The following is a 143436-nucleotide window of genomic DNA, read 5'->3' as shown; positions in this document are numbered from 1 at the left end:
CGCTTCATCTATTTTAATCGCTTCTTTGGTGTTTTTAGTGTGTAGATAAGCAAACAAGAACATCTGTTGATTCCTGTTTCTAAGGGCTGATGAACCAGCCTGCCTCCATCTTATAGTAGAGACAAACTATGCTCTTTCCTGTTTGCGATTAAGCCTCTGTTTCTCAAGGATTGGGCTCTGGCCCACCTGTAACCTTACCTACAAATGATTCTGTACTGCCCGTTCCAGGAAACGGCAGCCATGTCTTTGTCATGACCATCCTGAAATCCTTCTTTTGCTTCAAATGGTTGCTATGGCTACCTTGTTATGACCACCTTTCTATGGTCTGCTTCTGTAACCACATCTATTTCATTCACCAAGTCCCCCATTTGGAAAAACCTTACCCCTGAGCTATCAAAGCCTTATTTTCTCCATGTCCAATGCTAACCTTTTCAACCCCACCGTAGGGGGAGGCAGCCTGTGTACACAAAGAAAAAAGCTTGCTTTAATTAGTTTGGCCATGATGATTTGGGTCCAGTCTTTGGGATTAACACTCTGTGGACAGGCCCACTTTTCTGGGTCAGGGTAGCATTGTCCACATAATTTAACAAAGGATTAGTAAATAATCCATCGAAGAAAGAACTTTGGGCTTCACTGTAGAGATGTAGAATCAGGTGAGGTAAAGTTTGTGCAGATTCAGCAGAGTGCAGATTCAGAAACAGACCCATCGACCCAGAGTTTATATCAGAGCACGGCTACAGCGAATGTCACATTATATAAGGGGAGACCATTTGTTAGCCATTTAACCCTATCTCTAGTTAACAGCAATTTGTGGCTGAGTCTCAGATTTGCCTTTTATTAGCATTGTAGTCTTGGATGAGGGCCTCCCCATCCTCCTCCTTTCCACCTTCCTTCTCCTGGGGCCTTTACTTGTCCACACCTACAATGTGGGAATGGTCACAGCTAAGTTGCAGAGGTCCCTCCTGGGTTGAAGAGTGTGATACTTGTAGAAGGGCCCCATGCAGTATTTGGTAATGTAAATAGGGGCCTCTCTCCCAGCCTATTGATTCCAGACTACATGGTGGGCAGAGGAACAGTGTAAGAATGAGCCCTGTGGGGATTGTGGGGGCTGAAGGTGGTGTTGGAGGTCACAGGTAAATTGACATTGAAAGGAACAGTGTTCATTTGTAATCCGGGCTGTTCCAACATATGGAAACTTGAACTTGGGTATAGGTCAAATTTCCTAAAATAAGTCAAAAACCTCAGTTTACTTTGTGGATTCTTTCTGTTTTCTGTTTGTTTGTTTTGTTTAAAATGTTGGTATATAATTAAAACAGAAACAGTGTGGGCCAAACAATGCAGTTCTTTACTGCAGGTGAAGGTGTTTTGGGAAACAGAGCTCTCTTGGGGCAAGGCTAGCAGGAGACAAAACTAGCTCTCCCTGGGAGCTGCAGTACAGTGGGAGGAGGAAGCCTTACACAGGGAGGAGACATTGTAATAGGATTGGGTGTCATGGGATTGGACCCCCATTGTCCTTGACCTCCTTAGGTTTACATCTGCAGAATGATTCCTTCCTCCCTCCCTCCCTCCCTCCCTCCTCCCTCCCTCCCTCCCTCCCTCCCTCCCTCCCTCCCTCCCTCCCCCTCCCTCCCTCCCTTTCTTCCTTTATTTTGCTGAAATGTTGAAATTGAAGCAAGCGGTAAAGCACTTTTGTGGCTCCTGGAGGGGATGCCTTCTTAGACGAGAAGGGCTTTCTCTAGCATTTGATTTGTTCCTCTAATGATCAGCAATCCCATTGTCCTTGAAGAGCCTTTAGGACTCTGACAGTGAGAGTCTGAGGGTCCAACATGCAGGGTGAGGAAGCGCAAGCTGTGACCCAGGTCTCCAGCACCTGTTTCCCATATGGCCACGCAGTGCTCAGGTAGGGAGGGCAAACGGGTCTGGAGGATCCTTGAACACCAAAGGTTTGCGTTAGCCTCAGAGGGTCCTAAAGTCAACACTGTGGTTGAACTGATCAACTCTTCTTCAGAGAGAACCAGAGGGATGGGAAAAAGACTCACCCAAAGCAGCATCCTGGGAGTTCAGGGAAGACACCAGAGAGTCTTCAGCACTTTAAAGCCCCGGAAAATTAACACATCAGGCTTGCACTCCACTCCATTTCAAAGAGTGCCATGAACTCTCAGCAGATTCTCAAAGGGTCAATGATTCTGACTTGGCAAAGCACTACTGATTTAAGCAGAGTCCTGTCTGGTTCCAAAGTCCCTGTTGTTGGGTCCCCTACACTGCTCCTGGAAGAGAGGAATAGTAAGTCTCATACGAGGTCTTCATAGGGGTCATGGCTCTATTGCTAGCTAGCTCATTTCCTCATGTGTAACGTGGGATTCATTTATTTGACAAGTATTCTCTGGATTCTTGGCATATGGTCCAGCCAGGTATTGAAGACACTGCAGTGACTTAAATCACATCCACACTGTCACTAACTTTTATTTTTGTCAAGGCACAAAGGCAATAAATAGATGATAAAGAGTATGCAAAGGATTGACCAATGCTATGAGAGAGGATGGAGTAAAGGGGACGTGGTGTCCCATGGGTATGGCTGAGATATCTATCTATCTATCATCTATCTATCTATCTATCTATCTGTCTATCTATCTATCTATCTATCTCACATGGCCAGGGAGGCTTCTCTCATGGTCATTTAACCAGACACAAGGTGAAGGGAGGCAGCCTCATGGTACCCAGGAGGAAGGTGCATGCAATGGGGAAAGTGAAGATAAAGGGCTCTCTGTGGCCCATGAAAAGGAAGTGCTAACGTCAGGCGAGGCTATCCTTTAAATGATTCCGCATTGAGTAAAACAGTGGTTTTCTAGGCTGCATACTGCTGTCCTTGGAGACTTCATTTTACAGCCGCTTTGACTCCATCTTTAGAGAGAAGGACGACTGTGGCCCTGGGTGGACCCAGAGACAGTGCCATCTGTCAGATAGTCCCATCCAGCACAGATGATAAATGGCTTATTCCTGAGAACAGAAAGGGAGCCACCCTGGAAGTTTATTGGGGTGAATTGGAGTTGTGAGGGCTCATTGGTACATTAAGATTGTATCAGTGAAAGCGGAGCAAGAGCTTGTTGGGCACACTAGACCACAGAGAGGTTGTAACTGTGAAAGCGAGGGACACCTAACTCTGTGACTGCATGGCCCCATGGCAGCCTAACCGCCGATGCTCGGCCTCTGCTGCAGGGAAAGGCTCTTTTTTTCCCTTGTGGGAACATTGTATCAGTTAGTTCCAGGTTGACTGGATCAGTGAAGTAAGGATCAAATCAGAGGTTAACTCTTGAGATTGTGGACAGAGTAGGGGTCGGGATGGGAGTGGGCGGAGCCAATAAATTGACTAGCTCCAATAGCTCCTACCAGCCTACCAGAACAGAGGGGAAGACCAAGGGGAGGGGACTCTCAAAAGACATTAAAACCTCCATGCCAAGTTCCCCCCACTGGACTCCCTGCTCTGAGAGCCCCTCCCCTCTTCAAGGAGTCTGCAGCACTTGCTAATAAACTTAGCTTTTGCTTTACTCTGCACACACTTCCTGCCTTTTGATTCTTTACTCGTTGGAGGAAAAGAACCCACAGTCTGGCTGCTGTCATCTCATCCTCTTTTGTTGTCACTTTTCAACTGCCCAGCAATTACTTCTTTACATCCTGTCTACATGTGGGTTAGCCTATTCTGGGCATTTCATATACATGGAATCATATAATCTGCACTCTTTCTGTGTCTGGAGGGTCTTCATATGTTAATATTCTATGTTATATGCATATTTAAAATCAGACACTGTATGTTTTACAAGTGTTCTCTCAAACCTGTGGCTGCTTCTTCAAACTTAATACTTTTTTTTATTCCCATTAAAATTTTCATATAAGCATTGTGCTTTAATGCAATGATTTGTATTAGTATCTGCTTATATGGTCATTCCAAACCCAAACCCAGAGAGGGTTTAATGATAAAAGCATCTCCTTCCTTAGAAGAAATGATTCAACACATTTCTATTTTAAACTAGTGAAATGCACACACCGTCTGCTCATTTCCATACTACAGAAACTTAGAGAACTTTCCTGCATTAATTTTACTAAAACCTGTGGCTTTAGAAAATCCTTTACCAGTGTTTTTCCATAGAGCAGAATTCTGAATTTTGGTCAAGAATAGCTTATCATTTTTTCCTCTCATGAGTCATTTTTTTAGAGTTGTAATTAAGAGGTCTTTGCTCTAACCTATAATCATAAACACAGAGGGAAGGCCATTATTAATAGACTAGCAGGATGGAAGAAGTGGCCATGGAGGAGATTTTCACGAGCTAAGTCCAGCAATCCTAAACAAAAAAACCTCGCCTCTAGCCAAACCCAGAGCCATAGAGTGCAGCAACCTGACCCCCACCGCAGGGCTGCAGCCCCTTCGACACTTCCCGAAGCCCCTTGTATCCCGCTGCAGCCCCTCCATCCTCCTGCAGCCCCTCAATCCTCTGCAGCCCCTGGCATCCTGCCTCTGTTCAGGTCTGAACACAAAGAACCTGGACCACCCTTGAGTTGCATGGTTGGATCACCTATCTGGAAATTGTATACACAACACTCACACTCACCCTCCAGGAATGAACAGCAGCCAGTGTGGACTGCCCACATCCACGCTTTGACAATTACATGCCAGGAAATGGTATACAAAATTACTATAACAGGACAAACACTTTTCCAGGATGAATCCTGCAAGGCCAGCCTGCTGCCTCACACTGCAGGCTGGGCCCTGGTTACTTTTTGACTTTGCTTTGGTCCAAAGGATGAGCAAACTCATTGTCAGAACCTTTCCGGCTGTGGTGGTAGCCAGTGGAGCACAATAAAGTTTCTCCTCTTTTTTACTTTTACTTTCAAAGAATTTCTTTTTAAAGAGACACTGGGGGCTGGAGAAATGACTCAGAGGTTAAGAGCACTGACTGCTCTTCCAGAGATCCTGAGTTCAATTCCCAGAAATCACATGGTGGCTCACAACCATCTATAAAGAGATTTGGTGTCCTTTTCTAACATGTAGGCAGAACACTGTATATATAATAAATAAATCTTTAAAAAAAAAAAAAGAGAATCAGGCCGGGCGGTGGTGGTGGGCATGTTTAACCCCAGCACTCTGGAGGCAGAGGCAGGCGGGTCTTTGTGAGCTAGAGACCAGCCTGGTCTACAAGAGCTAGTTCTAGGACAGCCTCTGAAGCCACAGAGAAACCCTGTCTTGAAAAACAAAAACAAAAACGAAAGAGAGAGAGACACCAAAAATTAGTTTTTTTTGTAAGTGAGTTGTGTATAAATTCTTGGTTTTTGCATATTAGTTTGTAATACAATAAATATTTGGCCATATTTGGTCATTTTTGATCTATAGCATCAGATATTCATGTAGTTTAAGTTCATGCTCTTTGCTGGTTACTATATCAGCTATCAGCCAAGCCACAGGCACCTGTCTCTGCTATAGTTCTCATCTGGGACCAGTTTTTCTGGTCAAGTTCTTGAATTTGCTAAACATTGTGTGTCATAGAAGAGGCTACCAAGGCCCGAGGAAATGCAGTGTGTTGCTGGGGGATGCCCTGCCAGGCTCCTCATAGAGTTACACATTACAAAGCTCAGTGACCCCACCCTGGCATCCTGCTCTGTAAAACCAAGACCTCTAAACACATTTTCCTGGAGCTCCACAGTTTAAACACTAACAAACTGCAGTGGATGGTTTAGGAATGTCCCACAAAGGACCCTGTGTTAAACACTTGTCCTCTGGGTGGTGCCAGCACTCTCTACTGGTGGCTCCCTTGGTCACTAGGGTTATGTTCTGGAAGGGTCTCTTCCTCTTCTATGCTGTTGCCTTCATCAGGCTCCATGCGCCATTGCCTCACCACATCTCCCCGGTCCTGGGGTCATTTGACAGTGAACTGGGACCCCCATACTCTGAGCCAAATCCACGTTAGGCTTTTTGTTGCTATGACAGATGCTTGAAGTAATTTAAAGGGCAAAGGCTTTATTCTGACACATGATTTCAGAATTTTCAGTATCTCTTGAAGGAGAATGTGATGAAGGAGAGTGTTGACCTCATGGCTCTGGGAGAGAGAAAGAGAGAGAGAGAGAGAGAGAGAGAGAGAGAGAGAGAGAGAGAGAGACAGATGTTCAAATGCACACTTCCAGTGACCACTTCCTCCAGCCAGACCCATCTTCCATAGTTTTACCACCTCCCAATCTTAAATTTATCAATGCACCCAATTGTTTTTTTTAATAGTTTTTGTCTTATATTTTGTTACATCTTATTACTCCTTGGAAGCCTGTTCTTTTCTAATTAGAGAGAGAAGGGGAGTAGATCTGGATGGAGTGGGAGATGGAGAGGAACTGGAAGGAGTGAAAGGGGGGAAACCATAATCAGAGTACATTATTTCAGAAAAGAATCTATTTTCAATAATAATGAAGGAAAAAGAGCACTCAATTGTTCATTAGGCATGAACCCTCATTAGCTAATTGTCTCTGGAAACCCCCTCACAGACATACCCAGAAGTGGGCGTTATTAATCTCATAGAAGACTCAGTGGAATTAAGTTATTAGTCAAGATCAACATCACTTAATGGGTGTGAGGGTGCACCGATTGTGACATCTGTCACCCCATTGATTGCCAGGGTCTTTTCAGTTGATATGGCTGGCTAGGTAGGTGTCTCTTGAAGCTGGGTGCTCAGTCAAAAAGGAAAACCTTCCCTGAACAGAGGAGGATTGGTTGTCTGTCAAGAGCTTTCAAGTGGCTGTTCTGTCCTGCTAGAACCTCTGAACAAGCTCCTAAGCATCACAGTTAATTATGTCTAATAGTTTGTTATAGCAATAGTGATAACAGGGAATATAGCAAGAACCATTGAACATGTTGTATGCAACGGCCAACACAGTTTCTTCTCACTACAGTTTTTCTAAAATTATATGTGCATAATTAAAGAGACTCCTGAAATTGCAAGCAAATCTAGCTTTTGAATACTCTGAGCATTCTTGTTTTGTTTTTCGAGACAAGGTTTCTCTGTGTAGCCCTGGCTGTCCTGGAACTCTCTCTGTAGACCAGGTTGGCCTCAAACTCACAGAGATCCATCTGCCTCTGTCTCCTGAGGGCTGGGATTAAAGGTGTGTTACACCACCACCCGGTGACTCTTAGCATTCTTAATTCCTGTTCTTTGGCAAGATGGAAGTCTTAAAAATATTTGCATGCTAAAAATACTTGAAAGTTTTTCAGCCTAAAAACATTAGCTCTGGGTTGCCGTGTAATGTAATACAGCACATCTGTCACCCTCAGCTGATTTTTTAATTTATTTTTGTCCATCAGCATATTCTCCTTGTACACTATGATTGACCCCTATTATGGTTTGGATCTGAAATATCCTCTCAATGCCTGCATACGGAAGGCTTGGTTCCCAGTCTTTGGTACTACCAGGAAGTGGTAGATCCTTTGGGAGATGGGTCCTGCTAAGAGGAATTAAGTCATTGACATGTATTCTTGAAGAGATATTGGGATTACTGTCTCTCCTCCTCTTCTCTCTGACAAATGGATCCAGCCTCCTTTCCCATGTGTCCCCACCATGAGCTCAAAGCAATGGGGCTAAGTGAGTTGGCCTGAAGCCTTTGAAACTGTGAGCTGAAATAAACCCTTCCTTCTCAGCAGCTGATCATCGCAGGGATTTTTGTCACAGCAGCAGGAAGCTGGCCGACACAACCTATAAGAAGTCAATGGTACAGACTGTATGGCAAAGGTACCAAAAATAGGGTCGTTTTTCTTCACCAGGGGGTTACATTTCCCAGAGTCCCTGGCATATGAATTGAGGCAGATGGCAGATGTTGAGGTCCAAGCAGGATGTGGGCAACAGTGAATGTTCTTTTTCCCCCCTCTGTAGAGCACAGGTCTTTACTATGGTAGATTAAAAAATGATGGGAGGGCGGGACTTAGGGTGACTGGTTGGGGACACGGGGGAGAGCTGTCAAGAAGAGTTCTCTGAGCTTCCCTGCCTGGTGAGGAGCCAGAAGCCAATCTTTGTTAAGACGCTGAGGTGTTGATGCTTGTATTGCACTCTGCTCTTTCTCGGTTGACCCCAGGCTAGGCAGATAAGATAAAATGTCCAATACAATAGCGCTTCTTACTTGTTCTGTATTGGGTTCTTTCTGTTATTTATTGAAATATAAAACATTCTTCTGTTTTCAGAAGGTTCCAGAATCAGTGACTGACTTTAAGTTGGACTCTATAGATGGGGGACCTTCAGGTCCCAAGAGAGGTGATTTGTCTGGGGCAAAGTTAGAACCGACTCCGTTATCTGTAGCTGGGGCCCTTTCTTTTGGTCAGGGCCGTTGAATTTTCTCATCTCCCTTTGCAGGTACACATGCTTCGAGAAAGACTTGCCTTCATCTCTCAGCTCCAGCCCTACCCAATTTGCATAATTTGTTACTCAACTCTCCTTGATTACATTTGTGATGGACATGTGACCCAGACTGGATCAAGCCCCAGCCAGTCCCACCATCTTTGTTGCAACTCCCTGGGATGTTGAATCAACATGGGTCTCTAGCTTTGGGGCCTATTCTAGCCTATTTAGATTGGAAATGAAGACAGCAGTGGGAAGCTGAGATGAAGATGCTAGCAAACAGAGGGGCCTGGTGACAATGTTTGAATACCTGGATTCAGCCATGCCCAAAGCCTGAACCAGTATATCTCTTTCTTTCTTTCTTTCTTTTTTTTTTTTTGTTGCCAGTTTTGGCTGACTTTTTCAGCACTTGAACCCCACTTATACATACTGCTGTCATTTTCTCATCAAGGGACAAGAGTCCCTGATTTTTGTTTTGTTTCTGATGCTAGTATGGAGACCCTGCCAGCTTGTGACTTCCTCAGAAATGCCCCACACAGGAGCTGTGCATCGCATCTGACCCTGTCAGAGTCCAGACACTCTTTGAAACTCACTGGGGAGTACTGAATACAACACCCACCAAACACTGAGTTGCTACTGAACTATTGCTGCAATGGAAGGAAATATTTCTACAAAAGAATGTGCAGAGTGTGATGAACAAGATTTCAGAAATAGGATGCACAGACAATGCGCTAACAGATGTTTAATGTCACTCAGACGACGAGAAAAACAGATGCTGTCACCAGTGAGCGTAGTAAAGGTTATCTGGGCGCAGGGAGATGTTCTCGGGCTGCTGGAGGTAGGACAGTAATGTGGCTTAACCTTTCCAGAGCCCAACTAGGTGACTACTCAATCCAGAAGACATACAGCTTCTTGTTTAGAACTTACTCTACAAATAAACTTTGATGAATCTGCAAAGGCGTAAGTAGATGTAAGTGGATAAGGAGGTATTTGTAATAGCAAAAATACCCGTCATAATTACTCACTCAATGGAAACTGTCTTTATCAATCCCAGGACACCCGGACCATGAAATCAATTCCAGTTGCTAAAAAGAATGAGGTCACCCAGGATACATAAGGGTGGGAAGGTGTTGAGGGTATATGATGCTATTAATTTTGAGACGGAAATGAAATCTTTCCAAAGTTAAGATGACATTAGGAAGTAGGACTAGGGAGCCAGGGGACTTTTAATTTTTCAACTAATTAATCTTCTTCCAGGCTGAAAAGTGGGCCCACTGGTTAGGAGAAAGGGCTGCTCTTACAGACAACCCAGGTTCCACCACCTGTAAATTCAGTTCCGGGGGATCTGATATCCTCTCCTGGACTCTGCAGGCTCCTGTACTCTCTCATGCACATACCCCCCCCCCACCATTAAAAATAAATCGTAAAAAATCTTTACAACTTAATTTTTTAATTGCATGAGCTTATGTTACCTTACACCTTCATTAGAAACCTAATATTAATAATACATGAAGTGAAAAAACTCAAAAGGCTCAAGGGGGACGTGCCAGTTATCTGTAGCCAACTGATACAGAATTAATTTATTCCTAGTGTGTACTTATTGCTCTTAGTAAGAGGACGAGAATGAGTGAGGAAGGGGGGAGGGCACTGTGGTTCCTCTCTGTGTCTTTCTCAGAGTCATTCTTTGTACATGGGCTGGCTGGCATGAGGCTTCCTGAACCCCACTGTGAGGGTACCCTGTCCATGGCTCCTGCCTGTGGTTCTTTAAGGTCTGTTTCCTGAAGGGGGGGCTAGGCAGTGAGGCACTGGGTCCCCCAGGACTGGCCCCTTCCTGCCAGCTCCCTTGAGCCAGGTCTGCCTGGCAGATACTCAAACACTCATTAGGCAAGACAGATCTGTAGGCAAATATTTATCCCTGTGCAGCTGTGGGCTGCAGGTGCAGGGCAGAGTCCTGTTTACTTAGTGTGCAGCCAAGCAGGCGCTGCCTGTTTGCTAAGTGCCCTTGCTGGCTCTGCTTAGATGCCCACCTGGGAGCAGGCTGGGGTAGAACAGTCAAGTGAAAAGTCAGGAGCTGCTGCCCTGGCAGCCAAGCCTTGCAAAGGCCGGAGTCCTGACTGTTGATGTGGCTTACATGGTAAAATGAGCTGAGCTCCCGTCTCCCTCGAGCAACCGTCTCCTGCGCTGCCTGCCAAGGTGGGCCACTGGCCACCTCTTTCTGGGATCTTGGGATTCAGCTCCACCTCTCAGGGTCTTCACAACTCATCTCTATTATAGAGATGTTGGGGACACTATTAACCACTGTTGTGACCCCAGCAATTACCACATTACACTAACAATGGTTGGTCCTTGGTATCCACCTAGGGTTTCTTGAATTTAGTCTCCTCTCTCCACCCTTCTTCCCTCTCATCCCCCACCCTCCCTCCCTCTTTTGTCCTTATAGCTTCCTGTATGATAGTGATGGCACTGGGGAAAGTCTGGGCTCTAGAACTGAAAGAATTAACCTTTATTTATAAATTACCTAGCCTGTATGTGGTCTGAAAGAAGATGGTATAGTAGCATGAAATGGATTAAGTCAACAAACTATCCATTGGCAGTGTTTGATATAGCAGTCTGAACAGACAAGACAGGGCCTTCAGATACTCTGTTTTCTTGTCTGGAACACTTTCCCTTGGACACCATCGTGCCTCTCCTTACTTGTTTACATTTCAGCTTCCAATGTCTCCTGACCAGAGAGCCCTTCCTGACACTACAAAGGAGCCTCATTGTCCAGTGCCCCATCCTGCTCTTTGCCTTTCTTTCTTTCTTTCTTTCTTTCTTTCTTTCTTTCTTTCTTTCTTTCTTTCTTTCTTTCTTCCTTCCTTCCTTCCTTTCTTTTTTTTTTATTTGAGACAGAGTTTTTCTGTGTAGCTTTGGAGCCTATCCTGGCACTCAACTCTATAGACCAGGCTGGCCTCGAACTCACAGAGATCCGCCTGCCTCTGCCTCCCGAGTGCTGGGATTAAAGGTGTGTGTGCGCGCCACCAACGCCCCGCTGCTCTTTGCCTTTCTATCAGTTGAAGCTGCTTATCTGCTCACCTGCTTTGCCCCAGGGGCGGGAGAGTAGGAGTGCCATGCCTGTGTGTCCCGCTGCAATCCCAGTCACAAAGCTTTAGACTCACTGAATGCCTGCTGAATGAATGAGGGAACGTGGAATGATCTGAGTGCTGCTGCTCACACGGGCCCATGATGGCCTTGTTTGCAGACCCCTCACTTAGCCCCTTTGCTCTGCATGTCAGTAGGAAGGGGCTTATGATAAGCCTTAGAAAGTGATTAGCGATGGCACAGGAGTGTCGCAATCACACAGAGCTAGGATGTGATGCCTGCAGGCTCAATGCTGCAGTGTCTGCTTTGAGGCAGGTATTTCCCGTGTTTAACTCCCAGCTCAGCTGTCTACCAGGTGACCTGAGGCCAAGAAATCCCCACTATGAACCTTGGCTAACCCTTGAATGGGGGCAGCGTAGAAGTCATTTCAATAGGGCCGTTTCCTGGATGACAACATTTGCTCTGTATCCTTTTAGGGACCTGGGTAAGTTGAGTCATATGCTTTGCTTAATCAGTTGATTATTTCTCGATTCAGTAATAGCAGTTCCCGGGTACTGGTCATACTGGGAGCTTGGCTAAGCCCTGAGCTGTAGCTGCCCTACTGCGTTCAGGCTCCTTTGCAACCCCTCTGTGTGTTGCTTAGCAAACGATGCCACATAACTCAGCAGTGGAAGGGCTGGGATTGGAAGCCATATTGTCATTCCCGGGAGCTTCCGACTGTTTGTGCTGGGGTATGATTTTGTTCTTTAAGAAAAAAGCTTTGAATTTATTTATTGCTTTAGACAGGTCTGACTATGTAGCTCAGACTGGCCTAGAACTCCAGAGGGCTGGGATTACAGGTGTGTGTTACCACACCTTGGCTTGTTCCTGTTTTACACGTAGACCAGAGATTTGCTTTGGGCAGAACTGGGAAGAGCTGGGACCCAGATCTATCAGTGTCTGTCCTGTGCTCTCCTCTGGCCCATCCAGTGTCCTCTGGGCACTTTGGGACAACAGCCTAGTGCCTCACTTCTCCTGGACTGTCCATGGGAAGTGAATGAAGAGGGGTGGCTTTTCAAGTGACTTTCCCATAACCAGCTGCAGGCTTGAGGAAGGGTGGGGTGGGGGTGTGGACTGCTGGTGGGCTGAGGGGCCTGTTCTAGTCTAAGAAGGCTCATCTCTTTCTTTCTGTCCGCACCCCTCCCGTTCCCCTTCTTGCCTCCCGGAGAGCGCTGCACTAATTAATCAGCAGACATTAGCTGTTCCAGCTGGGACCAAGCGGGGTAGACTCATTAGTGCAGAATGACATTCATTTAACGTTTTTTGAGACAAATGCCATGCTTCAGAAGAGGAGCCTGTGGAGGGCTGCCTGCAGAACTGGTGTAAGAGGCAGAGAGAAAAACCGTGGGAATATGGGAGGAGGACCAGCAGGCCTGGCCTCCAAGATGACTACACGGAAGACAGGTTCTGAGCAACTGGAGCATAGGCCGAGACTCTGCCCTCCTGTGCTAACTGCTGTCAGCTGGTTTGTTCCTCTGAACCTTTGGTGGAAACCCAGCATCTCTCCTCATTCTGTATTTTAGAAAGTCTCCTTGTGCCAGTCTCTCAATGGACTAAGAACCTCTCCGACATGCAACAGGGACTCACATTGCTGACTGGTTGGTTCCTGTTTGGTGGGGGGCACTCGTGCAGAATAGCATTATGGAGTTGAATTCAGAAAATAAAACTCCCCCATAGAATTCCTTGGAATAGGCAGGTTAGAGTAGCAGCGCTGTGTGATGGCCTTTGGTTTTGAATGGTTTGGGACAGGGTCTACCTTCTGCCCTTCTGCTTTCTCTCATTGTCCTTCAGAAGGCCACCCTGGTGGTCATCTTGGGCTTCTGCTTGCTCTTCTGGGAGGGAAATGTGTAATACAGTAGTACCAGCTCCCTCTCAGGACTGTTGAGGACCCTGGGGTTACATCCTTTGCAGAGCATGTACAAGAGGAGAGGGATGGCCTGGTTTCCTTCCCTTCGTTCGCCATTCTTTACCCAGTAGAGATAACCAACTCTTGGGTTTGAAAGATTATTGTCACTACGTATATTTGCACGACGTGCGAGCGGGCATGCGTGCCATAGCCAAGGCATGGTGGTGAAAAGACAATGTTGTGGAGTTGGTTCTCTCCTTCCACCTACCTCTACATGGGTTCCCGAGACTGACTCAGGCGGCCCGACTTGTACAGCAGGTGCCTTTATCTTGGATGGCCCTAATCATCAACTCTCTTTACCTTCAGAGACAGTGGACTCAAACCAGCCCCCTGCAGGGAGGCTGAGAGTTGATTTGTTTGCTTCCCATGCTATTGTTTCTTCACTCACTCATCCACACGCTGAGGACCTGCCATGTGACAGTTAGACTAGACACTGCGGCTAAGAAGGAGGATGTGTTGTGTGCTCCCGTGAGGAAGTGAGCATGGGGGAAGAAAATTGCTAGGATATAGAATAAGGAGGGCTGTTGGATTTTCTCAAGACACTATTTCAAATGTGTTGTCTTCCGGCCCTGAGGAGCACCCAAACTGCTGTCACCTTCATTTTTTCTTCAGGAAATGGGAGTGATGCACCTATTGTCTTAAACACAGTGTAGAGGTGTCAACCAGGACAGTCGAGTGTCACAGTTTCCCTTCTAAGAGTCACGTGCTGAATGAGCACTTGGTCCCCAGCTATAATGCTATTGGGAGGTGGTGGTGGAATCTGTAGGAGGCAGAGCCTAGTTGGAGGTCATCAAAGGGAGGGGATCCCTTTGAAGGGCACGCTGGATCCTGGTGAGCCTATCATCTGTCTTTGTTTCCAGGAGAGCAGCTTTGTTTTGCCACGTGCTCCTAGCAATGGTGTAGCCGGATCATAGAGTAATTCTGTTTTGGTTCTTTGAGGGACTTCCATGCTGAATCCCAAATTTGCACCAGCAGTGTGTAGGGCTCCCTTTTGCTCTGCGCCCTCACCAGCGCTGGCTGTCATTTGCGTTTTGGCGATGGCTATTCTGACTCCGGGGTATTCACAATGTGTTCATTTGCATTGCTCTGATGACTAAGGATGCTCGTCCCATATGCTCCATCGTCAATTGTACTCATGCTTGGAGAACTGTCTGTTCACTTCATTGGCTCATTTATTGATTGAGTTATCTTTTTTGGTATTTAGGTTCTTAAAAGTCTATTATACATTCCAGATATTAATAATCTGTCAGGTATACAACTAGCAAGGTTTTTTCCTCCCATTTTGTAGGCGTCTATCTCCTTCTCTCTTTTATTGTGTGTGTGCATGACCTGTGTGGGTGTTTGCGCCCCAGCATGCAGGTAGCCATTGGAAAACAACCTTGTGGAGTTGGTTTCTTCTACCTTCTTTATACGGGTTCCAGGTATCAAACTCTGGTTGCCAGGCTTCTGAGCAAGCCCTTTGCCGCCTGAGGCACCCGCCCTTAGGCTGTCTCTTAATTCAATTAACTGTTTGGTTGCTTCGTAAAGCCCTTTAATTTCATGTGATCGCATTTTTCAGCTCATGGCATTACATCCTGGCTACTGCAATCCTCTTCAGGAGGTCCTTGCCAACGCTTGCATCTTCAGGTATTCCCCCTACATTTGCCGCTAACAGTTCTCCGGGTTCCGGTCTTAGATTAATGTCTTTGTTCCATGTTGAATTGGTTTCTATAAATAGCGATAGAGACCTGGCTTCATCCTTCTGCTCTTGGTGTCCAGCTTTTGCAGACTCACTTACTGAAGATGCTGTCTTTTCCTCAAAACACGGTCTTTGTGTCTTTGTAAGAAAACCTCAGGTGACTGTAGCTGCGTGTGTTTAATTCTGGGGGTGCTACTCTGTTCTGGGCTCTGCACATCTGTTTTTGCTATTATGGATTTGTGGTATAACTTGATACCAGGCATGGTGATTCTTATGGCACTGTTCTTATTTTTTTTTTTTAAATCAGGATTGCTCTGGCTATTTGGGCTGTTTCGTCCTACTGTATGGATTTTAGACTGTATTTTTTACTTCTGTGAAGAATGGCATTGGAATTTTGATGGGGATTGTATTTATTCTTTAGATCACTTTAGATCACAGCCATTTTCCTGACATTAATCCTGGCCATCCACGAGCTTGGGTGTTTGCTCTATTCTAGTGTCACCTTCATATTTTTCAGTATTTAAAACTTTTATTGTTGATTTCTTTTACTTTGTTTTGTTTGTTTGAGACAGGGTTTCGCTATATAGCTCTGGCTGTTCTGGAACTCACTAGGTAAAATAGGCTGGCCTGAAACCTACAGAGACCTACTTGAGTGCTGAGATTAAAGGCATGAATCCCCATGCCAGCTCTTTGGTTATCTTTATTCCTTTGTATGTTTTTTTAATGGTTTTTCGAGACAGGGTTTCTTTGTGTAGCTTTGTAGACCAGGCTGGCCTTGAACTCACAGAGATCCACCTGCCTCTGCCTCCTGAGTGCTGGGATTAAAGGCGTGAGTCACCACTGCCCAGCTATTCCTAGGTATTTTTGAAGCTATTGTGAATGGGTTGTTTGACTAAATTCTTTCTCAGCATGTTTGCTGTTCATATGTAGGCACACTACATACTATTAGGATTGATGTTTGCATGTTGACTCCATATCCTGATATTTTGCTGAAAGTGTTGATGAATTCTGAGAGTTTTTTGGTGGTGTCTGTAGGATCTCTTCTGTGCAGGATCATATCACCTGAAAAGGATGGTTTTGCTGCTTTTCCTACTTGTATCCATTTAATTTCTTTCTCTTGTCCTTTTGCTTGAACTATGACTTCAAGGGCTGTACTGAAGAGTGGACACTCATGCTCATTTCATTTTTAGTGGAAGTTCATTGTATCTGTGATGGTTAGTGTCCATTGTCAAGTTGATGAGACCTAGATTCTCTTAGAAGACAAGTCTCTGGGTGTATCTGTGTGGGAGTTGAGTTGTATAGATTGGGGAAATTAAAGTGGGAAGACCCCATAAATGTGGGCAGCACCACCCAGTTGGCTGGGGCCTGAGACTCGGTAAAAAGGAAAAAGTGATCTGAGCCTGGCATTCATCTGTTTCTGTTTCCTGACTGTGTATATGATGTGACCCCTACCTCATGCTCCCATAGCATGACGGACCGTGCACCCTCAGACTGTGAGCCAAACTAACGCTTCTTCCTTAAGTTGCTTCCGTCAGGTATTTTGTCAGAAGAACAAGGCACTGACACAGAAAATTGGGAAAATTGCTGTGATAAACCTGACCATGTGACTCCTAGGCCTTTGGAACTGGTTTGTGGTAGGAACCTGAAAGAGTTTGCAACTTTGTAATTAGACAAGCCCTAGAATGGTCTCTTCCTGTTAATAAAGGCACAGTGTGGTTTTTCTGAGTTCTATCTTTGTCTTAAAGAGGAGGTTCCAGCATCCACCGTTGCCCTCACTCCCTTTTCAGAGCAGAGACTCCCTGATTGAGACTGAGCCCCTGGGGTATGAGCAGAGCTGAGCTCCTGGCATGGCCTCTGGCTTCTTTATATTCTGTCTTCTAAAGTTGCCTTCCTTCCTTTATTTGTTTACTGTAACCCAAAGAGCAGTGGCTCTCCAGCTAGCCCCAGTTACTCTCCAGAGGCTCTAACGGCCAACGCAGGGGTGCCACCCACCATCATCCTTCTGTGGGGAGCGTTTCAAAATAGACTCATCAATTTTGAAGTATACAGCATATTGTTAGTAGCAGTAGCCACCATTATTGGCCAACATCTCAGTTCTTCTACCTACCCTAGCCCTGGTTAAAAAAAAAAATTGTTTTGGTTTTTCAAGACAGGGTTACTCTGTGTAGTTCTGGCTGTCCTGGAACTCTCTCTGTAGACCAGGCTGGCCTTGAGATCTGCCTGCCTCTGCCTCCTGTGTGCTGGGATTAAGGGCATGTGCCACCACACTGGGCTTGCTCCTGATAAATTCTAAGATTTTACTCTGCCTTTTCTTTTTGACATTTTCAGATTCCTCATATAAATGTGATATTATGCAATATTTGTCTTTCTGTGTTTGGCTTATTTCCCTTAACACAGACAGTATCTTCAAAGTTCACGTTTAACTGGACATCCTGCCTTTTATTTTCTTTCTAATTTTGAGACTTTGGCTTTCCTCTGAGATGGAAGCCACTGGAAGGTGTGGGGTGGGGGCGGGGGGCTGGGATGAGCAGCTTCACGGCCGTCCTCTAGGAACTCTGTCAGGAACAGATCATTGGGCAAAGACAGAAACTGTTTTCTTACACTGGAGGTAACAAGTGGTGGGAAGCACAAGAAAACACTGAAGAGTCTGGCCGTGCTGGAGACAGAGCCGAGCCCATGTGTTAACGGGTCAGTTGGAGGTTGGGAGAGAAAAAGGGGGGTTCAAGGAGGACTCCAGGGCTCTTGTCTTGAGCAGCTGCAAAGAGCATAAGGAGAAGCTCCTGGATGTGTCACTGTTAAGAGTTGTTTGGTCCTGGTCCTGGCTGGAGTTGGTCATCAGGGCAAATGTCATCAAGAGAAGGGCACCTGGCTGACGACACCAGGGAGATGCATAGACTTTGAGAGTCTGGTGTACTAAGTTGCTGTGGGACACTGTGGGACACTGAAGGTGGCTGGTTCTTCCAACGTGCTATGGAAAGTGAGATTGGTATAGACTTAAGAACAGGGAGCCATGGGGCTTCTGAGGCGGGGACCGACACTAGATACCTGTTATAAAGAGCCTCTGTAGGAGACAGGGGTTGAAGGACTACAAGGGGACTTGGTGGTGACAGCAGCTCTGGTACCACATGAGGAGGGGTGGCCCAAGACAGTGGCTGGGGTTCAGGGACAGAAAGACGAAAGGGAGGGTGTGTTTGTGTGAGGTGCTGATGGGGACAGGTGGCAGGATAGAAGTGAGGAGCAGAAAGATGGGTATTAGAGCCTTGGAAAACCCTCATGGGGTTGTGGGATGCAAGAAGAGGGTCCTCATGTTTGTCTCGGAGGGTACAAACTATCCTCGCCCTGTCTCCCAGCATCCATGGCCAATGTTAACAAGGAACACTCCTCAGGGGGAACATATGTGCTGTTATTGTTAGGTGATTAGCCACATGTCATGGAGCATTTGACAGTCGTGGGGAAACAAAAGCCATTTGTCAAAATGAGATGTTCCAGCCTTGCCCCCTTCAGCAGGCCAGTTGCCGCACTGTGAATTTCTGTTGCATCCGCAGTGAGCCTCCTGAATAATAACGCGTGCGTCTGCTCAGGTTCCTGCGAGCAATGCCTTCTTCTAGAAGCAAAAGCCGCAGGGACATCTTTTTTGCTGCCATTTTAGAGCTGGGGAAGCTGAGGCAAATGGAGGGACAGTGAGCTACTTATGGCTCTAGGATTCTTGGATCTTAAGGATCCCAAAGCCTGGGACTGCTGAGGGGCTTCTTTGTACTTCTCAAATCCTTCCCTTCTCCTGTCTTGAGACACTCAGTAACACTGCCACCGAGCAGCTTGGTGGTAAGAGGATGCCATTCTTCACACTGAGATCAAATCTGGTTGCTGGGGATTCCATCCAAGCCACCCCCCCACCCTTCTCCACAGTAACTCGGGCAACGCAAAGCCCTATTGTGGGTCTGCTACGGGAGAGAAAAATGAAGTTGCACCTTGGCCCAGCTTATAGGGGTGCCCTGGCCCCATGGTCCCACCCAACGGTCTCCAAATTACCACATACCATTGGCCCTCCATATCTGTGGGTTCTACATGCATGAAATTTTACCAATCTTGGGTCAAAAATAGAAAACGCTTTTGTTTGTACTGAACACCACACACTTTTCTTGTCATTAGCCCCTAATAATCGAGAATAATTGTTGCAGATCATTTCATGATGCCAGGGGTTATGTCATTTAGAAGCAATTTACAGTACTCAGGGAGAGGTGCATAGGTCACACACACACACGTGCCCATGCCACTGTGTAGACAAGTCCCGGCCATGCTCACATTAGCATCCATGGGGGTTCTGGACCCTCCCACACTGGCAAATGGAGGGATGCTGCCTTTTATTATAGACTTCCGAATGTACCAAGACAGACATCTATCTGTACTTTCTCCCCTGCCGTTGTGGACAGTTCCATAGCAGCATTGCCTGCTGCCAGCTCTGGCCTGAAGAGAAGGGCCCTCACTGAACTTCCAAGTGTGCTCCATTGAAAGACCTGGGGAGTGGATGCTGTTTGGATCCTGTATGCAATGCTGGCTGCTGGTATGTATGTGTGGAGCAAGGGGTTCTGGTTTTTACGGGACGTTTCTGACATCTCCTGGGCCACACCCTTGAAACCAAGCCCCATGTTCCTCCTGGCACGTATTGACTGCATCCTGAAGCTCTTTGGAGATGTAGCCCCCTCTTTCCTGTCAAGCCTAAGAATATGCCTATGACTTATTGTGATCTATTCCTTATCATTGGCTTAGTCTATTTTCCGTTTCCATGTTGGGATACCCAAGACTGGAACTTATAAGGACATGAGTTTTATATTAGGTCATGATTATATGTAGCTTTTTTTTTTTCTTTTTGGGAGCCTACCACACAATTCCCAAATAAATACATGGAGACTTATTCTTACTTATGAATGCCCCGCCTTAGCTTGGCTTGTTTCTAGCCAGCTTTTCTAACTTAAGTGAACCCATTTCTCTTCTATGTTTTGTCTCTGGACTTTTTGCCTTTCTTTATTCTATATGATTTTATTTCTTACTCTGTGGCTGGCTGTGTGACTGTGTGGTTGGGTTGTTGGCCCCTGGAGTCCTCCTCTCCTCTTTTTCTCACTCCTCTTCTTCTCTAGCCTAGATTTCTCCTCCTATTTATTCTCTCTGCCTGCTAGAACTGCCCATTACTCTCTCCTGCCTTGCTATTGGCCATTCAGCTCTTTATTAGACCAATCAGATGTGTTAGGCAGGCAAAGTAACACAGCTTTATAGAGTTAAACAAATGTAACATAAAAGAATGCAACACATCTTTGCATCATTAGACAAATATTCCCCAGCATAAATGAATGCAACATATCTTAAACTAATATGCCACAATAGTTCTAGATGCTGGAAAGTCCAAGAGCATGACCTTAGCCTCTCACGAAGTGACTGTCTCATGGGGGAGCAGAGGGAAGGTGAAAGGAGGAATTGTGTTTGCCTTGTATCCATGTGCTTTGGAGGAAACATTCGATCCCAGGAGTGTAAGCTGTCTCTTCTGGGAGACATCAGCAATCCATCCAGAGGGTGATGCCCACTAGAACTAAACATCTCTCTTTAGGCCCCACCTCCAACACTGCCATAGTGGAAATCCAATTCAACCCATGCTTTGAAGAAATCAGCCATATTTGAACCCCAGCTCTGGCCTAGTGGCCAGGAAAAGCAGCCATATTTGAACCCCAGCACTGGCCTGGTGGCCAGGAGGAGAATTGAAGATTCGGCAGGAGACACGACAGGAGTGTTAGCCTTCAGCAGGGAGGGAGGCCCCACCGTTAGAGGGATCTGGAGAGGAAATATTTGCCCAATCTTCATTCCAGATGTTGCCAGTGATGCCTTGTGCTTCCGAGATGAGAGCCCCTTAGGGCCAGCAGGGGGGGCCTTCTGCTTTTCTATTTTTTCTATTTTCTATTTGGTCTGTTGTTGCTCAGCTTTTTTAAAAAAAATCATTTTCTAAACCAACCATGTTTAACAATAGCCAGCCAGTTGGATGGTCCTTATAGTCACCCCTTAGCTCTCATTTTTCAAGTGTGGCACACCAGTTAATGAGTCCCCCTCACAGGTCTGGCTCCTCGTCACCTGTGCCAGGGCCTGTCTGTGATGGGCTCCTCAGTGCCAGCCCGCAGCAGGCAGCTCTCCTCCACACTCATCCCCGGATCTGCCCTCCTGACTTACACCTGTTGCAAGCCAGGTTCCTGGAAAGGGTTCTGACAGCTCAGTGCGTGGGACATTAATTAAGAGCTAGTGTTAGATCAGCACTTGTGGAAGGGAAGGGACAGAAGCAAGGTGGCACAGAGGGAAGTCAAGCCGGGACATGTAGCAGCAGGCAGCCTCAGCTGACAGGTGGGAGTTCTGAAAATGTTCCAACCATTCAGAGATGTTCCCACTTAGGGTAAAAGGTCCCAGATTTTAGACCCCGATTCTGATCAGTTAGTTACTTGATTTGAGCAGCCCCAGAGCAGCATGTGACCTTAGGTAAGGTGGCCTATTTCTGTGGAGGCTCTGAAAGTGTTGGCAGCTAGGGGCCGTCTGATGGTGGCACTTCCCATACCCAGGGAAACAGGTTTAATCCCAGAGGAGGACACATTTGGTGTGACACAGTATTGAATTGTACCACCTGTGAATTTTCTGTTTGTTGCTGGAGTTTCTTTCCTGCCTGGTCCCAGAGCTGCTTCCGCCCCAAATAATTATTAATTATAAAACTGATGGCCGATGGCTAGGGCTCCTTATTGTCTGGCTCTGTCTTAATTATTAACCCATAACTACTAATCTATGTATTTCTATGTGGCCTTATCTTACCAGGGAATGCCTGGCACGTCCTATCTTCCCCGTCTCTACATGGCTCCGTATACTTCCTGCCTGGCTATTAGCCAATCAGTATTTTATTTATCAACCAATAAGAGAAACATATATACAGAAGGACCTCCCCCATCAACCTATCTCTTGACCTAGATAAAAGGAGTCCTTAGATAGTTTTTGGCTAAGTGTGGAGGACTCCACAGGAGGAGCTGTCACATATCAAATGGACGGTTGTTTGTGGTATTATTCACAAGTGATAAAACTTGTTGGCGAGTGTGGCTCTTGATAGGATGACCATGCTCCAGTGTATGGCCCCACATTCTGGAGTGTATGGGCAGCACAAATCGGAGTCAGTGGGTGATTAAGAACAAAAACAGGAGGGGGTGTAGGAGGAGGAGTGGATCTGAAAGGAGTTGGGGGAAGAACAGTGGAGTGAAAATGATTAAAAGTCACACGAAATTCTCAAAGGGTTAATGGAAATATTTTTAAAATTTTAACTCAAAATTATCTAAGCAGTGAGAGGAAGCCATTTGTTCATGTGCTCAGGAAATTGGCTCCAGCCATGGGTGGACCCAGGAAGTCAAAGGTCCCCTCCACACAACTCTGTCTCTTGTCTCTAAGTCTTCTGGGTTGGCCTCACTTCACAAAGCCACATCCCATGAGCAGAGTAACACTTGTAGAACAGGGTAAAAACAAGACTGAAACAGGAACAACCAACCAACCCAAACTGGCTAACAGTGCCAGGCTCGTCACGTGGGAAGACTGAGCCAGACCTGGATCAGTGGCTTTCATTAGATCGAGGGATGAACCCAGCCACTTGACAGGCAGCTCAAACGACATTTCTACAAACAAACAAGCAATCAAAACAAAACCAAGGGGAGAAAATCTAATCAAAGACAGCATGCCCTTCATCAGTGGGGTACCTCTGCCACCCTTCCAGAGGATGGAATAGCATCAGCTGGTCTGCGTGTGATCGCTAATGACCGAAGGGCCTCAGGCCAGCAGAGAAACCCAGACAGGAAAGTTTGCTGATTGCATCTGCTGGCAGTTAGGGGCTCGGAAATCAACATATCGATAAGAACCTCCTTCAGAATTTATGACCTTGGCAATGCAGAAAATAGATCTGCAGATGGAATTTTCCACCCCAAAAGTTCCATTTGGGGCTCAATAAAACCCTTAGCCCCCGGTACCTCAGCTCACAAGCTTCACTGCTATTCTTGACAGTCTGCTTCTGTTGAAGTGGGTCTCGCCACAACCCTGATCTACCAGCCTGAGTGGGGCCTGTGCCAAGTTCAAGAGGGCAGCTCACACATCCACATGTGTAGCAGGTTTGTGCGGCTGCCAGGAGACACATGGCAGTGTCCTGGCCACATTTCTGGGATTCATTCACAGGGCCCCAGCTTCTGGGTGAATGGAAGAGAAGTGTATTGGGGGTAGCGGGCAGATTTGTATGGGTTTTGTGTGACCTTGGGGCTTAGTCTTCTGCTGTGGCTGAGCACTGGCATGCAGCAGCGTGTTTACCTGAAATGCAGAGAGGATTCTGGACAGGAGACTTGAGTGAGAGCACGTGTAAAATGCAACTGGCCGAAAGCCCGGCACAGGGTTTGTTAGGGCATTAAACGCGAGAATATTTTAAGCTGTGCTTCTTGGACAATCAGAGAGTCTGCTTAGGGGGTGGTGGTTGCCCTGGAAACACAGGTTTCTCTGCACAAAAGGTCAGAATCTCCTGAGGACTGGGTTTGTCTTCTGCCTTCCCTGGGGCAAACCCGAGGGTTTTGATCTGAGGACAAGCCCTTCCTGTTCTGGCATCAGCCACTGATTTCTGGAAGGCCCTCTGTGGTGTTTTGAATATAATTGGCCCCCATAAGCTCACAGGGAGCGGCCCCATTAGGAGGAGTGGATTTGTTTGAGTGGGTCACTGTGGGGGCGGGCTTTCAGGGTGCCTCTGCTCAAGATACTGCCCTGTGTCACAGTCCACTTCCTGTTGCCTTCTTATTAAGATGTAGCCAGCACCATGTCTGTCTGAACGCCACCACATTCCCCTCAAGATGATAATGGACTGAACCTCTGAAACTGTAAGCGAGCCACCCCAGTTAAATGTTTTCCTTGTAAGAGTTGCTGTGGTCACGGTGTCTCTTCTCAGCAATAGAAACCCTAATAACTAAGACCCCTCCTCCTTTTAGCCTAGGAATTCTGGATGCCCAGTTTCTTGAAAAACTCTTGGCAGCAGGATCTTGTCTCAGTCAGCTCCTGGAGACGATCCTGTCCTGGTTCTGAGCTAGAGACCAAGTGAGCCAGAGGCTGACACAGACCCTACTTCGTTTTTAAATCATTTGTTCCCTCTGCTGGTCTTGTATCCACTTAGTGAATAATTTTTAGCATCTACTTTTGCCAACCTCAGGATTGGCTCTGGTGACCATGTCTCTTTGGTTTTCTTCATGGCGTGTTAGTTTGCCTCAAGAGGGCAGAGAAGCTGAGTCTGGGCCACACTGGGTGTTCAGCAGCAGCAAGTGCCATGATCAAGAAGCAGTGCAACCCCTCCACCCCCCAGGCTCATGTCCACTAGGGCCTCAGTGATGATGATGGGCGGAGCTGGCATCTTCAGCAGGTGTGGCCTAGTGGGAGAGCCTCACTGAGTCCTGCCCTCACTTTGGCTGCTTGTCTTAACCACGTGACTCTGCTAAGCGTGTGCTCCTACTGCTGCTCAGCCAGGAAGGCCCTCATTGGCAGTTGAAATAACGAAGCTGCCCAATTTTGGACTTTCCCACCTCCAAACTTGGAACTAAGTAAACTCTCTTTACAAATGCCTAGCTTCAGGCATTTCATTATAACAGTGGGAAAGTATTAACAGGGAGATCTGGGCCCAGTCTGGGCCAGCAACTATTTGCCTGCGAGTCTGTCTGGCCTTCAGGTGTATCTCTTAGCCTGCCAGGATTTAAAAACACTTCTTTACATTGCCTTATTATGGTCTTATTTGATCATATCTACTATTAGACTAATTGCAGAGTATTACTCTATGTAACACAAAGAAAAAAACCTGAAAAACTCTTAACACACCATGGCTGTAGCCTCGCCCCCATTTTCAGTGTCGTTGCTTTGAAAATACTTACCGCTTGTTTAGTGCTGGTGTAATTCAATGGTCACCAACATCTAATAGTGAAAACAGGGTGGAGCTTCCTTAAAACATTAACAATAGAATTACCACATGAGGAAGCAATTCTACTTCTGGGGGCATATGTCCCCCAAAATTAAAAACAGGGACACGAAGAGATGCTTGCACAATGTTCATGGTAGCTTTATTTCCTTTTTTTTTTTTTTTTTTTTTTTTTTTTTTGGTGTTTTTTTTTGAGACAGGGTTTCTCTGTATTGTTTTGGAGCCTGTCCTGAAACTAGCTCTGTAGACCAGGCTGGCCTTGAACTCACAGAGATCTGCCTGCCTCTGCCTCCCAAGTACTGGGATTAAAGGTGTGCGCCACCAACGCCTGGCCCATGGTAGCCTGGATATTTACCTCCGGTAAAGTATTATTCAGTCTTAAAAAACCTGACATAACTGTCACACAGACAAAACTTGAGGACAACATGCTTGGTGAAACAAGCCCAGTATATGAAGCGGTTAGAATCACACTTACAGAGACAGGGAAGTAGTTTGGCCAAGGGCTGGGGAGGAGGATGGCTGTGGAAAGGCACCATGACCGTGTGACTGCTGGCAAACTGCACGTAAAAGATGCGCCATGGCTTTATGCTGTGTGTGTTCTAAGGACGAGAAACTAGTTCAGCTACTCCACATTAAATCTCCATTTCCTGGCTTCTCCGTGATTGCAAATCCCAGCAACTCAGGATCTATACCTTTTTTGCGGTCACAGCAGGAGAGCAGTGGGGTTTTCCTCTTTAGTTATTTAAACATTTGATTTGCTGATTGTAAGTAAACAATAACACTTTTAGGGGCCAACAATTAAAACAATACAAAATGGTGTAGAATAAAAAACCTGACCCCTGTACCTGCCACCATCCCTCTGTTCTCACCCCAAATCCTTCCGCTGGCTTCTTGTGTGTCTTCCGGTGATTTTTATGCAGATGCAAGCAGATATGGCTGGCTTCTCTTTCATTTAAAATAGGGTTTGTCACTGCTTTGATCACTTAATGATATGTCTGGCAGCTACTTCCAAAGCTGCAGACAGAAGTTGGCCCTTCATGGGGGCCACATTTTTCACTATGGAAGCCCTGATGCCACAGCTCTTTCTCCATCACATACGACTGGGATCTGGTCGAATTAGAATTCAGCTCTTCCAGGACCCACAGGCACGCATAAGCATCTTGACAGAGGGGGTAGGACCAACAGAGGGATGTATTTTGGGGCATCTCTTGGGTTCAGAATGTATGTGGAAACTTCAGTGTGTTTTTAAAGATTGGTGACTGAGTGGATCAGGACACCAAGGTGAACAAAATCCAGAGATTTCATGTGGTAAATTTGAATGTAATTGGCCCCCATAATCTCATAGGAAGTGGCACTGTTAGGAGGTGTGGCCTTGTTGGAGGAAGTGCGTCACTGTGGGGTGGGTTTTGAGGTTTGCTATGCTCAGGATACCACTCAACTAACTCAGTGAGTTAGTTGGCTTCCTGTGGCCTGCAAGGTGTAGGACTCTCAGCTGTTCCTCCAGGACCACATCTGCCTGCAGGCTGCCATGCTCCCCACCATGATGACAATGGACTGAACCTTTCAAACTGTGAATCCTGTGAATAAAATGTTTTCCTTATGAGTTGCTGTGGTCATGGTGTCTCTTCATAGCAATAAAACCTTAACTAAGCACTTCATAATCTCTTAAAAAGATTTATTTTTATTTATTTTATATGTGTGGGTAAGTATGTGTACAAGTGTGGTTACCATGGAGGCCAGAAGATGCTATTGGATCTCCTGGAGCTGGAATTACAGGTGGTTTGTGAGCTGCCTGACGTCGGTGCTGGTAGCTGAACTTGGGTCCTTTGCAAGAGCATCAAGAACTACTACTAACTGTTGAACTGTTTCTCCAGTCTCGAGTTCACAGTCCTGTGTGAGAAGGGCATGATGGGCAATCTTGATGCCAACCTGACAGGAGGGAGTTAGTTACCCAGGAAAAATATGGTGTGTTGCTTAGGGGTGTGTTTGAGGGAGTGTCCAGAGATGTTTGGATGAGGAAGGAAGCTCCATCCCACAGGTTGGGACATGACACTGAATAAACCAAGGAGGGAGAGCATTAGAGAGATGGCTCAGTGGTTAAGAGCACTGGCAGTTCTTCCAGAGGACCTGAGTTCAATTCCCAGCACCCACACAACAGCTCACAACTGTCTGTAACTCCAGTCCCAGGGTATATGATGCTTTCTTCTAGCCTCCGTGAACACCAGGTACACACATGGTGCACAGACATACACGCAGACAAAGCATTCATACATATAAAATAAACAGACAATTTTTAAAGGGAAAAAGGAGCCAGCCAGTGAGCTGAGCACCAGGCTGCTTCCTGATAGTGAATTCAGTGTGACCAGTTGCCTCACATTTTGTCACATGACTCCCTGCTATGAAGGACTCTTAAATCATCAGCCGAAAGGGAGCCTCCTTTATGTCAGATATCTGGTCACAGTAAGGAAAGTAACCCATACAGGGGAGGAGAGAAAAGCCAAGCACGATAGACAGTTGTAAGGGTGGAGGGAGGCACTGGGTAAATTCATCAAGTATTTATGCTTTATATGCTTCGTTTACAAGAGAGCAACAATCTGGACTTTACCTTTCAGAGTTGCCGGGCAGAGTCAGCCCAGCGCCACAGAGCCTCAAGGGTACAGAACACCCTCTTGCTGTTTTAAACTCCATGACACTGAGTAGGAGCCACACATGAGGTGATCTTCCAGGCTGATGCTATGCAGTACGAAACTCCCGTATGACGCTGGGCAGCAGCAGTGACCTGCAGCACCAGCCAGTTTCTGAATGGTCACAGTAAATAGAGCCTTGCGCTCTGTAGCTAAGTGATGCTGAGCTCTGAAACCAACTAGGTTAAGTGCACTGATACAGCCTTTTATTTTTATTTTTTACATTTTCACCCGCATAGGAAGCACAGTGCATTAATGCATTCTTGACCTTTGCTATTTTCTTTAAAAATCTTTTAAGAATGCATTTGTTTTCTAGTGCGCATCTCTGTGTGCGGAGTCGGAGAACAGCCGATGGGACCCAGGACTCAGGTTATCAGTTTGGTGGCAAGTGTCTTTATTTGCTGAGCTATTTATCTTGCTGACCCCAAACCTTTGATATTTTCAACATATGATGGATTTTTTTTTAGGATATCATTCTATTATAAGTGGAGAAGAATTCATTTTATCACGGTGGGAGCAGGGGACCGAGGGAGAGAGGAAGATTGCTTGGAGGCAGTACCAAGGTGAAGAAGGGTGGAGAAGAGGGAATAGCACAGGCCGATAAGGAAAGCGTAGGGTCTCCTCCCTCCCCTGAAGGTAGTAATCCTGTTTTATTACTGTTTTTTTTTTGTATGTGTGCATTCATGTTTGCATGTGCATGTATACCACGGAACACATGTGGAGGAGTTGGTTCTCTCCTATGCTATGAGTCCTGGGGATTGAACTCAGGTTGTCAGGCTTGGCTGCAAGCACCTTAATCTGCAGAGCCATCCCCCAGCCCATTACCCTGTTTTAAAGGAGGAGGAATTCCATTTGGATGTGATCTACTCAAGGTCAAGAGTGCTGGGATGCAGAGGTGTGTGTGTGTGTGTGTGTGTGTGTGTGTGTGTAATACAGTGCTCCACTCTGCCTGACTGAGTTCAGAGGTCAATGCTCCAGGAGAGTGCTGTTACTCTCAGCACTCAAGTCACTGCTGTGACTTGGTATTTCTGAGCTTGGTAGTTGGAGATCACAAGGGTAGATTTTGTGATGCCCAAGGCCCAGACAGGCATCTTGCATAATTGCTCAGCTCTGCTTTCCTGTGAGCTTTCGCCCGACAAAAGTTCTCACCATGATGGCCACCAGCATCTCCAGACATGCCCTTGGCTACCTCAGCCAACAGGAAGAAAATGCCTCTTTCCCCCTGCAGTTTCTGCTAAAGTCATAGGGAGTGTTTTCATTGCCACACCAGGATCATTGACCACGCCTGAACCAGTTACTATGGCTAAAGAAAGATGATTCTCTTTGAGTTGGACATGGCTCACAAAATCATCCTGGAGCCAGAGGGAGTCAAAACTACATGGGTTAGGTGTACAGGAGAGGTAGCCCTCCACCCCATAAACTTGGAATCCTGGACCTAGGAGGGGAAAGTAGCCAATAAAGTCAGTGGCTGTTCTTCATAGAAGTCCAGAGTATTCCATGGCCTGGACTGTGATCAACAGTCTCCTTTGGCCCTGGGATAAGGGAGGCACACGGCAACAGAACCCAGTGGTTAGAAAAACCCTTATGGAGGTAGGAGAGGACATCTAGCCCAGGGAACCGCTCACACGGGGTGTAATAGCCTTGACGGTGGGAGAGTGCAGTTGTGTGCAGGCCGTGGCCAGCGCCCTGGGTGTGGGGCACATTCCCACCTACTCCTACATTATCAGGACTGCGATTTGGAACGAGGATGTGAACGCAAGAGTCAAGCTCCCTTGATTCTTGGGCCTAAGTCTCCGTCGGATGAGGTCCTCAGGGGATTAGCAGGAACTAAGCAGGAAGAGGATTTTATGAATTAGTTCCAACCCCTGAAGAGACAAAATGAGCCTGAGGGAAGGCAGAGAGGTGAGTCCGATCCCCATGGCATCCATCCCCTTTGTGCAGAGAATCCTGTGTTTCCAGGGCAACTGCTGCATCCTGATTGGACACCTCACCTTGCCAGGGAGTGCAACTTGAAACCTTCTGGTGTATAATTTATTTTGAACGTTCTGTGCATGAAGCACTGTGTCGGTGCCTTCCAGACAGGATCTCCTTTTATCCCTTCTGCACGAGGGGAGTGTCTGATGCTTCCGTCACTGCTGCGATAAAATAGCCAGCAAAAACAACTGGAGGAAGGAAGGCTGTATTTGTGGCTCACAGTTTGAGGGTACTGTCTATCCTCATGGGGATTGCCTGGTGACAGGGCTGTAGGGCAGTAGGGGTGTAGGGGGACTAACCAACCCTGTTACATCTACATTCATGAAGAAAGAAAGAAATGTTGCTGTTTGCTTTTCACCCATCCTGGGACCTCAGTTCCCACTGTGATGCTGCTGACACTCAAGGTAGACCTGCCCTCCTCAGCTGCTCACACTCAGGGTAGACCTGCTTTCCTCAGCTGCTCACACTCAGGGTAGACCTGCCCTCCTCAGCTGCTCACACTCAGGGTAGACCTACCCTCCTCAGCTGCTCACACTCAGGGTAGACCTGCTCTCCTCAGCTGCTCACACTCAGGGTAGACCTGCTCTCCTCAGCTGCTCACACTCAAGGTAGACCTGCCCTCCTCAGCTGCTCACACTCAGGGTAGACCTGCTCTCCTCAGCTGCTCACACTCAGGGTAGACCTGCTCTCCTCAGCTGCTCACACTCAAGGTAGACCTACCCTCCTCAGCTGCTCACACTCAGGGTAGACCTGCTCTCCTCAGCTGCTCACACTCAGGGTAGACCTGCTCTCCTCAGCTGCTCACACTCAGGGTAGACCTGCTCTCCTCAGCTGCTCACACTCAAGGTAGACCTACCCTCCTCAGCTGCTCACACTCAGGGTAGACCTGCTCTCCTCAGCTGCTCACACTCAGGGTAGACCTGCTCTCCTCAGCTGCTCACACTCAGGGTAGACCTGCTCTCCTCAGCTGCTCACACTCAGGGTAGACCTGCTCTCCTCAGCTGCTCACACTCAAGGTAGACCTGCTCTCCTCAGCTGCTCACACTCAGGGTAGACCTGCTCTCCTCAGCTGCTCACACTCAAGGTAGACCTGCTCTCCTCAGCTGCTCACACTCAGGGTAGACCTGCTCTCCTCAGCTGCTCACACTCAAGGTAGACCTGCCCTCCTCAGCTGCTCACACTCAGGGTAGACCTGCTCTCCTCAGCTGCTCACACTCAAGGTAGACCTGCCCTCCTCAGCTGCTCACACTCAGGGTAGACCTGCTCTCCTCAGCTGCTCACACTCAGGGTAGACCTGCCCTCCTCAGCTGCTCACACTCAGGGTAGACCTGCTCTCCTCAGCTGCTCACACTCAGGGTAGACCTGCCCTCCTCAGCTGCTCACACTCAAGGTAGACCTGCTCTCCTCAGCTGCTCACACTCAAGGTAGACTTGCCCTCCTCAGCTAAACCTCTGGAAAAGCCAACACAGACACAGAGAGATTTCCTAGGTGACGAGAGAGAGAATTAACCATCATAAAGGAGTCTCCATTTTACGGAAAACTGGGAATGCCTACCCACACCAGGGCACTGGGAAGTAGAGAAGTCAGGGCTCTTCTAAATTTGCCTGCAGTCCAAGCAGGAATTTTTCCAAGCTGGGTTCCTTTTGATATTGATAGGTCACAGACCCAGTGGAAGCCCCATGTGTCCACACAAAAGTGGCATGTTTATGTGTGTGCACATGTATGTGTTTGTGTGTGCTGCTTGTGTCCGTAGCCACTTGATGGGTTCTGGTGACACTTGGAAGGCCAGACAGAGACTCTATCACAAGCTTAGAATTCTCAAAGCCCTCCCAGAGCCTTGTCCTTCCTTTCTCATTAGGAGGCCAGGTGGGGGCTCCCCAACGTCCAGTTGTCTCAGTGAGGATGGTGAGGGGTTCAGGAGAGCTGGACTACTCCTATAGGGCGTGGGGCCCAAAGCCAAGGCCTGAGAGGAGATCCGAGCAGTGAGGCAACTGCATTGCCCTGTTCCCGGGGGACTTGGCACCCGTTGTTAAATGCTCTCTAACATGGTGGACTTGGTGGCTGAGGAAAGAAAATATAACTCCCGAGTGGGGTGGAAGAGGGGTGGAGGTTGGCTGTGTCTGGACTGGGAACTACCTTGTTGTCATTGAATAGGGGTGGGGCTGAAGCTGGGTTCTTCAGGGTCTCATGCTCTCTTTAGGTGGTTGCCACTCCTTGTGAGCAGGAGTTCTCATGGCCATCTTTGGAGGAAGGTAGGGAGCTGAATTAGTCTCAAAACTGGTTCCTGTGGTGTTTCCAAGCTATATCACATCTGGGGAGGAGGGTCCTTGGCTTCTGTGGTAGCTGCGCTGAGAGCTGTGGCAGTCACTGTAACCCTGTCGCTGAGGGCTGTGGCAGTCACTGTAACCCTGCCTGGTTTGTTTGTCTTTGGGAACCTCCAAACTAGGGTGCAGTCTTGGGGCATCTTCTTGCTCCCTATTGTAAGACCATGTTATCCCCATGAAGTGACCTGGTTCCCAGACCTCTTCCCCCTCACTGCCTGTCCCTTGGGTCATCATTGCACAGAACTTCTTGCTTCCAACCCAAAGCCCTTAGTACCAGCTATCTACTGGATGTCTCTGAGGGTGGAGACTGGCTTCTTCCAGACTTCTGGACCAGCCCTTCTAACCGGCTCATCCTCTGTAATTCCTCATCTCCATGAGCGGCTCTACTGGTTCATGAAAGAAAACCCCATTCTGTTCCTTCCATGACGCACCTTAGGCAAGTCCCACTCGGCCCCTGGAGCACTGATGGGGGAAGTCCTTCTGTGTGTATGTTTCTCTTATTGGTTGATAAATAAAACACTGTGGCAAAGCCACCCTGATTTCATTGCTTGTTTGGTTTTCAATTACCTTTTGGTTGTGTGTGTTGCCGGATTTTCTCAACCTTGGCATTCATTTATGAGACTGGAAGCTACATTGGAGCCTGAGAAGCCAGGCTCTAGCTCACACACCTTCCATAGCTTCAGCCTTGGTCACACGCTTGTCCCCCTCTCTCTTCTGCCTAAAATTCCCAGTGACTGCTCAACAACTTTGGCTGAAGTCTACACTCCATTTCCCAGGCACGCAGGGATTGTGGTTTGCCATTGCCACTTTCGTACCTGACTTCAACCGTTTGCACACTCCAGTGCCTGCAACATGCCATTTCCCACACACTACAGAGTCGTTGCCCATGTGGTGCTGTTTGCCTGGGATGCCTTCCTCTCCCTTTCCTTCATTCCCTTTCGGTACTGGGTACTGAAGCCAGGCCTCTGCGTGCTAGAGATGCTCTCCACCACTGAGGTTCTTACTCCATGCTAGAGATGCTCTCCACCACTGAGGTACTTACTCCATGCTAGAGATGCTCTCCACTGAGGTACTTACTCCATGCTAGAGATGCTCTCCACTGAGGTACTTACTCCATGCTAGAGATGCTCTCCACCACTGAGGTTCTTACTCCATGCTAGAGATGCTCTCCACCACTGAGGTACTTACTCCATGCTAGAGATGCTCTCCACCACTGAGGTACTTACTCCATGCTAGAGATGCTCTCCACCACTGAGGTACTTACTCCATGCTAGAGATGCTCTCCACTGAGGTACTTACTCCATGCTAGAGATGCTCTCCACCACTGAGGTACTTACTCCATGCTAGAGATGCTCTCCACTGAGGTACTTACTCCATGCTAGAGATGCTCTCCACTGAGGTACTTACTCCATGCTAGAGATGCTCTCCACCACTGAGGTACTTACTCCATGCTAGAGATGCTCTCCACCACTGAGGTTCTTACTCCATGCTAGAGATGCTCTCCACCACTGAGGTACTTACTCCATGCTAGAGATGCTCTCCACCACTGAGGTACTTACTCCATGCTAGAGATGCTCTCCACCACTGAGGTTCTTACTCCATGCTAGAGATGCTCTCCACTGAGGTACTTACTCCATGCTAGAGATGCTCTCCACTGAGGTACTTACTCCATGCTAGAGATGCTCTCCACCACTGAGGTACTTACTCCATGCTAGAGATGCTCTCCACCACTGAGGTTCTTACTCCATGCTAGAGATGCTCTCCACCACTGAGGTACTTACTCCATGCTAGAGATGCTCTCCACCACTGAGGTACTTACTCCATGCTAGAGATGCTCTCCACTGAGGTACTTACTCCATGCTAGAGATGCTCTCCACCACTGAGGTACTTACTCCATGCTAGAGATGCTCTCCACCACTGAGGTACTTACTCCATGCTAGAGATGCTCTCCACTGAGGTACTTACTCCATGCTAGAGATGCTCTCCACTGAGGTACTTACTCCATGCTAGAGATGCTCTCCACCACTGAGGTTCTTACTCCATGCTAGAGATGCTCTCCACCACTGAGGTACTTACTCCATGCTAGAGATGCTCTCCACCACTGAGGTACTTACTCCATGCTAGAGATGCTCTCCACTGAGGTACTTACTCCATGCTAGAGATGCTCTCCACTGAGGTACTTACTCCATGCTAGAGATGCTCTCCACTGAGGTACTTACTCCATGCTAGAGATGCTCTCCACTGAGGTACTTACTCCATGCTAGAGATGCTCTCCACTGAGGTACTTACTCCATGCTAGAGATGCTCTCCACTGAGGTACTTACTCCATGCTAGAGATGCTCTCCACCACTGAGGTACTTACTCCATGCTAGAGATGCTCTCCACCACTGAGGTACTTACTCCATGCTAGAGATGCTCTCCACTGAGGTACTTACTCCATGCTAGAGATGCTCTCCACCACTGAGGTACTTACTCCATGCTAGAGATGCTCTCCACCACTGAGGTTCTTACTCCATGCTAGAGATGCTCTCCACTGAGGTACTTACTCCATGCTAGAGATGCTCTCCACCACTGAGGTACTTACTCCATGCTAGAGATGCTCTCCACCACTGAGGTACTTACTCCATGCTAGAGATGCTCTCCACCACTGAGGTACTTACTCCATGCTAGAGATGCTCTCCACCACTGAGGTACTTACTCCATGCTAGAGATGCTCTCCACCACTGAGGTACTTACTCCATGCTAGAGATGCTCTCCACCACTGAGGTACTTACTCCATGCTAGAGATGCTCTCCACTGAGGTACGGCACCAGCACCTGCTTTTGGTTTTATATCTCAGCTCACCATGGAGTGAGTGAAGCTTTAGACTCCTCTATGAAACATCCCCTGAATGTGTCCCCTTGGCGCCCACATAAAGGGCTCTGGTGTTATCCTTTGTACTTCCAGATTTGCCGATTAATCTTTGTCCTCCAGCTGACTGAGAGCCTGAGAGGGCCCAAGCTGGGTGTTGTGTTAGTCAAGAGGTTCCAGCACCCAGCTTGGGGCCAGGCCTGTGCCTATTGCTTAGCCATGACTACAGGAAGGGATGGGAGGCCTGTCAATCAATCTCTCCAAGGCCCACATCAGGACCTTTTGATGTACTCATTGGTTTGCTATTGCGATTGTCACAAGTGACCATAAACTTAGTGGCTGAAACAACACAAACCCATTCTCTAACAGTTCTGGTGAGCAAGCAGGCAGGCTCAGTCTCACTGGGTGGAAATCAAAGTGTGGACAGGCTGTCTCTCTCCCTTCTGGACACTGCTGGAGACACCAGCTTGCTGGTGTTTTCCAGCTCTTTGTACTCACTCATTTTCCTAGGCCCTTGGCCTTTTTATGTCTTTTGACTTCAGAGATGCTGGGCTGAATACCCACACTGTCTCTCCCCCCTCCTCTTCCTCTCTCTTCCAATCTCAACATCATTGGTGTTTACACCGAACCCAGGTGGACAATCTAGGGTAACCTGCCTCTTTTAAGGTCAGAGCCTTAGTTACTTTCATTTCATCTTAATTCCTACTTGGTGTGTAGGGCAACACAGCCTCAGGATTAAGACGGAGCTGTCTTTGAGGAAGGAGACACTGTTTTGTCCACCACAGTGTCCGTATGGGGGCTAGTGGCCATATGGGAGAGAATGATATTCTCTGAAATTCCAAAAATTAGGGCAATCAGGGTCAAAGGACAGTGGATTGAGAAAGGTGGTTTTGGATTCTTGTTTTGTTTTAGGTTTTAGTTTTATTTCATGTGTATGAGTGTTTTACCTCCGTGCATGTATGTGCATCATGTGTACCTGGGACCATGGGTTACCTGGAACTGGAGTTATAGATGTTGAAGATGGCTGACCCACTAATGGGTGCTGGGAACAGAACCTGGTCCTCTCTAAGCGCAGCAAGCACTTTTAACTGCTAAGCTACCTCCCCAGGCCAATAAAGCAGGTTTGATGTAGGTAGGAGTGTTTGGCATAGGGAGAGCCAGAAAGGACTTCCCATTGAGTTGGTAAGCTTGAAACAGACAGGAGGACATCCCAAACCAGCTTGAGGGAGAGAATTCCAAATTCTCTGCCATTTCACATTCTGGGTTCTCAGTTATTCATGTCAACTAAAGTCTGAAAACACTGGACAGAAAGAAGCAATGTAAGACTTTTAAGTTGCACACTCTTCTGGGTGTGTCTGGCGCCACCCTTTGGGTGCAAACCATCTCTTTGTTCTCTGTGTCCATGCTGTGCCTACCACCCACCCATTAGGTGCTCAGTAGCCTTCTCATCAGACTGACTGTGGCAGTATCGCAGGGCTTGTGTTCAAGTCATCCTTGGTTGACTTAGCAATGGCCCCAAAGCACAGTAGCGGTGGCACTGGAGACTGTGGCAGAGTATAGTATTACAACCATTCCATTTTATTGTTAATGAGGGCTGTTAATCCCCCATCATGCTTAATTTATATGTAGAGCTCGATCATAGGTGTCTATGTATAGGAAAAAGTTTCCGTACAGGGTTGTTACATCTAAGGTTCCTAGCTCTCACCGGGGTCTTGGAATATATTCCCTGGAGACAAGGGCAGATTGTCTGATTGATACATGAAACAAATTGTCATGAATAGGCATCTCTCCCATGGTGGCTTGGCTGAGGTGCAGGTGATGTTCCTGTAACTCCACTTCTCTCTGTCTCACAGGTGTCCTTGTCTCAGACTGGCTTCATCTTCAGGCCACTGAGGTTGTCACCTCACAGCAGCCATACCTGTGCAAACCATACCTTACAAACCTCACTGTGCCTTGCTCCCTCACCTGCCACTAAGCCCTCACCCCACCCCACCCACCCCACCCAAGCCACAGGCTGATTAGTCTTCGTTTAATTCAAATCATGAGCAGACACAGGGGGCTGTGGATTCCTGAAAGAAATTCTGGTTGCTATGCACCAGATGAGTGACAGTCCCCACTCTGTCCTCCGGAGCATGGACAGTGTTTCTGGCTCTGCTGCCCTTTGCCGTGTGACACTGAGCAACTTATTGATGTCTCTAGGCCTCTCTATAGAAGGAAGGGTGGGGCTGGATGCTCTTTAAGGGACCTTCCAACTCCCACAACCTTTTCACTTGGAGGCTTTTCCCATCTGTGTGGCCCATCTGCTTTCTTGCGCTTGCAGACAGTAGTAGTAGCTGTCCTTAGAAAACATAGTGTGTTTTCTGTAGAGAAGGTTGTGGGGAAGAGTGATGTTTAGAATCTGAAGCAGGGCTGCACAGGCTCCAGAGAGGCTTTGTGTTCCATAACAAGTTAGAGAGAGGGGGGCTGAAGAGATGGCTCAGTGGTTAAGAGCATCTGTTGCTCTGGCAGAGGACTTGGGTTTGGTTCCCAGCACCCACATCATGGATAACAACTGTCCGTAACTCCAGTTCCGGGGAACCTGATGCCATTCTTTTGGCCTTTGTGAGCACTGCAACATGTGGTGTATAGGCATTCATACAGGTAAAACACTCACACACACGAAACAAAAGAATGTTTAAAAGAGGCTAGCAGAGTGTTGTGGGGAAGTAAGCGTTGGGATCCTGGAGAATTTGCAGTCTGAGCAAAGGAACAGTCAGGAGTAAGCATGAACCAGCGCTCCGGTCTGCCGTGGACTGCAGCCTACCCTGCACTGAATGTGATGTCAAGACTTAGTATGGTCGGGGCTGGGGGTGTATCTGAATTGGTGAGGGAGTGGTCATGGTATGACTGAGCAGAGAGCTCAGTCTGGATTTGGGGTGGGCATGGGTCATACATTGATCAGCAGTACACAGGGCAGGTCCTTGAGCAATTCAGATGTCCTGTGAAAAGGGCTCTGGCCTTGTAGGACACCTCAGACATTTACTATCATCTGACATGCTCCTTGTCAGCCCTTGTGGATCAGAATATCAGTTCCACGTTATTCAATGACCTTGTTCTCTATGGTCACATTGGAGTGACTGAATAACGCAGAGGTGGGTGCCGCCAGGGGTAGCAGGTACTGTGCACATTGGAATAGCAGTTCTGCAGCCTTGCTGCCAGCAGAGCATTCTGTGGAGCTCTTAAAAAATCCCAGTGCCCAGGCTGCACACCATACCTATTGAACCTGAATGGTGGGGTCTGAAGTCAGGCATCACTGTATTTTTTAGACGATCTTCCCACGTTCATTCCACTGTATTATAAAGTCTGAGAGCCACTGTATCTGGCCATGTAAAATGCAGGTGGGTATACACTCCCCCGGGAGGGTGCACATGGCAGGCTGCCCACACCCACACGAAGGAAGGAGCGGGGCTGGGGATGGAGCTTCGGTTGGCCTCAGCTTCTGGGTGGTTAGATGGAGACTCTCGTTCCAGATCTCTGTCACTTTCTCTGGACACCCACTATGGAGGTGATTACTTTGCTATCACGGAATGGATTTTGGCTGTGAGTCAAGAAGAGCTCTTGTTTCCCAGCTAAACGATGGCAAATCAATTTGAGGTCTTGGCTGGAGCTGCTGATTAGGGCTGGCAGCCAGGGAGCCTGGGGCTGTCGGAGCCAAGTCAGAGCTCAGCTAGTCTATGGGTGGAGGTAGCAAGTATGAGTTGAAGGCCGGTGCTGGGTCCAAGAACCCAGAGATCTCGTCCAAGGCTTGGGGGTTATAATCTCAATTTATTTATAATTGCAACATTAATAGTCTTTATGCTTGTTTATTTGTTTGGGGTAGGGTTTTGCTATGTAGCCTATAATGGCCTGGGAACTCATTATGTGGCCTTAGCTGACTTTGAACTCACAATTTTCCTGCTTCAGGTTCCTGAATGCTGGGATTACAAGCATAAGCTAACATGCCTGATGAAGATCTGTAGTATTCATAGTCTTAGGTATCATGTACTGAGAAGCTGATATGCCTGGGCTAGGCATTTTATTGCATTTTGTGGCTAATTGGGCATCACAGGCCTTATCCTTTTGTATTGCAACTCCTAAGAGGTGAAATGAATATCCAGTATTGAATGGCTCCCAAGTTCCAAACAACTCTTCCTGGGAAAAAATCCAAATGTTTTCTCCTGGTGCTTTAGCTGTGTGTTGTTTTGCACAGACTCCTAGCTCTCATGAGTTTGGCAGATGCAAGTCTAAAGGTAGGCCTAACTTAGATTATGGGCACAGGAAGGCCTCTAGGGGACAGTTTGCTGAACAGAGAAGGGAATGAGGAAACTTTTACTGTATGAATGGATCAATGAAAGAATGTTTACTGACTAAGCTTGAAGAAAGATCTGGAAGGTAGGCTGAGGTACATATTGTGAAGTAGTCAGCCCCTAACATTTCCCAGTCTTCAGCCATCTTTCCTTTTGGGAAGCATGCTGTGCAGAGTCTCCCACATTGACTCAGAACTGTTGTTGGAGACCAACAAAATACTACAGAAGCATTGGTGTGAGGTGAGGTTCTTAAGGAAAGTCGTAAATCCTGCAGCTTCCCCTTGCTTCTCTTGGATGACTCTGTTGTTTGGATGCTGTGTTGGGAGGGCATTCAAGGGGTTTTTATAAAGAGGCTGGCAAGGAGACCTGCCAACAGCAAGAACTGTCACAGCTGTGACTTAGCCATCTCAGAGGTGTATCATCTGGACAGTCGAGTCTTCACATAATATTGTAGCCCAGGCTGCCATCTTTGTTGTTGTGTTTATTTATTTTATTTTATTTTATTTTTTTTTGATACAAGGTCTATGTGGCCATGTCTGGCCCTGAACTCAATATGTAACACAGGCTGGACTCAAATTTAGAGCTTCTCTTGCCTCTGTCCCCTGAGTTTTGGGATGAAAGATGTGTGCCACCACTCCCAGAGATTCAGGCTTCTGTCTTGATGGCCACTTAATGATAGATCCTCATGTGGATTGCCAGGGCACCCATTCCAGAGTTCATGCCCCCCCCCAAAAAAAAAACGAATGTTTGCTACTTGAAGCCACTAAGTTGGGGGATCATTTGTTATATGGCTATAGATAAAGAACCATAACACGTTGCTACCATTTTAAGTTACAAGAGGTATTATTGAAGGAGAAAGTTATTTTCCATCATCCTCTTGGCTTGCCTTGTGTCTCCAGGAAGACACACAACTTTGGAGCTTCTTTTTTCTCATGTATAAACTGGGGACAATGCTGACCTCATAGATTGCTTTCAAGATAGGCCATGAATTTAAAGCCATCAGCTCTGGTGGATGGCACATAGCAAGTGTTTACTGGGTAGAGGAGGGGGGGCTACCTTTTCCTCCCTAGCATATTATATTAGCGTGGCCATTACACAGACAGAGTCATTCCAAGTTTGTCTCACAGTGAGTGCATCAGGGAATTGATGTAAGCAAGAGCTGAAAAGCCCTGGGTCTGCCTCAAGATGGATGGATGGATGGATGGATGATGGATGGATGGATGGATGATGGATGGATGGATGATTGAATGCTTTGGGTCTGGAGACTAAGATGGTGATACAAGATCTTATGCAACCTACTGAGCCTAAAACTTTTGTCATCTCTATGCTTGCAGCTGAGGATGCCCTGCCCGAGTTCATGCAAAGAGGAAGGACTGGAATCTGCATTTATACCCGGGTCAGCATGCATGCAGAGGTTGGGAGTGAGAGATGTCTCCAGCTGGAGGAGCCTAACTGAGAAAATATTGTCTTTAGGCAGTACCAAATCATCTCTCAGATCAGGCAAGAAACCACAATTAATTACAAGTGCTAAGTGGATGGTCTAGAAGCTGGGCTTCACAGTCAATTAGTGAGATATTGAAGGGGGTTTCATTAACCCTCTACCTCCTGGAAGTTTTTAGTTTATAGAAAGAAGGGAGCTTTTGAACTGGAGTGAGCTCCAGGACACCATGGGGTGTACAAACACAAGAGTACCCCCAACCAAGAGTGGCACAGAGGGAGTCCTGAATGCACAGGAGACTGTCCTTGACTTTAATCCCCCTGGACGCACTAGGCTTCTTGACCTCAAGACCTTTTGGACTTGTGGTGAAGTCAGTGGTCAATGTCTGTGGTACTAGACCATGTGAAATACCATTTGTGCTAACCATGAGTGAGCAGCCCAGCATGGAGCACGGACTTCCCAGTGAACCCTACCCAGGTACTCAAACCCAGGACACTCATGACCTTCCTCCAAACTTGACCACACCCACCGTGTTCCATATGCTGGGGAGTTCTACCATCCAAGGCAGAGACACAGATCCTGGTCTAGATGCCTCCCTCCTCCGAGCTCTGTGGGTGTGGTCCTGTCCATTCTGCTGCTTCATCACACTCTTTCATCCCTGGTGAAGATCAGGCTGCCCCTTCTCCTACCTCGACACTGCTCTATCTCCTCCCTGGGCTCTGGGTTTCCAGTCTTTTGCTTCTAATCTGAAAAAAACATTCCTGTCATGTATCTCAGTTCAGTGTCCTTCGGTGGCTCCTGGTGGCCTGCAGGTAGAGCCCACCCTTCTATTGCCTGGCACCACATTTGCTATGACTAGACTCAGTTTTCACCAACAGCTCAGCCAGCTCCGACAGACATCTCTCACCCTCTCTTGCTCTTTTCTACCTCCTGTATGGAACAATTTTTGTCCCCATGTCCCCTTTGCCACTGTTCTTGGGATCTAGAGTGCTCTCTTTCTCTACTAAGTTGTCTCCTCCTCATTTTAGGCCCATTTTAGTTGTTGCCTCCTCCAGGAAGCCTTCACCAAAGGCCTAAGTATACTTGAGTGATTGGATATGCTGTGGTGGGAAATTGGTCTGTCTCTTCCTTTGCAAGTAGTTTTCCAGCTAGATTGGGCTGTGTGGCTGGTGGTCTTGGTGCCTAGTCCAGTGCCAAGCACGTAGCAGATGTTGATCTAACTAAGAGGATTGAGATGCTTAGGAGAAAAACCTCAGGATTCACAGGAGGGTGGTAGTGTTTACCCACCAGGGCACAGGTGCAGTGGGACCCACTGTAAGGAAAAGAGAAGGGAGGAGCATTGACTGTCTGCTTGTGACTAAGCTGTCACGAAGCCAGGTTTGGGGGCAGTGTCTTGTGTGACTGGCAGAGTCTACCACTTGGTGGACTCCCAGGGAATTCTCAAGTCCTCATTCTCTGTCTTCCCCATGGTCTGGGCCTGAACTTTATCTTGCAGAACTCCACCAGGAACTCACCAGTAGCCGCTGCTCCTCTGTGAGGCATCCTTAGCTCCTGAGACTCTGTCTGCAAAGGTCTGAGGAAGGAAGGTTTTGGGCTCAGTCCTGCTATTCTCACTTTGGTGCAGTTCCCTCCCTGTCAGTGTAGGAAGAACTTGTAATTGCTTCTAGCCAACAGCACAGGACACATCTTTCTGTAATTAGGTGATATAAAATTGTGGCTTCCATTTTAGTAGCAGACTCATCTAGAGTTATCTTGGCTTTTCACATTGGGGTAGAATAAGCTTCATGTTGTGAGCTGCCTCAATGGATGGGCCTACATGGCAAGAAACAGAGGCCATTCTCCAGCCAACATCCACCAATTGCATCCTTCCAGCAAGTGTGTGAGCTTAGGAGTGAGCCTTGCTCAGCTGAGCCTTCTGATGAGGACCCCAGCCCTAACATGCTCTTTGCTAGCATCCTCTTGAAGACTTGAAAGCAGAGAATCCATCTAACCTTGGGCCCCGACTCCTGACCTGTCACAGACTCTGGGAGGTAACAAACTTGTTGTCTTTACCGTGATTGCAGTTGCAGGGGAGATGTGTGTATTCACATACCTTAAACAGAGTTTACAGTGCTGGTTGAGGAGTGCTTGGTAGTCAATGATAAGGGCATGCGTGCAAAACTCTAATGCTCCTTACTACAGTGGAGGTTAGAATAATTATTATCATTCCATTTCCTCTGAGAGAAGATGCTCACAGGGGTTAAGTATCTTGCTCAAAATGGCTCTGCTGGGTGGCAGCTCCCGTCTGAATGCTCAGGGCTTTTATTGCAACACAAAGCGGTGACGCTTTGTGCTCTGTGTGCATGGTAACAGACTCTGCTCTGGTCAAGAGACAGGCATCTCTGTCAGTGGGCAGTGCAGAGGGGAGTGACATGAGCTAGATGCTGAGAATGTTGAGGATTGCCAAGGGTTTAAGGAGGGGCGAGGGGTAATTTATGCAAATGTGATGTAGCATTGAATAGGGGCCTGGGTGCTCTTGGAACACTGAGGTGTGTGTGGCTCTGACTTAGCAGGTTGGAGTCACTGGAGTCATGCCACACAGGGCCATTCTGATCGTCTGGATAATGTCCACCGAGTAGATACCGTCCTTTAGGTGGGTGGAGGGTGCTGGGCACGGAGTGCCATGTTCACGTTTGCATTTCAGATAGACTCTCTAGCTGGGGCTGGGGAGAGGATGGAGAGAAGGGAAGAGGCAGAACAGTACGTGGGGACAGACCCATGCATGACAGTAGGAAGTGCTGGGAAGCCAGAGAGAAATGGGCCTCACCGCAGGCTGGTCTGAATGGGGGGCACAGAACTGAAAGGGGTCTTATCCTGAGTCTCGACGATACGTGTCTGTGTCCAAGAAGGATGCTGAGTGTGCTGTGCTCTCTCTCTCTGTGCCCCCAGCCTCCCACAAACCTCCCAGGCTCAGAAGGGAGTAGATGCCCCATCTGTGCTGTGGAATGAACTACTGACAGACATTTGTCCATCTATTGTGTTCATGGTGTTCTCAGGATGCCACACCTCAAGGAGCTGGTGGAGAAGGCAGCCTAGAATAGGATTCCAGGGTTAGCCTGCACAGCCCTTCCTCTGGGATTTTAGAGTTGGCTTCTAGGGGTAGAGTGATCCTGAAACTTGGGCCAGCCCCAACTTTGGCCTCCATTGCTTTCGGAGGTCATTTTCACGGTGTCCTGGCTGGAAGCTGGGTGTAAGACATAGGGGTAAGGCATTTTGGGGTCTCTTGAGCTGTCTGTGTTGGTTGTCTCCTGTTACTGGTGGTGCTAATGGACAGAAAAAGGTAGACAGATGGAAACTGCTGTACAAGGTTTTTTCTTTGTTGTCATGGTTGGTTTTGTACATCTAAGCATTTGCATCATACAAAGTGGGGAACACAGCCATGGCTTTTGGTCAGATTCAAGGGAGTGCAGGGGGTGGCCCTCCCCTCCCCCAGATACTGACACATTAAAAGGAAGCAGAGCAACAAGGACAGAGCACAGTTGTGGGAAAGGGGTTCCCCCACATGAGCAGGATGGTCCATCTCACCTGGGTCTCAGTAGAACTCCCCACCTCCATCCTGGGGCCAGGAGGAGCACCTCTGTTCTCTCCTTGGTGAAAAGGATAGGGTAACAGGAATGGGGAATAAAGCATGGACATTTGCTGGGAGGCATACCCTTAGGTCTGGGATATATCCCCCATGGGAGCCAGTCAGACCCCCAGGCCTCCCAGTATAGCCAAAGGCTGGCTAAACCTTAGAAAGATGGAACAGGGTGTTGTGGGTGGGCAACTTGGCTAGCTGGATACTAGCCCTGGGGCTGGAGGTCCCATGCCATCCTTACCCCAGCCACCAGTCTTTAGGATGGCTGCTTTGCCCACAGCCTCCCCACGTATAAGGGGCTCTGGGCTGCAGCGCTGTCTCTTTCTGCTCCTCATTTTCTCTCTCTTACACGCCTGGGACGGCCTATAGACCTGCCAGTCCCCCTGAAGGAGGCACTCATGAAGCTTCGCTGCCAAGGACTTCCTTTTCGGTGCTTTGGAGCTGACATGGAGGATATGCCCTTTGGACACCTCATGCCATCACCACAGAGACCCAGAGAGTCCCCTGACTCCCTCCTCTCTGATGCTGAGTTCCAGGTGCAGGAGCCTGGTGGCTTTCCCCAAGAGTGCACCTGCCTACGTCAGTGACGTGCCTCATGCTATTTCCAGGAACCTGCTGTGCTCTGTGTGTGTGTGTGTGTGTGTGTGTGTGTGTGTGTGTGTGTGTGTGTGCATGTGTGTGTGCGTGTGTGCGTGTGTCTGTGTGTGTGCGTGTGTGCGTGTGTCTCTGTGTGTGCGTGTGTGTCCATGAGTGAATTCTAGAGCCTCTTTTCTACGTGTCACTTGCATATTGCATTTCTGCATGATGTGCTGGTATGTTCATTCTGTGGCCACGCACACACCTCTTGCTCTAGGCACATCAGGTGAACAAACATCCTTTACCCTGCTCAAGTGTCCAAGTTTTGTCCTCCCAAGAATGTCATACATAGAATTCTTTAAGGGTCACCCATTGTTTTCTCCTCACAGTCAGGTCTGTGTCAGAAATGTCAATCTTTGTATTCCCTGGGCTTTGGTGGGTGGAACCAGGTATATACCAAGTAGAAATTCTCTCTCTTGCTTATACCCCCATGTAGTGAGCTATCCACCCTGCCCACACCTGTAGTGCTGACCATACCAAGAACACCCCCAAAGACCTCAAAATCTGCTGTCTGGGCAGGGAAAAGAGGAGACTTAGACCTAGACTAAGCCAGCTCAGCCTGAAGGGCTGTGGTGGAGATGAAAAGCCCCAAGCCCACTCTGGGTGCTCAAAGGGGCCATGGGAACTACCAAGGACACCAGTTGAAGGATCTGGATTCCCTCAGGCCCATGTGGGTTGTCTGGCATGGCTGTGTTCTCTTGCTTATCTGCAGGTCCTTGGGTCTTGGTTTCTACTACCCGTGTGGTGCTCTGTGCCCTGCTATCACCTTTGAGGTCTAAGGGTCCCTGTCAAGGGGAAGGCCTTTCTTAACACTGGTACCCATCCCTGTGTTCTGGTGGGAGTCTTCCTCAGGGTTTAGGGAGGTCTGGGGTCCCTGGCCTGGTCCCTGCCTGTCTCTGGCCCAGGACCCCAAGGCTCTTGAGAATGACCATCCTGCCCAGGATAGAAGACAGAAACAAGCAGACAACTGGGGTGCAAGATGGCTCCCCATCACAGACATAGACACAAACACTGGCCCCTGTGGGATGACACAGGGGTCAAGGGGGTGGGGAGAAGGGTAAGTCCCAGGAGCTGGGGCTGCTGAGGCCCTGCTCCTTAGAGAAGGGTCAGACCAGGGGACTTGTCTGGTTCCCTAAACATATGGATTGTTTAGTCTCCTCTTGAAAGTATTGCGGTCTAACTGATATGGCTTTAACTATTGGAAACGGACAGGAAGACATGTGTCTTCTCTGAAATAAAAGCAAAAGTCCACTAAAATGGAAAACCTGCAAGAATGCAATGGGGCCAGTGGGACAGAGGCTTCGGGAGTGGGCAAGTCGCCCCCCCCACACCGGGCCCCTGCTTTTGGGATAGGCCCTGGTGGGGGCCCAGCATGGCTTCCTGGGGCACTGCCTGGGTCTGTCCCAGTAGCATTCTGAGGACCTCAGGCAGGAAACCCCAAGGGTAGGAGGACTCTAGGCCAAGGGAAGGTCTCCTGTCAGATGGGCTACCTGTGACTAATGGTCTCAGGGCTGGGAGGGGCATCTTACTGTGTGGTTCTTGCTGTGCAAGCACAGACACGCATACAACTGCCTGTTTTAGACCCACACACACGATCACCAGTCTTGGCCCACCTGACAGTTCTCTCAAACACACATTTCTGCATCTAACACGGAACTGTCACTCTTGACACACATGCCATTCTGAAAATACATGCATATACAGGCTAACACATGCAATCTTTAAACACATGAGATGGCTGGCACACACTGAGAACATAATTGAAACTCAGGCACATCACAGCCCACAAACACATATACACATTGTACATCATATAAACAACCCCTAACAAGGAGGTACGATGACTAACACACACATGCAATCTCAAGACGCCACACTCTAACCGTACAGAGATGCATGATGGGGTTTGCCGTATGTTATCTGGTGTGTGTGTGTGTGTGTGTGTGTGTGTGTGTGTGTGAACTCACACATTCATCCCTCTTTTGCCCCTCCTCCTCCATCCCTGCTCCATCTCCACACGTCACACAGCAGGCAGTCTCAACAAGGCAGGGTGTGAGGACAGATGGCAGCCCTATACACCCCAAAGGAGAGCTGATTCTTGGCCAGTAGGATGAATGTCAGGTGGGACTTGGCTTTTCCCCAGCTGCTTGGGGCTTTGACCAAGAAGGGTCCCCCTGGGGACCACAGGGGTTTGGAAGCACACGGACAGGACATGGAAGGGAGAAGGGTGGCTAGGAATGGGGGCAGTTTGGCTGTACCAATGACGGGTCCTATGGCACAGACCATCACTGCCCGATGGCTCCAAGTGTTTTCTGGGGGCCTGGGCAGCCCCTTGGCTGGGCAAACTGGGGCCTAGCCTGGCAGTGGGGTCCCAGGGCCTAAGTCAGATGAGGGAGAATAAGGGTTGCCTTGCCCTAGGCTCCTCCATAGATGTGCTAAAGTCCAAAGAGGATCCATTTGGAGGGAGCAGCTTGGCAGGGGCCGTGCTGCTTTAGGTAGGGGTTGGGGAGGGGTGTGCTCCTGGGTAAGTGTCACCAGGAAGAGGGAAGAGGACAGCCCAAGCCTCTTGCCCAGACTCTAACCTGGCCAGACCCAGCTACAGGCTCTCAGGGCTAGGTTCTCTCAGGGCAGGCTCACTGGGAACAGCCTTCTTCAGAGCCAGGCCACTCAGTGCCTCTGCCCTGACCTGGACTCCCACTGGGGATTCAGAGGGCAAAGGTCAGCATGCTGGGCAGGGCTGGAATGTGTCATTACTTTGGCTGGCTGGGGACAGTGGTCCTCCTGGCAGTGGGGAGCATGGAGGAATGTATGGGGGGAGCAACCACACTAACACAGACCTTGGGCTTCTGGAGGGGCACCCAGTGCCTTTGGTTCAATGTTCCCTTCTGGAGTAGAGCTGTCTTCCTTTTTAAAGCGATTTGGGAGTGAAACAGGACTAGAAACCCTGGCATGAAGGGAGTGTAAAAGGAGTGCAGAGGGGAGGTGCCCCTGGCTAGGGAAAGGGGGCAGAGGCCAACTGAGGTTTTTCCCCTTTGGAGTTGATACTTAACCGAATAAAAAGAAAAGAAAGACCACCACCAACAAAAACGTCCTAAGGTGGGCGTGGAGGGCGGGGGTGGGGGGTGGGGGGAGCGGTTACTTCTTGAACATGTCCTGCAGCGGCCCGGGCAGGTATTTGAGCACTGTGTCCAGGATGCTCTCCTCCTCCTCCTCCTCCTCATCCCCACATCCAGCGGGGATGGCTTTCTTGGGTCGGGTCAGGCTCCCCTCACAGGGCTGTTCCAGGGCTGCCTTCTCCTCGGCCTCCTTCTCTTCTTTCTTCTTCAGCCCATACTGGGGAAGAGACAGACAGGGTGGAGTTGAGTCATAGGAAGGAGAGCTTGGCTTTCTCACTCATTCAGACTTGGGGGATGGGTCTCATCTAACTCTCCAGGAAAAGCTGCTTTCCCCGGAGAACCGAACCCAGTTCTTAGTAGATGACTAACATAAAAGATTATATTCTAGCCTGGTGGTGGTGGCGCACGCCTTTAGTTCCAGCACTCGGGAGGCAGAGGCAGGCAGATCTCTGTGAGTTCAAGGCCAGCCTGGCCTACAGAGTGAGTTCCAGGACATCCAGGACCGTTACACAGGAGAAACTCTGCCTCCAAAAACCAAATCAAAACATAAAAAAGACCGTACCCCAGTTTCTTTTAAAATTAACACTTCTTGTTAATACCCCTTTGTCCTTTTGAAATCCCGAGTTGGTCTTTCTATCTTCTGACACGTTCTATTTTGCGGCACAGCTGGCTGATTGCAGGCTCCTTACAGTGTTACTTTGCAGCATGGTGCTATCAGACAAGCGCTCCATACCTGGTGGTCAGGGCATCATGGAAAGTTTCTCTAATATGTACAGATTCTGAATTCCACTTTTATTTGGTCCCAGGAGCTCTGGCAGGCATGTTGGGCCTGTTGCGTCTCCTGTGTGCTCATATAGTTACCGCACAATCCTTGAGGGCATGTTTCAAAGACAAGCATTTTCCTGACGAGAGTGATGCTCAGAGAGAACTGGGTCTAAGATGAGAGCTGGGAGTCAGGGGAGGTGGGGCTTTCAGGGGATGCTGACCTTGTCTCGGATCTGCTGCCGGACCTTCTCACGCTCGGCTTCCATGCGGGCATGTTTGGCCTTGCGCTCTTCCTCCTGCTGCCGTAGGGCCTCCTGTCGTTCTTCCTCCTTCTTCTGCGCGTCAGGGTCCTTCTCCTCCTCTCCCCCCAGCATCTTCCCCATGTCCTTGGTGGCCCCTGCAGGGATGTGAGGTGATCAGGGGAAGGAGAGGGTGTGGTCAGTTGGGGAGAGAAGGCAGGTGGTTTGAGGTCCCCTTTCTCCCGGGTCCGGGGTGCATGGAGGAGGGTGGCGGGGCTCACCTCCAAGGGCTTGCTTCATGACAAAGTCCATCCTGCAGGCTTTGGTCAGTGCTTTCTAGCCCGGGGCTGAATTCGCATTCAACACCTCCTGGCTGGTCTGCCTCCGGGAAATGATCCCACCTGCAAAAGAGGATGGGGAGGGGTCTGATGGAAAGCTCTCTTCCCAGGCAGGGCGGAAGAGACTCACACGTGGTAGCCTTACTGTTGTTCTCACAGGGCATCGCCCATCGAGGACAGGGCTCAGTGCCCCGTCAGGAAGAAAGAAGAGACGGAAGGGACGTATTTACTGAGCATGTATTATCGGCTAGGCATGGATGAATGTGCAAGTAAGTAGCTTCTGGATCCTATTTTGTATTATTTTATTAAATAGTAAATAAAAAAGATTTATTCATTTTTATTTTATGTATATGAGTATTTTGTCTGCAGGTAGATTTGTGCCCCCTGTGAGTGTAGAGCCTGTGAAGCCAGAAGAGGGCTCCCAAGAACTGTGGTTATAGACGGCTGTGAGCCACCATGTGGGGGCTGGGAATAGAAGTTGGGTCCTCTGCCAAAGCAGTCTGCACTCGTAACCTCTGAGCCGTCTCTCCAGCCCGGTTCCTATCTTGAAGTCGTTCTTTTGAACATATTATTTCTAAGGAAATTGAAGCCGGGAGCAATGGACTGGAATTTGGGCTTGGAAGAGCTGCGTTTTAATGACAGCCTCATTCATTATTTGTCATGAGACCTTCAACAAGTGACACCCCTTCCTCACACTTTCAGTTTCCTCTTTCCTGAAAAGGAAGTGGCAGGGTCTGGGCTGCTACAGAGAGCAGAAAGGAGACTCGCCAAGAAGATGAGCATGTGCTAGTGTCCCCAGAAAATGAGAGGTACATGGGGGAAAAAGGTATAGCTAGCATGAACGGGGACCTGCCCAGACTCTGGAGATTAGAGAAATAAATGATTTGTTATTGTAGCATATATATAAGTTTTGTGTTTTAAAGCTTAATGTTAATTTTATTTTGAATTACATATGAGGGCATTGGGGACATTATCATCTTGGCATTTCTGCCTGTACAGAGGGAGGTCCACGTAGGCACCCTGCTAATCCTGCTTCCTCTACCCTTCCCCTTAAATTACTGATTTTCAGTTCTTATTATATTTTTATTGCTGTTTTGTTGTCTCAGAAGATTTTCTCCAAATGAAGTCATAATTGGAATGCAGTGCGCAGAATTTGTGAAAGTAGGGCTCGGGCTAACCCAATGGTGGCAGCGGGGTCTGCAGAGTTGAGCATAGGGATCTTTCTTCCGGAGCCCCCACACTTCTGAGAATCGACCCTGATGCTCCAACCTAGAGCTCTCCTACTTTAATTGTTGAGTTGTCCTGATTCCTTAAAAATGTTTATTTTAACTCATATTTATGGGCTTTTGTCTGCATACCACACATGTGCCTTCCACAAAAGGGTATCAAAAGCAGGGCGGTAGTGGCGCACACCTTTATTCCCAGCACTAGGGAGGCAGAGGCAGCTGGATTTCTATTGAGTTCCAGGCTAGCCTGGTCTACTGAGCAAATTCCAGCACAGCCTCCAAAGCTACAGAGAAACCCTGCCTAGAAAAACAAAACAAAACAAAAAAGAGGGTATCAAAGCCCCTGGCACTGTGGTTACAGATGGTTATGAGCTATCATGTGGGTGCTGGGAATTGAACTTGGGTCCTCTGCAAGAACAGCAAGTGCTCTTAACCCCCATGTGTCTCTTCAGCCCTGAGTTATACTGATTATTTAACAGACAAGGTGGCTGCCAATCTCTCTGTTCTGCATCTATGAACTGTCCTAAATGCGACATAGGTTGGAGGTTAACTGGGACTAGGCTTCCCTCACTCCCTGGGCCTTTCATCTTTTATAGACTTCATTAAATCTCTATTACTTTATGGGAAGAAAAAAAAGGGTTCAGGGAAATGATGGTAGAGAATTTTACCAGGCTGGTTATTGCAACAAAGTTGAATTCAAGGTCACAGGCTATTGGTTGATGGTTTCCCCTCGTTTCTTTCAAAATGAGAGGTCATTAGCAGTCTGTGAGTTTTCCTAATAAGGGATCCAAGAATGTATCCATAGGATTAGATCACTTAATGGGCTGCTTTTGGTGGAGGAAAACCATAATGTACTAGATGAAAGCGTTCTCAGCCTTTTGGCATCAGACATAACTGGTTAAAGATTCTAGACTGGGCCAAATCTCTGAAAAAGTGTTAGCTTGTTCCGGATGGGGATGTATCACAGTGATCTTTGCACTCATATTTAAAGGGAAAAAATCCGGGTCAAGTGCCTGGAGATGTGGCCAGAGCTTATACAAATGGCAGCCATTGCTGACTACGTATTTATGGGACTACACTAAGTCTAAGGGGCACATGGGCTTCCCAGGAAAGGTGAGAGAACCCACCCTGACCCTGAAATCTGAGACGGAAGGTTTCTCAGCTCTGTTGAGATGTTTCCCATTGATTTTAGACCTCGGGAAAGGACTTAATTTCTAAGAACAGGGAACCAACAGTGAACAAATTGAGTGATTTCAGGAACTCTTGAGTTTCTACGCAGTGTTTACATAGAGCTCAAAGACTTGCCAGGTGGCAGTGGAAGACGCAGGACTCTAATTTGAGATGATTCAGATTGGGAGGCAGGACACCCGGGCTGTGGCTCTGCTCTGTCCTGACTCGCTGCACGTCCCTCTGGGGACCAGCTACTCTCCCACAGCCGTCCCCAGTGCCTCTGCTGAGGCGCTGTCTCCATGTTTAAATGCTGACCTATGCACCGCACCCGAAACCCCTTCCCGTCTTGGGTCTGTAACTCCCTTCTTTCCTCTCCCCTCCCTCCTTTCTTCTTCTCACGTCTCTCCTGTCTCCTCATCACTCCCTTTTTCTTACTGACTCATGTTCCACTTGCTTCTCAGACTCTGACCTCAGCCCCTGCTTCTGTTTCTTCTGCCAACTTCCTCTTGGTAGGGTTTATTCAGAATACAGGCCTTATTGGTCACTGACATAGATGACACCTAGACCTCTTTTCTGGGCTTTAGATCCCCGAATTTATTCATGTAGCAAGCATTACTTGAGGACCTACTACGTGTTAATCAGTATCTTAGACACTGAAGGTGTACCAGTGAATTAGAGAGGCAAACCTGTGCCCATAAGCAGATTACATTCTGAGGTGTCTGAGTGCATGCATATGGGGAAATGCACAGAAAAGAGATGCATTTATGTTCTCCTGGGTGTTCTGTGGACACTACTCAAATGCAATGCTCCATTCATCAATAATTACCTCCTTATCTGGACACTTTTGCATTCATGCATTGATTCAGTCATGGTCATCACTGCTATGCTAGCCACCACCACCCCCCATCTTCAAACTACATCTGTCAAAGACTGAATCTTCTCAATGCGTATATCTTTATTGCTCCAGGTGGGTCCTAAGTAATTCTCAGGATTACTTGCTGGGATTTTTGAGTCTACTCTGAAGTTCTGTTGTCCAATCTTAGTGTGGCCCTCTTAGCTGTTAGGCAGTCTCTTTGCTCATATGGTTGAGATAGTCTAAGTGACTTCAGAGGCCCAACCTGCTCCTCACCCCAACCTCTTATCAGGAGACCTCCCTCCAGGTCAGGCCCTTTCTTCCAGCGAGACAGCTCTTTGAAACTGAGTCTTCTCTATAAAAGAAGGGCTACAGGGCCAGTGTGAAGGTTAGAAATCATCTGTGGGATGTGTTTGTCACGTGGCAGGTGCTCAGTAAATGAAAGCTATTATTCAAGTGATTAATGATGGCAATTGCACACACCTGCAACCTCCCCTCTCCTAGCTCCAGGGAACTCCCTCCTCCTACATGAAGCCAATCTAGATTTTTCTCCGTGTTCCTTTATCCACGAATCACCACGCCTTCCTAAGTCCTTAGTGTCCTTTTCCTAGTTTCTTGGGTCTCCTCCCCTTTCCACCCCTTTCCTTGAACAATGCACCTCTTTGATTGCCTGTCCTCTACTGAGCCAGAGTCCCAACTCCTCGTCTGAGCTTCCTCCTCGTCTCCTGGGGAAGCTCTACTGCTCCCCAGATCAGCTGTCTTAGCACACAGCCCAGAAGCTACCTTAATCAGCGTGGCTTGGAGACCTGTGCTTGACCAGGGTCGTCCATAGCCCACGGCCTCCTCTCCTTTTTAACCCCTGATGCTGATCACTGTGCCCCTCGTCATTTCAGCCTTCTCACTCTGAATTCCATGACACAGCAATCTTGTGGTTTTCATTCTCCCCTGACAGGTCCCTCCCTTTTCTCTCTTTTGCTGGTTCCCTTCTTTCTCCAGGCAAACTCTCCCTTCTCCTTCCCTCTGCTCCTCCCATGGAAACCTCCCATCTGTGCCTACTGATTTAGGATCTTAGTTACACACACACACACACACACACACACACACACACACACACACACACACACGTCTTTCTCTCTCAAGCCTGCAGATTTTTAACCCTTTGCTGCATAGCATTACACCTGCCATTTCCAAGCCAGTCTCTGGAAGATCAATCCCATCCTTGCCGGGCTCCCATCTCGTCCCCCAGCATGCCTTGTTTAAAATGCTTCAACCAAAAACTCCAGCCAGTATTTCTCATCCGTACACACGCGCTCAATTACTCATCCTGTACTCTGAGTACCTGCTGTCTACCAGGCACCATGAAAGAGAACAAGGGCGTTCTCCAACTCTGGTTCTCACAGCCTTCAGTTAACTGGGTAGGTAGAAACTGCCTCGCAGAACATAAAGATTTGGTGACTATGATTGAGATAGAGGCACAGGGACGAATTCTGGACATGGCTCGCCCCACCCTCTCCCTCCTATTGCTTCAGTGTCTTGGTTCATGGCTCTGTCTGTTCTCTAGCTCTTACCTGTCTTCCACATGATCCTCAGGTTAAGCTTCCTAAAAGGCACACACAAACCTACCACCCTGCACCGGCTCCCCACGGCCCTGTTAAACTCACCACAGTCATGCTCTAACCTTCAAACCCTGCAGCCAAGCACCTGCCATAGCTCTCTGCCTCTCATGTCTCACCTCTTGTAATGGCTGCATCTTAACCAGACCCCCCCCACACACATCACTTCCACTTCCACGAGGCACGGTGATTTGGGCATATGATTCCCACAGCCTTAGAGCCCCTTAATCTCATCTCTGCTGGTTCGGGTCTTGGCACTACTACGCATTAAATGGTCTTGAGTACTTGATTTAATGTTTTCTCATGTGTAAAATGGAGACAGTTCATGTCGTGTGCAAGGCCTGCGGGTGAGCACTGAGATTATGCAAATCAAGTGTCTAAGCCAGTGTCTGGCATGTGGTAAACATCTCTATTGTCACCATAACCATCCACAGCAGCGGCCGCATTAACTTTCTGAGGCCCTTTGCCAACACTGCTCCCTCCAGCAATTCCCCAGTTCTCCTTGACAAGATGGGACGGATGCTTGCTTTTTAATTATCTAAGGCACTTTCTAGGACAGTTTTGCTGCCTCTTACTCATGTTCTGCCTGTCTGGGTCTCCTTCCTTTGTTATCACGGAAGCTTTTCTGTTGTCTGTGCCTTATTCATTTCACCTACCTGAAGAACCCCCACAGGATATCCTTAGCACGTTTGCTCAGTGGAATTTAATGTTGTGTGCATGGGCTCAAAGCCTGAGCCTGCACGTCTGATTCCCAGCTTCTTAGAACCTGGGTTGTGTGCATGCGTGTGTGTGCATGTGTGGCTGTAGCTAACACACATAGACACACAGCCACACACACACACACAGCCACACACACACACACACACACACACACACACACACACACACACACACACACACACACACACACACACACACACACACGGGTGCAACTGGAAGAGGTCCTGCGGATTGCATACAGTTGAGGATTAGGGCCTCGCCGCCAGGAGGCGCTCCTCAGCGGCTTCGGAAAGCTGCCGTCTGTCTCCGAGCGGGAAGGGTGCTGCTGGTGGGGGTGGAGGCTGCTGCCGCTGCTGGTGGGGTGTTGGACTCGGGAAAGGAGAGGGGGAGGTGGGCTGACGCAAAGTCATGCTGTCACTCACCGAAGACCCTGGGCAGGCCGTCACCTTCCCTCTGGTCCCAACCCCCCAACACCCCTACAGCCAGTCCCTGCCCAAAGGCAGCCAAGGCACCTGCTCCAGTTCCGTCGAGTCCCGGGGACCCGGCCCCCTCCTTCCGACAAGCACACTCGAGAACCTGCAGTGTTTGTCTTTGCGGTTGTTTTTCTGTTTCGAGTACGGGCTACAATCACAACTCAGTTCAACACCCAGTTGCTTTTTGCAAGGGTCCCTACGCTAATGGTGGTGGCCAAGACAGAGGACGTGTCCCTCACTTCCCCATCCCACGCCCCTAGAAGCAAGACATCCTGTGGGGAGGAGAAGAGGCGGCCAAGGATGGGAGAGAGTAAGGAACGGCTGGGTCATGAAAGTGGCGGCGGCTCCCCCTGCAGAAGAGGGGGTAGGCTCCCAGTGCGGCTCCCCGGCCCTCCTGAGATCAGCACTCGCCACAGCTCTCTGCAGGGGCTTTCGGTCGGCCACTGCGTGTCCCCTTGCGCCCCCCAACACACACCTCTCAACCCTGAGCCCCAGACTGATACCAAACTTTGATGTGGAGGGGCCAGTCCGAGACTGGGGAGCACCCTGTGACTCCCACACGGGCTCCAGCTGCCCAACTGCGCTCCTGCGGGAAGATGACAAATAGTCCCCCTGCCCCCCACCGACGTGGGCTCTCCTCTCTCCAGCTGGCCTCCTGGAGCAGAGGGCCCGGAGGGCTTCGGGGGTAGCCACACCCGGAAGGAGCTGAGACCCATGTCCCCCACCCTAGTCTTGTGGGCTCGAAGTTGTTCTCCAGGTTCACTGTGGAGTCTCCGCACTCGGGGCGGTCCGGGCTCCCCGAGCCCCGCTGTCCCCGCTCGGGATGCGCGCCTGCCCGCATCTGGATGCCCCGCATCATCTGCCTGCCCCGCATCTGGATGCCCCGCATCTGGATACCCGCATCAGCCCGGCATCCGCGGGGAGCTGTCCCTTCAGCACCATGCAGAGCGGGCAGCGGCCGCAGTTCCCAGCACGCGCCCGCCGTTTTGGGGAGCCCCTCAAAGCCGCACTGCCCGGCTTCCCCACAGCTCAAAGGCCAGGACGGTCCCCGACTGCCCCCAGCCCGGCTCCGCCTCCCCGGCCCGAAGCCAACACCGACCTGGTGGTCCCAGCAACCGTCTAAGCCACTGCAGGGCTCCGGCTGACTCCAGCAGGCGGTGCCGTGTGCTCAGCCAGCTCGCGCCGCCGCCTGGTGTAACTCCGCCAGGCGAGCTGGGGCCGCGGCTGCCGCGGGCGGGCGGGCGGGCGGATGCCGAAGGCGCCCTCCAATCACACCCCTCAGCCGGGCCCTGACGCCTTACAGCTCCTCTTCCAGAAGGGAAATTCAAAATCTCTCTCTCTCTCTCTCTCTCTCTCTCTCTCTCTCTCTCTCTCTCTCTCTTCTCTCTTCTCTCTCTCCCTCCTCCTCCTCCTTCCCTCCTCCTTTTCCTCTCGCTGCCTCCTCCCCCTCCTCTCTTCTTCCTTTCCCTCTTTTATTCTCCCGCTTTCCCTTTCTCCTTTCTTTATCCACTTGCTTGTCTACTGATTCTTGTCGCAGACAACCCTACCAATCTGCCTTCAGCGAGGCTTCTTTCCGGACTCCTGTGTGTCCAAGCTCCAAGAACCACAAGCTTACAGCTTCGGAAGGGTGATGCGTTCAGCCGTGGAAAAGGGGTTTATAAGGCAGAAACCAAAGGAGTTGCCTCTGCATGGAAGCTCCCTTTGACTCTTTAAGGCACACTTCCTCTCGGGGTGCCCACTTCCCTAAAGGAACCCCAGTTCCAACCGCCTCCTCTCTCTGCTTGTATCTTGCCTGTGAGCAGCTTCTGGACTGGGCAGTCCACTGTCTGATCGTTTATGACCAACCACAGTGTCCAGCTACAGGCTGGCTCCAGAATCGTTGGTGTGCAGGGGAAGGAAGGCCCTGCTAGGGGGTGAGGGACTCTCTGCTCTGGACCAGAAGCAAAGACTCTGTAGAATTGCAGGGGGAGCATTAGGTGAGCTGCTCCTGAGTCCTCTGTAGGTCTGTTATCCTTGGAAGAAGACACAGTCCTCTGGTGGTGGTGTTCTAGAAGGCTTTCCTTTCCCTCCTAAGCCCAGGGAAGAGAAGGGACTCCAACGATGGCAGCGACATCAGCTCCCTCCTCAGCCTCTCACCCTGGCTTCCGTTCTCTTATTCTCTCCTAATGAGCCTTTACCATTCTGCCAGTCATCTCCTGGCTCTCAACCTCTTCCTTTAATCCAGCCTGGGGTGCAGGAAAATGGCTCCAGGGAGGAGGGCCTTGCACCTGGCCTTTGAAAGCTGTGCAGGAGTTCATGCATCCATCAGAGTTACGTGAGAGTGGGGATGGCTTTTGCTTCTCTCCCGGGAGGGAGAGCCGTGGGAGGACAGGAGCCAGGAGAGGAAGGGGGGGGGGGTCGCAGCAGATGCCTCAAAGCGGGAAGCCTTGTAAGTCAGAAGACATTGGTGTATGCACCCTGCGCTCCAGAAGAATCCCCTGTGAAGTTCATCTCTGTTCTCCCCTTTCAGACTGGGGGCTTTGCACAATGCAGAGCCCTCTATTTACACTGTTGGGGCATCAGCATAGCATGTTCACAATTATTTCCTCTCATTTCCTAAGGTGACCTAAAGTGTGTTTGTGTGTGTGTGTGTGTGTGTGTGTGTGTGCGCGCACACACACACACACTCCTGTTTGATTAGAGTGACTTAGACTTGCCACTAATGCCTGAAGGGAGTTCTAAGCCAAGAAATCTGACGTTCTGTCATTTCGAGAGTGGCGGTCTCCCCGCCCCCTTCTCCCTCCTTTGTGCACATTCTTCCACATGCCCTGTGAATGGTCTACAGCTATGGCTATAGGGGCTTTGCCTTTGACATGGACATTGACCAACTTAGGCTTCAGAAAAAGACCCATAGTGCTGGGCACTGCACTTTAAGAGGGACTTTGGTAAGCTCTAGGATATTCCTCTTATGAAGAAGCAGATCTAGGGAAGGAGAGTTGAAGGATTTGATGGTGGCTTACTGTCAGGGCAGAACTGAGGGACATTAGTTCTGGAAGGGCTGATTAGTCTTGCTTAATTGAAATTGACTCAGTTTAGCGGTTAGCAAAGGGTATGCTCGCTGAGCAGATAAATAACCATTGTAGGGGAAGACCAGAACTAGTTTTTTTCAGTTAATTGATTAATAATAATAATAATAATAATAATAATAATAATTTTTACTATTGCTGGAGATGATCTCAGGGCAATAGGGAGGTAAAGAGAGGTGGGATGAAGCTCTAAGAGGAAGCCACCGTTCTCAGTTGGTGTGGTCACTCATGCCTGTGCTTCCGGCTCGAGGACATTAGCTACAACTTGATAAGAAGACCATCCAGACAGCAGTTACATTTGAATCTGAGCCTTTTGTGAGTCTAATAATATTCCTCAGTATTTGACAGGAACTGAGCCTGGCTGCGGAAATCCTCTGATGAACAGCTCCGTCAAGTTTTGGTGGCTTTGTGTGGTTGATCCATTAGGGGTAACTCACAGCAGAGCCATGGGTCTCTCCCAGGACAAAAGGAGGTGGAGAGAGAAGTCCTTTCTCTCTGTTCAGTGTAAACAGCCCTGACATGGTCCCCAGATCCTCAGTTGTTATTTAGAAAAGTGGCCAACTGTTGCAAGCATCTAATGACAATAGTGCCTCTAAGCTCAGCCATGATCTTTTACATATCACACATTCTCATTTAATTCTCACAAACCCTTATTTTCAAGACACAGACTTGATGCCCAGGGGGGAAAAGTGAGTCTTCAGCAGAGCCAGGGTTCCTGCTGATCTGGCACTGGGCTCTGAGGGTCTTATATCACAATGGGCTGCTTCTTTCCTGACATTCCAACATTCCACAGTCTATGCAAGTGGGACTTTTGCAGCACACACACACACACACACACACACACACACACACACACACATATGTATACATAGCACTGACATTTATAGTCGTTTCTGTTGTCTAGTTTCTAACACACACGCACACATGTGCACACACACACACACACACACACACACACACACACACACACACACCATGTATTTACACTCAGATCAGGATGCTCATGCCATGCAGACTGCAGCATTTCCTTCCCCTCCTGCCTCTCTAAATCCAGCTCACTGTGAGTGAGCATGAGTGTGGACAGTACAAGCAGGCAGCCTCTGGTCCTCACGTAGTGCCGAGAGCAGGGAGAGGGAGGCAGGTTTGGACAGATTCATGAAATGGTGCGGATACGCCTCGGATGTTCACCAGGAAGCCAATTAGGAAAGCCAATGCTAGGATTTTCACAAGGGCCGTGGAACAGTGCATGAGGAATGACAGCTGTCACAGACTACAAATGTGCCCATCAGTGAGAACGGCTTCCAGAGGGTGTCTGTCCAAAGGTCAGCTCATTTCTCCCCTGCAGTCACCTCACTCTGGTGGGCCGTGAGCCCTCTGTGACAGATCTGCTCTGAACCAGACCTTTGCTGGCCACTTGTCACTTCAGGGAGACCTGAGCTGTCCCATGTCCTGTGGTTCTAGCTTGAGCCTTGGGGGGCAGCATTGGCCTTGCTTTGGGAGGGTGGCCCGGTGCCAGAAGAAGAAAGAGAACTGTGGGGGTTGGAGCACAGAGAAAACAATCTAAGTCATTTTGCTCCTCTGGTGAGTGAGTACCTTCAACAATGGCTAGGGTATGATGTGAGTCTCCCAGTCTACCTCTGACAATATGACATAGTATGAAGGCAAACTCATAATTGTTCAATGATGCACCTGTATACATGGCCAGTGTGGGCTCATAAAGCATCCATGGAAGATGCAGGTGCCATCATTGCTGTATTGTGTGGCATGCATGGGTCTGTTGCCATGTGACTCTCATAATTTGGTGGTGAGTCCCTCCTGTCCTGTTAAGAACCAATGTGATGGTACATGGCTAACTGCATTTTTACAGCAGAATGTGTCAATGGTACTATGGAGATTTCTGGTGTAAGGCAAGGGTATAGATGCAGTCGTGTAGGCCGTCTACCATGGGGCCCAATTTACAAAGACTGTGCTAGAGTCAAGGTTCTAGGAGTGTGACACTATTTCTGGATACTGATGTTGCTATCAACTAGAGATGACCTAGAAATTAGGATGGTGGTTTTGTGTCATTAGCAGATGTGGATGCCAGCCACAATGGGTGGGCACACAGGTTACTGTCATCGTGTGGGGCAGTAGAAGTCTGTAGATGTGCACCGAAATTTGTCCTGACCATTGGGCAAACATGCAAAATATGTTACTGAGGCGACGACCCTTCCTTTCTGTGTCTTCCCCGCCTAAGGGCCATAAGCAAGCCAGCATGGCAGCTCCTGCCCACTTGGAAAGGAGCAAGGATCCTGGAACCCCACATTTTTCACTTCAGTTTTTCAGAAAGTTCCCAGCTTTCCATCTGCGACTTGGCTCACTGGTAACATATGGGTGTGTCTGTGGAAGTTCTCTAGGGATCCTTTCTTGTCCCCAGAGCCTTGTCTCCAGTTCAGCACCCCCTCCCTGCCTCCGCCTACCAGTTCTTCCTGGGTCCTGCATGCCCATATCCATGCCCATCTCCCCACCCAGGCACCCATTAGCATGTCAAAGCAGCCCTGTCCCAGCCCACACAGTGTACCCTGGGGCATCCCTACACAGTAGCTCCCTCTCATCTGGAGCTTTCCCGAAACCTTGCATTTTCCTGTCTGCGTACCAGCCTGCAGTCGTCACCAGCCACCAAAAGGAGGGTGTTTGGGTGGCGACTCTCCCTTCTCTTGTCTCAGGTTCTTTCTCAAGCTCCCTGGTGTGACTTCCACCCCCAGCCCTTCCACCCCTTCTGGGCATGGTCAGATGTCCCTGTCCTCTGATGACCTCAGGTGCATGCTCTATCAGCCCCTAATTGTCAAGACCTCAGTCTCGCCTTGTTCTTCCACAGTAGGTGCGGCATTAAATTCTGCTGCCCGGGCCTCTGAGGGTCCCCTCCTCAATGATCCTTCACCTCCTAGACTCTTGACCTCTCCCTTCTCTGTGAACAACCTGCTCCAAGATGGTCCTCACACCACAGAAGCCTCTCTTTCGGCACATGCTAACAGCAGTGAAAGCACAGGTTCATGCTGGAATCCCACTCGCCACTCTGTTAGACATGTGTGTCCTACTCAGAGGGGATGCAGCAGGGATATGCTTTTAAACACCGCAGATCCCCAGGCCTTCTCCACACACAGCAAAGCAGCCCCTGGGCCTGGGGACTTCCCTCTTTTCTTGGCTCCCTAGGAGTTCCGACTCACACACTGACTGGAAAGCCTGGTCGTGAGCCTGCAGAACCTGAGAATGCTGTGATTCTCTACCCACTCTTATGCAAAAAACGAATCGAGGAGTCACAGTGTGTCTTAGGACTAACAGAGGCACCACACACTCACTTAGCCTCACAGTCTTCCGTTCTACAAAGCTGTGTCTAGAGCTTGGAGTTGGGAGGTTCTCCATCTGGGAAGGACTTTTACTGTCCAGGCTCCTTGCTCCTTCTGCTGTGGAAAGCACCATCCCCCTCATCCTTTGAAGGACTGTTGTCACATGTCACTTGCATTTATGGGAACTGATATTCTCTCCATTGGTGAAAAGGTGATTGGCAGGGCCTTGTGCCCAGAGGGGGTGAGCAGAAAATGTTGTCTGTGTCCAGTTAGAACCACCATATGCTGGCCCACAGGCAGATCCTGCTTGTTGATAAAATGAATTGGCAAGGACATTATTGCTGTTTTATTAAAGCAAGACATATCGAGGATCCTGGGCGGATGATAACAAGCTCCTGGACCTCCGGTCAGGAAATGAACGTGATGAAGGGCCCCAGAATGGTATTTTCTGAGACTGATGGTGGGGAGGAGTACATGTGTTTGGGAGACAGGGATGACAGGAAGCAGTTAAACATGCATCAAAAGTTAATAACACTCAGTGGAGGAACGCTTGCCTGCTGCACACGGGGCCCTAGGTTCAGTCTGGAGAACTCATAAAATGGGGGAAACTGTCAGTGATAAAACTAATAATTTTCTGTACTTATACTCTTGGGAAAATGGGGCCAGGAAAGGGAAGAGCCGTTCTTAAAGTCACACAGCAAGTTCATGAGCCTTCTAATTCCTTGGTAGGTGTAAGTCAGCACCTGGCCACACCTTTTAAAGACTCCCTTCGTACGAGGTGCCATTTTAGGGACATTACAGATGCCACCTTTGTGGTAGGTGTTTTTCATGCGTGTGCTCGTTTGTCAACCATGGACGGAGAGCCCATGGCATGCCAGGTGCTTCCTCACCACTCTGCCTCCTCTGCTTCACACCAAGAGATACACACGTGCTCTTATTCACACTTTTAAGGTCCTTTCAGTTCTCCGACTCTTGGTTGAGAGCGGGGGAGAGACACTCACAAACTGTCCACACTATTACAACATGCGGAGTGCTGTCCTAGTGCAGAGGGAGCTGGAGGGAGAAGGAGACACACAGCTTGCCAGCCAGATGGAACCGAAAGCCCCAAGCAGGGAAGAGACACAGGCTACAGTGCTCCTGACTTCAAAGGCTCCAGCGCCTCTGAATCATCTCCTACACTCCCCAGAGGAGACAGTAAGACTCTGCCCCAAGAGATGAGGGCGGAGTCTTAGTTTCCCTCTGGCCTTCCTGTCTATGTGAGGAGTGCCTGAGACTTGGTTTCCTCATCAGTACAATGGGAGAGCCATCTCTCCCTCCCAGGGTAGTTGGAAGGCTTTGGAGCTCTGCTTTGAGTGACAGCTCATCTCCCCTGGAGCACCAGTCCACCCCCCACCAGCTCTCTGGCCACACATGGGGCTCTCTTCTGGAGCCCAGGACAGTGCAGCTATTAGACAAAGCCTTCTTGGCCAAGAATTCTGCCTTTAAGTCCCTTGGAGTTTAAGTGGGGAGGAGAAAGAAAAGAACAGATGCTCAGGTAAGTAGTACGGCCCTTTTTTTCTCCTTCCCCTTCACTGGCTTCCTCTCCAAACGCTGGAGACTGGGATGTGGCTGAGCCACCTGAAGGAAGTCCAGCGCGGCTCAGACATCAGGCTCAAGAACAGGAGACATTTTCCACCCACAAATTTAGAAATGGCTGTTTCTGTTTCTCCTCAACCTCCAGCTGTTTCCTTCTGGTAAGAAAACATAGTAAAACAAAAAAATCCCTTTTATTTAGCAAGTGAAAGGTCTCAGGAAGTCATACCCAGAAAAAAGCTTAAAGGTACTACAGCAGAGGGGATTCTGTTACCAGGCCTCTCAGTGGGGATGGATTCACGGTCCCTATCTGACTCGAACCCTACGGCTGATTGGCTGTTATGACCCCCACTCCATTATCAGTTAGCTGCAGTCAGGAGCTGGGAGTGTGGTTAAACACCTGGTTCTGCTAACCGGCACCAGCACCTGCAGTTGGAGCATGTTTACTGTTGGTCGTAGCATTGGGTAGTTTTCTGGGAGAACAGGATGTGTTTGTAGCTGCAAGACAACTGATCCTAGAGTTTGGGTGACTCTGATGGGACATCCTGGGGACCTTGTCATGGACTTTTCCTTACTGGGGCTGGATGTTTCAGGGGTGAAGTTGGTCACAGAATGGGAGCTGTAGGGCAAAGCTCCAGAACGCTACCCTGAGGACTTCTGGGAGAACCTCCCCTTTCCAGCAGGCTCATCTCCACTCAGCCTCAACCGCCTGCCTCTGGTCTTGCCCGCTAGTTTTCTTCCTAACCTCCTTCAGATCTGTAGGAGAATTGCGCTTATAGAATATGCATATGACTGCATTCCTCTCCTTAAGGCACATGGTGGCCACAGCTTCTTTTACCACCCAGCACCCACTCCTCCCTCATGTGCCGACAGCTTTGGAGGAGCCATCTGTGGAGCGGTCCCTCAGATGCATGGGCGAGTCAGTTCCAGGACCCCCGTGGCTACCAACATTCTTGGATGCTCAAGTCTCTTGTATAGAGCAGAGTAGTATTTATATAACCCGGGTGTGTGTTTTGCAACCAGCATAACCGTGTATGTTGATTTTCTTGGCTCAGGCTGTGTGAGGTCCATATCTACTTGGGCTCAACTGAGCTACAGTCCAAAATATTTGGAAAAATACTGACTCTGTACTGGTGATGTATGGACTTTTGCCCCTCGAGTGATACAGGACAGTGGATGTCACACAGCATTCACACCATGTTAGGCACTGTAAATCATCTATAGATGTTTTCTGGATTTTTTGTTTGTTGGTTTTAAGGACACAGTCTCATGTAGCCCTGGAAGGCCTGGAACTCACTATAGAGCCAAAGATGACCTTGAATTCCTTTTAATCCTGCCTCCACATCCGTGTGCTAGGGTTATCCCTGTGCACCCCTAAGCCTGGCTTGTAGCTCATCCACATCTGTGGGCCTCCATGTCGTTGGGGCATTTTGAAACCAACTCCCTGTGGATACAAAGGGGTGACTCTGTGGGCCTGTGCTAGACACTAGAGTCTTGTCTTGGTATGGGGAACACCTGAGAAAACATACAATTTCTGCCTCTTTAGTTGTGGAATTTGACACAGAGTCAGGGTGATTCCTGAAGGAATGGCAGAGTGAGACCAGGGACAGCTGGCTGCTTTGTGTCTTTGGGTCCAGAGTCCTCACATCAGAGCAGAGACCCTGGAAGAATTTGCTTAGTAAATGAATAGGGACCATCCCCAGACACCCAGCAATAGACCTCAGCCTTCCTCTGTGATGTCACTAGGACTCTCCCAGAACTCTATGTAGGTGACTTATTCTTCATTTGCAGGCTAGATCTCTTGGGGTGGGGGTAGGGGTCACAGTTATGTAAGTAGCAACTTTTGTGTGTGCGCTCAGTACTCACCTCTTCTGACAGGAGCTGAACAAAGCCATGTTCTCTTTGACTCCCCAGTGCTACTCATTCCTGCCTCAGCCCAGCGGCAGGACAGACAGCCTGCTGCCCCGGATGACTTTGATCAAGGCTCCCCCTGTCTTGGTTTTCCAGTCTTCACTCTCCTGCTCCCTCCACAGGCCTGTTGTGGCCCCTTTGATCAGCTCTGTGACTTTCCACTGTGCCTCATCTGGCTCCATTAGGATGGCGAGGCTGCCGCTGGCTCCTGTCACTGCTCAGAGTCCTCCCCTGACTCACTGTTGCCTGCAGCACAGAGTCTGAATCTGAGCCCTTGCAGGGCTTCTTTCCCTCCCAGCCTGTGCACTGTGGCCCTGCTCCTAAACACCACTCCCTGTGAAGGTTCTTTCCTTTCTTGACTTGTTTATCCTCTTGTTTCCTCCCATCGGCTGCAAGTACCTGGAGGACACAGAATGTGTCTTCTTCATCCATAAGTCTTCAGTGTCAAACCCAAGCCTCTCTTTTGTCTGACGGTCAGTGACTGTTTGCAGAATGCATGGAGCACATGGGTGGTATCGTGCCATTTGCAATGGCTTGAGGTGGCCTGTGGCACTTGACGATTCCACCTTATAGAGATGAGACTTGTAGACCCAGGCCCTAGGCGAATAGATAGTCTGGGACCCTTGTTGTAATTCTGCACGTGTCCATCTCGAACATACACACATAACTCTTTGGACTTCTTCCAGGCTTGAGCCCACAATGGTGTTCTGTCCTTGGAATGCTTGGGATGCCTTCTTCTGTAGGGACAATGCTGTTTTGACCTGGCCATCTGGAGCCTATGTGGAGTACCTCTGTCAGTATGATCTGGGTGGACATCCAACTCAGAACTAGCTTAATAGGTGCTACCTGGCTTCAGGGACTGTCACTGCATGGCAAATGACATTAAGCCAATAAGAATTAGCTTTGGGTGTCAGCTGTGGGGTTTGTAGGGCTGAGGCTCTGGGTATGTTTTCCATCTTCCAGAAAAACCCACTTGAAGGCAATGCCGGCCCAGAGAAGCCCAGAGCTTTGAGAAGGGCAAAAGGTGAATCCCTGACGATTCTGTGAGGACCAGGACTCCTTTCCTCCTCCTCTGTTCGTGGGATCTGGGATGACAGCCACTATCTTTCTATGTATGTCACACACTATGGCAGTTTCTGCCCCCTACCTTTGGGGTTGCACATTCTCTTCCTTGGAAAGGGCCGCTATGTAATACTTCTGCATTTCCAGGAGGAGCCAGGTATTGCTGGCCTCCGAGCTGCCATGTGAGCCTACCATGGTATGGCTTCTACACTTCCAGAACTCAGGGTCAAGAAGGAGCTTGTAATGTAAATCTCAACTTAGAGCTGAGTCTGGGTCCCAGCTTTGTATTCTCGGATCCCATCCCCTGTGGCTGGATCAATGAAAACACTCCTGAGTTTTGTTACAGTCCACCCTCCTCCCCTCAACCCCTGAGTGTGTCAGCTTGGTTGAGTAGGTGCCATTGTTCCTGAAGATTTGTCTGAGCTTAGTCTGTCAATTGCAGCTAGAGTTTCCCCCACATGATAACAATGTTTAGGGAGACTCTGCCTAGGGAAGACAGTTTGGGGGCAAGAGTTTTCCCTAAGGTCATTCCCAGTGGCCATGGGGCTTTCTCAGATCTGGGATCACTTCAGCTCCCAGCTCTATTCTAGAGTGCTGTCCCTTCAAGCATCTTGCAGGGACTTTGACCTCTTTTGTGTTTGATATGTTTGAAAGAGCTCTTATTCTTGGCTGTATAGTCTTTTTCAAGGTGACTTTTGGAGTATTTTTGGACTATAATTTTGAGGCCTCTCTGCCCTGAGTGAGTCTCTTGGTTCCAAGGCATCTGCATTTTTTTTAAAACCTTTTCCAAAAGGTGCTGTTCATTTTCTGGTAGCCTCTCTGCCAGCTCTCCTTAACTGGTTTTGTTTTGTTTCATTCCCACCGTCATGGTCAGGCATGCAAGGCAATAAGCAGGAAGAAGGAGGCTGTGTGCGTGTGTGTGTGTATATGTGTATGTATTCATATGTGTATGCGTATATGTATATGTATTCCTGTGTGTGTGTGTGTGTGTGTGTGTGTGTATGTGTGTGTGTATATGTGTGGAGGGGGGCTCATGGTGGTTCCAGCAGCACATGAAGCTATGTTTTAGTGTGTGGCTTTCAGAGGCATAGTGGTGGGGGAGGGAGTCAGGATGTCACTAAGGTTTCCATGCCAAGCAATGACATCACAGGGCACCTCCCATGTGTTCTTCCAGTCCTTCTCTCCCTTGCCCTGCTTCGTGCCGAAGGGGCTGCCCCACATGGCCCAGTCAACAGGCTCCCTTGTCTGTGGGTTTCAGTTGGGTTTTATCAAAAAGTGTCAGCAGGGATTAGGAGTGGTTGGATGTCCCTTGGCTGAAATTCACAATTCCTGCTGAGTAGTTGTTCTTTGTATAAACAAGTCCAGCACGAATAATACATGGCTGAATTAGCTTGTCCTCAGTTCCACTGAGGAAATTCACTGATTTCTTGGATCTGGTCAGTTTCTTTAGAAAATGGCTGGTTTTGGAGGCCCAAAGGCTCCAAAGATCCTACATAGACCACTCTATCCCTTTTGGGGAAGCCAACCCGGTAGTTGTTGGGGTCATACTCTGACCTCATTGATGAGACTACCACCCCGTCCCTCCTCTCACCTCGGCTGGACTCTGGGCAGAGCAGGTCTTACATAGTCACCATTTCCTTTCTTTGGCACTGCCCCTTCCTTTTATAAATAAGGAAACTGAGGACCCGGCATCTCCCCATCACCGCTCACCTCAGGACGTCCCCCTCTTGCATGCAGCAGCCCACACAGCATCCTGTAAATAACTGCATGTTCCCAACACCTCTCCCTCTTCTCCTTGGAAACCTGGTCTGTCTTTGGACTTGGCTTGTCAGATTTTCCTGCTTGGTTCTGTGCAGAGAGCATGGCAGGAGGCAGGCGCTCTGGCTGCAGTGCCAGGCTTGGAGCTGGAGACTAGCTCGGGCATCTGCCAGCTGGTTGACCTTTGGCACATCACTGTACCTCTCTGAGCCTCAGTTTCCTAGTTTGAAATGCAGGGGTGTAATAGCAATTGTCTGTGGTGAGGACTAAGTGGAGACTGTCCTACTCAGTGCTTGCTGAGTGTGAGGCATGTGCAGGGGATCACTGGAAACGAGTCCCATATATATATATATATAAATACATATGTATATATATATATGAATATATATATATATATATTCATTAAGAAGTGCAACAACCTTGTGAGATAAATGCTACCGGGGTGGAGACAATGCAGGACACAGGCCAAGGTCACACTGCTGGAAGGTGCCAGAAAGATTTGCATCTGGGCCTTCTGTCCTGAATGGAGGAGATGGGTTCACTCCATGGCTGTATGCAAGATGTCCCAGGAAACTGCCTATGCTGCCTGGCCTCTGTGGTTGAGCTATGGTTTGAGAGTGTTTTGCCAACGTTCCTGAAAAGGAAATTTAATCCCACTACAGCCCTGTTTGGGAGGTGCTCAAGTCGTGGGAGGAGCCCTCACGCTGGGTGAGTGCCTTCCTTCCTCCTGGATGTTGAGTCCTCTCTCCCTCAGGCCTGATTAGTCACTGCCAGAGAACGCTGTTCCAAGAGTGTTTGTGTCTTTGTCATGGGCTCACTGGCCCTTACACTTCACGCAGAAGTGGCCCAAGGCTGTCACTACAGCAGAGCAGGACTTTCCACACAAACCTCTGCTATTTACAAGCCACCCACTCAGGTGCTCAGTTATAGCAACAGAAAAAATGGGCTGGGGCAAGTTGCTGTGGTGGGCACTGGCTGTGGTGGGCACTGGTTGTCTCATCTGGCACTGGAGAGTGTCTTCCTTTGAGTGTCTTAACATTCCTTTGGGAAGCTGCCATTCCCCTTGCCATGCAATCTAGACAGGATTGAACCCCCCACCCCCCCACCCCGCTTAAGTTCTAGATATTGCCACGGAAGTCAGGCATTTGGTTTCACTGTGATTTAGGGTTGGGCATGCCACCGAGGGGTTAGTGAGACCCAGTCCTGGGACTCGCTCAGGAATATTTGAAAATTCTGTCTTTGAATTGCTGAGTCAGAGAGAGTGAAGTGTGGAGCTGCAGAGTCATGGTGTAGGGAAATGCTCGCTCTAGAGGGGTCAGGCTAGGGGTTAGCAGAGCTGACAGGGAGCAAATCTGGAGACTGGGCACAGGGGCGAGCTGCTGTATCAAGCCTTTCCTGAGGTCCAGTTCACTGCTTAAGTCTATATCCATCACCTGAACCAATATCGCTCCTTAGAAGCCATTTCAGCTCCCGACTGCATCTGAAATACGGCATTGTGCTCAGTGTGCCATTGTTTGTTATTTTACTTAAGCCAATGAGGCAGCTGATGTCTGTTGTGCAGAAAAGGGACCGGGGCTAAGGGGCGTGGGTCACTTTAGCTAAGGAGACACTGGAGGGCCAGGCTTAAAGGATCCAGGCATTCTGACTGTAGACTGCACTTCTCCTACCCTATCTTATGGTAGCAGGCCTACTGACCCCCCCCCCCGCCCCCACGCAGTACTGAGAATGATGTCCTATTTAATACTATGGCAGCAGGCTGGCTTACTCACCCCTGCTTGGTACTATGGCAGCAGGCTGGATACTTTCCCCTACTTGGTACTGGGGATAAAATTCAGTTTGGACATGTGCTGCCTAGTGTCTAGCTCCCATCCAGCCCCTCTCTCCTCTCCTGTCCCTGCTTCCCTAGGGAAGAAGTCTTTGCTGGCCACGTCTTCAGACTAAACTATCTCTTGGAAGGCTTTATTACAGCCCAATGGTTTTCTTAACTTGACTGAACCTCAATAAACATTCGGTCTAGGTTTAGCTCTTGCATTGTGTGGGCATACGGTGGGACAGCAATGACCTTGGTCTGGCCCTTGCGGCAGCCTTGAGGCTCTGGCCAAGTGCCTGGCTTGTGGTGAGCCTTCAGTGGCTGTTTGCACCTCCCCACCCCCAGAAATACCCCGCACACTGGTCTGAAAGGTGATAAATTATTTTGACTTGGCAGAATTCCTTCCTGCTTGGTTGAAGTTGGCACAGCAGGTAAAGGCACTTTCCATAGAAGCCCGAGAGCCTGCATACAATCCTCAGGGCCCGTGTAAAAGTGGAAGGAGAGAACTGACTCCAGCAAGTTGTCCTCTGACCTCTACATGCATACCTTGGTACATGTGACCTCCCAGTACACATGCACACGCACACACGCACATACACACACACACACACACACACGCACGCACGCACGCACGCACGCACGCACGCACGCACGCGCGTGCACACACACACTAAGTAAATAAATATACATTTATTTATATGTATATATAATTAGACTGTGACGCCTTGGCCACAATAGCTCTTTTCTTTGCTTCTCTATGTGTGGGTTGGATACTGCAGAGAGTGATCAATGTTGTCTTTCCTTGGTGATGCTGATAATCGAATCAGCACAAAGATTACATCAGTAATGTCCCATACTGTGTGGCGGGCTCAGCTCTGCCCACCAACACCTCATGTTGTCCTATGGCAACCGTCCTGTGTGCTTCTGTGACCTCTGCACAGGAAAGCTGAGGCTCAGAGAGGAGACCCTACTTGCTTTTGTTTCATCAGTTTGAGTTGGACTCTTTCTTATGTGGTCAAGAGTCCTTGTTTTCTGGTGAATCTGTGGCAGAAAGGCATGGTTGACTTGGTTGTTTGGAGGAGGCCTGGCTGTCCTCCGAGAAAGAGGCCTTCATGGGAGCAAAGGAACAAGGACCTGTGAGGAGTAGGGAGAGCCTTAGGTCAAAAGGGTGGGGGGTGGACAAGAGCTCAGGAATGCTGGGGAAAGGGAGCAGCCTGCAATGCTCCTGTCTGGGTCCCAGCACAACCTGGCTATGTTCCCTGGAGCTAGGCACTTTAGCTCTCTGAGTATACCACAGAGATGATTCCAGGACTGGAATAACACCAGAGACTATCTACACCACGTCTCAGGGCACTGTGTGAGTGCAGGCTGCAGACCAGGGATGCTGAAGATTTCCCACCTGTATGCCCTTGTGTGGCCATCATGACAACCCCAGGGAATGATGCCAGGAGCTAGAGCCTGGCCCTGGCGTGAGGAGCACTGTGTCTCACCAGTGTCGCTCACTGGAGTAGCACCTCCTTGAGTTTTGCCGTGTCTGCATGGCACCTGTGTTGTCGACTTAACATTTCTTTCTAATGCACTCACTTGTAAAAATAAAACCCTTCATTGCATTTATTTCACAAAGAACCCTCAGAGGGCCACTTTAAACCAGCAAGCCCGCGTTCCTTCTGCTCACAGGATGAACAATCTCTATAAAAGCAATGAGAACGATGCCGTGGGAACAGCGAGCTTCAGGCTGTTGAGGCCCTGAGTCTCAGGATGGGCCGGGAGCCCGAGGCTCACCCATGCTCAGTGACATGTGGGGGTTCTTGGGAGAGGACTGGTAAGGGCGTGTTAGGTCCTCACATACAGATGAAGCATGTGCACCATGGAGCCCAAAAGTCAGAAAGGCTTCCTCTGTGGGTTACCTCGTAGCCCAAAGAGGAGGATATGCTTGCTGCTCCAACCCTCAGTTTCCCCAAGTCCTAGCAACTGGGAAATTGCAGGTGTGATTCCTGTTTCTAAGGGGTCACAATCAGGCACCCTGTGGGTGTGGAAGTGGGGCGGCCAGGTTCCTGGCACCGAGAATGAAAACACTGGTTCTGCCCCTTGATCCTGATCAAACTGAGAAAGCCCTTTGCCGGCTCTCTCTTCCCAATCAGAGGACCTGGCAGCCATGGGTGCAAATCCTTTCCCTTAGAGTCCTCCAGGGTCAGGTCTCCTTTCTGTGCCTCAGTTTGTTCATTTTCTAAAATGGAGCAGTAGCAGCTACTTCTCCTGGTTTCTGTAGAGCCAGCCTTGTCACACAGGTGAAATTTTACACAAACAAAGGCTCGTCTCTACTCTCCACAACTCCCTGGATTGTCCAGCCTGCCTCCCAGGAAACATAAGCCCACAAGGAAAGGTCTGGGTTCCTGACAGTGGAAGGGACTGCCACGGAGGGGGGAGGGGACTGCAGTTTCCAGTCATGGCAACTTCTGTTTTTAGCTGGAGTCACCGCTCATTCCCCTGTGGAAAGAATGTGGTGCAAACACAGCCCCATCCCAGGGGCTGCACAAGACAAGGGCTTATTCTGACTTAGGATGCTGCTGATGCTGTGGCAGCCTTGTCAAAACACATCTGCTTCTTCTTACACTGCCCACGGATCCTGAGACACAGCCAGGACCACAGTGTGGCTGCCAGATGCTCACATCTGGAACTTGACTCCCGAGAGCTGAGGACAACCAGCTTTGGTTCAAGTGGCAACCACCTCCTGAGCTCTGGGGGCCCTGAAGGAGCCCATCTTGGTATCGAGATGTATTCACTTGTGTGGACCGGAGGCTGGAGTGTCCAAGCTGCTCCTCTGTGGCCCCACAGAGCGGTGCAGTGGAGCAGTAGACACGTATTCCACGGGAGAGTAAATAGGGCCCGGAAGGACTGATTAGCTGTAGTGGTGTCTCTCCCAGCCTGGTGCTTCCTTCCAGTCAAGTCCCTATGCGCTCTGAAGCCACATTAACCCTCTCCCTGTGAACCCTCTCTCTTGGACAGCTCCCTGTGCAAATTCACTAGGACCCTTACTTTCCTGCCTGATGACTCAGTTTGTTCCCTAGCTCTGAGATGCGGGGATGAATAGATGTTGATAAGTAATGAAAAATGGTGCTGGTGTGCTTCAGTGAGGGTATCGCTTGAACCCATGGAGGAAGCTTCTCACTCTAGGGGGAGAGAGAAGAGTGGGACAGCCACCTGTCACAGGCTCCCCACAAGGAAGGTGCTCAGAAGTGGACTCAGCCAGCTCCCAGAAATGTCACCTTTGGATTTCCGAATGCGTGAAGCCTCATCCATTCTGCACCCATTTCTCACCTACCCTGCCTTCTGCATTTTTCACGCTCTCTGTGCCACCTTGAGCCTCCTAGGTGTGTGTCCACCCCCTCCCCCAGCCTCTACCCAGCTCCCCTGCTCTCTTGTATTCCTGTCTCATTTTTGTCTGCTGCTCAAGCTGCTTCTGCAATCTCAACTCTGACCCTGTCTGAAAAAGTCAGCAAGTCACTCGCTTCTTTCTAGATGGCATTTTCCAAAGTGGCCCGTGCAGGGCATTACGTGAGGATGGGGGTGTCTGTGAGGCTAAGAGCCTGTGGTCAAGGGGATACGGATTGCTGGGGTTGCAGGACCTCCCAGGGCCGTTGACACTGTTGTGGGCTGTGATTTTCAGAGAGGGTACAAAATGTGATATTTCCAGAGCCTGCTTGCTCATAGTTTTTCCGATGCAGAGCACGGAGGCAGGGGCAGACTCTTAGGAAATGCTGGTGTGTCGGCTGGAGCTGAAACTCCTGGCTTTGATGGCTAAGGCCCTTCTCAGGATGACTCTCATCTACTTATTCAACAGCTGCTCTGGCGGAGATCCTCTGATATCCAAAAAATTTCAGGAGAGGAAAAAAGAAAGGTAAATGGGGGCGGGGGTGGAGGGAATAAAAGGAAGATGAAGCTGAAACAAACCACAGCAACACTTCTTTCTGGATGCTCTCTGGGCCTCCTGCGGCATTTATACCTGCCTGCTGCCCACTCATCTCCTGCCCGGCCCACTCTTCTCACGAGTCCTAAGCTGCACAATGCAAATGCCAGCATGCCCGGCCCTGCTGATCCCTCTAGCAGTAGCAGAGAGTAAAGGAGAGAGGTAAGAGAGGAGGCGGGGGAGGGGAGCGGGGGGAGGGGGAGAGGCGGGTTCTGCTCTCTTCTTGCCCAGGACCCTAAATTTGTCTGGTGTTATATCACACCAAGTTTGATGAATCTTTGGATATACTCAAATTAAAAAAAAAAAAAAAAACCTCATTTGTGAACCTCAGTATTTTAATGAGCACTGACAGCAAGCTGCCTGCCATATTGCACCACTGCTGTGTCCCGATGAGTGGTGGACCCCGTGCTAGGGCTGAACATTTGCAAACGGGGTACTGCCCACCCTGATCCATTCAGCTGTAAACAGATGGCCTGAGAAAGCACATGCTTCAGGCACTATCAGTCACATGGTCACCCCCTGCAGAGATGGCTCCACTGAGCACCTAGGAGGGACTGATGATGGAAAGCCCACCGTCTCGGTTATCGACAAATGAGAGCTCCAAAGGTAAAGAGCCTGTTCAAGATACCATGCTGGAAAGTAACCACGCCAAGGGGTCCCCTCAGGTGGAAACTGCTCCCTCGCTCTTTTCCTGGAGGGACTCAGGCAGGACCCTTGTCAGTCGGCCCAGTACCCCCTCTCTCTTGAGGCTCCTTTGGGCCCATTGCACAGCACCCCAAGCTAGGAAGGACACCTGATCCACGCACGTCTGTCCTCTCCAGGCAGATGCCTCACAAGTTCAGCAGGTTCTACAGAGTGCAGCCTCGCTGGACTTTGTATGCATGAAGCAAGGGACCAATATCTCTTGGTCTAAAGAGGGTTCTGAGCCTTCGGGTGACAGTCCCAGAAAGACACACCCTGAGGTCCTGTCCTGAAACTCACCATCCTGCCTGATGAGCCCACTCTCCTCTCATGGCTGCAGGGTGGCTAGCTTGCTGTTTACCACACAAAAGACACTATTTTGAGCCCAAACACAGGACACACCTGATGGCAGTGGACAGTCAGGAGCACCCAACAAGCAAATAACGGACACACCTGCTGACACACGGGTGTCCTTGCCACACACACCGACAGTCTTCCGTCTGTGGTAGACCTACTTGAAGGCCTCCATCATCATAAAGCCACCTTTAGGACATGAGGCCCCACGTGACTGGAGTCTCCTATTCTCCGTTCTCATGTGCTCCATTCCAGCCACTTGGCTCCTTCTCTGCTTTGAATTGCCGGGCTTGCTCCTGCCCCAGGACCTCTGCATTCACTGTTCCTTTGCACAAAGCCCTCCTTCCCTACATCTTCACTTGGGTGGCACCTTGGTGTCTGCATTCTGGCTTCAGTGATCTACTTCCTCCACTGCTTGCTCCATTTGGAAGCATGGCATCCTTCTAGCACAATGCTGTCTTTGCGGCACTGTTTTTGTTTGAAAATGTTTGCTTGTGTCTATGTTGCTATGAGTACGTCTCCACGAGGAGAGGAGACTCAGGCTCTACTCATTCCTCTGACCCGTGAGGCACCCACTGCTGGCACTGCCCTGTGGTGGCTTGCCCTCACTCCCCTTTGCCCACTCCTTTAGTCAGCACGAGCTTTGGTCATGGTGGCTCACTGGCTGCTCCCGCTAACACCTGCTCACTTGCTGCTCCCGCCAACACCTGCTCACTTGCTGCTCCCGCCAACACCTGTTCTCTGGCCTCCATGTTGCTCCTGCGACTCATTCTGCCCCTTCCTGTCACTTAGTTTGCACATGTGTGTTCACACAGTAGCCCAAACACCACCTGATTCAGGGCACCTCCCGATCCTGTTTTGTACACTGGCCCTGCTAGCAGCCATCTGGGTCCCTTACTGTGTTCCTTCACGAATCCCTCCTCCCCCCACCCTGTTTCCCTTCCTCCTTCTCCTTCCCTGACCTTGGGTACCCTGTCCTACCTTAGGGAATCTTCCTGGAACCCAGTGGATGAGGCCTGACTCCTGGGGCCATCTGTTTTTCCCATCACCCTTTACCACTGCCAGCCTCAGGGTTGTTTGAGGACAGGACTGTCTGAACGTTCAGCTAGCCCCAGAACCAGACTCAGGGCCTATCACAGAGCAAGCACTACAAGGGTTTATTGAATGAATGGCAACAGGCCACTGCTTGCTGTGTGTGAGCTATGTATATGGACGGGTAGTGTCAGTGGCCTTAAGGCAGCGATGGGGGAGAGGGCTGGGGTTCAGGCGAGCATCTGAGATTTTCCCTTCTGTGTCTGTTCTTCCACTAGTAGGGTCTGGAGGAAGCACTAAATACTGGTTCTAAGAAGTGGGGTCCTTTTTGTTGTCTGTGGGTTCACAGCCCTCCCTGGGTGGTGGGGCTATGGCTACACAGGGTTTCCGGTCCACTGGAATCCCAGCTGGGTCAGGAAGCCTAGCAGGAGCTTACTCAGGTTCCGTGTGGACAGCTTTGTTCCTTTGGTATGTCTGTCACACCAGCACAGAGCAGTCCTACGTGTGGTGGCCTGCATACATGGGCTCTAGCCCCAGCCCTCTGCTCTGAGCTTGATGGCTGGAGCAAAAGCGCTTTATGGTAAAGTTTGGTGCAGCTCAGAAGAGGGCCTGGTTCCATTCCCTCGGGGATGCTAACAGCCATGGAGTTTTAGGTGCAATCTGGAATGGGGGCCCACTTCTCACATTGCCTCAGACATCACAGGGCTTGGGGGGGGTGTTCGCAAGTATTTTCCAGGCATGAATACCGTTCATACTCCCCCACACAGCTCCTCAACTCAACCTGCATTATGTTGCCAGAAGAACCTTCCTGAAATACCGTGTGTGTGCATCACAGTGCATTGTCACCCCCTTGCTCAGACTTCCTGCAATGGCCTCACATCACCGGGAGCCCAATGGGGTCCCCTTCTCTTCCTTTACATCCCGAGGCTCCATACAGGAGTCTCTGTCTTAGCAGCATCCTCAAGTACAAGAAGCAGCCCGGTTATGTGTGAGGAAGAGGAGGTGGCTTGACACCTAGGCTACCCAACTGGACACTAGTTGGGGACCTGTGGGGTCCCCAGCAGACCTGTGGGGGTTTCTGGGTGCCCTGGCCTACTGCTATGAAGCCCTCTAGATACCAGACGCAGAGCCAAATCTACACATGGCTAGTACAGGAGGACCACCCTACCTGTGTGGCATGGGGGGTGGGCACTGGGGGAGGCTTGGGCAGTGACGGTTCTCCCAGCAGCTGGCATAAGGGAGTGAAGCAGGCCTGGGCCAAGTCTCAGCTCTGCCACCCCTAGCTGTGAGGACTTGGGCAGGTTTATGTTGTCTGTGTCTGGGAGTGTGGCATTGGGGTTTTTTGTGAGAATACAATAGGCATTTAATAAATGCACCCAATCTTAAGAAAATCTCCCTTTCTCATTGGAACTGAAAACTCCCCCTGAGAACATTAATTCTGCCTGTTTCCATTTTGCAAATGAGGGGCTCAAACCTCAGAGGAGGCCGAGGCTCAATTGAGACCATTCCTCTTGACTTCACCCAGCCCTCCTGCACCCTGTTCACCGCAGAGCTGAGCATGTTTGTCCCAGAGCCTCCAGGAAGCATAGTGTGTGCAAAGATGATGTGCCATGCTTGTCCTGTGGAGCTATAGACTGCATACAAAATGGCTAGTGCCTGGTTCTCACCTCCTCTGGAGAGGATGTGGTCAGGCATCGGGGTGAGGGCTGTGTGTCTACCCAGAAGTGGACAGTTTTAGAACAAGCCGTAACTCGAGGGAAGAAGTCCATGGGAGCTGTGTGGTAAGGAACTCGTCACTCCCTACATTCTGGCCCCCACTGATTCCAGGAGGGGCAGACTGGGCAAGGGCAGGCGAGTAGATAGCCACTCCTTCTACTTAGGCTGGTGGAGATGAAGCCAGATTTCGGGGTGGCTGGAAGCAGGGGACGCCCTTTGAAGCCCTGGGAGGAGACTCTGGCCTTAGGAGGCAGAGGCCGAGAGTGGGCTCAGCTGCTGTTAGCTGACAGCTATGCCAGCAGGCACAGCATTCATCCAGTTATCTTGCAAATCCCTCTCTCTGACTCTGTGCCTGGCAGAGTGCCAGCTCTGGGACCAGCACCAACAACAGATAATACACAAGCAAACAAAAGACAGGATCATTTTGGTCAGACACAGATGCTCTGAAGAGAATATGCCACAGAAGGCACTGGGGGAAGGGAGGGGAGAGGTGTCATTCTAGGTGGGCAGCCCCCAGCATGGGGGAACCTTTTTTGAGATTGGATCCTTTTAGGGTAGGATACCCCTCCTAAGTGTCCTGCCAGATCCTCCTGGGGAAATACCCTGGTGGAGAAGACTCAATAGCCAAACCATAACAGCACTGAACCTGAGGAGGAGAGCACATTGAGGGGTCCACTGAAAAAGGGGTGTGTCTGAGGTCTCTCACAGCCAGGCATGAGAGGGGCTTGGGGTCTCATCAGTCTGTGCTTTAACTGCTATGACAGTTTGGTCTAGGGCACAGAAGACACCTCCTGTCTGTCCCAGCCCCCATGCCTGGAGCCCTGTCACCCCCATGTATCAGAGGGCTCCCAAGGCCTTGTACAGTATAGCTGTTTGGTGTACCTGCTGCTGGGGCGGGGCGATCTGATCCTCCTGAGCATGCCATGTGGAGGAAGCCTCAGGGTTTCTAGAGTCTATTGATCAGAGACAGAATTCTTGTAGAAAAAGAGTGGGTGCTGGGTGTTTGCAGTGGGGAGCAGCTCAGAGTTGCAGGTACCTCTGCAAACAGCACCAGCTGCTTCCCGGCGTGGACTCTCCTGTCCTCCTGTCCTCCTCCAGGCATGCTTCTTCCTTGGTGGGCCCGTGTCCCATTTGAGTGCTGTCCCCTTCCTGTGAGAATGCATGGAAGCCAGATATGGGCCTGCTGGGGAGGGCAGAGTGCCTTCTGTGTGGCTGAGAGTTCAGATCATGTGTGGTAGTGTCTGAGCCTGCACGTTTTGGCATGTGTGCACCTGTGTGGGAGCCGGGATGGTGCAAGCTAACAAGCCACCTGAGGGAGCACTCGGAGACTGGAATCTCGGGCAGTCATGGCCTTGGGCTTGCCTTCACCTCAAGGTCTCTGTGCTTCATGAATGGAGCACAGAGAGCCAGTGCTCCCCCGTGTGCTCCTTCAAACAGTTCTGGCATGGCTCCCCAGAGTTCCCCGTTTGAATGTTATCATCAGTGTTTGCTGTGCTGGAGGCTAGTGGCTAGGAGGCCACGTTCCTAGGTGCTGATGTCCTGTGAGATGGGGACAGTCAGACTGTGTGTGTCTGGGAGGTGGCACCCATTGGCCTGAAGGAAATCTCTGGGCCAAGTGTACTGTAGAAAGAAACCTCGTTAAGCCATGTGCAAGGATGCTTGCTTCCCCATGTGTGTGTGTGCAGGGACGGTGCTTCGGCATTCTTACAAGGCAATCTCAGTACAGTCATGCTCAGCCTTTTCTATGGCATCAGCTTGTACAGAACATGTGAGACCTTCATAAACCTGCTGTGCATCTCAGAATAACGGCATGCTTTGGCCTGGAAAAATGTGGCTTAGGGAGGCTTTCCTTACTTTGCCTCTACCATGACACTTCACCTTCATGGAGGGCCAGCCATTCAGCTTTCAGACTAGAGACATTTTCTATTTAGGATGAATGGGAGATACAGAATCTTTGAAGCCATTGTAGGCTCTGTAAACCCAGGGATGAATAGGTTTCATAGATTTAAGGCTTTCTCAAGCAGGGTCCACCTGGTGGACAAATTGGTTATTTCACACTTGTTTTATTCTGCCTTGTTAAATATCCAAGGAGAAGTTAAAGATTTATAAATGTTTACCAGGCACTCCCTCCAAGCTAGGATTGCAGGGAGTTTGTTGCTCGTGTGGCTTGTGTTTTCTGCTGTCAGACAGCAATCTAATTTTCACAGGTCGTGTGCTCAGCTTGTTCAGGGCTGTGTGCCTTTAGGAGTTGGAGCCAGGGTTTAAATCTTGGTCTTCTGATTCCAAACTGAAGCCTTTAAGGAAATGGCACCCATGGCTCAGGTGAATTGGTATGGAAACCAAATGGGTGATGAAGCAGTGGTGGGCTCTAGGGACCCCTGACTCTGCTCTCATTCTCTGAGGTGGCTAGTGAGACCTGTCATGGAAAGTTGGGGCTTCAAAGAACACAGCTGGAAACTCATGTGGCTACTGTGACCAGTTTCACAAGAAAAGCCTAGATCTGAGGCCTGGTGGGCAAACTGTCAAGGTAAGTGACAAAAGAGGAAAGATATGAAAATAAGAATGGTAGATATGGTTACCCATTCAAAGGAGCAGAAGGACACCATGCTGCTGGCTCTGTGTAGCCCTAGGACAGGGGACTGACTCCCTAGGGTGCTCCTTGGCTGTTGCAACAAAACTCAAAGGTCCATAACTATGTCTGCTGTTCCCATTTCTTAGGGAACACATCTGGGGTTTCTTGATAAATGTGGCAGGAAAAATAGGACTTCACCATCTGGAAGGATTTTTGAGGTATATAAAGTTTTAAAGATACATATACAAGATTTTTTTTAAAACAACCTTGTGATGGTGAGTTGTAATCTTGCTTAATTACTTATTTTCTTGTTTTTATCCACTTTTCCAAGTAGACTGTGAACAGCTTGGGAGAAGGGCCTCACCTGTTCTGTGGGCACCTCAGTCTCTGGCTCAGTGGCTAACCCACCGGTGAGCACTAAGGAAGTCTGCATGACCATATATAATCCAAGCACTTGGGAGGTTGAGGTAGGCTGGTCTAGAGTTCAAGGTCTCGGGCAACATAGTGAAACCCTGTGTCAGAAATGAATAAATAAACTTTAAACACTGGTTTAGGACCAGGCAGGCCAACAGGGAGCATTTTCTTCTTTTACAGGTCAAGCCATTGCTGCAGAGTCAAGGCCTCGTTTGGACCCAGCTCCTAACTTTGTTAGTGGTGGGAGCAACAATGGCCTGAATAATTGTATTTATTAGGTCCTAATTTCCCCTTCTGATGTCAGGTTTGGCTTCTTTCAGTCTAAAAGCCACCAGACTGTCTACAGAATGGGACAGAAAGGCAGAGATGGCTCTCTGGGGCCGGAGGATTAATCAGCAATTAGTGTGCAAAACCCTTTCCAGACAAATGTTAAGTATTATCAGTATTTAAATTTAGTTTCATCCTCTCCCTGCATCCTCACAAGAGAGAACAGATGGCCCTGGCTTCAGGTGGGGAGAAGGAGGGCGGGACCAAGTGGGAAGTTAGCAAGGCTCCCGTTTCATTGAGCTGTCGGTGGTGGTGGGAGGGCTCTCAGGCAGCCTAGCCAGGATCGTTGGAAAGCTGCGAAGGCCTCCTAGACACATGACCTTGAGCAGGGCCCTTGCCTCTCAAGTCTCAGGCTGACGATATTGCCTCAAAGGGGAGCAAATGAAAGCAGTAAGAAGCACAGAGAACCCTAGTTCTTTCTGCTTTAGGAGATCCAAGCCCGGAGGTTAGGGCGGCAAGGATTGGGGGGTGTTGGTGGGTGGGGGGAGGGTAGGGGAGGGTGGGGGAGGGTGGGATTTCCCCTGCAGAGGGTTCCTAAGACTAGAGAGCACTTGGGGCCTGGAATCTTGTAGACACACCTGAAGCCAAGCTTTGGTGCTACTACCTGTGTGACAAGCTCCACTTTGGACCTTGTGTTCCTTATGTGTGAAGTGGCCGTGACAGTGGGACTTACTCTGCTCGCATTGCTCAGGGAAGGAGGCCAGACGAGGCAATGGCTGTGTTACTATAAAGGCCAGTGCGGTGGGAACAATGACTCCTGTCTCCTCCTGTTCTTAGCAAATGCCTCTGCCTGTCGGGCTGTGCAGGGGAGGCTGTTGAATGTGGAAGTGCAGACAAACAGCACAGATAACCCAGTCAGGTTTCTTCCCAGGATGTCTTGCAGTTAGGTGGACAAACACCTGGTGTTAAAGGCACCATCTTGCCACCCCTGGGGCAGAGCTTGCCTGAGACTCTGGGACAATCCGGAAGAGGGGGAGTGAGAATGGAGAGAGCTGGCTCCCAGAACACTAACAGTGGGTTCAGGCTACAGCTGAACCTCTCTCCACGCGATACAACACTTTACTTCCAGTCGTTGTAAAAGATCACTTGCAGCTGGAGCTGTTCTGACTTAGTTACCTACAATAAATGCCTCCATGCTAACAAGACCTTAGATTTCGACAATGTTGGTAACTCAGATGTGAGCTGCTGTGAAGATGGTTGGGTTAAACGTGCTGGTGTTTTGTATACTTTCTGTGTCTGTGTTCCCACGTGGTATCAGCTGTGGTTTTCTTACAATGCCCTTGTCTGGCTTGAGGACCAGGACCATGCTGGCCTCCTAAAATGAGTTGGGAAGGTTCTTGGCTGTTTTCTAAAAGACTTTAAGTAGAATTCATGTTATTTCTTTTTTAGATGTTTGATGGAATTTACCGGTGAATCACGATTCAGATTTCTGATGCTATAAATTACTTTTAGAAAAAAAAAAAAAAAAGGAGCTGTTTTGCCCACTATTTTTGTCTTATGTGTTGAGTTTTGTTTCCCAACATTTCCCCTGGATTCTTGTTTTGGGTTCTACCGGGCTCCAATGACTGTAATACAATCTAAATTTATATGTTGTGGTTTTTCAGCTTTTACTTTTCAAAAGACACAACAAATTGCTAGCAATCTGTTTAAAAGGAATGAAAGGAATGCCGTTAACTTTGATCCTATGCTGCCACGGATCCAGCTTCTTTTACTCTGGTGTCCCAGACTGGCCCCTGCTCTTGCCTCCTGGCTTGTGTCATCTTTCTATCAAACACCTTCCCTAGAGCCTGACTTGGTTTGCTCCATTGGGATGACACTTCTGTAAGACTTTTCTGCTGGGCTAGGTGACCCTCTCGGCAATCTGTCCCCCATGCCCGATCTACTTAGGCACCAGCCACATTACAGCAATGTATCACTTAACAATGGAGACACATTCTGAGAAGTGAGTCAACGTGTGACTGTCACAGAGCACTTGCAGAAAACTAGGTGGGACATGTCAGTCATTTGACTGGCCTCCATGCAACCTGAAGACGTGGGAAACATGAGATGGATGGTACAGAGCTTGGCAAGGGACCCTGGTTAATTATTGTTGAGGGGGTGAATGTTTACTGGTATTCATGGTGATGGTCATCATGCCAGCATTTGCACCTCAGAGTGGTTAGTGCTGTGTCTCATGTACTTGCTGACAGCACCCCATTTTGCATTTGTGGACACAGATTCAGAGAGACAGAATGACTCACCAAGCTCCACAAATGCAGGGCTAATGTCAAAGGCTGTTCCTCTTGGTTCCAAATCCAGGGATTCCTCTGAGTTTCAGTGGCCTGGGGGATGTCTTAGGGTTCACTTGTAAGTGGAATTTTACAGAATACAGCCAGAGAGGGTGCTCCAGGGAGGAAGGACTGCCATTTCTCCATCTGTGGGCTGAATCCATGTACTGTAGAAGCTTTACTTCTAAGTAAGATGGGCTCCCTGGTCATCAGGAAAGGAGATAGGAGACAGCATGGGGCAGGCTGCAGCAACCCTGTTTCCGAAGGAAGCTGGCTATTGTCAGTGGAGAGTCCCTTCCAGTCTGGGAGTTTGCTGACTTAGGGCTAGAACCACTAATGTCTGTCCAGGCTCTGAGGTCCACCCCACATCCAGATTGAAGCTCTCTAACAAACACACACACACAAAACAGGGCTCTTACAAGATGCACAGGCTTGTGCTCGCTACCGCAGCATGTATCCAAGACACACAGGGTGGCATCTGGAATTGCTCGGGCCTTTGATCTATCGTAGACTGTTCTCTTTCATTTCTGTCTAGATTATCTTCAGGGCTCAGTTTAGATATCCCACCTCTATGAAGCCTTTCAGATTCTCCATGTTGGGAAGCGATTTCCTGTGTACCCCTCCTGCTCATCTTTTAATCCAGATGTGCTGCTCTGGAGGCTTGTTGTTCCTCTTTCTCTTCCTCCTCCTCTTCTCTTCCCTTCCTCCTCCCTTTCTTCCCTTCTTTCTTTCTTTCTTTCTTTCTTTCTTTCTTTCTTTCTTTCTTTCTCTCTTTCTTTTTTCTAGTTTATATTTATTGTTACGATTTTGAGAAAGGGTCTCTCTACATAGTACTGGCTGTCCTGGAATTCACTCTGTAGACCAGGCTGGCCTTGAACTACAGAGACCCACCTGCCTCTGCCTCCAAAGAGTGCTGAGATTAAAGGTGTGATTGTTGACAACAGGTTCTTGGACGTTAGGGTCTGGGCTTCTTCAGTCTCTCCATCATGAAAGCCAGTGGTTTTCCTCTGCAAAGTGAGGGTGGCAGTTCCTCATCAGAGGCTCCACACTAGAGACTCAGCAATGCAGGAGGCTCCCAAGAGCTCCCAAGCTCTATAGAGGAAGCAGGTTTTCTGGGCTAAGGTTGAAGAGCAGATGCCAATCGCTTCCTGCTTGTGACTTGCTCAGGTCTCTTCGTGTGTGTCTCCCCCCTTTTACTTTGGGCCACGAACAGTCCTGGGTAGAGAAACTTTGCTGGCAGGACAGACGCCTGAGGAGCTAGTCAGGCCCCCTTAGTTTTCTACATACCTCCCATCATGCCCCCTGCTGCCTTCGGACACAGATCGTGCTCACCGATCATGCTCAGAATCTGGAAGTTTTTGGTGCTCAGGACACACTGGCTGAATGAATGAATGAATCCCAGATGGTGGACCCAAAGAGAGTTTGCACAAGAGACATGGAGGCCAGAGTAAGCAGGGCAGTGGGGAGAGGCTGGGTCTCTAGAACAAGGATCAGGAGAGTGGAGGATGCCGCGTATAAACTACGCCCTCAGCTTGCAATGCCCTTACTCTTTCTACCTCAAACTTTTTTATTTGCTAAATTCTGACCCAAATGTCATCTTCTGATGAGCTCTGTTTAGCCCTCTGGACAGAATCATTGCTTCTTCTGAGGCTTGTTGGGCCCTTTCGGCTTCATGCTATAGTGTTCATTCAGTTTACCTATGCGACCTCCTGTTACATCTGAGTTCTTGTAGGCAGAGGCCATGTCCCACCTCCCAGGACCTCATGGCCCCGGGGCTGGATGGCTAGCAGGTTGAGTTAATTTTCTTTCTTCACAGTGGGGCTTGTTGAGCTGGCTAGGATTCTACTCAGAGTCTATCACACACACATGGGGTGTACCTGTTTCTCCCCTACCCCGCTGGAGCTCAGTGGGTGGGTGGTCCAGTTGGTCTCATCCATGAAAGCAGGGGGGAGCGCATGAACCTGGAGCTTGGATGGTGGCCACGTGACTAGGCTTTGGGCCAAGGAGCACATGTGCATTCCAGTGCTCTCTGCAGCTAACTGCTCTTGGAGGAAGTCCCTATTCCTCTCTAAGCTTCCATTTCTTTTTGGTGGGAGGGAAGGAATTGAGCCGCAGAGAAAGCCAATGTTCCTCCTACTTCTAGGATTCAATATGTTTATTTCCTGGGATTCTTGGAGACTGACAGACACACATAGAAATACTTACGTATACACACACCTACACATATTGCACACAGGAGCAAACATATACAGGGGAATATAACACGCGAATGCAGCAGTGGAGTCATGTCACCGTGTACTGGCTTCCAGACACGCAGAGGCAAACTCGAGTGCCTACATAACACATCTGCAAAGGATGTAGACACACCCAGGCTGCCACAGAAACACACAGACACCCTAGATTCTCAGGTGAGACTTGGGAGACTGAGCTCAACATAGTCTTGTTGAAGCCACAAATATGGACACCAGGCATACACGCAGAGATCATTCCCCTTGGGAACCCAAGGCCCCTCCCACTAGTGGAGATGAGGACATTAAAGCAGACACACAACCTCTCCTCTGGCAGGTGATTGCTCCAGCCTCTCCCATAACCTTTGGGCAGGTGGGGGAGATGCAGCTGCTGAGCTCTGAGCTCTGGCCTACAGGGGTGAAGATGGGGATAAGCTTGTCTCCCAGGTTACTGCCGAGGGATGCTGCCTTTTAAAAATAACTTCCTGCTGCTCCCAGGAAAGCTCTGGGGAATGAGGGCTCCAAAGACTGCATTTGCCTGATCCCATGCCTGCCGGTAGAGCCCTATGCAAGGGGCCCTTTGGGAGACTGCCAGAGTTCCTGTTGCTGCCCTGGAGCCTGTGGTGGAAGAAGAGATGAAGGGTGGCTGGGGGTAGGGGCAAGGGCTGCACATAGAGCCTGCCTTCCTGGATGAAGGCTGCCTCACACTATCCTAATATACATCCAGGGTGATGGCCACATACCGTGGCAGCTTATACCTGGCTGGCTATGTGTCATGTTTGTGAGCATCAGTGTTAGCAAGTGGAGCAAGTCATGTCTCCCTTCATCACAACTGTGAGAGTGAAAATAGGAGACAGCCCCACTGTGTTTTCTGTTTGGATGGCCTTACCTACCTGCAGAGCCACGTGGCATCCCTGGCCTGCTCCAGGGCTTGCTCTCTTACCTATTATCCCTCCTGCCTCCTTTGTGTACATTGACTGTCGTTTGCCCTTCCAGATTACCTTGTCTTTCTACTGAATAATGGGGCATCACTTCCTCTCATCTTCAGAATCTCAGAGAGCTAAGAGAGATGTCAGGCAAGGGGGGTGTGTGAGAGGGGCCACCAGGCAGTAACCAGATCCCACTAAAGACAAAGAACACTGAAATTTTGGTGGAGCAGAAACTGGGCTTTGGTGAGGCCCTGGCAAACAGTAGCTGGCAGCTGGTGGCCCAGGGCTAGCCACCGTATTGCTGGCTTTTCCTCACATCAATGTGCATTTCGTGACCACAGATTAAGTCTTCAAAAATCATGAGGAGACATTGTTACAGTGGCAAGGGTCCAAGCCTATCTTTGTGAGAGCCCTGGGTGGGCATTGTCATGGTGGCGAGGATCTGGGTTTGTTTCTGGGAGGATCCTGGGTGAGCACTACATGACAGAAAGGGTTGGATCCTCTGCCCTGACTTCTGCTTCCCATGGTCTTATCCATGAGAGGTACCCTCTTGGGTTCTTCCTCTGTATACCAGACTGCATACTGTCTATATTATAGGGTTATATCAGAGAAAACTGGCAGTGGAAGACACCATGAGTGTGGCTGGATGGTGATCTGGGGTGAGGAGACGATTCCTAGGATGGGTTCCTAGGAGCAGTGCTGGGGAGACGTAGTCCCTTGAAACGATAGGGAAATGGAAGCTTAGAGAGAGCAAATGAGTGGCTTTCAAAGGCTCGATGAGTTCAGAGGGCTGGCAGGGGTCTGGACTCTCCTAACCCACTCTATCCTTTGTTCAGAGTTCAGGTCTGACTCTGGCCTATCATCCTGGCTCAGAAGTGTTTCCACAGAGGGGTGGCTCTGCTTCTCAATCTCAAAGGCAAGCTCCCACCTATCCTGAGTGGGAAATGCGGCTCCTGAGCTCTCACTATCACTTGCTTGCTAACTGGTCACAAACAGTGGCTGGCGTCTCTGAGACCTAGATTCCTCCCCACAAGTCGGAGAAGGCAAGGCCTCCTGTGTAGGGCTGTCACAGTAAGGCTGAGAGGAACCTTGGGCAGCTTAAAGAAGGGCCAGTGAGGGACACACTCTTCATCTCTGGGATAGATCTGCTTCTGCCTCTAGAGCTGACCTAAGTCTGACCTTGGCTGACTAGACTGTCCTGGGGCCTGGGCAAGGACAGGTCCATGTGAGCATGTTTGTTGGGGTGGGAGGTGCTGCTCTAGTGGCTAGTCTCCTGACCCAGACTTCACTCTCTGCCTGCCATGGGGGAGATGCTCCCTACGGTGATGCATCCCGGCATCTCTGGACAGAAGGCTGGGACAGAAGCTGCTTCACATCTGCTGGGCTGGTGACACAGACACCAGACACTTGGAGCTTTGAAATGTGCAGATGTGGCACCGAGAGAAGGCAGATCGCTCTGAAGAGGAAGGGGACGTAGGGGTTATCTATATAGGTCACTAAGGTTCAGAGAAGGGGGGCATTTCATCCAAAGCCACCCAGCAGGAACAGCAACTAAGCTAAATCTATGATCTATGGTTCAGAGACCTACTCACTGGAAAAAGCTGGAGTCCTTCCACCCTTCCAGGAACAAGGAGTCCCCTACCTCCCGTGGCAGTCTGCAGTTTACAACATCTGGGGTCTCTAGCTATTAAAAACCATGAAGCACCCAGTCACTAGACCAGCCACCCACAAGGTCCACAAGTACAGCTCCTCACACTGACCCTCTACAATGAGCTCCAGTCTTTGTCTGGATTGTAGTTGTGTAGTCCCCCTTAATCCAGAAACTTCCAGACCCCCCTCTACCCGCTGCTGAAGGCCTCACTTTCTCAGAATGCAGGGCCAGACTTAAAAGAGGATAAACCATGAAGCCCCCAGAGGCTGTCTCCGTGAGACTGTTCAATAAATGTAATAACAATTAGGTATTTTTATCAGTGAAAACAAAATTGACTCAGAAGTAAAAGGAGGATTTTAAAGGCATTTTCAATTCCCGACTTTTGTGCAAGTCGGTTAAGTTGGCAAGCGGATGAAAGCCTTCAGGGCCAGGGGAAGTGTGCAGTACAATCAGGTTTGGAAGGTGACCCTCTCCGTGCCAAATGGTCAGATTATTAAACCTAAATGGCCTTTCCTCACTGTGAACTCCTGCAGGTCAGAGTAAGGGTCTTTCCAACTCCATGCCTGCCAGAGCTGGCTGGCTCACACCGGACCAAAGACACATGGCTTGTTCTGGCTGGTTGATATCAGTGCGCAAAAGGTCAAATATGTCCTCTCTTCATTTGGCCTTTGGACGTCACATGTGTCTTGAGGGAACCTGGTATAATACTATGGCATAGGTGTCAACTACTGCAAATTCCGAGCCATCCTGGGCAGCCCAGGATGCTGTGGGGGTACTGAGTGAGTTGCTTGTCTGGTGCTCCATGCCTCTCCTCTCTCTCTCTCTCTCTCTCTCTCTCTCTCTCTCTCTCTCTCTCTCTCTGTGTGTGTGTGTGTGTGTGTGTGTGTGTCTCTCTCTCTTTTGTAAACAAGGGTGCCACCATTTCCTCTCGGGGAACTGTGGTCCCTAGTTTCTTTCTGCATGCTTTGGAGGTACTAAGGTCAATCTGGGTACCACTGGAAGGACACTGACCAGCCAGTTTAATTCTTCTGCACATAGCCACACTGAAGCCCCATGTGGCCCTTGACTCTCACCTGGCTCCATTCAGCTTCTCTCTCAAGGTGATTGTTCAATGAGGACAAGGCCAGGCCCTTTCTTTCTCTGAGTCCTCAGAGCCCTCTCTACACTGGCACAGGGAAAGCCTCTTGTGCAGTGGTCCTCTTTAACCAGGCTTCACTTTTAGTAGTTTCAATTTCTTTCATCACCCATGATTGGAAACATTAAACAGAAGATTCCAGAAAATCCACAAGTTTTAAATTGCATACCCTTCTGAGTAATGGGATGCAATCTTGAGACATGCCACGTCTTCTCTCCATAGATGTCAATCATCCTTTTGCTCAGAGTATCCATGTTACATAAACGATGGCCACTTTTTCGTTACTTAGCAATCATTTTTGCTATTAGAGCACCTAGTACCACATTCACTTTGCTTCCTTCCTGTAGGTACCTTGTCACCCAACATCATAAGAATAGAGTGAGTTTGGGCTTTGGGACATATCCCCTACAAATATAAGGGATGGCTGTACATTGATTTTCTGCCTGAGGAATTGTTCATTGCTCTAGCCCAGTCACTAAGTTACCACTAATTTTGTGTGTATGTATGTGTGTTTGTGTACATGTGTGTATTAAATTTGTTCATTTAGAGCAACTTCCAGGGAGAGATCAGTCAATCACTCAACTTCAAAGAAAGAGAAAGAAAGGGGCAGGGTCACCTCCTTTAGTTTTTAGGAGCCAGCATTTCATTCCTGCCTCATTAGGCAGCCTTGGGAAGCATTCAGATTTTCTAGGTATGTGTGGAAATTTTCAAGTCATCCCCAAGCCAATATCAACAAAACAGACATAGAATCAGCTAGTCATACTTGGGAGAGCAATGCTCTCTTCAACTCTCGTCTTAGAGTCATCAAGCCAGAGGAATCAGCCCAGCTAATTGACAACAGAGAAAAGCAACAGTCTCTTGTCCCACAGCCCAGGAGATCTTCTAAGACAGAAACAATCAAGATGGCACTTGGTGAGGGAAGTGTAGAAGAAGAGGGCATCAGTCCCAAACAATTGCTGAGGTGCGTGTGGGCACCAGCCAACCCTCTCTTCTAGACTTTGGGATAGATGATCCATGGCATTTGAGAACCAGATGCTATCCCAGGAGGAGAGAGTTTCACAGGCAGTTGGGCAAGCTTGAGGGAATCCCAGCCCCCCACTTCCCAGCTGGGTGGCTTATGTTAGCCCCTTGAATGCTCAGTTTCCTCTGGGTACCAGGAGTGAGTGAACTTGCTCCAGGGAGTCTCTGCAGAGTCTGGTGTGCAGTGAAGACAGAGTGAGGGTGCTGGCTCCGATGCCACCTCCTATTCCCCACTCTACTGTTAAGGGCTCCTGGGTGACTGATCTCATTGCCAAGTTCTAGGTCATTCAAACGGGGAGGGGCCAGGCCTTTGCCTTCAAATCTCCTTGATCCTGCCATGGAGGCAAGCCCGTTCTCGTTTCTGGGTCTCAGTTTCATAGCCCGGGTAAGGAGCATGCTGGGCAATGTCCCTCTTCCCCAAGCTATGGCTTGCCTATTTCCAGAGTTCTTCCCAAAGCAGGGTAGTGATGGAGGGCATCTGGCAGCTAGCCAAACTGACTACCAATATTGTCTTATTTCTTCACTCTGAGTTAGAGTAATTTCACCTTGTGGCTTTACCTCTTGCTGATCAAAGCTCTGACTGGCAGTTAAGTGCCTTTGATTAATAAAAAATGGGGGAAATGAATTAATCATGAGTTCAATTCAGCCTGTTTGGGAAACACACTCTTTAAAAAGCCAAACGCGTAGTGCAAAGTGTGAGGGGAATCATGGCATCCTTTGGGGTCAGAGGGTGGGACCTGGTGTGGATAGCCATGGAGTCTCTGGCTGTGGACAAAGGGCCCGAGCAACAGCAGACAGCCCGGGTGCTGCTGCTTGGCCAGGAGACTTGGTCCCTTTAAGGCTGCTCTTCCTATCCAGAGCCCCAAGCCTGTGCGGAGGAGGACATGCATTATTGAAAGCCATTTCAATACCTATTCTCTCCCCTCCTCCTGTGGGTGGCAATCACAGTTTACATAATCTGTCTCTCTGTCCTCCCAGGCAGCTGCTCCCTTCTGGCTGAGTGGTTTGAGGAGGGGAGGAAAGGGAGAGACGAGATATTAACTCTATGCTGCCACCTCAAGTCTCAGCCAGGGCGTCTTGTGGTGAGGGTGACAGCAGACCTTGGTACCACACCGTCCCAGGTTCTAGAGTTCCTTATTCACCAAGAGACCTCAGGTGCACCACTTTGCCCCTCTCCTGTCATGTTGACTTACTCCACGGCTCCTCTCCTAGTGTCCTTGTTAATGGCTCACCACCTCTATCTACAGAACAGAACCGTATCTTGATCTCCAGGTCCATTTACAACCTGCTTGTGGGGTAGCTGATGACTGACTCATAGGCACTCCAAGCTCAGCCAACCCCAAATTGACCTTCCCAGTTTTCTCCCAACCATCCATCCTTCCATCTGTCCAGCTCTCTGTCTTTCCATCCGTCTCTCCAGCATCCATTCACTCAACCACCCATGCATTCACTCACTACTTACACATTTACCCAGCCATCTTTTTTTACTACCATTCATTTACCCACCTCTTTAGCCATCCGTCCATCTGTCCATCCATCCATCCATCCATCCATCCATCCATCCATCCACTCTTCCATCTGTCCATCTATCCACTCACCGTTTACTAAGAGTCTAGCATTTGACAAGATTGAGACTACAGTGACAGGCAACACTGACGCTGGGTTTGTCCTCCCAAAACTTACAATCTTGTGATGAAAACGTGCAGGTGAGTAGAGTACTGTAATAAACACGGTGAGTATAGGGGAGGGTGCGGCGCCACAGGAGCACAGGGAGAGGCTCTCTGGAATCCTGGTGGAGACGGAACACCATTTTTAATGTGTTAATACCTAAGCAGCCCCGAGAGCTAAGGAGGATGCCTGTTTCTCTCCCTATGGTACCTTGTCTTTACCTCCAGTGACAATACTCCTTTGGGAGGCGTTCCCCTTCCTGTCCTTTTTCCTCACCGTCTTCCTTGGCCTGGGTGGGAAGATCACATTGTCACCAGTTCCAGGTGACAGAGTGTGACCTGAGCCTGGCTGTGGGAAGGGGTTAGGGCTTAGTCTGCCGATATTCAATCCCAGAACACTGCTGGAACCACGGAAAACAGGGTGCCCGTTTCCATTAGAGTTGCCTTGCTGGTAGAAAGGTGGTCTGTTATTTTGCCATTTGAAGGGAGAGCTTGCCAAAGAGTGAGGATCACAAGTAGAGACCAGATAGAGACAGGAAGGTAGTCCTAAAAATCTCCAGAACCTCTCCATCCAGACCTGTCTGCTCCTAGCAATGCCAGGCTTTTCCTTTAAGCCATTTGGAGTTGGGCTCTGTCACTTGCAGTCAAAAGAGCCCTCATTAGCAGCAAAGATCCTCTGGTAACAGCAGGACACATTTCCACATCCTTTGTCTTATTTGATTTCACAACAGCCCCAGGAGGCTGTTTACAAGCGATGAAATGAAGGGCAATCAGCAGGCCTAGACCCTGGTCCTTAAGATAGCGAAGTCAGCCCTTATTCTGTGGCTCCGGAGGAGAAGAAGGAAGGATGCTAGAGAAAGACTTAGATTTGAGAGTAGCGGATGGGTGGAAATGACCTGGAGACAGCTCAGAGGCACTGGTCTGCAATAGGGCCGTGTGAGTAAGAGAGAGATGAGGAGAGACTGGATCTGTAAGGCAGTGAGTTAGAATGGGAGAATCGTAAAAGTGGAAGAGAGGTTACCACACCCACGTTCCAAGTTTGCTATGTTGAGGCAAATGAGCTGACATCTGGGCAACTGGTGCGACGGAGAGGACCTTGCTCCTCACAGTTGGCCATATTTCAAGATCCGACCTCCTCTAGGAAGTACCCCTCCCCTAGACTCCTTTCTGGAGACTCTGAAGTCCCCCCATGTCGCCTGTGTACCACTGGTCACACTGGTCTCTGTTTCTCTGTTTCCTCAGGGGAAGTCTACGCCTTTCTCGACTGTGATTAGACCCAAGCTCCTAACCTCATTCGACACCCTGTCGGGGCTGAATGCATATTTTTAAGAAGGTTTATTTGAGGAAAATGAATGCCAGATAAGGCTTAAAGTCAGGATGTGAGTGTGACAGAAGGATACAGGCAGGAAAAGCAAGAGAAACAGAGAGGAGACCAAGCCAGAGAGGAGTATAGGCAGGGAAAGTGGAGGTCTGAGGAGAGATCCAGAGTGCAGCCTTGGGGAAGCTCATCGGCCATTGGACTTCTGGGGTTCATCTGGCCTTTGTTCTTGCAAAGTACTTCATGATATTTTGTGGGGGGAACCCAGTTTGTTCCGGTAGAATCCTACAGGATGGGTGGGTGCAAAGAGTTCTTGCAGTTCCTATCCCTGCCGCTGGGGGCACGGCTTGCGAGACCGTGGTGAAAGGTTAGAGCTTTCCCAGGCGGGAAAGCTCACAGTAGGAGTCAGCCAGGCCCCTGGGTGCGGTTGCTTCATGGGCCTTTCCCGGAGAGACTGTGGTGGGATCCTTCCCTTCAGTAGCTGCCTTTGGATTCTAACCCGGGAAAGGACCCAGCTCCACAGGCTGCCGCTCTATGAATATTTCCCCTCTGTTCTGGAACCAGATGGCTGACCAAACAACAGTCCCTGTCGATCACAGCTCTTGTCTTTATCCTCTATGGTCCTGAGGGCCGTCTAAAGTAATCCCATTTATTCTGCCCATCTGCTTGTTTATTGTCTCTCTCCCACTGTGGGAGACGCTACGGCAAGGACTCTGTGGGTCTCCCAGTCTAGCCCAGCACCTGGAGATGCCCACAGAATGCGGGGCAGATTAGCGAATGGGAGGGCAGGTGGATGGGTGAGGTGGGGATGGGATGTGCTTGGATGTGGTGTTGATGAAGCATTTAACCAAGCAAGGCTCCGAAAATAAAGGCATCTATGCTGTGAGATGAGAGCCCTTGAGAAGAGAAAGGCCCTTCCTTCTAGGGCTAATTGTGTGCTGTGAGCTGGAGCGCGGCAGCTGCTGGGAGACCAGAGACAGGAAGGTCCCGAGGGAGGGATGCAGACCCAACCCCTGGGACACCTGCTCTCAGGCAGTGAGGAAACCCACTAGGGGCTGGCTGTCTCTGCAAAGGCAAAAGGACGCTAATGTCACCACTTAGAGATGAGGGGGCCTCAGCACTGGGCGGGGGGTGCCCAGTCTTGGAAGATGGGGAGGAGCAGGAATGAAGGAGTGTGTAAACCAGGAGGCGGATGCTGGACACGTGTGTGTGTGTGTGTGTGTGTGTGTGTGTGTGTGTGTGTGCGCGCACGCGCGTGCGTGTGCATGTGTGTGTGTATGTGTGTGTGTGCATGTGTGCGCGTGCGTGCATGCGTGCGTGCGTGCGTGCGTGCGTGCGTGCGTGTGTGTGTGTGTGTGTGTGTGTGTGTGTGTGTGTGTGTGAGACATTGTGTCATCTCCCCCACCCCATCCCCTTGTCACCATGGGCTCAGAGGGAGACTATCAAAACAGATAAGGAGCCTGAAGCCCACTGGGCTCATCTTACAGTTGTGGGGCTTGATCAGCTTGGCCTAGATGGATGGGCATCCATCATGGCATCAGGGGGGCTGCTCACCTCTGCTAGGGTGCCTGGTGTGAGAGGAGACCCAATGAGGAAGAACAAACAGGTGGAATTACTGTCCAATAAAATAGAGGTGAGATGGAAGTTTTTTGGATTGTCCTTTTCTGTTCTGTTCTAATCCTTCCTGGGACTGCCTGTTCTTATCTGAAATTGGTATTAAAATGGACACAGAGCCCCCATGCGTAGGTTCCAGTCCTATCTCCAACTGTGGGGTGCTGGGCAAATCTCCCCTACCTGTGAGATGCTGATAACATTTCGGAACTCTTAAGGATTCAAGGAGGCAGAGGAAGGGAGTGAAGCCTGCTAACCCCCTAAGTGATGCTACATGGATTAGCCACAGACCCCAGGCCCTTCCCACAAGCCACTCCACACAAAGCAAAATGTGTGTCTTGTCCAAGTCCCTCCAGAGGCTTGAAGAGACACACCATGAAAGAGGTCAGTGGGATATAACCTAGCAATAAAAAAAAGAATTATAACCAAATACAAAAGCACAGAAGAATCTTAGCTATAAAGGTCAGGGAATGAAGACTTAAGAGTTTAATCTTGGTGTGACTTCGTTAATATGAAGTTCAAAACCAAACCAAGTGTCCTTAGGAGGAGAGTTGAAAGTTGGGGTGGTGGTTCCTTTTGTGGGGGAGGTGAGAATTGTAAGAGGGGAAAACAGGGTGTCTGTGATGCTGTCAGCTTCCATTCCTGGTTTGGGGTGGTGAATGTAGGTACTGTCTCTTGGGGAACAATATGGGAAACTTTGTGAATGCAGGTGTGTGGTTGAAATAGCTTCCTGTGTTGAAGGCCTGGTTCCCAATGAAGCAGGGCTTACAAATGGGGGGGGGGTTCCTGGGAGGTCAGAGCTGGAGAATGTCACCTCCCTCCCCAGGTGCGTCCTGGAAGAGTCTACCCACCCCACCCCCTTCCCCAGCTTCCTGGCTGCCCTGTGGTGAGCAGCTCTTCCTCTGCCACCCTCTGCTATGGCGTTTCTTTTGCACCACAGTCTACAAGTAACAGAGCCAACTACCCATGGAATGAAACCTTGATTCAAAAATGTTTCCTGTTTTTTAAAAATAATTATTTGTATTTTATGTGTCTGAGTGTTTGGTCTACACATATGCGCAGCACCCACAGAGGTCGTAAAGGGCATTGGATCCCTATAACTGGAGTCACAGGCAGTTGTGAGCCCCCACGTGGGTGCTGGGAATTGAACCTGGGTCACCTGCAAGAGCAGCCACTGAGCTCTTCAGCCCTGAGCCGAACGCCTCTGCAGCTTCTCCTCCTTTGTGAGTGGATTTCCTCAGGGTTTTGTCACAGCAATGGGGAGATAACTAACACAGCTATATTTCAAGGAAAAAATCCCGAAGAAATAATCTAAAAACAAGGATTAAATAACAATTCCATCTATAGTTTTGTTTTAGGACAGGGTCTCAGCTTCGTGGTCACAGCTCCCTATCTTAAGCAGCAGGGGACAACAGGTAGGTCTTCTATACATCTGTCTGTCTATCACCTCTGCTTTTGTCTATCCTCTCCTGAACCCGTCCCCCGGGTGGGCCCTGTGCCTCCCTCCAGGCTCTCAAGCCCCATCACATACCCTCATTATCCCTGCAGTCCTTCTGTGACTTAATGTTGTATCCTGCCAGTTCCCAACATCAGGACCACTGCCTGATCCATTTCTGTGTCCCCAAGCTGAGCATAGATCCTTGCATGGTGGCACAACAGCATGCTGTGAAATGACCCAAGGGAATTATTCTTAAAAAATTTTTTTTGAGACAGCGTTTTACTATGTAGCCCTGGCTTTCCTAGCACTTGCCATGTAGGCCAAGACAGCCTTGAATGCACAGAGATTTGTTACGATAAATCTTTCCACCAAAAGCCGCCTGGGCCCCACCGCCACGTGTGAGCTTTACGCCAGCCGCCTGCCCGAGTTAGGCCCAAATGAATACAGAGAAACTTGTATTAGGTTCAATGCTGCTTGGCCAATGACTAGGATTCCTCATCTGCTAGCTCAGTCTTAACTATCATAAATCTATATATTTTATAAGACTTATCTTATAGGACACCTTATTGGTGTCCCTCCTTGCCGGTGGATCACATTGTGCCGCTGGAGAGATTGGTTTGCCTCTGCCTCCTGAGTGTTGGATTAAGGGTGTGTGCCACCAGACCCAGCTTAGGAAACCGCTTTTATTTTAGGCTCTTATTTGCCTTACTAGGGAGCTCATCATTTGCTGTAGATAGACTTTGTTGTCTTGTGACACACCTTCTAGATCAATGGTTCTCAACCATCCTAATGCTATGACCTTTTAATACAGTTCCTCATGTTGTGGTGACCCCCAACCATAAAATTATTTTTGTTGCTCCCTCATAACTGTAATTTTGCTACTGTTATGAATTGTAATGTAAATATCTGTTTTCCGATGGTCTTAGGTGAACCCCGTGAAAGGGTCATTCAATCCCCAAAGGGATGGTGACCCACGGGTTGATAACCACTGTCCTAGAGATTTCTGTTCTCTAGGATAAATGCCCCTAACTTACATATTTACACCTGTGCCCACAGATGGATCTCTTTCTTGCCTTTTCCCTTTGTTGGGGAAGCACAATCGGCACACAGCCCTGCGCTGATCCTGTCTCCTCCATCGTCACCTCACTTGGTTCAAGAGAACAACTTTTGGAGGCCAAAATGGTGATTGGTCAGGGGACGAGGCAGACCCCTTTCCTTAAACCTTATTCCCTGGGGACACCAGATCCTCTCATTACGAATAGTGTGGGGTGGTTCAACAGGGATCAGGATATCAGGGCGGGGTGGGGGGGTCATGAAATTCTTGTCATCGGAGATACGAGAATGAGAAGTGGCTGGCGGCAGCCGGGAGTTATAGACTCGATGTCTCCAGACTCAGTGGGGGAAAGGAAGAGACATGGTGTGAGTGGAGGCCGTTAGATACGCTGTCTCATGGACTTCATTCTCCTTGTTCTCCGCGTGCATCCCGCCTTTTATTTAGGACACCCTGCACTGAAGGTGCAGAGGAAGAGACGATCCCACACACACCATTGCTATGTGAGGACACTGGGTCCTGACGCCTGGACCCCCAGGTTCCCAGACTGGCTGCAGGTCATGCTCCTTGTTGTAGGGGACACAGGCTCAGGGAATATATGCTTCCACTATTTTCTCCATCTCTAGTGAGGCCGTTACTGAGACTACTCAGGGGCACAGCGAGAAGAGAATCAGTGACCACGACTTCCAGGCTGAGGTGTTTAAGAACAGACGGCCCCTCCTCTCCTTGCCTCCCTAGCTACATAATGATGAAGCCAGGCTGTCTCCCAGAGCCACCACGTGGAAGGAAACTCCTTGTTTTACAGCTGATGTCATGTAAGAGAGAAATGTCTATGACTGAGCCAAGCCACACAGACCTTGGCCTTTGTTGGTTACCACAGAGTGATCTCTCCATCTTCCACAAGCAGCCCCTCCCCTGTCACTGCCACAGTACTGTGTGGGAGGCATGGGGCCTAGCTTCCATCATAACCCAGCACAGTGGCTCCACAGAGCTTGTAGCCCAAGAGCGGCGGACAAGAACCACTAAGTGTTTAGAAAAAAGAGTGTCAGTATTGTGACCAGAAGGGAAGGGGACCTGTGGATGTCCAAAGAAGGGCAACAAGGCAGAGGGAGGAGGAAACCACAGGGGATTTTCTCCAGGAAGTGACATTTCATCTGAGTTACAGTGGACCAACAGATGTGAATTCAGCACCGACCAACTGGTGCATTACTGACTTCACTCAGCACAATATTGCTACCTTTTGCTAACTGATGATATTTAAGGATGAGTTTCCGGTAGAAGTATGGATTTGACATTTCACTTTAAAATAAATATTACAAAATGACTAAAAACAAAACAAAACAAGCAATGCTAGGGACCATTTTCCTGTGTGGTGTCAATTAATTGCCTTGAGCCAGCAGTGACTGTCATGTAGATAGAGACACATAACCAGGTTGCTACAGCTCGGGGAGGGGAGGGCATCCTGTCCTCTGATTGCCCCCAGACAGCACCACAACTGAGGTTCACAACACCTCAGTCAGTGGATTCTCTTCCAGGTGTGTCCTACCTGAGACTGTAGCTCAATACAAAATCACAAATTTACTTCAAACATTGTGAATCTCTCTTCTTCCTCTTTTCTCTTTGTAACTTAATTTTCTGGTTCTCAGGGGTCAACTTTGTATATGACAATGTCATTTTTGCAATGTCAAAAGGTTGGGCATGCCATTTAGATTTCTTCAGCCCCATATATCTTAGACTTCAGCAATGAGGCCAAGGCCACTGCTTTAGCCTCTTTATGCTCCCTTGAGCTCTAATCTAGAAGATTCTAGAAGCCTGAGAGGGAGCCTATGCACTGGCCACTGATTGAGATGGTGACCCTGGTCTAGCAATACTGAGAGAAAGAAGACCCCAGGGACTGTCCCCAAGAGTCAGGCTGAGGGAATCACATTGCTGGGGGTCCCTTGGTTCTTTGGAAGGGACCCCTCCTGGTGTGGGTTTCCTAGAAGGCCTCTTTCCTTCTTTTGATCTCAGCTCTCTCTCAGCTACAGTCCTACATGTTGTGTGTTTTATCTTTCGTGCTTTCTCTTGGCCCAGAGTACACACAGCCAAGCCCACTGGGACTGTGAATCTCAAGCTCAGCTGCAACTGGTGCATCCCATGGAGGCCTTAAAACTGCCATCTCAGCTCCTTTTCCAGACTCCCTGAGTCCCTGGGTAGCTGATGACACCTGGGAACCCCCTTTACGGAGAGCAGTAAACCTCTATTAGATGCTGTTATCAACACAGCTGAACTCACACATGACCCTTCAAGGGCTGATGTAAATAGTTTGGGTTTACTCCTGGTTCTTCAGAATGCTAAGCTGGCCCAGACTATCTCTTCTGGACCCTCAGCTCCCTCCTGGTGGAGCCACCCAATCATTCTTTTTAAGGTCAGCATGGCTAGATATCAGAGGCCTGAGATCTGTTCCAGACCTAATTTCTAGCCACAGCCCAGGTCTTAGTGACTTTTTGGCCAAGCTTCTGTCCTGGTCCTTAGACCTTGGTCTCAATCAGGAAATCCTCAGACACTTCCAGGAGATGTCCCCCAAAGTTTGGAGGTGTGATAGTGAGAGACATCCCTGCATAAGGGCTTGAATGGGCTCTGAGCTGGCTAGGGACTCCTGCAGTGTTCCCGCTGTATTAGTGCCTCCTTACTCAAGGGATATCTTGATCCTTTTGACTCTTGTACATTTTGCTTATTGTAGTCCACGGTTTGTACATAATAAGAGGAAGTGTTTCACTGTCTCATCTTTAATATATATGCTTTTAGCAAGGGAACGTGAAATCCATTATAAGCAAGAATCCAGTATATCTTGATTTATGATGGGGTCACATCCTGATAAACTTACTGTAAGTTGAATATATCATAAGTAGAAACACATTTAAACACCTTTATGGAATGCCCAGCTTAGCATCACAGTACATGGTGGATTGTTGTGTTTCCCTTTGTAACTGGGTGGCTGACCAGGAGCTGGGCTCCCTGACACTGTCAGGCATTGCTGGAGACAGGATCATACAGCATTGTGTGTGTGTGTGTGTGTGTGTGTGTGTGTGTGTGTGTGTGTGTGTATGTGCGCATGTGTGTGCCAGAGGACAACTTTTGTGTTGCTCCTCAGGCACTGTCCACATTTTAAAGAATTGCATTTATTTGTTTACTTATTTGATTACTTGTTGGTTTGTTTGTGTGCTCCTGTAGAGGTCAGAGGGACAACTTTGGGTTCTCTCTATTATGTAGGCTTTGGAGATTGAACTCAGGGTGTTAGGCATGGGGGCAGGCATCTTTCCTCACTGAACCATCTCACTGACTCTAAAGATACAGCCCAGGCTAACCCCAAACTCATGACGTCCCTGTCATCGCTTCTTTATCGAGTTCTACCACTATGTGACACCAGAAGCTTTTTGTTGTTGTTGTTTATTTGTTTGCTTTAAATACAGTTCTTTCTTTAGCCTAGAACCTGCTTTGCCTTAGTGAATGAGCTTGGCACTGGGTCCACAGACATAAGAGAGTTCGAGTGGAGAGAAGGAAATAAGAATTCAGAGCTCTGTCCTTCCTAAGCGACAGACACCATGACTGGTGTTCTACATAGATTATTTCACTCCCCACCCCCACCCCAGCTTCATTCATGCCCTACCTCCGTGATTTCTGTCCTACAAGCGCTATTCATCTACCTGGCAGCCCTCTTTACACTGATTTGCCCTTTTAAAAACACACAATTTTATATTAAAAGAAAATGCCAGAGTATTTCCATAAATCAGAGTTTGATGTACAGCTTCCTTATTTGTAACGTGCACTGATTGTGAGCTAATAAAATAACATGCATGTCTCTGTATAGCACCTCAAGTCATCTTACACAGCATTAGTCTTGTGTGGGCCAGCCTTTGGGGAAGCCAGCAGCATCTCAGCTAATGTGGCACACACTCCTAGGAGGATGCTTCACAGACAAGAACAGTCTTTCCTGAAGTCCCAGAGCTGTGGAGTAGTGGGGCTGGATTTGAACCCAATGCCTACCTCTGGGTGCGTAAGCCTTTTCACCTCCAGTACTTTTCAAATATATGTATTTTTAAATCCAAAGATACCTTTAAAAATAAAACTTTACACAGGATCCCAGTACATAAAACAAATAAAAGCAGAGATTTTGTGATTAAAATGGGGCTGGGAATTCAGGGTTCCTTTTGTGTTGGGAGGGCTGTTGGGCTGTTGGGAGGGCTTCCCTGCCACCAGCATCATCCTATTAATGTCTCGTGAGACCCTTTCTCAGAATCCTGTGCCTCATAGGGACATAGTTTCAAACCCACAGTCTGTTACTGTCTCTTGGTTCTATTTAATCCAATTTTCTCTGTAGACTCCTGAGGGTTGAGTTATGGGTCTGTCCTGTCCTTCCTGGTTGGGCCTCTCTGCTTTTAAACTTTGGCCACCTTGGTATTTTGAAATTTTCCACCTTGACATCTTGAACTATTCCACTGGCTTTCTAAGCCTTGTTCTGACCTCATTGTTCACCCATTACCCACTGATGTAACTGTACCCCATGTTTCAGGGGGCACAAAGGGGACAGGAAAACTAGGAGCTCTTTCCTTTTATGGGTTTTTCACTGGTATTGGGGAACTGATGCAGGCATGCCCTGAAGCTCATTTACCCCAAAGCTCATTTGTTCCCCAGATTCCTGTCTTCCCCAGGACCCTGGTTGCATTCTGCATAGAGACTGAGATAGAGCCAGCCAAAGTGCCCCAGGGATGCTGACTGCCTTCCTCAGTGATGACAGAAGTGGACACCCATCCCTGTGATGCCGGGGGTCCATTGATGCCCATCTTGGCCCTCATCCTAAGACGCTCTTCCTTTCAGCAGAGTCTGACTTACTCTGGAGTTAGTCGCACCTTACTCAGACCCTATATGCTCTTCCCAGTGAGAGCCATTTATAAGTATCCCAGCAATCACCTGGCTCCAGACTGTTTTCCCTTCTCACTGCAGAGTTTGTTTGACCCCTAACTTAGAGGTCATGATCCCTATGAAGTGGGATTTCCTAAAGGGATCCTCTTTGCCCAGAAAGAGAGGAGCCTATGACCTTAAAAATATGGGCAGATATAGGCAGAATTCCAATAAATTTTAAATACTTCTAAATGGTACTCTACCTCACTGTATCCTTGGACCATACTGACACTACTACTGCTCATTTCCCTAAGTCTTGAGTACAGCCCTGGTCCTCTCTGAGATGCCCTGGGATGTCCTCAGAACATCATCTTTGGGGGTCTCCCTTGTTCTGTAAGGAAGGTCTCAGCTAAGGCTAAGCCCCAGTTCTGGAGGGTTTGTCTCGGTGGACCATGTGTATTACTAAGTTCAAAAGTTTGCAAGTCAGTTTATGTCAAGCCAATTAGATAACTCTGCTCAAATCAAACCAAGTCAGTCAACACCAGCCAGAGTTACTTACTATGACCTCTGTTTATTCATACTTAAGCCAGGCTGTCATCAGGGAGAGAGAGTCCAGCAGTGAAAAAGATGTACTCCCAACTCTCCAGGAATACTTTCGTTTTGAACCAAGATTCCAATCTCAAGATTTCCCTGAGCAAAATGTTTCCCATGCATGAAACACTGGAGAGAGGACCCTATGTCTCCAGCCTTCTTCCTAAGGTTTGCTTTAGTGGTTTGAATGCTGGTCCCCAGCTGTAGAGCCTTTAGGAGGTGGAGCCTGCCTGGTGGAAGGTCCCTGCGTGTGTCCTAGGTCCTTATCTAACTCCTGGTCTTTACCATGTGAACAGCCTTTTACCTCACACCTGCTGCTGCAGACAGCACAGCTCCCACCACCACAGGACACTGAAATCTCTATAACCATGAACCAGAACCCTCTGTCTTCTCTGAAGTAGAGGGCAGCTGCTCTGTCACAGTTACTATTACCCTTCTCAAACCACCTTCTGGGGTATTGAGCTGAGCACCTCCGATGGCAGAGCTAGCTGTCCCCTCCCCTTATAGGGTCTGCTGTGTAGGGATCTTGACCTAGTCCGTCATCACTCGGTCAGTTGTTTATTTATTCACGAGCTTTCACCAAACACTTAGTACAGATGTGCCCAGTACTATACAGACATTACCTCATTTAATTCCCTGTGACAATTAAATTGTCTGGGTCTTTGTGTAATCAATATAAATCTAGAGCCATTTAAATGGCCAGCTAGCATGTAACCCAGCCCTGTTGCCAAAGCCATCTTAGCCCCCCCCCTCTCTCTCTCTGCTGCCTGTTACAACAACCAAATAGACTGTAGTCACCATTGCCTGAGGAAACACATTCTATATGGAGGGAAGGGAGGATTAGTGGATATTTTATGGAAGGGCCAAATCCCACCTGACTAGTTTATTAGAATTCTTTGAGAAGTGAACTATACAGGGAGATAAATAGTGACTTTCACAAAGGCCTTTGTTAAGTTTCTATCCCAAAGCCTATTAATAAAATTGATTCATTATAGAATTGGGCAGAAGTGGGTGGCAAGTGGGAGGGAGCCTATTTTTATATGGATAGAGAACTGGCTTAGAGACAAGAAGGAGGGTGGAGATGATGGGTGCTTTTTTAAACGGAGAACTAGGGTTCTCCAGGAATTGCTATTGAGTTAGGTTCGACTGAAGCTCAGGCTACAGGCACTGAGCACACTGTGTGTGTGAGCCCTGGTCCAAACACAGGGCAGCCCAAGTTAGCAGGGTTCCGTTCATCAGTTAGAGGATCCAAGGAAGGTAGTTTTACAGAACGCTCCTCTGCAGGGAGCTGCAGAAGGTGGCCAGGGAGCAGAAAGACCTCCACGTTGTGGCCCGAGGGCTGGAGGTGGCGTTAGTTCTGTCACTGACTGTGGGATATTGGGCAGTTCCCTTATCCTCCTGTGTCTCAGTTTTCTTTCCTTTCTTTCCTCAGTTTTTCTTTCCAACACGGTAAAGTGTTGGCTCTGATGGCCTGGAAGGTGGAACACCCCGAGTGGAGGACACTAGCTTGAAACAGGAAATACTAACGAGAAAGTTTCAGTTCCTCATAACCAAAATGCCCAGCTATGTCTCTGTTCTGCGATGGGATTTCTCCTCCCACCCCACCCCCATGACTATGAGGCAGAGAGCCATGAGGTCTGTGGTGCTGGGGCTCAGAGCCCAGCCTGGGATTCCTCAGTGGCGTTGTCTGTGAATGACTCAGCATCATAAATAGCTTCCATCTGGATGAGCCATGGTATCTATAGCGTTCAAGCGATCTCTGTATCCACACACTCTCTCTCTGAGCAAATATGTGGATCACTGTATGCTAAATATGAGGTGGCCTGGAGACGTTCCTCCTCTTAAAAGACTATTTGCTATGAAACTCAGGGCTGTTTATTTAAAGAAACAAGTTTACAACTATGCACATTACGGTGGGGAAGAGCCGATGTGGATGGACGGATGCGGGGGGGGGGGTGCTAGGCTTGGCCTGCTAACCGGCAAGAGAGCCGAGGTTGATTGCTCCATCCGTGGTCCTTCTGTCTTTGCAGAGATATGGGGGTGGGTAGGAGAGGGGAGGGGTGCTGTGATTCAGTAGAAAGAGCAAGGAGCTGGGGGTGACAGGAGAGGCAGGTCCTGCCCAGCCCTTCCCTTCATCTCCTCACAGAGGATTGTTAGTTCTTTCATTCTTGTTAAACACTAACCACTAACCCTGTGTGCTGTGCATGGGCTCCTGAGCCACAGGCAAGGAGAGTGAATGGGAATTCGGCCTTAGGCCCTTGTCTGTCCTATACACTGTGGGCTAGCCCTGTCCTGTACACTGGTCTAGCCCTGTCCTGTACACTGGACTAGCCCTGTCCTGTACACTGAGCTAGCCCTGTCCTGTACACTGGGCTAGCCCTGTCCTGTACACTGGGTTAGCCCTGTCCTGTACACTGGGCTAGCCCGTCCTGTACGCTGTACTAGCATGTCCTGGTCACTAGGCTAACCTTGTCCTGTATACTGGGCTAGCCTCAGAGCTTCAGTTTTCTCATCTGGAAGCAGGGATGAGAATCATCACCTTGGGCGTTGAGAGAGAGCACTGGATAAGACAATGTACCAAAGATGCAGCCTAAACCATTGCACCGTCCCTCAGCTGACCCATCTCACTCTAACTTGGAAATGGAAGATTGACCCCTTTCATCTTAGTCCCAGGCAAAAGGCTCCCCAGAATGCCACCCATGGCTATGACCTTGGGCAGCGCCCTTACCTGTGCTTCCGGGATGAGCTGGGATGCAGGAGCCTTAGGCACCAAGCAGGATCGATAGCATGTCACAGATGCTTAGCTTCCTAGAGAAGGAGAGAGGATTTGGAGCTAAAAGAGAATAGCCAGGGGTTGGGCTTCCCCAGTGCCCTCAGCCACTACCGTCTCTGGCCAAGACCACCACTGCTTTTGCTGGTTCTAGCAAAGGGCTGGGTGGGATGGGGCTCTGCCTGGCATAATCTGTTGGCACTTGCCCATCTTGTTTACTCACAAGGCACTTGGATGTTGCCAACAGGGTATCTGATTGGTGTCAGTAGACACATTTTATTGTCAGTCATGTCTGGTTTCCAGTTCCGGCCTTGGAGATATCTGTTGCATCTGCCTGACACTCTGCTCCCTCTGCTGTATAGTGGGGCTTTAACAGGGCCACTTCCTGCATGGAAACTGGACCCTTGGCTGTGAAGACACATAGAACATGAGCCCCTCAAATCCCAGTTTCTTCCCTCACTTTAGTCTTGGGGATTCCAATCTCTCCCTAAGAGGCAGGAGTTGGCTCATCCTCATCTCTGTTTCCAGACCTTGCACAAGGTCTGCCAATGTCAGTGCCCCGCCAGTGTTTGTTGACTGAGCCTGCTCTCACGGTCTGGTGGAGCTGTCTTTACACACTGAGGATTAGAAAGGTCAGTTTAGGGGAGAACAGAGGCAGGAAGGCAGTTGACGCGTTGGTCAACTGTACATAGACGGAGCCATTGAGCTGGGACCCCAGGCCACAGTGCTCGCACTGTCACTCCTGGGGGCGGGGTGTCTTCTGACTGAGCACCAGACTTAGGCTGTGGAGGCCTCCAATGCCTGCTTTCCCAGTTCCTGCCAGCACAACCTGTTACTTCCTCCTGGACTCTCCCTGTCTTCTTTCCAGTGCCCTAGGGCCACTATTTGTCATTTGCCAATGAAGGATGAAGGGCTGCCTGGTTCACACAGGCACTATGTGGTGAAGCAGAGTCCCCCAGAGATGACTCTAGGGCCTTTGTCACCAGTAGTCTTCAGGTCCAGTTGGACAATGAACCCATATGACCCCATCTTGTGTGACTCTACTTAACCTTCACCACACACAGTTCCACCCTTCAAGCCCACTGTTGGGATAGGGGCGCCTTCAGGCTACTCCCCAGAGCCCAGGACTGAGCAGGATTTTGGTAGTGTCTGATGAATGTGTGAATCAGTAACTATGTGGCTGGGTGAGAGGGACAGGCCAAGTTCACATGCTATGGTACAGCAGTAAAAGGGACAGATATGATTCCTACTCTCAGGGAAAATCAGCAACTGGGTTGGAACCATGGAAAAAGTACTGTTTTCTGATTGACTGGGGTGAGAGAGAGAGAGAGAGAGAGAGAGAGAGAGAGAGAGAGAGAGAGAGTGAACAGGGGGTGGAAGGACTACATTCTGCCCAGGAACAGCATCTAGAATGCAAATGGCAACTTGTACGTCTTTGAGTGGGCCACCTGGGTGTGGAGATCAACTACCTGACCTTTAAAAAGTAAACCAAGAGAAATGGGTGGTATAGTTAACTGCTTGGTGTTAACCTCCTGCTGAGTCCCTAAAGCTAGTACTTCAGGCTTTGGCACATGGTAGGTGTTTAGTAAACTGTGGAATGAATGGGAGAGAACAGGTCAGGATAACTTCCGTCTCAGAGCTCGTGGGAATCAAAAGCATAAACTCTCAGGTTGGCTGCAGACCCTTCCACAGCTAGCTATCCTAACTGCACAGGGAGGGCCTCAGTTTCAGCACCCTATCTCACTACCTGGCCAGTCCATTGTCATAGCGTCCATCTACAGAGGACGACAAGGAGGCTCAATAAGGACCTGACCCATCGCTGAAATCCAGGTCTCCTGTCCTACTCTGGAAGTGAGGTGTGGGCAGCTGCCAAGAAAGCAGTCAACTGAAATATGGCGTGAGTCCCACTCTGCTGCAGGCGTATCAAGGAATCGTAGGGACTCCCCTAGAAGATGGACTGGCCTGAAGCTTAGAGAGACCGAGAGGGCAGTGGGATGGGAAAGGCTTGCTGGATAGAAGGAACACACATACACACACACACACACACACACACACACACACACACACACACACACACAGAGGCAGTGTGTCCATCAGGAAACTTGGAAGCATGTCACTAGGCTTGGGGCAGGGTCAGTAGGTCCCACTTGTGTGGGGCCTCAGAGCAACTGGGGGGTGGTAGAGAACCCTTGATGGGCCCCAGATTTGTGCCTCTGGGCTAGAGGAAGCATTGGACTTGAGTGGGAGACGGTGGGAGCTTGGATCGTCTTGCCAGGCTATGGACAGTGAGGGGCATGGAATAGAGATTCCCGGTATGGGGATGGGAGAAGCAGGAAGCAGGATTTATGCTTGAGGAGGTGTCAGGCTGAGGGAGAAGGGACTCAGCCTCCCACACTGGGTGGCATAGTGACATGGAGAGACTGCAGAAAAGTCATCCCGGGAGATTCTTTGATAGACCTCAGGAAACTCTGTGGCAGGCTCTCATCCCTGCTCCGGCTCCTGCTGGAGCCCTAGCAGTTCCTTGATTGCTTCAAATGGGATCCTAGCCATCACCCCATGCTTACCTTGACAACCAACGTCTGGTGGCTCCCACCACCTCTGTCCCCACTGTCTACCTCTTTCCCATCTGTTCACCCCATTTCCATCCTACAACATTGTTGCCCCACCCCCAGCCTGGACCACTCGGGGCATCTGCCCTTCCTGTTTCTTCTGCCTGCATGCTTCCCATGGGCAGCTTTTTTTTCCTTTTATTGAGATGTTAGCTTCACTACTTCTTCCTGGATTCTTCCCTGGATGCTTTGTTAAACAGGCCCACTCTCTGTTACACACCCCCTCTTTAATTTACCTCTTAGAATTACAGAACCTGGCAAAATGATTTTATGTGTTTGTTTTCTTTTCCCCCATTAGACTGTGAAGACCAGATCCTTGTCCTGACCCAAGAAGGATGGCTCAGGGAGACACTTCCCGGTCTGTGTCTGCACATTTGGGAAATGGGAGGATGCACATTACTACACAGGGTTATTGACAGCATTGCAGATACATGGCCTGCCAAAGCCAGAGTGACCCCAGGGAAGCCACCAGTCATTCTCCATTCGTGAAACTGAAGCCCAGAGGAGGATGGGACTGGCTACATGGCCTAGCGAAGAGGTGCTGGGATGGGTTTCTCTGATGTTGGAGAAGTGCCTGGCCCTGTACCCTGCTCTGAGTAGGCGTTCAGCAGTGAGAGCTGGCGCTGGGCTCCTCCAGCCATCTGCTGCTTGAACTGAAAGACCCTACTTGCTTGCCTGGCTGTCACAACTTCCCAGCGAGTCAGCCACAGGAATTCTAATGGCAGGGCTTTTGTGGGACACAAAGATCTGCCTCTCGAAAATGGAGAAATGCATTTCCTCTGCATTGGCAATTGCCACGCCCAATGTCTAGGCAAAGATTAACTTCTGAACCCTATGAAGGGTTGCTTGTTGGGGCTTGAGGGGGCAGCTAGGGAAGTGCACACATCACTGTCTTTTGTCACAACAAAACCTGCCCCTTCCCCAAGACAAACCTCTCTACTGTTTGATCTATTTTCAGGGAAATGGTTTCCTTGTTGCCTTAAAAGCATTAATCTTCTCAAGGATGTGAGGTTTCTGATCTGTCTTGTCCCACTTGGTCACTGACTCAGCGATATATTCTGTAAATTGAGAATACACTAGGCATTCTTATAGGTTCTGAGGATGTCACGGAGGCACAAAATATAACCCACCGTTGCTATCCTACGGACCCAGGAGAGACAGATGGCAAGAGTTCTGTTGGTAACTAGCTGTGTGATTGTGGGCTAATTCCCTTCCCTCTCTGGGCCTTGAGGTTTTGTTGCACCCCACTTCTAGACTCCCTTGTAGAATGTTCTGATGGCCCTCTTTGAGTACAGAGCAGGACAGCCACCTTAGCCTGTGACTGTAGGTCCTGCAGAGCACCTTGTTCACCCTCTCTTTTTTGCCCCCCTTTATTTAGCAGGGTCTACACTGCTCTTTTTGTTTTCTTTTATTTTGCACCTGTGGTGCATGTATGTGTGTTTGTATGTACTCACATGCCTCTGTGTGTGTGTGTGTGTGTGTGTAACAGAGGTCAATGTCAGGTTCCTGCCTCAGTTCCTTTTCTACCTTATTTTTTGAGATGGGGGATCTCACCAATTCGGCCAGATTAGCTGGCCAGTAAGCCCCAGGAAGCCTCCTGTCTCTACCACCAGCACTAGGATTTTGTATGCACACAAATCACACCTGTTTTTTTTTTTTTTTTTTTCCCCGAGACAGAGTTTCTCTGTGTAGCTTTGGACTCTATCCTGGCACTCGTTCTGTAGACCAGGCTGACCTTGAAATCACAGAGATCCTCCTGCCTCTGCCTCCTGAGTGCTGGGATTAAAGGCATGTGCCACCAACGCCCGGCTCATACCTGGCCTGTTAGATGGGTACTGGGTATCTGAACTCAGCAAACACCTTATGACTGGGCCATCCTCCAGCTCTCACATTAACTCCCTGAATGCCCCACAGTTTAATCCTTACAGAATCCCCTTGAAAGAGGGACTTGGATTCATCATCTCTACTTTAAGGATGAGGATGTGGGGGCTGGAGAGACGGCTCAGAGGTTAAGAGCACTGACTGCTCTTCCAGAGGTCCTGAGTTCAATTCCCAGCAACCACATGGTGGCTCACTGCCATCCATTATGAGATCTGGTGCCCTCTTCTGGTGTGCAGATATACATGGAAGCAGAATGCTGCATACATAATAAATAAATAAAATCTTAAAAAAAAAAAAGAATGAGGATGTGGAGGCCACAGAGAGAGAATTCAGAAAGCTTCTCAGTGGAGGGGTGGGGTCTGAGTCAGGCAGCTTAGATCCCAGGCCATGCACCCCTCTCTGCCACTGTCACCTCTGCCTGCCTCTAGGGGCCTCCCAGAGTCCCTTTCCAGTGACTCCTTCTTAGCCTCTGCTCCAGGGATCCTGCCCATGCCCGCCCTCGCCATGGGCGGATGCCGTCCTTGTCTGTTTGTCTGGATGCTCATCTCCACTGCCTATTCTGCCCCTAACCCAGCATCCTGGGTCATCCACCCTCCATACAGCCACCAGAGACTTATTTAAAAAGCAAAATCAGTTTTTATCTCTCTTTTTTTTTTGTATTTTGAATAAAACTCCACCCTGCTGGAAGGCTCGTACTGTTTAACCCTGCCCCCCCCTTCCCTGCTCTCATCTATGGCCAGTTCTGTGCTCATTCACTCTACTCCAGACACACTGGCCTCCTATCTGTCCCCAAGCAGCCCAGGCTCACATTTAGCCATTTGCTCCTTTCAGAGGGCTCATCCCCACAATAGGACATGACTGTTATTTGGACCTCAGTTCCATATCACCATTTCCATATCTATCTGCTTAGGTGTTTCCATATTTATCTTTGAATTGTTTGTTTTTTATTTTATTTATTTTCATTTTTATTATTTATTTTTTATTGAGCTATACATTTTTTCTCACTTTCCTTCCCTCCTTCTCTCTTCCATTCCCCCCTCCCCACCATGCTCCTAATTTACTCAGGAGATCTTGTCTTTTACCCCTTCCTAGGCAGATCCATGTCTGTCTCTCTTAGGGTCCTCTTTGTTACCTAGGTTCACTGGGGTTATGACCTGTAGGCTGGTTGTTCTTTGTTTTATGTCTAATATCCACTTATGAGTGAGCACATAGTATACTTGTCTTTCTGGGTCTGGGTTACCCCACTCAGGATGTTTTTTTCCTAGTTTTGTCCATTTTCCTGCAAATTTCAAGATGTTTTTTCACCTCCGAGTAGTACTCCATTGTGTAAATGGACCACATTTTCCTTATCCATTTTTCAGTTGAGGGGCATCTGGATTGTTTCCAGGTTCTGGCTGTTACAAATAATGCTGCTATGGTCATAGTTGAGCAAGTGTCCATGTGGTGTGAGTATGCCAAAGTTTACCTTTGAGCTGTTATTAATGATGCTGTCTAGTCTGAGGGTGTGAGCCCCAGGAAAGCAGATGTCAGACGTATCTGGTTCTGTGGTGCCACAGGCACCGCAGTGCCTGATATGGAAAAGCCAGTCAGTGACTAAGTGTCTTGAAGGAAGAGTAGAGTCCCTCTGAGATTCTCTACGTGGCAGTCCTGTCAGGCCCTGAGAAAGTCATGACCTGGATCTGTTAGTTCAGGCTAACCTCACAGGGGCATGGTCACTGTCATCAATGACTTTGCCTGCCTGCAGTCTTACACCCAGGCATGAGGCAAGTTCATTGGCTGCTTTCTGCTGACTTCCCTTCACTAGGGATGCTAGGAGCTCCTTGCCCATTTCTTTGTTTATCTTCTTTTAACTTTGAGTAACTTATAAGATATTATCTTTCACAGTATGTCACAGGCCAGGGGCTTCCCTGAAAAGGGAAAATGCTAACTTTCAAGTCAGAACACCAGAGCCCAATCAAGGCACACCCACTCAACATAGCCGTTTCATCTCCTCGGTTTCTGTAGAGACTTCATACTCTAAAGAGACTCAAGAGTGCTGAGTTCTGTCAGGGCTTGGACCAAACACTACTCATGGAACACATCAAAGGAGCTGTAGTCTGTAGCCCAGAGGGATTTGAGGCCACACTCAGGGCAAATGGAGAAAGAAGCTTCGTGTTCATCTGGGTAATCCTACCAGGACGAAAAGAAACTGAGTCTGGGTGTCTAACTTCAGAGCCCTATTCTAACAAGAAGCAAACAGCCACCTGGGGGATGAGCATGGTGGCCAGAGGACTGGTACCACTCATCTTAAAAATCACTTGTAAAGCCCATGCAGCCTGTTGAGTCTCAAAGGCCACTCACCACACATGACCTTTATCCTGGAAACCAGGAAAACAGTCTCTGCCCTACTTTCAGGAGCTGGGGAAGGAAATAGCATACTGTTGTATGCATCAGAAAACCCCAAGGCCAAATCTTCTAGGCAAAATCGTGAACTAAAAAGCTCTCTGGATGACACATTCAAGGATCCTGGCTCCACTCTCGGTGTCAGGGAAGCCCATGTTTCTGTAGAATGTGGCTTACTGATTGCCACGCCTGCCAACCATATGAATTCATAATGAAGGTCGCTTGGGAAGGAAACTCAATTTGTCTTATGATTTTCTTCCTAGATTCTGGCTGATGGCCTCCATCTTGGTAGCTATTAGGGTACCATCACCATACAGTTCTGGCTTGGTAAAATTTGTCATCTCCCCACTCCTCCCAAAGTAGCTTCTTCTAGTGTAGCTGTCACCACAGTATGGTCTTATTCCTCAAAATGTCCCACTGAGGACAGGAATGTTCAGAACTGGTAGAGGCAGGAAAGTTAAGGTCTAATGACATCTGAGGTGGTTGGTGTAGCATCTGAGCCACAGAAGTTGTTACCGATGTTGAAAATATCTGCACAAAATGATATGAAGTCTTATATGGTGTCTTGGGGTCTTTTTTCAAAATAAATCAGTGTCTGTTTATGTGTGTATATGTGTACATACGTGTGTGTGTGTGCTTGTGTGTATGTGTGCACTTGTGTTTATGTGTGTGCTAGTGTGTGTGTGTGTGTGTGTGTGTGTGTGTGATGAAAGTGGGTACAAGTATAGAGAAAATTAAATTGGCCAGCCACTGAAGGTGCATGGTATCATCTCCCTACTCTGCTCCCTCCCTCTTCAGGGTCTCCTGTAGTACAGACTGGCCTTGAACTCACTTTGTAGTCAAGGATAACCTTGAACTTCTGATCGTCCTGTCTCCATCTGGGATCACAGTTGTGTGCCACTATGTTAGGTCTATGTGGTGCTGGCTATCAAATTCAGGACTCCGTGCCCTAATGACAGAGCCCCAATCCTAGCCCCTCCTCCCCGCCCTGTATTAAAAACAGTACTGAAACATCCCAGTCCTGAAGGCACTTTGGGGACTGGCCTCAGCCTTTCTATTCTCATTTCACAGTCCCCATCCTGAGGACCTTCTGGCATGGTGACATTACCCTGGTGGCTGTGATTTCACACCTCTAGGCCTTTATACACAGCTCCATCTGTCTGCGATCCCTTTTCTCCCACAATCCAACAGTCCTGCCTCCCAAGTCCCACAGCCTTGTTTACTAGCCCCAGTACTTCTCACACTGTACTGTAATTTTATTTTTCGCTTCCTCTGCTGGCTTGTGGCATCCTTGGGGCACTTCTCCATCCTCTCAAAATGTATCCTCAGAACATGTTTTCAGAAAGAATAACAGTAATGATGATAGCTACAAGTTTTTTTCCCCCTGTATTAATATGCCAGGCACCTCAACTCATTGCATAGCGATGACATTAAACCTTAACATGGTGTGTGCTGTTGATACTATCGCCCTTTCTTGAATAGACAAGATCCTCTAGGGAGGTTATTTTACCCGAATCTGTGTGCTGCACCGTGACAGCCGAGGCTGGGCTCACAATAAAAGCCACCTGCCCTTCCTCCTTTGAGTCCTTAAGGTTCCAGGAGTTGAAGAGCCTGGGTTTTAGGTTCAATTCTGCTTCTAAATTGGTAAGTGACTTTAGGGGCACCTCTGCCCCCTAGGCCCTGTCTGCCAGGGAGAGTCGTTGAGAAAACTAGAGGATCACGTGAAACGAGGGCCCTCCCAGCTTCAACTCGCCGAGAGGAGAATTTTTCTTCTACGGTTGGTTTTCTGCCCAGGAGCTGCCTTCCCTGTCTGGGAACCTCCCAGCTTCTCATCCTCAACCTCTTCTTGCTAATTGTAGTCTCTCAGAGCAAAACCGCGTTTGCAACCTGCTGCCTGGGTCACCTCTCCCTCCCTCCCTGCCAAGCTGGGATTTCTTTTTAGGTGGGGGTGGAGCCCTGGGCAAGAGGGAGGGGAGCCTGCAGCTGCCTAGCTTCTTCCTGTGGCTTCCCTGTTGTCTCTCAGCCCCTTCGCCCCCCTCCCCCCACCTCCCCACCCCCGACGGAAACTCAGCTTCACACTTTCTAGGGATGTTCCGGGCACAGCCGGAGCCAGTGGTTGCAACGGGCAGCCCCAGGCTTCTAGGTTGATCTCTTCCAAGTCCGCCGCCCGCCCGGAGGTGGGGTGGGCGTTTGCAGGAAACGGGGGCGGCACACTCCTTCCTCCCATGCACACTAGGCCCAGCACGCCCCGCTGGAGCTGGGGACCCCCCTGTGCCGACCCCCTTCACCCCCTTTCCGAGTCCTTGCCGAGCCCCGCCATTGCTCCCGCCAGGCCTCGGTGACTGCAGACCCAGGCCGGGGCCGCGGCGATGACTAGGCCCGGGTCCAGAGTGTCCCCTCCGCGGCTCGGGGAGGAACGGGAGTCCCCGATAGGGCAGCTTTCGGCCCCGGGAATGCCCAGGCCCGGGCGCTGCGCTCTTTGGGTCGCCGCAGCTGCGATGCAGCGACTGGCGAGGGCGGCGGGGCGAGCGGGGGTGCGAGCGTGCAGAGCCCTGGGGCCGCTGGGTCCCCAGCGCTCGCTGAGCCCAGACGAGGCCGGGAGCTGTCCCCAGGGCGGTGCTGAAGGGAGCGGGGGAAGCGACGCGTAGGGAGCGGCCGGGGCAGCGGCGTGCAGGGCTAGGGCAGCGCGGGCCCTCGGCCAGGGTCTCCCCGACCGATCGCTCGGCTGGCGACGCGGAGCGAGCGCAGTCTACGAACCTGTTGGAGGGAGGCAGCAGTTCCTCCGCGGCCGACCAGGGCGCCCGGGACCGAGGTTCTGGCGCGCCTCTCCCTCCCGTCCTCCTCACTCCTCCGCCGAGACGCTCCCTCCTGCCGAGCTTAGCGCGCGCCGCGCGGGGGGCGCAGAGCCCCTCTGCTGTCCGCCCCGAAAGCTGGCGGAGCTGCAGGGCACACAGCTCAGAGGCCTCCCCCAAGGGCAGCCGGGCTCCCAGGGAGACCCGAGCTTCCTGAGAAGGGAGGCGGGGGCTGGCTGCTGGGACAACAGCGAGTAGCAGAAGAAAGCGGCTGGGAAGCAAGAGACAGGGGAGTTCCCCAGACTCACAGCTCTGCCTTGAAGTTTGGGGACGCGGGGGAGGGGGGTGTTGCTAGGATATCCCGTCTTGGAAATCTCTTTCTACCTCTCTTCATTTCTGTGGCCAGTAACTGCAGCATATGCCTCACACTTACCTGTTCAGTTGCAGACCCCTCTCTCTGACATCTCATTCTGGGTTGTCATTAACCGTCCCCCAGGGAGCTCTTTCTGAAGACAGGATATATAAGGTCATTCAGAAGCAAAAGGCAGAGTCTCCTCCCTGGTTCTCACCATGGCAGAGGACTACTCGTTCTGAGCAGACTCACCCCAGGGCCTTTGAACTGCAGCCTCACTACTTAGGTTTAACCCACGGGGGGGGGGTAAAGTGACACTCCCCCCCCCCCGTCAGCGAAGTCTCATGTGCTGTAGGGCCAGCCTGTAAGTCCCTCTGCTAGATGCCTGACCACACCATGTTATAACCGCTTTTCTCCACCCAAGCTACTGGTCTTGTAAAAGCTGGAGTCATATTTTTCTCGGGATCTCCACCACCTAGCTCACAGTAGTTGTCCAACTATAACTGCTAAGCCAGGGAACAAACATGAAGCAAAGCTGGAAGGAACTCCCCTTTCCTCGTGCGACTGTTCATTTGATTCCTGTATTTTCATGGCAGCCTGCAAGGCCCCACTTGGCAGCCTCATTGTCAACACTTCTCTGAGTCACCAACTTCCCTTCCATTGACCTCAATTTCCACCTTGAGCTGCATAAGAAAATATAAGTTGCTATTTTCTTTGCTTGCCACACTCCTCATCTTGACTCACAGGGCTGAATCCTTCTAGTCATTTGGATTTTAGTTCAAATGTTCAAATGCCATTCCCTCAAAGAGCTTGTCTCTGACTGTGTATTTAATCCAAGCGTGTCCAACGTGTCTGTAGATGACAGCATCACACCACAGTATCAAAAGATTGAGCAGCCCTGATTTAATGCTTTCCCCATTTACTATAGGGTCAAATTTCAATTATTTAGTAGTTATTTCTCTGAAAAAGTTTTACAGCCATCCCTTGTTATGTATGGGGTTTTGGTCCCAGGAACTTGTTACAAAACGCTGAAGATGCTTAGATTTCTTATATAAAATGGCATTGAATTTGCATACAACCTACATAATCTTCCCATATGCTCTTGTTTTTGGGACAGGGTCTCATGCAACATGGCTGGCCCCTTCTCCTGCCTTCCCCTTCTACGTGCTGGGATATGCAGGCATGTGCCACCATGCTTGGTCTTCTCCCTACTTCAGCCGTTGCTAGATGACACAGGTGCTTGCTGTGTAATCGGTTGACGCTCAGCATTCTGAGCAGACTTTATCTTAGTCTGCACATCACATTCTGCTTTCTTGCTGTGTGGGTGACTGTGAAATCATCTCCGGTCTGGAAGTCACCATATAGAGGGCTTGAGAAGACAGCATACAGATATCCGTACAGAGGGAAGAAGTGGCTGGGAGAAGGGCCGTAGGGCCATTTTGTCATGCTTTAATGAGATATGCTGAAGACAGGGCAATTTATCATGAACAGAAATGTACTGGCTCATTGTTCAAGTAGCTGGGGAGTCCAAAGCAGAGGAGTTGGCAAGAGTCTTTTTGTTATATTATCCCACGAGAGAGGGGACGAGAAAGGAATAGGAAGAGGGGGGAGAAAGAGAAACTTCTCACTTCAAGCTCTGTTACAATGGTCATTTATTCATCTTTGAGGACAGAGCCTCTGAGAACTAATGCCTCCTGTAAGAAAATTCTGTTTCTAATACATGAGTCTGAGAGGCATGGTCAGTCACAACAGGGAAACCAGAGATATGTAGCTGTGGGTGGAGTCACAGGCCCGAGCAATGGCCTTTCCCATCCTGGGCAACAAAACCAGAAAAACAAAACAAAACAATTTCCTTCTTACCACCAGGGCAGTTCACACCAGTACTCTCACTTGATGTATGTGACAACTTTATCCAAAGTCCATTATCCTGCCCATTTTATACCCCAGACCATCGAGGGCAGCAGAAGTAGACTCACTTGACCAAAGTCAAATAGCTTGTAAATGAAGATACTATTCCATGATGCATGCTGGGATCTAGAGGTAAGGGACAACTTTTGCATCTAGGAGATCGCATCACTAGGAGACACAGGCTAAGGCGTAGATTGTAGCTCAAGAATGATTCTCAACTAGGAGGGGGCGGGGCAGCATGAACCGACAGACAGCCAAATCAGGAGAAGCCTGAATAGCAACTGCCACTTGTTGAGCACTGTCCAGAGACTGCATACTGTGGTAAGAATTTGGCATGCTGTGTCTTAGCTAGTCATTCCTGATTATCCTTCCCCATTTTACAAAGGCTTAACCCGAGTTTATTTGACTCAAAGCCGGAGAGCTTAACCATTATGAGCCACCGAATTTGAATTTCTGGTGAGCAGGAATTTGAAAATGTCGATTAAGTGTAAAACTCCTGTGCGTAGGATGTCTTCACTCCTGCTGAGAAACCTTTGTGTAGGGAGTGCTGCCGGCAGTGGAAGGGAGAGTAAACACTACCTTCTGGGATGCTGCAGAGGCTAAAACTGAACTTTTAAGGACTAAGTGGGGGTCAGACACAAAGGGAGAGTGTTTCAGATGGAGACAGAGTATCCAAGAGCCTTCCAATGTGAAAATGTAGGCAGTTATATGTTGTATGCCGCGTGCTCATGAGGTAGCTATAAGGAGGGGAAATCAGGCTGGAGCGGTCTCATATCTGAGGCACTGGAGACCCATTGATGGGCAAAGACTCCACAGCTGTCGTCACGACCTTGGTCATCCCACAGTGTCAGCGTTGGCCTCAGCGGCTTGCAAAGTGCTTCCTACATATGCCGTCCGTGTCACTCCGAGATGATGTGGGTCAGAAGCTCCAGGAGGGCACCATGCCCATGGTTCTTATTGTTGATAACATCTGGCAGCAAACCGCGGCCTACGCAGGTGCTCAGTAGGAGCTGCGCACAGGAGTCTCATCTAGAGACAACCACTTCAAGCATGAGAAAGAGGGCACCTAGTCTGGAAAGCTCCAGCCTACTGCTTCCTGACTCTGGGCTCCTTGGGGAGGTTGGGACTGAATTTTCCAAAATGACTGCAGACCAATCCCCGCTCACCTCCCCCGCCATCTACAGAAAGGCATGTTGGCACCAGGCTCCCAGTACCCAGCCGGGCCTGGGCTTCTCTGCTGTGTTACATCTTCTGGCTCCTGGATTTTAGTCTCGATGTTCTGTGTTATGTGACAATCACACCAGATGCCACCATTTGGGTTTATGGTTTACAAGGGTGGTCGCTGTGCTAATGACACTCTTGGCTCAGGTACAAAAGATCTGCCTACCATGGCTCCACCCCTCCCAGAAGTGCTGTGTGCTCTGGGATTGGCTGGCTTGCAGGGCCTGGTCAGTCCTGCTCACCTGGCCGCCCACCGCCATTCAGTGTCTGTCTCCGCGTGGAGTCATAGAGGAAGATTACCCCTCAGTATTCACACTGGGATAGCTGTCTCCCGGGAGAAGGAAGACCTCCCTGCATCCTCTGGTGCGTTCTTTTCACCCCGGTGCACAGCGCGATTACCTCTCATTTTAGTTCTGATGACACTCTCTGCTCTTTGAAACAGCTATTCAGTTATTCTTTATTTCTTGCTCTTTCAGCAAACCCCAGCTCCGCGAGTCTGCTCTGTTACCCCGAACCTGTTCTTTCAGTCTGCTTTATGTTGCTATGGTACCTGAGACTGGGGAATTCATAAGGGTGTAGAAATTGATTTTCTGAGTTCTGGAGACTGGGAGCTCCAAGATCAGTGAGCTGGCACTGGAGGGGACAAACATTATGTCCCCATAGGAGGAACAATGGTATCTCGTGAGCCCTTCCCTACCCAGTGCGAATCCATCCGGGATACTGACCTCAAGGTACTGCTTCCCACAATGCTACAGTGGGGTTTGGGGTTATTGCAGATGGCAGCTGCTATGGTACTGGTCAGGTAGGATATGCCCTCTACACCTTCCTGTTAGGTTCTCCATCAGAGCAATATACCATACCTCAGCAATCCCAGCTCATGACCCACTAGCACTTAGCTACAGAATTTTCACCATTATATCCATTTTACATCTGACTTTTTTTATAAAAAGTATTTTATATTTTATTCCTGTGTATGTGCTTTGGTGTGTGCCACAGGACTGGATGTCCATGGAGGCCAGAAGTAACCATCAGATCTCCTGGAGCTGGAGTTAAATCCAGTTGTGAGCTGTCCCATGTGTGTCCTGGGAACTGAACTCAGGTCCTTTGGAAGAGCAGCAAGTGCTTTCAACCACTGAGCCATCTCGCCAGGCCTTTACTGATTTTCTTAAATCCCCGTTGGCATTGTTTTGGCTAGTCAACTTATATTCATTTTTGAGAGGGAGAAAAGGGAGATGTAATCCTTTAACGTGCATAGCATATCCCATCCAAATGTTAAAATGGGCATTTGAAGGTGAAACTCTCGACCTTAGTTCATGGATGAAGAAATGGGCTCAGGTACCAGTTCAAATCCACATCAGAATACATCTCAGAGACCATGCCGCGTGCAATTCTGACGTTTAGGGCAAGATGAACTATCGCCACCAGGAAGCCATGACTTGTGTTCTAGGCTAGTTTTACCCGTCACTGACTTCTGATGTTAGGTAAACCGTGTGAAGCTGTTGTTTATAGTAATCCACTTTGCTGCGTCAAGATGCTGTAGAAGAGTTGCTGAGAGCTGAGACGCTCAGGGTTAGCCGAGCCCTTCACGACTGTATGCAAAACTCTCCAGAGCAGGACTTTGGACAGCGATTCTCCCCTGATGGGAAAGACGGAACATCTGAGCATGCGTGATGGCTAATCTTGGTTGTCAAGTGGACTACATCTGGACTCAACTAAAACCCAAGCTGCTCGGCACTCCTGGGAGGGGTTTTCTTTATTATATTTTAAGACGCAGGAAGAGCCACCCTAAATCTGGGCCACACATTCTGATGGCAGCCCACAGAAAAGGGCGTGGAAGACAGAGGCTGTACTGCTTATCGGCTTGCTCTCACTCTAGCGGGTAGTTTGCCCATTCTGTTGCTGCAGCCAGTATTGAACCCAACCTCCTCCTCAGGATTCCCAGTGTAGACTGAAGGCAAGTGGCACTTCAGGACATCCCCGGGGCTCCAGCACTAGACAGGGACTGCCATGTTGAAGAACTGAGCAGCCACCAGACTCTTGGCCTTTCTGCCATGAGACAGTCATCACTGGACTACCTGGACCACGTTCCGTAAACCAGTATAGGAAGCGACCCTTAAGTGTATATTCATCCTCCCAGTTCTGTTCCTTTAGCAGACCCTGACTGGAACCGAATGCCTCCATTTTCCCCGTATAGAGGAAGGAACTCTGTCAAGGACAAAGAGCTTCACTTCAAACCTCAGCTCTAACTCTCAAGCTTTAGAAGAATGCAGTTGTCAAGGTGCTCGGCCCCTCCCCTGGGCTCTGAAATTACAGCTAATCCCCTCTCCATTGTGTCTGCCACAAGGGGAGAAAAAAAGCCACAGATAATCTCTAACCCTCACTTGAGCCAATAATCACACCCATTTATCTCCCCGGAAAGCTGCTTAGTGTAAGGTGGACATGAGGCCCTGCTGCAGGGCCTGTTGCTTCTCCTGGATCTGGCTGCCTGAAAATGGTATTTCTTTCTTTTCTTTTTTGCGGTTTCTTTTATTTTATTAATTCATTTTTTTTACATTCCAATCCCTGTTACCCCTCCCTTCTTTCCTCCCTCTCCCTCCACTCCCCCTCCTCCCAACTGCTCTTTGGAGAGGGTAAAGCCTCCCCTAGGAAGTCTACTAAGTCTGTCCCATCATCTAGTCGAATCAGGACCAAGGCACCGCCCCACCCCGCCCCACCCCCACCCCTGTGTCTAGGCTGGGCAAAGTATCTCTCCATATAGAACGGGCTCCATTAAGTCAGTGTGTGCATTAGAGTTAGATCTTGGACCCACTATACCAGTGATCTCATGTATTGTTCCAGCCACACCATTGTCACCTATATTAAGGGAGTCTAGTTCAGTCCTATGCAGGTTCCCCATTTGACAGAATGGAGTCAGTGATCTCTCACTAGCTCCGGTCAGCTGATTCTGGGGGTTTCCCCAGCATGGTTGTGACTCCTTTGTTCATATTATCACTTCCTCCCTCATTTCAATTGTACTCCAGGAGCTTGGTCCAATGGTGAGTTGTGGATTTCTGCATCTGCTTCCATCTGATTCTGGAAGAGGGTTCTAGCTTCTCTGGGTTGTGGATTGTAGGCTGGGTATCTTTTGCTTTATGTCTGGTATCCACTTATGAGTGAGTACATACTAAATTTGTCTTTCTGGTGCAAACAGTCTTTCTGATGACTGTTGGGAGGCTGAACTCACAGTGAAAACAGTAGCCAGCCACCCTGACTCATTGTCCAGGATGGCATCTTCAGAGCTGGGAACAGCATTCCTCATTGCCCTCTGGGGAGCAGACATAAGATCTGTGAACCGTTTTCCTGAGAGGAAGAGCTCTCTGTGCCTCAGTTTCCCCATCTGTAAAAAGAAGATAAGGGCCTGCATGTTGCAGAGCCCTCGCAACACTGAGTGAAATGCTATGTGTGGAGACGTGTTAGTGGGCCGTTTCTTGGTGTCGGTCAATTCACAGTGGCCCGGTAGGAAGTATAGACACTGAGCACTCTCAGGCAAGTGAGGAGTCGGCTCACTCACGGAGGCACATGAGTGAATTTCCAGACAAGTGTGCCCAGGCTGGAGGGATAAAAGCTTGCTGTTAAAGAGAGAAAAAGGAGTTTCTCTGCAGGTGATACTCCACTCTACCCATTATAAAAGATAGAGCAGAGCAGCCCCTGAGTGAGAAGGGCTTCGGGACGGTCTCCAGGAGCTCATCCCCATCTGCTGGCATCAAGGGCACTTAAACTGGTCTCACCATGTCTGGAAAACCCTAGAAATAAGAGTTTTGATAAATATAAAATAGAGATGGCTGGTGCTGGGTGTGGTAGCACACATCTTTAATCCCAGCACCTGGGAGGCAGAAACAGGTGGCTCTCTGTGAGTTCAAGGCCACACTCTGGTCTACAGAGTGAGTTATAGATCAGTAAGAGCTATACAAGTAGTTAGAACTTACCTCAAACCAAATGCAAAACCAAATCAAATCAAACTGAACAGAAAAAGGTGGCTAGCTCGCCGCACTCACTTCCATAGCATGTACACATGTATGATGTGTTTTCCTTTGGAGAGAGGGTTTCACTGATGGGAGGTCAGATCCAGCCTTGCCCTGAGCTCATAGCAATCTTCATGCGCCAGCTTCCTGAGTGCTTGGACTACAAGCATGAACTGCCACCGCTGTGTCCAGCAAACATGTATTCAATCCTTACCATGTGCAATGTGTAATTCTAGATACCTAAAATATGACCGTTAAACAAAGCAGGACAATGAGCTCCGCACTTGCGGTGCTCGCTGTCCCCTGGGATGGAGGGGAGACAATAGATACACAACTGTGTGAGGCATTTCTTATGGTAACTGTTACGGAAAAATGGAAGCTGAGGTGGTCCATCTGAATGGAGGGTGTGCACTTGCTCTCCTACAGGGTCAGAGAAGACCTCACGAGTGGGGAGACATTTATACAGAAACTAAAGGGGATGAGTCACACTGGCAGAGGACAGAGACTGCAAAAGTCACAGGGCAGCCAGCACGTCTGAGAGACTGTGGCGAGGCAGTTGGCCGGAGTGGTGCGAATGAGGAGAAGATGGGTGAAGAAGGGCGGAAAGAAAACTAGCGAGGAGAGGCCTCAGCAGCGTGGTGAGGACGGCCTGGCATGGCCTCAGCAGCACGGTGAGGACGGCCTGGCATGGCCTCAGCAGCGCGGTGAGGACGGCCTGGCATGGGCTCAGCAAACACTGGATGGAGGAAGGTGGCAAGAGCGGGAGGAAGAGAGTGGGAGCTGGTTGGAGCTAGTTTGGGTAGATTGGAGCATCTGTCTAACAGGCCATGAAGGTACTGTCAGGACCCAAGGGTGTGCCATACTGTAGCTAAACTCATGGGATACTTGAACTTGGGGATTCCCAAAACAGAGAGCCTTCAGGAGCAGGCCAGCCTGCTGGGCAGCTCTGTGGGTGCAGGCTGTGCTCTACCCTTGGGAAACCACTTTGAGATGGGCTTTCTAAAAGCTGACCTCCAAGGAAAGTAAGTGCCAGTGCCAGTGCCAGTGAAAAACAGAATGTCAGAGTTCAAGTGCTTCCTAGTGACTGGCAGCAAGATGCTCTTGATACAAGGCCCTCATTTTGTTCACTGTTAGAGTCACTGGCATCCACCTTTCGGAAAGATGGGAGAGTCTGAGAGGGAGTGTACCAAAAAGAACTTAATGAACTTTAACGGTCTGGGACACGGTGCTGGGAAGGTGGCTCAGCCAGTAAAGTGGCTGCTTTGCAAGCACGAAGACCAGAATTCAGTCCTGAGAACACGGATTACAAAAAGGGAAGCAAAGTGGTCTGCACTCGTGTTCTTAGCACTGGAGAGGCAGGGATTGAGGGGAGGGGGTCCTCTGGGGCTCTGTGGCCAGCCAGTTACAAAGGGAACTTCAGATCACAGTAAGAGATACTGTCTCAAAAAAACAAGGTGACTGATGCCCAAGGAATGACACCTGTAGTTGTCTTCTGGCCTTCTCACTCATGGGCACACATGTATACCTGTACCCTCACACAAGTGTGCTTTTACACACACACGCGCACACACACAGAGAGAGAGACACACACACAGAGACACAGAGAGAGACACAGAGAGAGACAGAGAGAGAGACAGAGACAGAGAGAGGTACAGAGACGAACACACACACACACACACACACACACACACACAGATACACACAGACACACAGAGTGACACACACATATGGTGTGAAAATTATGTCCATGAAAATCTTATGAAATAAACAGATGCTTATTGTGGTTTTAAACATTAGCTTTGCAAAAACCAGAAGCGGCCAAGATGTCCTTCAGTTGGTGAATAGATAAACAAGTGTGGGGAGCAGATAATGGAGCCTTCTTAGTGTTCAAAAGAAAAGCGCTACCGAGACTTGAAGAGACACAGAGAGAATTTAAATACTTTTCACTCACTGAAAGAAGACTGTCCACAAAGGCTACTTGGCACATCACTCCAATTCTATGGCAAAACTACTGAGAGAGCCAAAAGCTCTCTGTGAAACAGTCCAAACAGTGCTTCTGTGGTGGGTATATGTCGGTCTGTTCCAAACCCCACCCTAGATGGTCTGGAACCCAGAGTAAACATGGACTTTATAGGAATATTATGTGTCCATACAGTCCATCAGATGTAACAAACTTGCCCCTCCTGCCAATGGCTATCCATGTGCTGTGTGGGAAGGGAGGTAAATGAAACCCCGATTTCTCCAGCTTAGTTTTGTTGTGAATATAAAGTTGCTCCAGAAAGGTAGTCTATTTTGAAAAAGGTTGCAGATTCACATCAGTAAACCATCTTTGGGATGGGTAATCATTTACGGTGCCCTCCTCCAGGGGGTAAGCGGAACCCGTGGGCTGCAGTGAATCTTTAGCTTTTCCTAAGTGTATCTTGCATTCCTCATCCAGATGAGTCGAATCTCCAGAAGGTAGACTTGATTGGTTTAGACTAACCATCCTGCCACATCCTCTCGACCACAAATGTGTGAAGATCAGTTAATGTCACAGACTCCAAGTCCCCCAACTGGAACCAAATAGCTTCAATGCTGGATCTTGCTTTGGGCTGAGAGGGTGTGGATGTCTAACCTTTGGAGACACTGAAAAACATCTTCTGGTCAAGAAAAGGGCCAGCTTTGGGATGAGGCCTGGAGACGAGTATACCTTTGCAGAAGGGAGAGACTAACAAAAGAAGGAAACAGAATTCTCCCACGAATCATCTAAGTGTCCTGATCAAGCCTGACCTGAAGTTAGCACACTACCATTCCTTTCTGTTCTGTCAGGCGGTGCATTCCTCTTGTTCAAACCAATTTAAATTGAGTTTCCTAATATTTTCAACATGACTTGTTTCTACCTGATATGTGGTGGATTACAAGCTCTCAAAGCTTGGTCGGAGAAAAAAAGGTTAGATTTTTGACTTCCTGCCCCCAAACCCATTCCAAAGGTTTTCCCGAGTATGGCATAAATGCTTGCTGGAGACCACTCTATGTAAATGTCTTCATTGTTATCTGGTGTCTGGGACTGGGTTTGGGTTCCTCTAAGAAGGAGACCGGTGCATAAAGAAGGAAGCATGCATATGCAATGAAGATTCACACCCAAGCATCTGTCTGTCTGGAACGCTCATGCATAACCAGGAATCCGTACTTGGATGCATTCAGAGACGCATATGCAAGCATCCACACGGCCTGCGGAGGCATGCCAAAGTCAGCACATGGGACCAGGATGAACAGTGATGCCACACCAAGGAGACAGAGACAGGCCAGAAAGTGTGGTGGGGTAGACCATGATGAGACTTTGGAATCTTTGAGGGTCTTTCTAAATGGGCGCCAAGAAGGGATGTGTGTGTTTGCTGTGTAGCGAAGCTGGGGTGAAGATGACCCTGAGAGGTTGGATTACACAGGTAATCCTCTTCTCCCAGTGCTAAGGAAAAGGAGGAATGACACAAGGATTCAGCAATAGGGTCCAGGCACACAGCAGAGGTTCTTAGTTCATGTCTATTATGTTGGTCCTTGGGATGCCCAGGAGATGTTTGAACATTTGAGTGTGTCTCTCAGGCTCTCAGGCCTTCAAACTACACTATTGGTTTTCCTAGGTTTCCAGCTTGCAGACAGCAACAGACTGTGGGGTTTCTCAGCCTCCAGAATGGTGTGAGCCAATTCCTTATAATAAATCTTTTCATAAGTATATATATGTACATATATATGCATTCCTGAGAAACAGGGCCTATATATGTATACACACTTTCATATATTATATATATATATATATATATATATATATATATACACACATACATATATACATACACAAGCACACATAGAATACACATATATACATACATATGCAAATATACACACAGGCATGCACATAAATACATGCATACACATACACACATGCACACAGAATTTTTCTGCAGAAGCTTAACAGAATTTTCTATAAATATCTGGTGACTAGGAAAAAATTCCACTCAATGTGAATTACTTCAAATAGGAATTAAAAATTTGACATAAAGGCAAGGTAGAAGGTTTGACTTGGACTGTCAAGAGTCTTAAATGAGATAAAGTTAAATGTCTTACATTTAGCAAAAATAGGACACAGGTAAAAAATGAAATAATGTCTGATTTTAAGGACAAATAAGAATTATTGGGGTCGGAGCTGGAAAGATGGCTCAATGGTTAAGAGCACTGGCTGCCCTTGCAGAGGACTTGGGTTCAGTTCCCAGCCCCCACATGGTAGTACACAACTGCCCGCAATTCCAGTTCCAATGGCTCTGATGTCCTCTTCTTGTCTTAATTAACACTAGACACACATATGGTGTACCCTTACACACAATGTAGAGAGAACACCTATACATAAAATAGAAATAAATCTTTTTAAAAGAGAATTCTTTCAAAGATATATTTTTTCTCAATAAAATCGTTGAATGACTCATTATTGCCTCCATTAAATTTCATTGGACTTTTGTAGTAGGTTTGGCCAGAAGACCATATTTTTTTGCACAAAATATTCCTGGACTCAAACATTTTCCCTGGCGGAATCAATCTCCTTAGGACTGTGAGATTGGAGCGATCCCACTGCAATGCTTTTCACCCGAGAGCCTGTGCATCAGTCAGTTTCCATACCAGCTTCTCCAAAAAGTTTGTGCCTTGAGAAACTTACCCCTTAGCTCACAAACCTGTGGTCTGGGTGGGACCGGTAGGTAAGCTGGTCTCTGCTGCACACGGCAAGGTCTGACTGGAGGACCCACCCGCAAGTTGCTCTCTCATGATGGCATGCTTCTGCTGGCTAGTAGTGGGAGTTCATTTGGGGTTGACAACTGAGGACGCCTCACTCTGTCTACCTGGGCTTCTTGTAAAGCTCTCCACAGCTTCCTTCTTTTAGCTGCATCCCAGGAGCGAGCATCTTCAGAGACAGACAGATGCTATAGATCTTTTATAGTCCAGCCTTAAGAGTTCAAACTAACTCTTGCCATGTGGGTTGACTAACCACTACATTTGTACTCAAAGAGAGATGCTCCAGGTTGCTTTCTATTGCTGTGATAACCATCATGACCAAAAGCCACCCGGGGAGGGAACGGCTCCTTTCAGTTTACAGCATATAGTCAGTCTGTCATGAAGGGAACCCAAGGCAGGAACTGAAAGAGACCGAAGAGGAGTGCTTCTTACTGGCTTACTCTCACAGCTGCCTTTTTATACAACCCAGGACAACCTTCCCAGTATAGACCAGCCCACTGCGGGATATCCATAACATATCCATCATCAATCAAGAGAATGTCCATAGATTTGCCTATAGGACAGTCTGGTGGAGGTAATTCCTCAGTTGAGGCTTCCTCTTGCCAGATGACTCAAGTTGGGCTCAAGTTGACAAAGCTGACCAGCACAGGAGATAACCACAGTTCTGTGATGTGGAAGAGTGTCTGTGTTTTAGGGCCATCTTCTAAAGTCACTGCAGTCTAACCTCTGGGTTGAGGAACCCATGGATTATGTTTATCTCATGTGCAGAACACTGTTTGCAACACTTCCCCAGATCTCATTTCTGTTACCTGTGTAGCAGGCTCATGGTCTGGGATCTTGGCTTCTAACCCAGGTTTTCTATCAACATGGATCCTTGGGTGCACTGCTGTGGGTACTATCCTTTGAGGGCTCTTCCTTGGGCTCTGAAGACCAATGTCCTGAATACTTCCATGTTTCAGGGTAAGTGCTACAAGCATGTCTGGGTTAGCCCTCGAAAGCTCAAAGCCTGTATTGAGCGATTGAGTTAGTAAGATAGGAGTTACAACTTGCACCATAACTTGTCCCTAGTTTGGGCATTAATTGTAGAGGCTCCATCCCTTTGATGTGTTTGGAGGGTTGGTATATGTGTTTCTTTATGTACACCTGTTAGACCCCCGGAAAACTCAGGTATCCAGGGTCCCAGGTCACAACTGAGGTCACCCCAATCACCAGGCAGATTCGAGAGCTTGCTGCAAACTGCATGAGGCTTTATTGTAATTTAACGAGCTAACCCTATGTTAGCTCAGGTCTTTTGTCCACCCACCATGGTGGTTGGCTACAAAAGACAGCTCCTAGGGACTCCCGAGAGATCTTATAGGGCAGCGTAAGGGGAGTGTCTAGGGGTACACACAGGCTCAGGATTGGTGTGCCCTCCAGGCTTGGAGAGCTTGCCCTGTGTTGATTGGCCAATGGGTTGTTATGGCCCATAGGCCCTCCCAGGGTGGTTGCTATGCTCTGTGCGTCATTGCTGTGCGCTTGTCCGTAAAGTACACCCAGAGCCGTAAAGTATAGTGCCACCAGCTAACTTCTGATTGGTTCCTTGTCATGAGGCAGGCACCTAACCTCTAGTGACTAAGACAAGGTCATAGCGAGCATGTGTTACTGTCATGGCTGCCGAAATGGGGGGCTGGTCCCTTCACACCTAACCAACCAAACTTCAAAAAAAATTTTTCCAGGACAACATTCCCAATATCTCAGCTAATGTTTTAGCCTTTCCACCGTCTCTGTGCAGGAATAAGAAAAGAGTCAGGGTACAGGATTCCTGCTAATGGGACCAATGGATGGGCATCACTCGAAATGGTTACTTTAAAATGCTTGTTTGGAAATAGTTTCAGGCTCACAGAAAAAAAAAAAAAAAAGACAAGACCAGTGCAAAAAACTCTAATGTATTCCTCCTCCAAGAGGTAGAGCCTTAATAAATTGTCTCCTATTTCCAAAATAGAGCTTAAGTGAAAAAAAAAAAAAAGAAAAGAAAAGAGAAAGAGGACAGAGTACCCAGAGAAAACAGACCAACCTCAGGCTTGCCTCCAGGCACATTTAAACATTACTGATAATGGATATCTTTTTGCCTGCATGTCAGGGGTTTCTCCCTTAATGGTAATAGGATCCCACATTTCCCTTGGGAAATCATCTCTCTCCTTTGACAAGTGAATTGCTTGGGACTGACCGTACCATGGTTCTCTTAAACCCATCAAGGTGGGGCCTAAGTGGGTTTAACCAGCATCAATTTTGTCAGAAATATGCTAGGAATTCTGGTGACATGATTTGTCCTTTTCTGAGGGGCAAACGGAAGCACGTACTTCTCATATCTACTTGAAACTATTTTAGGAATCTCAGGGACACACCCTGAGGTGGAGTCAACATGGAAGAACACACAGAACCCTGTGTTCTTCCATGATGGTAGTTGTTTTGGTCCATGATGGTAGTTGTTTGGGTCCACTGATGGAAAAGATCTCATCCCAGAGCTGAGGCCAGAAGTGTGGTACCCTGTGCAGTGAGACCTAGAGAATACAGCTTGCATTCTTGGAAACTTCCTGATTTTTTCCAAAACAGGCACAAAGCTGGGTCTGTACAGAGCAGTGCCCAGGAGGCCCCAACCGTGAGAGGAGCAATGTAAACACTGGCCTGCGCTGGTTTGAGTGACCATGTCCCCTGTAGGCACGGGCATTTGAAAACTTGGTTCCCAGTTAGAGGTGCCATTTGGAGAGGAGTAGTGGGCAGTCTTGATGGAGGAAGGTACTTCATTGGCTTTGAGATTTTGAAAGCCTGGCAAACCACTTCTATTTCATTCTCCGAGCTCATGGTTGAGGATGTGAACCCTCAGCTTCTTACTCTGCTGCCATGACTGCTGTCCAACTGTAATAATTCATCCTGCGGAAACCATAAGCTAAAATAAACTCTCTCTTCATTAAGTTACCTTTGGTCACGATGCTTTATCAGAGCAATAGAAAAGTAACTAATTCAGTCCTGATGCTGGAGAGAGCAGAGACCAGGCTGGAGAGAGACTGTGCTGGAGAGAGACCCTGCACTAAGAGGTTACCTCAGAACACAAGAACAATGACTTAAAGGCTGGACAATTTTATGGGGCAGGCAAGCAGGAGAGCTTAGGTGCTTAGAAACCACCTGAGTGTTGAAAGACTTCTGTGAATGGGATGGTGGCATGTAGAAGAAACACTAGGTCACAGGAACACGCAGTGTCATGTGGGTGGATGCTGATGACACAGAAGATGCCAGCATTTTCTGAAATGGCTCCTACACACGTTCATTAATATCTCTTATCAGCCTTCCAGGGTCCATTCTCCCTTCATCCGCATAGCATCCTGAAATTCCTTGCCACATTTCCTTCTCCACTGGATATCTGGATAGAGCTGAGCCAGTCTGGAATCCAGGGATCCAGGCAAAGACATGTGGCCCAGGGTTGGCCAATAGAAATATGTCTCCCCTGGTGCAGTGGTGATGGAACCTGCAGCGGTATAATCAGAGGTGATGAGGGCCAGCCTTGAGACCGCTGGGAACGGAGCGCTCTCTCTGTTGGGGGAAGTGAACTAGAGCCACTGGTGGCCAGCTTGTCACCAAGAAGGGAAGCTGTGTTTGAAAACATTGGCCATGTGGAGGACATTAGAACAGAAGGGAGAGGGGTGATTTTTGGTGACATTCACATACCTACTTTCAGCTGTGTCTAGAGTTAGACCTTCTGTTTAGCTTTTGAGTAACACTTTGAAGCATTAATCACCTTCCTTGCTGGTGCCTCTCATCTCAATCGGGAATCCTGGTAGCATATCAATCCATAGAATATTTCTATTGTAGATACCATTCCCGTTTCTCAGATAAGGAAACTGAGGCTCAGATTAAAGAATGGCTGCCTTAACTGGTATAGGTGCAAGCTTGTTAAAATCAAGCCCCTCTCACTCCAGGCTCAAGGAGTGAAATGCACACCCTGCATTCTGGATACCGGCCCATTCTTTCCCAGTCCTCAGGTTCTCTTTCTCTGTCCTTGCTGTCTCAGCATTGGACAAGTGCCAGCTTGGGAGCAGCAGGTAGTGGACCAGCTGCTGCCTGGGTCAGGAGCCCAGCATGCTCTCAAGGACACAGATGGGTTGGCAGCCTTGGGCATGGGCAGGGAGCCTGAGGCGGGGGTGGACACTGGTTCCCCTGAAAAGGTTCATTCAGGATTTGCAGATTCCTTAGGGCACTGGGCTTTAATCCCCTGGAGTCCAGGTTTGGTGTGACTTCTCTTTATGTTCTGGTGTCCAGAAAGGAGCTCTTGAGAGCCCGTACACAGCTGAGGGGAACCCTACTCCACTTTAGTGACTATGACTGTTGCTTGGATGTGTGTGTTGAAGGGGATGGAAGAGCATGGGTAAACATGGAGTCACTTCCTCCATTTCCAGAACTTAGTATAGTCAGGAGATGAGAGTAAAGGCTTGTTAAGTTGGGAGGAACAGATAACTGTTTCTCAAATCTCTTCAAGTCATTCGGCTTTCCATATTTATATCTTTGATGTTGCAATAATAAAGCAATAGATAGCTTTTATAGACTTTGTTGGCACCATACATGGCATGTCTGCTGTGTGCCAGGTAGTAGCTTGCTGCTTTCTATCTGTGCACTCCTGGATGCTCATTTGGTCCACGAAGAATGCGTTACTACCCATTTCTACCTTGTAGATGAAGAAGCAGAGGTGCAGGAGAATTAATTAACTCATACACCCAAAGCTGCACAGAATGCATGCCAGCATAGCCAGGCATTTCCAATCAGTTCAGATGGCCTAAAGGCCATGGCTTCTCCACTCTACTTATTCTGAAGCTCATTATTCAAGAGGAGTAATCAGAAATCTCCGAGAAAGAGTTCCTACCCAATTAAAGGAGCTGCAACAGTCCTGTTACTAAGCAGCTTCCCGGTAGGCATGAGCATATTTGTGTCCATGGAATGTCCTTGCTAGGCCCGTCAAAGGTATGTGGTCAGTATGAAGCCTTCAGCTCCCTCATCCCAAAGTTCCTGCTTTCTTCTTTCCATCTCACTGAGTGTGGCCCATTGAACACGACAGAAGTGTGGGCATTAGCAGAGGCCTTTTCTTTCCTTTTCTCTTCCTAATCTATGGGTAGTTAGTTATTTTGTCAGTGTGACATAAAGTAGAGTCATCTGTGAAGACAGAATGTCAATTGAGGGAGTATCAGATTGTCCCATGGGCTTTGTCTGTGAGCATTTTCTTGAGGAATGATTGATGTGGGAGGGCCCAGCCCATTGTGGATGGTGCAACCCTTGGGCAGGTGATCCTGAATTGAATAATAATAATAATAATAATAATAATAATAATAATAATAATAATAAGCTGAACTAGCCTGAAAGCAGCACCCTTCACGGTCCCCTGCTTCCTGCTTACCCCGCCTTGGCTACCCTCCTGATGGACTTTAATTGGGACATGGAAGCTGAAGGAAACCCTTTCCTCCCCATGTCACTTTTGGTCAGTGTTTTATCACAGCAATAGAAAATGAACGAGGGAAGTCTTGTATGGTACCCCAGCACTACTTCAGCTCCCTATATTATTTTAATATTCATCATCTCTTTCTCTGGTTATTTTAGCATCCTCCTTCACAGCCTCCAGCCTCAAGTCTCCTCTAATATATCTCCTAGCTCTGTTTTGTCGGCACCATTTCTTGAGCAGAGATCCAACATCCATTAAACTACGTTGCGGGATTAAATTCAGATGCCTCGGGAGGCATCCAGAGTCTTCATAATGGATGCTTGTCTGTTTCCCCAAACTCATCTCTTACATCCCCTTCCTTGTCATCTCAAAATATAATCACTTGACAACTTGAAGTCACCAGTATGGGGTAGAAGATAAGACCTGAAATTCCTGAAAAGAGAAGAGAGACATGACTGTAACAGTGAGCGGGCCTTGCCCTCGGGCAAAAGTCATCTGCACAGTTGTAGGCTCTCTTAGTTACAACTGCAACACCTTCTCTCAGGAGAACAAGAACTGGGTTGAGTAGGCCAGTGTTTGGACTGGTCTTCACTCCATACAGAAGCCGTTGGGGGAGCTTAGGAGTCAAAATGAGCACAGAACAGCTGGGTATGTGACTTGTGTGTACCTGCTTCTCTACTTCAGAGACTTGTCATCTGCAGAGACATTGCCTGATGCTGATGGCAGGCTGCACGCCAAGGCCATGTGCGACTCTCCGCTTCATGATGTCACCAGCAGTGGCAGCCTAGCAGGAGTCTGTAGTATTGTCATGGTGCAAGTATTCATTTCTGTGTAGCTCTTCCAAAGACTTCAGTTTTGATTTTGTGAGGACAGCAGCTCTTTTCTGTATTGTGTTCCATTGGTTCACACCAATCTAAACTAAAAACCACAGCTACAATGGTGACTCCCTTACAAATTAAACACAGGAATGGAAGTTCTGTGCAAGTCCAATGCTTTGGGAAGACTTCACAAAAGTCAGCTGCATCAAAGTATGTGTGTGTGTGTGTGTGTGTGTGTGTGTGTGTGTGTGTGTGTGTGTATGTGTGCATGTGTGGGGTGGGGAGAGAGGGGGAGAGAGCACAAGAGACGAGAGAGAGAGAGAGAGAGAGAGAGAGAGAGAGAGAGAGAGAGAGAGAGAGAGCTATAAAATGTTAGGGGGAAACCGTAATTATTCTAAAAGATGAGTCTGGAGGGATTGCTCAGATGTGAGAGCATTGGCTGGTGTTTCACAGGACCTGGGCTTAATTCCCAGAATCCACAAGGTCCATAAATGTCTGTAACTCCAGTACCAGGGGATCTAAATCCTCTTCTGTCCCTTAAGGGCACTGTACACATGGTGCACAGACATGCAAATTGCCCCTCTCACATACAAATAAATAAAAAAATTAAAGTTCCAAAGGACTCTGCAGGCAGGTTGCTTCTTTCTGTCCACCGTGGGCAGCCGGGAGCACAGTGCAGAGGGGGAACAAAATTACATCAGCATCCAGTCTTTCAACAAGACTGTTTCATGATTATTATCATATTCATCATACAGAATATGAGTTTCATTATGAGATTTCCATACATTACTGTAATAGGTACAGACCTCCTTTTGGAAAGATGTATTTATTTTTATTTTATGTGTATGAGTATTTTTCTTGCACTTACAGATATGCATTATGTGTGCACAGTGCCTTGGAAGTCAGAAGAGAGCATCAGATCGCCTGGAACTGGAGTTACAGATGGTTGTGAGCCACCATGTGGTTGCTGGGATTTGAACTCTGGTCCTCTGGAGGAGCAGCCAGTCCTGTGAACTGCTGAACCATCTCTCTAGCCAGAAATCTAGCTTCTTTTAAAAATTTTCGATGCAATGCTCATTTAAATGTTTTAGGTTAGAGAGCCAGGCATGGTGGCACACTCTTCTGATTCTAGCACTTGGGAGACAGAGGCAGGCAGGTCCGTGAGTTTGAGGCTAGCCTGGTTTACAGAGAGAGTATAGGACAGCCAGGGCTACACAAGAAATCCTGACTCAAAACACAACCAAAATTTGCTTTAAGTTAGAATAAAATCTTTATGTACAGCTTGTTGTAACATTTCCTGCTTTGTCATCTCTTTGATTGACTAGTCAACTCTCGAGGCCCAACTCTGTGAACTCAATTACAATCGTTGCTGGCCCTTTGTGTCCTTAGGCTCTGCAGACATGGATTCAACTAACTACTGCTCAAATACAATTTTAAAACTTTCGCTGGACCTGGAAAGCTACAGACCACCCTCTTATCATTGTTTCCTAAGATATAGTAAGCTACCATTTGCATAGCACACACGTGTACAGCAACCACGTACTCTGAAGATGACCTAGAGGATGGGAGTGTGTTCATGGGTTCTGTGCGATCACTCTGCCCCCTTCTATAATGGAGGGAACATCTGAAGAGTTTGGTATACTTTGTGTGTGTGTGTGGTGGTTCCTGGGGTGATGGCAGGGTGAATGAAACACACTGAGTGCAGAGTGTTCTGTTCTGGGCGTCTAGCTGGTGGAAGAGCCATTGCAGGTAGACACAAATGCAGGTATGGGCAGACACACACTCACGGGTGCAGACATAGAAACGCAGGTGCTGAAGAGCTGCCTCCAGACACTCCATGGAACGCCTCCAAGTGAGTCCTCTGGATTGGAGCTCTTCATGTTGATTACTTTCTTTTCTTTTGGGCGTTCCCAATGGAGGTGAAGCTTAACAAACGAAAAGAAATCAAGTTAATTTTTCTACATTTATTTAGAGAGAGAGAGAGAGAGAGAGAGAGAGAGAGAGAGAGAGAGTGTGTGTGTGTGTGTGTGTGTGTGTGTGTGTGTGTGCTGGCGCCTGGGTCCTGGGGATCAAACTCAGGTCATCAGACTTGGTGGCAAACATTTTTACTGCTGAGCCATCTTGCCAGCAGTGCATACAGAGCAGAAATGCACATTTTGATATTGGGTCGATTGGGTCTGCATTTCGGCAGCATTCTCTACTTTGGGTAAGACATAGGACCTCTCTAAACCTTGTCTGTGTTCATAAACGGGGCACACGTAGAACACTGCAGTGTGGGCAGCTCCGAGGATTATTTATGTGAGCGCCCTATTGTTTGCATTTCCTGTGGCTGTGTGCTTGTTCTGCTAAAGGTTCCCCGAGGTAGGATCCTGTCTTATTCTACTGTCCTCGCATGTCCTCGAAGAGCTCCTTGACCAGCATGCTCTGAGTCTGTAGAAGAAATCAGTTGTCTTGTTCCTTTTTGACATGTGATTAATGTCTGGGTTGCTATTAGAAGCCTTGGAGATGCTTCTTGACAGGTATGGAGGAAAGAGGGAGGCGTCACGGTTGGGAGGGGTGTGGGGCAGAGGAAGAGAGGACCCGAGAAGGCAGCACTGCAGCGCTGGGGCTGGAGCCTGGGAGGCTGCAGGGCCCTGAGGAGGCAGAGCTGCCCTATCAACTGGATGTCAAGTGGGTATCTCACTCAAGTTCTTGGGTGGGAACTTAACTGGTTCCAGAAGCCTCAGGGGAAGTGATGACAGATATAGAGATGGGAAGAGGGGTAATGCTCCCCAAGTCTTTGCTGCTCGGGACAGGGAGCTGGGCACTTTAATGCTCATCCCAATTCTTGCTTACACTAACCTGGAGGGACAAGGCTAGTACCACCAATGAATCAGAGATGAGAAATCAAAGCCCAGAGAGGTTGAGTGTTCCTCTGATGCCACACAGCTAAGAGAAGGCTTTGAACCTGCTCAGTCTGAAGCTGTGGCCTGACCTTTTCCCAGTCTGTTCTGTTGGGAAGGCTGCAAACTGTGTTGAATAGACACCCTGGGAGTCCCTAAATAAGAGCACTGGCTTGAGGCTCAAGAGTTGCCAGAGACTTTTTGCAAGGCTGTAGCATAATATCCAGGACTGAGTGGCGTAGAATGAACAGAACTGTTTGCATATCTTATGTTTTCAGAATCTGATAAGTTGAGGGTTAAAGTGTTGGCAAACTGGGTTGTTTGATGAGGCTATGTACTGCTTCCATCATGGTGCCTCAATGGCGTGCTCCTGAGAGGACAAGAATGCCATGACCTCATGTGGCAGAATGTAGAAGCATAGATGAGGCCTACTCCCCTCCACCCTGTAGCCGTTCCTGAGGGCAGCTGGCCCTGCTCTTGAGGAAAGAAGCTGCCTCTTCCCTGTTCACCTCTGATCCATTACCAAGTCCTGGTCATCAGGAGGGATACATTCAACCCATCTGATGGAGCTCTTGTTTTGGGACAGGTACATGGATGAGCCCCTTGCTTGTATTTTTCCATGTAAGACTCGCACGACTGTAGGAGGCAGGGATACTGTATGGCACTTTCCCTGGGAATATATGACATACGCATGTGCTGACCCCAGATGGGACTGATCACAGTCCAAAGTGATCATAACATTTAAGTTCAGCTTGGTTGACCAATGAGCTTATTGTAGTTACTTTCAGGAGAGGTTTGGGTGAGTGGTTACTTACTGGAGAAGGGACAACTCAAAGGACAACTGAAAACCCAACCCAGTGTGGGTGAGGACTCTCAAAAGCTGGGACCCTGCAGCTCTCTGCATGACTCTTAGGCAGCTCAACAGGTGAGAAAGCCTCCTCTAAAGCAAGTCGGCTGGGCTGAGTCTCCTCAATGGTCATCACTGCTTATATAACCTCGAGGAAGGAGGGACCTTGTGAATCTGCTTGGTTTCAGGGATTTCTGAGACTTGTGAGTTGTTTGCTTCTGGAGTCTTTACAAGACTTCCTTTAGCACTTCTGAGTCTTAAGGAGCTTCCATTCAGGACAGAATGAGGGGATTGCTTCACAGCAGGGTAGGGTGGATTATTGTTGACTCATCAAGAAGTGTGTAGGACAGGGCTTCAGAGTTACAGACATTTTTCTCCAAGCAGTCTCAGAGCTGAAGCCAGGCTGCACTGCCAACAAGACTTCTTTAGAAGTCTGCTTCTGCTTGAGCCCCCACCCACAACAGAAGTCTGTAACATGCCAGGCCTTCAGCTCACAGGTTCATGTGCATTATTCCATACACTCCCCAAGCAGTAAATGGTCCATTACACTGTGGCTCAGAGAGGTTAATTAGCTATCCCAGGTCACATAGACAGAACTGTCAGAGCTGGGATGTGAGCCAGGGACCATGCTCCTGGTTAATAATGATAATGCTGATCAGCCCGGTCCTGGGGTGGCTGGAATCTAGATGGCAGAGCCCCTGATTAAGGGTCATCTCCTAAGAGCAAAGTAATGAGGTCATGTCCTTAGCTGCACTCCTCAGCTTTGGTCTTGAGCTGTCCCCGTCAATGCTGTTGTTTTGTATTGTCACTAATGTTTCAGCAGGCATTTCTGTCCCCAGGCGCTTTAATCACCAAGGGCCCAGTTCCAACGTGTTGTGCATAAATAATGAAGGAAATAAAGGATGCCTGCTCTCCCATGAAGATGGTGCACAGCTGAGCCGAGCTGCCTCAAATGAGCTGATTCAAACCTTGCACCTTGTAGTGGAACCTGGCTTTGCCTGTCCTGGGGTAGGGGCGTGGCTTCTTACAGGCCCCATAACCTTGCACACTTTAGCTTCCTAGTAGCCAAACAGGAAGAAAACCTGCTCATCAGTTTTTACAGCCATGGCCAAATCAGACGGTCCAGAAAGGTTGCAGAGCAGTAGAAGCCATGGAAGGTTGGGGGAGAGGGCCCAGGTAAGCTGTGTATCCCCCTGTGGTAGTCTATTGACTTGTCACTGTCATGTGGCAGGGAAGCCCTAAGATACCAGTTGTCTCTGAGGCTCAAGGAATAGTGTCCAGTGCAGCTTGTGGAGCTGGGATGGCCACGCTCCTGGTCTCCTAAGCCAGTGGAGGCAAGCCAAGGAGAGCTGTTGCCTGAGGCTGTTCCTCACAAGCTGGGCAGTTTTTCTTTGAACAGAAATCTTCGGATTTACAAAGCTCCTGCAGGCTGGAGAGGTAGACAGTGTTCTCAGCCAGGCGTGGGTGGGCTCCCTGCTGCCTTGGTCCTTTCACAGGGACCAGATATCCTCAGAAACCTGAATGCAAGTGTGTGGAAGCCAAGCAGGGGCCGAAAGAACAGGAGTCAGGCAGGGGGTGGGGGTTTCTGGGAGGCAGGAGAGGTCCCAGGTGAGTCCCTGTGTTAGACCTTGGGGCCCTGGAGTCATCTCCATGCCATCAGGATTGCAAGACCAGGACACTGAAAGTGTATTGAGTGGTTACCTTGTCACATCTGTGACCTTGAGCAAATGACCGCCACCTTCTGAGTGCTGCTGTCCTGAGTGTCCCTTTTCTGTAATATTCCTGTCTTACAGTCTGCCATGGGCATTGAATGGTTATGATCTTGTGAAGTAATGGGAAACTGAGACATTGGTCTCTGGGTGGGTCCCTCCATTTCTGACAGTGTCCCTGAGACCACTGTAGACGGGGGCGGGGAGGGTACTAGGAGGCTTCTGATATTTAGTCTTTGGCCCTAGTTCCTGACACAGAGTACCTAAGACCTCCCCAGTTTCCTAAGTGATGGAAATACCTTTGGTTCTCATACTCAGGGGGCTCCTGCAGTCTCCGGGTGGGAGCCAGTTGCCAGGGAGACCAGCCAATTGATTGGAGGATAAACTTCCAGCATAGCTGCCTGATCTCCAGTGGGGGCAGGAGCACTGAGTGTTGGCCATCACTGGCCAGTGATTTTTTTTTTAAACAGTGAGCCTATGTAAGGAAGCTTCTGTAAAGGCCCCAAAGAACAGGCTTCAGGGAGCCGCTCCTCGCTGGACAAGTGGCAGGAGAGCCTTGAAGCCTCCCTTCTTCTTGAATACCTCATTCCACGCAGCTTTCCCATGCATCTCTTTGTCTGAAACCTTTACCATTTCTCTAATATCAAATGGGTAGGTGCCCCTAAGTCCTGTGAGTTGCTCTAGTAGACCATGGACCTGAAGGAGGGGTCACAGGGATCATGATTCACAGGTGGTGAGCAGAAGTAGGTGACAAGTTGTGATTTTGATGTGCGTCTCGGGTTGGGAGGTCTTTCAAGCGAAAGGTCTTGCCCTATGGGACCTGTAACTCCAGGCAGATCATGCCAGGATGGAGTTAAATCATAGGACGCCCAGCTGGTGTTGGCTGGAGAGCTGCCTGTTAGTGTGGAGACTGGCATGCATTTCAGTGACCGGAGATAACATGCTCCAGGGTGTGGTGCCTATGACGAGGTGTCTGCCTCATCAGGTGGCCAGGGAAGGTGATCCAATACCCTGGGATGCCAGAAGGCATAGACAGTCGTGGACCATGCACCCTGTCCTAGCCGCTAACCTGTGACTGTGATGGGCACGAAACTTCTGGGGGGAGGGTTTATTTAGCATACAGCTTCATATGGCTTAGTCCACCGCTGTGGGGAGCCAAGGCAGGAACTCACAGAGGATCTTGAAGACCACAGAGAAATGCTGCTCATTGGCTTGCTCACCTGGCTCTTGCCCAGCCAGCTTTGTTATACAACCCAGGACCACCTGCCCCGGTGGTATTGCCCACAGAAGGCTGGGCACTCCCCTACCAATCTGATGGAGGCAATCCCCTAACTGGGATTTCCTCAGATAACTCTGGCTTGTTAAGTTGACAGCTGAAGCTAACTGGAAGATTCCTATATGTGTGGTATGCATCTCTGATACATATTTCTTCACTTCAAACACTTCTTGGGTTCCCTTGGGGATATCCGAGTTACTAGCATCACCGCTTTTGCACTTTGGGCTATAAATAAGTAAAATGGGGATTACTTGAACGCAAACAGCGAATTTCTGGGCTGGTAGATCTGACAGCCCTACTGTGACTAAGTGACCACACAGCTGGTAGCATATGCAGTCTGGAATGCTGGTCAAAGGATGATTCACATCCCTGGAAGATCAAGGGATTGAGCCAGCCAGAATGGTGCACAATTTAAAAGTCACAGACTATGTATTTCTGGAATTTTCCATTTAATATTAAAGGACTCCAGTTGCTCATAGGTACTGAAACTTTGGAAAGTAAAACCACAGGTTGGGGTGGGGTATTGCTGCCCTGGGTGTGAGTGGGTGGATGGAAAGATGCCTTTTCCGTTACAAAGAATACAGGGCTCCACACTGTCCCCAGTGAGGGGTGAGCACTTGCGGCATCTCAGGTGTGACTAATGTTTGTGAAAGTGAGATCTGGATACCCACCCACCCATCTGTCTATCCAGGATCATGTACCCCTGACATTGTGCCCATCCATACATCTGGACATCATGTGCCATTTATTCACTTATTCATCGAGGGAACTGTTACTGGGCTCTGACCTTACCTAGTCCTATCAGAGTCAGCTCGTGGAATCTTCCTTCCTTCTTTCCTTCCTTCCTTCCTTCCTTCCTTCCTTCCTTCCTTCCTTCCTTCCTTCCTTCCTTTATTTTCTTTTTTTGACAGGGTTTCACTATGTATCTCTGACTGGCATTATACTGTTCTATGTAGACCAGGCTGGCCTTGAACTCAGAGAGACCTTCCTGCCTCTGCCCCTTGAGTGCTGGGATTAAAGGCAGGCATGCACTATACCAGACTGTTTTTGTTTGTTTGTTTAAGTATTTAATCTTACATATACGAATGTTTTGCCTATATGTATGCATGTGCTCTGCATGTGTTCCTGGTGTCTGTGGAGGACAACAGAAGGCACCTGATGCTCTGGAACTGTAGTTAGAAGCGGCTGTGATCTGCCCCATGTGGGTGCTGGGAACCAAACCTAGTTCTCTTACTGCTGAGGCGTCTCTCCAGCCCCAGCCCTTGGGGTTTCTGAGGACATGCCAGAGCACAGCCCTGGAGCACATCCTTACTGATGTTTGGTTCAGTGGCTGGTGATGGGGTGTGTGTAGCAGACCAAGGGGAGAGAAGCAAACACTTCAGAGCAGGAAGTGTTTATTCCCACACTGTGGACCAGGTTAAGGGACTCAGAAGAAAATGTCCACAGGGAAGCTAGTTTCAAAGGACAAGAAGGAAGAATGGCTACTGGAACCCTGGAGGCTCAGTGGGAAGGGAGAAAGCCCACAGGGAGAGCATGGGGCTACCACAGGGGGGTCTGGCAGGAAGGATGTGGAAACTAATTGCCTCCCTCTCTGCCACCTTTCCCTGGTGTCAGCATCTTCTGAGCCAGAGAACAGAGGAGCTGGAGCCTAGACACAGATGGGAGGTCTGGAGGAGGGGGAGTGGATGGTGGCATCCATCAAGTTTGTGGAAATGTGGCCTGGTCTGTGCTGGGCACTGAGATCCTGAGGCATCACAGCCCCACACTGTTTAACCCTTGGAAGGTGATGAAGGGGAGCTTTCTAAGGAGTAGCACACAGAAGTCTAGGGGTGGATTATTGTTCAGGAGGGGCAGGCAGCATTCTTCATAGACTGGCCTGTGTAGAGACCAAGGGGGAAGCTGGAGATGGCCGGTGTGGGGCTGTGTGAAAAAGTTGGAGAGCAGGCCCAGCGGCCAGAGGGCAGGCTCCTCAGTGAGTCAGGCCGCAGCTCTTGTTCATGCCCCCTTCCTTTAGCAGTGGGGGAAAGGGCTGGCAAAGCTACCAGTCTCAGAGCTGCCAGGCCTCTTCCTCACTCCAGGACAAGATTTCCCAGTGAGAGCTGCTTTTGAAAATTAATTTTTAATGACCTTAGTCAGACCTCATATATTTTCCCTGTCAAAGCTGAAAGCATAGGTGCCCATCACACTTGGTGCCCCTCCCGCAGGCAAGCTCTGCCCAGACTGGGGTTTGCCTCGCCCCCAGGCAAGCTCTGCCCACAGCTGGGGTTTGCTCTGCCTCCTGGTCTTTACCTGTGTGGTCCTCCTTCCCAGCCCAGCTGGGGAGTTGTGACTCTGTCAGGAGGACATTTTGACCTTTACATCTGGGGTGTGACGTCCTGGCATTTAGTGAGCAGAAGCTGCTGAAGAGAACACAACAGCTCCAGTGCTGCAGCGAGGGCTCTGATGCGGGCCAGGGGTAGCTCACCTTTCTTTGTGCTCTTGGCCTTTTAGATGTTTCCCCCAGTCATTCCCCACCTCTTCCCAGGAAGTATTTTAATGCTGTGGCTAAGCTCTGCATTAGACATAAGAAGGGACGGAGTCTTTAGGCTTCCAACAATCAGTTATTGATCCTTAAGAGACAACAAATTACAAAGAATCAAGGCATAGGTATTTACAAAGAAGTCACACTGTGTTTTTGCATGTGTGTGTGTGTGTATGTGTGTGTACACTTTTCTTATAGATGATACCATGCTGTACAAATAGCTCTGTTATCTATCAATCAATCAATCTATCATCTATCTATCTATCTATCTATCTATCATTTATCTCATCTATCTGTCTGTCTGTCTGTCTATCTACTAATCTATTTATCTGTCTTACAATCCAGCAAGTACACTCCTGGGCATTTGCTACCAAGGAATTAAAGTTTAGGTTTACACACACACACATGCGTGCACACACACACACACACACACACACACACACACACACACACACACGTGTACAGTAATATTACAACTTTAGATA

At 48.9% G+C, this 143436-nt stretch overlaps 1 protein-coding gene and 1 long non-coding RNA gene across 2 annotated transcripts; one reads left to right on the top strand and one right to left on the bottom strand.

Annotated features, from left to right (window-relative positions):
- Positions 1–43319: 43319 nt before the first annotated feature.
- Positions 43320–56737, bottom strand: Cplx2 (complexin 2). Its single transcript, XM_027409878.2, has 4 exons — positions 56509–56737; positions 49298–49417; positions 48999–49174; positions 43320–48229 (listed from the first exon to the last, which is right to left on the bottom strand). The coding sequence occupies exons 2-4, from the start codon at positions 49326–49328 to the stop codon at positions 48032–48034; spliced, it is 405 nt and encodes a 134-aa protein (XP_027265679.1). The 5' UTR covers positions 49329–49417; positions 56509–56737; the 3' UTR covers positions 43320–48031.
- Positions 56738–63049: 6312 nt separating this feature from the next.
- LOC118238620 lies at positions 63050–109755 on the top strand. Its single transcript, XR_004769418.1, has 3 exons — positions 63050–63334; positions 73755–74042; positions 108441–109755. It is a non-coding gene; the product is annotated as an uncharacterized LOC118238620 (long non-coding RNA).
- The last annotated feature ends 33681 nt before the right edge of the window (positions 109756–143436 follow it).

Source organism: Cricetulus griseus, chromosome 3, assembly GCF_003668045.3.
Source record: "Cricetulus griseus strain 17A/GY chromosome 3, alternate assembly CriGri-PICRH-1.0, whole genome shotgun sequence".
NCBI lineage: Eukaryota > Metazoa > Chordata > Mammalia > Rodentia > Cricetidae > Cricetulus > Cricetulus griseus.
The sequence above is the reverse complement of the archived record's forward strand: the minus strand, read 5'-3'. Positions and strand labels throughout refer to the sequence as shown.

Coding starts and splice junctions, on each gene's coding strand:
- Cplx2 (XM_027409878.2), bottom strand. CDS start 49,328: ATGGACTTTGTCATGAAGCAAGCCCTTGGAG. Junction 49,175..49,297: donor CATGAAGCAAGCCCTTGGAG/GTGAGCCCCGCC, acceptor ACATCCCTGCAG/GGGCCACCAAGGACATGGGG. Junction 48,230..48,998: donor GGCAGCAGATCCGAGACAAG/GTCAGCATCCCC, acceptor TCTCTTCCCCAG/TATGGGCTGAAGAAGAAAGA.